The sequence below is a fragment of the Triturus cristatus genome, chromosome 1_2 (genome assembly GCF_964204655.1).
Source record: "Triturus cristatus chromosome 1_2, aTriCri1.1, whole genome shotgun sequence".
NCBI classification, from domain to species: Eukaryota; Metazoa; Chordata; class Amphibia; order Caudata; family Salamandridae; genus Triturus; species Triturus cristatus.
The window spans coordinates 752,664,103-752,808,281 of record NC_140580.1 but is presented as its reverse complement, the minus strand read 5'-3'; the positions used below and the strand labels follow the sequence as shown (position 1 = coordinate 752,808,281).

Genomic DNA, 144,179 nt, shown 5'->3' with positions numbered 1-144,179 from the left:
AGCTAGTCATCACTGCAGTTTAAACATCCAACAGCCATCAAGCTTTATACAGTACATTATGTACATTATTGCTAAAGTGCGTGGTGCTTCTACTCATGCTCAAACCTCCAGTGACAGCTCTCTTGAAGAAAACATTGCACTTTGCCCAGATCGAAAATGAAATGCGCAATCTTCCATCGGCTAGCTGCTCTGAAATTCCCATCATGACACATCGTATTTGTACACTAATAGGCTGCTAGCCAATAATCGTCCTTGGGGTCCATCTCAAAGGCAGCCCGTATTAAAAAAAATATAGCGCTCTACTCATGCGTCAAAAAGTTACAGTGCCTGGAATACATGCCCAAGTTGACACGAGTTTCCGTAAGGTGCTACGTGCCAAACTAACAGCCAACGACTGTGATAGAAAAAGTTCTACAAATATATATAGGAGCATCTCTAGCTTCATCAAAGTGCAATGTGCAAGAATAAATAGGGCATTCAAATGGCACGAGGGCAGAAATATGAAACACATAAGATATGAATATATGGCAGCATTTATGATTAATCAAAGTGCAATGTGGAAAGATGAGTAGGCAGCAATATAGAGCACCAGCAACATATCAACAAAATGGCTTCTAGTCTTCATCAAAGTGCAATGTGCAAAATATAAAAAGGCCATTGAGATCAAAGTGCAATGTGCAAAGATGAGTAGGCAGCAATATAAAGCACCAGCAACATATATCAACAAAATAGCTTTTAGCCTTAATGAAAGTGCAATGTGCAAAAGATAAATAGGCCATTGGGATCATGCGTGGATAAATACATAATAAAATGATACACTGTATAAAAACGCCATGAATGAATTTGAAACAGACACTTATCATTGAAGACTCCCATTCTTGCCATCGTTTACCCCTGGGGAGAAAGAAAAGGGCACTATTGTTCTATGCAAATGTGAACCACAATACCAATTACTCTATATCTAAGGACTCTCCTGTTACTGAATTGCATGCCATATTTTATCAGGAGAGGGAGGAGACGGAGGGGGGAGCATTATCCAGATATGTAACCCTTTATGATGTTCAGAAGGACCACCCAAAACCTCAGGCCAGATGTACAAATAGTTCAGCGTCTGTATTCAGAACCCATGGGCTTTCAGCACCCATGGAGAGTATCCATCTTGATTCTGCTCTCTGTAATTTTGTCTCCCTGTCGCCTCCTCTTGGATTCACAAACATCTGTTGGATTCCATAGTATACAAATTTGCCAACGTCATCATTGTGATGCTCCAAGATGTTTTTTACAATTACATAGGTATAGCATTTCTTTGTGATAGCTCGAATGTGCTGCAGAATTCGTAGTTTAAGTTCGTTGATCGTACTTCCTACATACAGCATACCACATTCGCATTCGAATACATACACAACATAGGTGCTCTCACAATGAATGTGTTCCCTGATCTTTTTCACTTTGCTATCAATCAGTTTCAGTTCAGTTCGGTTGTCACCCCATTTACAGGCTTTACACTTCATACAATTATGAAATCCAGTTTTTTTAGGAAGTGTCCAGCCACTGATTTTTGGCTGTTGTGGCATAAAACTTTGAATCAAAAGGTCCCCAAGAGAATGCATTCTGCGGTAAGTTATACTTGGCTTTGTATGATTTCCTTTAGATCGCCGTCTTGCTCTAAGACCTTCCAATTGTCCTTGATTAATTTCTTCACTTCCTTTTCGGATTTATTAAAGTCCATATTGTATCTCATTTTCCACTCCCCCTCACTCTCCACCAAATGTCTCTTCTTTGGCAATAAAAGATCGCTTCTGTTCTTTTGATTTGCTCTTCTTAAAGCATCCTTCCCGACAGACACTGGATACCCACGTCTCAAAAACCTCTGTGTCATGTCCGATGCTTGTTCCGCCGTTTTCTGCTCTATCCCGTACGTCCTGACCGTAATATACGAGCAGAAAACAGCATCTACTTTTGGTTTAGAACGTATCAGGGTTCCATATACCGTTTCTCCAAAAGGCGTATTGAGCTTAATATATACAGTTTTAAGGTCACTGACAAGAGATCTTTTTGCTATGTGAATAACGCGGTACCCCGACCACTTCTTTACAAGCAGGTGGTGCCATTTAAAGGAAATCAGAACCGAGAACACTAGACCTTGGGTGAATTTTGCGCTACCCCCTTTTTAGAAGGAGGTGGTGCCGATTATAGGAAAATTGCGGTTATTTTTATGACAGTGAAATGAGAACATTTTTTGCTTCCCGATGGATATAATACTTGGTCAGGTATCAATTCGCTATTTGCCTTGACAAAGTCTAAGGGAAGACGAAACACGTGTTGGCAGTTTTTGTTTTGTGGATCTTCCACCACAGGAAAATAAAATCACATCTTTGAAGAAATCCAGTGCGGTGGACTCTGTTTTTTCTATAGACCTGGAAATGTGGACTCTTTATTTTTGCCCTATAAGTACTGTAATGATTGTTAGCTCTATAGATTTTATATAAGGCTAGTACATAGGCCTGGGATTTGAACGTTTTTACAAATATGAGGGTGTGCTGAATATTTCTTTCTAACCTTTGTAATACTCTTTCTCATGTTTGTCCATTTTCCTTTCCAATTCTTCCAATGTTTTCTTCCCATCCTTTGTATCAGCGAATGTCTCCAATAATTTCACCAATTCTTTGTTCGATATTTCAGTTTCCTTTCTGCATGTATGATGAGGGTCTTCATCAATTTCATTGAGCATTCTGTTGTGTCTCTTTGCCACTGTGTAAGAAGATCTGGGTCCATGTCATTTAAAGTGGGTAGGACAAGGATTCGCAGACCCCTGGGTATTCGCTGACATTCTATATACTTTTTAGGTCTCGTCTGACCCAGCGCATGCGCTGGTCTGGCGAGACATTTAGTAGGTGGGTTTAGAAAATGCTACCCACATTTTTGTGCTATCGAGAAGCTACACTGCACGATGGCGTGCACGCGCACAGCTGCCTTTCCATCGCCAGTCTTCAGCCCCATCTCCACCCCTCCCCCCGCTGCTGCGCGCATCACGATCGCAATCACTTTCGCTTTGAGAGTGATCGCGACGACTACCCGTACATACATTCTGACCTAACTGCACATCACCTACGCGCCCGTCAGACCGGCCTCCTATGCTCCTTTCACCATCAGTCCTAAGCCAGCACGGTGCTCTGCTGTCGCCCGCCCTTCAAACCTACAGCTCGCCTCTTACACTCCTTACCTGTCTATGTTAGAAACTGACCTCCTGCGCCACTTTCAACCTCCAGCAGCAGCTCGCCTCCTACACTTCTTACCTGTCTATGTTAGAAACGGACCTCTTGTGCCACTTTGAACCTCCAGCAGCCCTGGCCCCAGTACCCACCGGCCTTCTCCGTTTCGCTCCTCACACAGCCGCCATTTTGTTCCCGTAATTTCACCCCCAGTGTTGCCAGGTCTGGATGCAAAAACAAGGGCAAACTGCGAGAGGGAAAAGGCCCGAAAGAAGCCCGCCCACGTGAAAGCAAGCCCATCCCTACATATCGACAGTAACTGTTTACAAAAGACAACATGTGACTCATCGCTCCCATTGTTAGTGAACCAACATGAATGTTCGTCCGCTCTAATCGATGTCTGTACTTTTCCACCTAATACAGCCTGTGATTTTTTTTCTTTGTTTCAGTGTCTTTCCATTCCCCGCCTGCATTCGACGTGCTCTTACGGCTGTATTTGGCCTCCTGCTTCATTGCCACTTTCTGTATCAGTTTTCTACGACCTTTGGCCCGTTTTCGCTCTACTGTTGATATGTCATAAATGCCCATCCTTGACCTCTCTTTGTTCTATCACCCCTGTGCATTTTTCGAGCCCTCTATTTTTTGCTACCCCTGTTGGTTCTTTTCTGCTCTTCATTTTTTTTACCTTGTTTTACAGTGCATACACAATCACATAGGATACACGGGTGACATGCAAGTTCGCAGAGCCCATGGACATTCATACCCAAGTGGCAGAGGTAGATAGCAAAAGTCCTAGCTAGTTGATGCAGATTGGTTAAGAATTGCTGGTATTTGAGGCCCTTAGTGAATTATTAGAGAGAAAGCAACAGTCATAGAACCCTAGAGAGCGTGTTCCAGAGTCTGTGTGCATATAGAAAGGATGCTTGCTTCCTGTTCTTTCTTTGATTTCTATATTTCTGATTATGCCAGTGCTTGGCTCAGTATTCTGATCTAGAGACCATAGATGGTGTGATGGTAATATAGCTCACTTTCTGAGATTTCATCACCTTGACCATGATACATTATATTTTGAGAAGAATATATGCTGCCAAGCAATATAGCTCTCTCTGTGAGAGAAATAAGGTGCATTTCTTTTGAAACGTGATCGGATGAGACGAATGACTGCATGGCATAAGGTCCTTAACTGCGCCAGGATGGCATCTGGTAGGCCGGTAAGTAGTAAGACAAGCATTACCATAGCTAATATGTCTCGCTTTTGGAACCTTATAAGTGTTTAGCCACGCAACAGTTGATGTTGTTGCACCAAGGATATTGTGCTGCATAACTAAATACTTATAAGGTCCCAAAAGCGAGACCTATTGGCTATGCCAATGCTTGTTCAATGTTGCTCTCTCACACCACTTGCTCGTTTCTGAAAGTCTTAATTTTTCTAATTGTCTCACCAATTGCTTCGGATCACTCTCACGTTCCCTGCTGGGGTCATGTGGCATACTCCTTAATTGTTCATACCCTCCACTCTCAGTGAACATTTCATTTGCTGTTTGTTCTCGTCCGCTGAAGCGATTAGCCATGATTCTAGATTTATTATTGGATGGTAATGAAACACTAGAATGTCAAATGCCTATAGTCACTTCACAAAGAGGATTACAAAATCGCTGATATACCTCAATCCGGGTCCTATGAATATATTACAACACTATTCACACAAGAGGCAGTGACATATCTCAAAGTTGCTGTTTTGGTTCAATTCATGTCCTTTTTTATATTACAATGCACTGATTGAGGCACCACCATTGTTAAAAATCGCACACTAGTGGGTGTCTAATTATCCGGTTTTCTCTTTATTTTCCACTCTCATTTAGAGCATCTATCGCTGGTATTGCCCCAAGAAAAAGTCATAAACTTGGTGCCATTTATTGCATTAAAAAAATGACCCACTTGATGTAAATAACCTTGTTTGTTTCGGAGATGTTCACACATGAAAGTGCCAGGTAAAGGTAAAAACCAACTCCAGCCCTCAGTTGCCTAGTGAACTTCCATTTGCCATAAAACGCCCTTTGTTAAATCTATGTGTCTTTACGTTGCGCACCCAAGCACTGAATGGTGTGAGCCAGGAAAGCCCGGGATGGAATCACAATCCGCCTGCCGTGCCCCCTTCGACACACTGCCGGCGACCAACTCTTGGGGAGGGGAGTTGGCCTAATGGCTAGGGCGGTTGACCTCGAATCTGGGGAACTGGGTTCGAGTCTGGGCAATGACGCTGAACAGCCTGTGATTCTGGGCAAATCACTTAATCTCCCCGTGCCTAACAAAAAAAACAAAAAAAGAATGTGTCCTCATGTAATGCAACTGGTGCTATGTAAAGCGCTCTGATACCCGATTCAGGTCAAGTTCGCGCTATATAAAGCTCTGAAAAATAAAAAATAACTCTCCCCCCCCAGCGCTGCCAGCCCTCACTCACCGCCGTGTTGGAGTCGTGCGTTCTTCTCCACTTCAACCGAACTCCGTGGTCCTCTGATCCAGAGGGCAATAACGATTCAGTTGATTACAGGCCGAAGGCTCGAGATAGACACCAGTAAATTTACTCTGTACCGGAAAGAAACTCGGCCTCACTTCTGGGTGCTCGTGTGTGCGATACGGTAATCGCATACCATCTGTAGAATCAATCCTTTCTGCAGCAGTCGGTGCGCCCTCATACAGCATCCACTATTGGCACAGAAGGAGATGGCACCACCAACCAGGCAATTGCTCAAGATATTCATTTATTAGGTAATACATCGCACCAAGGTGAAATGGCCTACACGCTTCAGCCGTAGCCTTCAACAGGGCCATCGAGACATAGTCTAAAGTGTACTATTTAAATGGGCAGAGCCCCACCCACAACAAACAAAAACTTTATTAATGAAAAAATGGGTCAGCCTGTAAAATATATTAAAAACACCCGCATAAGTGTATGCAACAAGGAATCTTTTCTTCTGTTTATACATTTCACATTATATCATTGGTGACACCATATGTATGCTCTGCGTATCAGGCAGGGAGAGTGTAAAAGGTAAAGAAGGTAAGGAATGTACAACAAACACAAAATATATATAGATATATATTACCTACTGGCGGTAGGTAGTAGGTAGTTAACGGTAGGACCATGTTTCCAGAGGAAAAGCGTTTTCTGTTTTGCTACTAACTTTGCTGCCACTTGACGAATCTCTACAAAATTTATCAAGACTTTTGCGTCAGTTTGTGCAGATGATTTGTTGAAGGTTTCGGGGTGATCCAACTAGGCCTGGGCAAAAATTTCGTTCCGTTCGCGGAAATTGCGATAATTTGACATTTTTGCGTTCCGCGGAGAGCGCGAAAATGTCAAAAATTCCGGTTTCCGCAGCTTGGCGATAATTTGTTTCTTGCTCGCGCTGTAAAATGATACATTCTCGCGCGCGCGCGATCGCCTTACCTGAATCCCTGCGTTCGCCGACAAGTTTTCTTGATCCGGTCGCGTTCTCCATGAGATGTTGTATTGTTTTTAGCCATTTGCGCTGTCTCGCGACAGTTCGCGCCCGCAGTGACGTCATGCGTCGCGCGATCACGTCTTTCTTCTCGCGATCATGCACCGCGAGAACAACTCAAAACAAGATGGCCGCGCCCGCAAGCAACCACATGGGTAAGTTGGCGACCCGCAACCATGCAGAAAATCTCGCGAACATGCCGGAAAAAAACTTCCGCATCTTCGCGATATTTCTGCTTGTTTGCGATAATTTTAAACATTCTCGCGATAATTTGCGAAGGTTAATTCCGCAAATTCCGCCCACCCCTAGATCCAACAAGCAGGGGCTGAAAAAAAAGGCGATCCCCAAACATGGTTTCCCCATGCATTTTCCCATAGGGAACTTGAACACAACTACAGCCCGAACTGCTGAATGGAATTTCACCAAATTTGGCGGAAAGCTAGATGTTGGTCCAAAAAGCATGCTTTTTGTGATTTGGTGTAAATCAGTTCAGTAGTTTTAGACATATTTAATTTTAAAACATATAGATATCTGGGGACGCCGATCATTGCAGAGGACTCATGGATCTACAGTCCCTGTGCTGCAAATAGATTGGCTGAAGTGTTGGCAGCCATCTTGGTACTCAGCTTGAAGCTGAAGCCCCCTGGTGGACCAAATCCCAGGGGCATGCAGGTTTAATATAATAAAGGAGGGGGACTTATGGGCCCCCCTCCTATGCTTTTGAAAAGCCCCAGGAACCGCCAACTTCCAGGGGTAAACAATAGTAGCAATGCGGGGGCCCGGCTGGCCCCCCTGCAGCCCTGGGGACCACCACCGCCTGTGGAAAAATCAAACGTGGTGGGCACCCCTCCTGGAGCCATACATGGCCATGGGGACCGCCGCCTCCCAGGGCTGACTCCTGCTATGTCCCTGGGTGCCCACCCCCGGGACATAACTGTTTCTTGTGGCTTGGCAGGAGCTTTGCTGCTCCTGCCAAACCATAGCAAATTGTTCTCCACTTTGAGCAAGTGAATGGATTTTACTCTCACTTGTTCAAAGCAGAGCAAAATTGTATGACAGAGAGGGAGAAGTATGTTAGCAGCTCCCTCTGTTTCAAAGCAATGCCAGCTCCTGTAGGAGGGACCGAGACACCCACACTAGAGGCCAGGTCCTTTTCTCCACGACTCTGTAAAGGCGACTACCAGTTAAAAAACCTTAGAAATTCACTTTAAAAGACCAAAGGTTACAGGGACAGTATAGTTAGGAAATAGAATGATAAAACACTAGAAATCCACTGAAAAAAACAAAGGTTACAGGGACTTTATACTTAGGTTCACATTTCACTCGTACAAAACCAGTGTATTCAGCAGTAATAGTTACCTGAGCTAACTATAACTTACGCCCCCGCAATGCACTGCCTAGGACCTCACATATTACATCACTCATGACATGGTCAGTGACATCATTGATGACATCACTGATGACATCTCAAATGCCGCAGGGCTGAAAAAGCATTTTCTTTTAAATTTTCAGCAGGATCCGCTGATTTGGCCAAATTTTTTTCAAAATGAAGCGTGGGCTTCTGCCCTTCGCTCATTATCGGCCACCAAGTGGGCCAGGTCCTGGAGGCATTATGCAAAAAAGGGAGGCTAGCTCATGCAACCCCTTGGGCTTATTATGCCCCAGAAACACCACCTCCCTGGGGCTTCTTTCAGTATTAATGTGGGGGAGGCCTGTATGACCCCTCCACTGCCCAGGGGGGCACCACCTCCCTCGTGCTTTATTGTGAATTAATGCTGGGGAGCCGCATGGACCCCTTGCAGCCCTGGGGGCCACCACCTCCCCGGGGATTTAATGTAAAAAATGGGGGGCGCACAGAGTCCCCCCTCATCCCAGGGGACAGCCACCTCTCCCCACACTTTCAGATAGAGTGTGGCGGGACGTTCGGCCCACAGTACCACCACCACCCCGGGGCAAATAGAACCAAAGGAGGCGGGCCGCGCTGCCCCCCTCTGTGAGCGCTTGATGGCCCTGGGGACTGCCACCCTTCGGGGCCAGCTACTGCAACGTCCTGGGGTGCCCACCCCTGGGACATTGCAGTTTGCTATGACCATACCAAATGCTGCTCAGCTTCGTACAAGTGAGAGCATGTAAAATGCTCTCGCTTGCACGAAGCGGAGCAGAATTGCTTTTGGACAGAGGGAGCTGCATTTTTATTACTAGTTGAGCAGAGGTGGTGTATGTTCCTAGTTGAGAGATCAGCTGCTGCAAGCCTATAGGTGTTTGAGATAGGAGGACGATGTTGTGCGCATATTAGAGACTTACTATTGATGTTTTCCCCAGTTTGGGGGGATCGCCTTGTATTGAGTGAAGATTTTTCTCTAAGTCGGCTGTGTAGATGTTAAATAAACAGGGGGCCAATATGCACCCCTGTTTTAGTCCGTTGCTAGTTGGAATTTTGTTTGTTAGGCTTTGCCCGTCTCCTTTCTTTATTTGAACCCATGTTTGTGAATAAAAGTTTATGATTGCCTCTAGGAGTTTGGTTGGAGCTCCCCATGTTTTTATTTTTGCCCATAGCTTGGTTCTTGGAACTTTGTCAAATGCTGTTTTAAGGTCTACGAAGCACACGTACATAATGTTCGATTTCGCGCAGGCTTGGTTGGCTAAAAGAATAACTGCAGATATATTCGTTAGGGTGCCCATCCCTGCCCGAAATCCTGTTTGTGTATTTGGAATGAGGTTTATTTGACTGACCCAATCCTCCAGGTCTGCCAGCAAGTTTGATGCATAGATCTTTGCCTCTACATCAATAAGTGCTATCAGTCTGTAATTGGAAGGATCAGAGCGTGCACCCGATTTGTATATTGGGTGTAGGATGCTCCCTCACCAGGAGTTGGAATCGTACTAGACTCCAGGATGTATGTGAACAGAGGAGTGAGACGGCCAGACCAAAAGGATGGATCTTGTCTGAATAATGCGTTTGGCAGTCCATTTGACCCAGGTGCTCCGTCTGATCTCAAGTTTTTTATGGTTTTCAATACCTGCTCTTGTGTGATCTGCAGGAAAAATTCCGATGGTTCTAAGCTGGTTGTCTCCCTGGCTTCTGGTTGATGAATATCCTCTTTTTGATTATTCCTGTGATAGGGTTGATTTTTAATTTGTTGTGTGCCATGTTTGATGTTTATTTTCTCAGTGACTGTAGATTTTTGGGCCATATGAGTTCTTGTCACCCTGGTGTTCATCCCCGTCGGTTTTGCAGGTTTAAAGGTGTTTGACTCACCTGGGAGTGAGATCGCATTGTATGTAGCTTCAATGTGGACTCTCCAAGTGTCCTCCATTATGTTCGAGTTGTAATGGTTTGCCAAAAATTTTGGAATCTCTTTGCTTACTGGCGTGGAGAAGTGTCATCCAAAATTGTTCTTTGTACTCTTGCTTGACCACCTTAATGTCTTTTTTTAGATTTTTTTTATTGTTGCTATTGACATAAGAAAATGCTGTGAAGATTCTGGGCCCTGGGTTCGCAGTAATCTTAGATGTTTATTCAGTTGTTTTTGTTTTTGTCCTTAGATTGTTTGCGTACCAAGCTGCCCCAGTTGGTCTGTGGGCTTTGTGACCGTTGCCCTGTTTGGAAAAATTAGTATTTAGGTCATTGATGAACGACTCCCAGGCCTTTATGTGCAGAGGTTCTGCTTACGTAACTCCAATAATGTGAGACATGTCCCCATAATGTTGTCTATGTTGTTCTTATTCCAGATGAGGCATTTTAAGGTATAAGATTGGATTGATAAAGACATGACCTTGGCTTGTCTGGACCTTATTAGGGTTGTGGTCAGTGTAAACGTTTGAGGATGGTGGTCACTTTCCGCTCTTTCCTTTATTTGGAAATCTGGGATAAGAGGAAGGAAGTCTAAATCCATCAGGGTGTAATCAATGGTTGTGCCTGTTTTGTTTGTCACTCTGGTGAATACTGTGGGGCTGTCCGACTGCCCTCGTCCATTGAATGTGCACAGCGAAAAATGATCCAGATGAGCCGCACATCTCTTGCAATGTGTGTCCCGTCTGCCTGTGTTGCGTTGCCTTGCTGTATATGGCCTGATGAGTTTTTTTCCATGCCTTGTAGTAGGTTCATGTTGAAGTCCCCGGACAATATTATGTTAGCTTGTGGGTAGATAAGTTTTAGTGTTTCTAGTGCGGCAATGAGTAGCTCAATTCTTGGCCCCTTTTGCTTGGCAGCAGGGTGGATGTGGATGTTCAAAATTAACAAACTGGTAGAGGGCAAAGCGTCAACTTTAATGCATTGCATCCAAGAGGAGTCGAGATCTATGGCAGAGACTTCCCATGAAATGTCTGTCGAGATAAAAATCGAGAGGCCGCCTTTTGCTCTTCCATACTTTGTATCTCTCTTGGGTGGGTTTAGATACTCTTTATAACCTACTATTGGTGAGTTATTCATCTGCCATGTTTCTTGTAGTAGAAGTATATAATGCTGTAGAATAAATTCTACAAAGTCAGCTTCTTCGAGTTTTGCGCTTAGGCCGTTCACATTCCATGAGAAGATCTTACATCCTGGGATTGATTTGAAGTCCTTGCTTGGTTTTGATCATGCAGTTCCATAGTTGGTTGTTAAGGAGGTTGTCTGCCGGATGCCTGAGGACGTGGCTGCTTCAGGATGGGCGAAAGTGATGATAATTTTCCTTGCTGTTTGGCCATTGCCATTTGTTGTTCTGAGCTCGTCCGGGCCTTTAGCACCTGTTAAGATGCCCTCTGTCCAGTTGTGTTTTTGTAGCGGGCTTGGATAGCAGGAGTGCTCTGCCTTTTTTAGCTCAATACCCCATTTGGGGCTCCTTCTGCCGCCACATTTGTTCAACAAAGGAGTGATCGGACCATGTTGCTGTTGTAATTTCTTGACCGGTTAAATTTAGGATTGGATTTAAACTCTATACTTTTCAGATCGCTGGTTTTGATATGGCTCAGGGTTGGAAGAGCCTTAAATAATTTTAATAATGTACTTCTGTTTAAAATGTTTTGCGCTCCCCTCGGGACGTAATGTGGGACCAGGTCTATTTTATTATGGCCTTTACGTGAAGAATCAAATTGTTGTACTTTGGCTAAGCTACTTTCGGTCTCTGTTATGGCCTCAGTGAACTCCAGGTGGTCTGAGATTGAATTTGAGTAATCTCGTACTCTATTTTGTTGAGTGCTTCGGAGATTCGTGGCAGGGTTGGCCTCCTCGCCTCCCCAACAATGTGCGTTTGTCTTGATTTATTCAGTGTTACGCCTCTCTTCCCGGACGGCTGGCCTGTTGATGATGGCCTCCTGCGGAATGAGTGTGCTAGCTTCGGTAATTTTGCCCCTTGGTGTTTGTGTAATATTCATTGTTTGGGTGACCTGAGTGGTTGAGTTATTTTTTTCTCGCCCATCCAAGGACTAAAATATGCTGTATATTTTCTTTGATGGGGATTTTTCACTTTTTTGTTGATTGAGGCTGCTTGCGGCAATGGCCTCTTTTGTGGGTGGGATGGGGTAATCCTTGGTGCATGCTGCGTCTCTGATGATTTGTTTTGTGTTGTCTTTATCTTTTTTCCTGTCATGCTCAGTTAATGGAGTGATTATGTTTCGCACCTGTTGGATTGATTTACTTTTCCTTGCTTTCCTCAAGCGGTTTCTTTCCCTCTTTGTCAGGGATGTTGTCGTTTGTTTTTGTTTGTGGCTTACTTCTGCTGCCAATTGTAAACAGTAATCAATAGGCGACGCATCTGATGCGTCTACTTTGCAGAATCGCATGGTGCTTTAAGTATGGATGAGCTTGCCTGAGCTGGGGCGCTGTTGATCTCTTTTTCTCTTACACTTTAGCCCCTGGAGGTCTGGAGGCGCGCCCAATCTTCTCCCCTTAATGCGGCTTTTTCTGGGCCATTTGTCATTTTGGTCTTTGATAGGGGTCCCTGCTGCCCCCAACAGTTCTGACATTGAGGTTTGAACCACTGCTAGTTTGCCAATTATTTGGGTGCAGTAACTCATATGATATGTTGTTTCCCAGTCTTGCTGGACCTTCGCGATCATCGCATTAGGAGTGTGCAGCTTTTGTTCTACCCCTTGAACGTGGGTAGCTAGGATGTTTAGGAGCTCAACTTGGGTGTCTGGCTTGTCAGTGTGGTACATCATTGTTATCCATGGAGTTTAGCTGGTGAAGCCATGCGGTGGATATAGGGGAGCCAATTGGTGCTTCTGACTTGGGACAGTCTGGTTGTTCTAGTTGGAACAAATGATCCGGTAAACCCAGGATCCTATTTGGTTGTTCGTCTTTTTGTGGGGGCGTGGAAGCTTCTTTGTATTTTTTTAGTTCAGTTTGCAAACGGCCACTTAATTTGTAATGCGGTGATTCCTGACCGGGTTGCTGTGCCATTTCGTATGAAGAGAGTGATGGGTCGAGAGTATCGTGCTCTTGAGCGCTGGCTTTGGCAAAGCCCGTCTGTTCCGGGGATGATAGTGCTGCCCGGAGTGTGGGAATATGTGCTTCTCTAAAAGGGCTTAGGATGTTGTTTTGCAGATGTGTTGGATAGTCCTTGGGCTTTTGAGTTGATGATTGCTGTTGCTGTTGCTGTGTGTCCAAAGGGGGCGTTGGATAGTCCTTGGCCTTTTGAGTGGATGATTGCTGTTGCTGTTGCTGTTGCTGTGTGTCTGAGGGGGCGTTTGACTGATTAGTATGTCCCAGCCTACGTCCGGCTGGGTATGAACTACAGCCTCAGTGATTTCGTGGTGGTGCCTTTGGCAAATGTCCTGTGGGTTGCGGAAGTTAGGATAATATGTAAATACAAAAGTGGAGCTTCAACATGGGCACCGGCTATCTTTATATTTGTAAATGATTCCTGTTGAGGTTTGCTTTCTGTGAAATGGGCATCAGGGCCAGAATGGCCCCAGGGACCCACTCCCCTGGCCAATTTCGGCACCAGGGACCCTATCTCCCAGCCAACATTTGATGGGGGAGGGGGTCTATGTGGTCCCCCTCCCTGGGTCTATTTCAGCCCCGGGGATCCCATCCCACTGGACCTGGCTTTAACTGAACTGGGGGAGAGGGGCTGCGCCTCTCACTCTTAGCGCTGATTTTGGCCCAGGGGACACCATCCCACGGGCCCAGCTATGTATTCCTGGGTGCCCTTGTCGCACCCATGGCACCCAGAGTGCAGAATGTGGACCGCAGGGGGACCCTCAAGCCTCCCGTTGTCCCAGCCGACACCCTCCTCCTGCGGGAGCCGACATTGCTCTAACACACAGGTAGCTGCTGGAAATGCAGTTCCCTGCATGCGAGGGCAAATGTTTTCACAGCTCTGCTTGCTGGAAGTGGAGTGTCTGCTTTTGCTTGGGTTGGAGCTGTCAGCTCCTGTCAAGCAAAAGCAAACAGCAATATCCAGGGGGTGGGCACCCTGGGACATAGCAGGAGCCGGCCCTGAGGGATGGTGGTCACCAGGGCTATATATTTCCCTGGAGGGTGGGGAGGGGCACATGACCTGCCTTCTAAATGTTTAATAGGTATTTGGCCCTGGGGCCGGGGGTCTGCATGGACCTCACCGTAATGTTTAGTTTTTGCCCGGGGAGTTGGTGGTACCTGGGCTCCAGGGGGTCAGCACACCCCCCTCAATAATTTTACCCTCAAGGGTGATTCATCAAGCGGGGGCTGGGAAAAAAGGGGTCTCAAAATGTGTTTTCCAAATGCACTTTTCATCTGTTTCCCTGCCCGCTGTGAAACCGGCAGGGAAACAGATGAAAACATTTCTCCCACTCGCAGCGAGCAGCATTTTTTGCTCTTCCTGCATGCAGGAGAAATGCCAGCTCCCGCTGGAGGTGGGGAGCCGGCTGGGGGCATGGGGCCATTAGGGCTTCCCCGACTGCACCCAACAATCAAACACTGGGTGCCCTGGGTGTGGCCATGTCACCCACCATTAACTGGATGGGCCCCGAGGGGTGTGGTCTCAGGGGCCACAATAAGCCTGGGAAGGGAGGCTGCATGCCCACCCTCTTATTTAAAATAAGGCCAGGTATTGCTGAGTCCCCGCCCCCCAGCTGACATCCATTTCCAAACCTTGGGCCCCATGGGGTACCAGAACCCCTTCACTCTCCCCTGAGGCATAGATAAACATCAAACCACAACTGACTTGGGTTAGGGGTCATAACAACCCCGGCGTATTTTATTATTAAATGATAAACATATTCAAAATTTCTTATATTTACAATACGCAGAAAACCCACCAAACAGTCCAGAATATTTATACATCAACCGAATTTCTTACACAATGTATTTACAATTGTTTATGGATGGCTAACCTTAACATAGTGTCTAATACGTAAACCATTCCTAACCTAAAACTAAATTATATACATTTTGTTTTCTGCGTATCCCGAATTGAGCCTACGGGCAAGGTCATGACTGGTCCAACTACGTGCTAGGTCCACCCCTCCCACTGGAGTGACCTTGCGCAGGAGGCCCGGTTCCAGAGAAGGTTACCTTCCTCTGGCACCCCCTATGCCCTCAAATACTAACCCCAAGGGTCTGTGCAGTTATGCCAACTTGGTGTCACTGTGCCTGTGCGGGGATTGGCCCAAAAGGCCTACTGGAAGCGGGTCACCCCCTCCAGCCTCCCGGCCTTAAGCGCCCCCTGGAGTTCCATGAGAGACCATTGTCCCCCCAGGCATCCCCATTAACAAATGGCAATGCCTAGTAAGGACCGTAAAAGGCCCCACCAATCATGACCTTTCCGCCACAGGTCAGCATAGTTAACCGACTATCTGCCCCCCACTGAGATGTCCTAAGGTCATGCCCTGGCCCGCGTCCCTACCAAACATGCTAACAAGTTCACTAAGAAAATTGTATTGCCCCATTTCGAGACGTGAACTCCATCCTTCAGGAAAAAACCTCTCCCCTCGGATGCACCCATGTGAAATGGTTTGGAGTTTTGGGGACCTAAACAACTTTCCTTTTATTAATTCTTTTTACCAAGTGATTCAGGGCCCAGACTGACCCCCCCCCCCCACCATTGGAACCTGGGGATGATGTGAGACTATGCCAAAACTGCCCGTGGGCACTTCTTCACCAACCACCCTATCTCAGTGATAAGTGCCTCGACAACTCCTTGCCTACCCAAATGCACCAGGTCATTGCCCACCAGATGCAAAATTACTGCTGCGGGGCGTGTGAGTCTTAACTAGCAGAACCTCCAACAGGCTCCACAACTGCCCCAGGTGCAAACCTCCTTGCCCATGCAAAGACACATTGAAACCTGCCCGACGGGCCCTATCCGCATAGTTTCCTGTGAAAAAATTACGTTTCCATCTGCTCCGAAACCGAAGACAAAAAACACCATCATTAGACATATAACTCAAAGCATGTGTAACCACACATATCGTTTACTACAATGAAAAGACCAATGACCAATCCTCTGCACTGCTCGCCCCGACAGGCCTCTAGCCATGGCCTCCGTGCCCACCCCAATTCTGAAAGAGTGGGTACCAAATTTGGGTGGATCGAGCCCTTCTGCCCCAAGCGCTAAGCCCAGGACCCTGCTAAACTGAAATTTGTTAAGCGGGGTGCCATCTTCGTGAATTAAAAGTGGGCCCCATGCGCCCCGGGGTCTGTAGGCCAGTAAAGACTTGAGGTTGCCCACCGGACAGAAAGAGCTTTGTGGTGCTTTATGCAGTATAACATGGTCTCTCCTGCCGCTTTGGTCTGTTTTTGATCTAGGGATCGATAAGGACAGTGAGCCCCCCTGAGGCTGGACATGAGCAAATTGGAGCAACCATTCCAGTCTTGCTTGTTACGCGTGACCAGTTCTCCCACCCTGAAAGCGCCATAGAAGGCCAGGGTAAAAGCTGCCCTGAAGAGATGAACCTCACCTGTGAATCTACACACACTCCCCAGTGCCCCCAGTACGGCCGACAATGTGTCAATCTAATTGGGCACCGGGCATCAGGTTGGGGACCTTGTAAACGCTGCCATCCTTTCATCCTCTGGAATGATATGACAGAAGATGATTCATGCCAAGCCCCATACCATCCTCAAGGAAAATACAGAAGGCGCTAAAAGCCCCCTCATAGACCCGCCTGGTCCTGGGTGCTAGGCTAGCTGCCATGAGGTCCGATAGGTCGGGGCACCAAGTTGCCATAGCTGGTCTGGAAAGGGCGTTGGACTTTCCGCTGCTCCTGGGTGGAATGATCAAAACACCTGCATCTTAAAATGAGAGAGCATAAGCAGCATGATTCAACAGTCCAGGGACATGTTTGGCCCTAAACAGTACATTCAATCTCATGCATTGGAGTACTAGCTCTTTTATCAGCTGTAGCATCATCTTACATTTAGCTGCTTGTTGGTTAATTCACTCCACTACCGACATGTTATCGGACATCCTCCATTAGGCATACCTTCCCCGATGCCGCAGCGTAGGTTGACGCTGTAACGAGACTGCATTTGCATGCAGCGGTGCTTCCCTCGCGACTCAGGTGATGCCGCTATACATCCCAACTCAAAGTTGCCTGCAATGAGGGAGCCCACAAAGGTACGTTTCTTCTGCCACAACTTTAATGGAGAAAATACATGTCAGGACAGCAGCAGTGCCTCGTGATTTTTTTTACAAAAAAAAATGTTTTTTTCTCCCTTGGGGGTCCTTCTGTGACCCCCTGACCAAGGCTAGGGGGTCAGGAACTGTCCACTCTGCCCCCTTTTCACGTTCTCCACCTTTTTTTTTTCACCCCCTCAGACTGCGAGAGACAAAATGGCGGACAACACTTCCTGGTTTCGACCGATTCGAATGTTTACCGACATCTAACAACCAATCAGAATTGCGCTCGTGCTGGAGCAGGGTTTTCTGTTTAAACCCGAACATCAGCTTATATTTTTATATGTCATAATTAAAATTACTAAGGAATAATTACTAGATATTAATTTTGTCGAGTTTCTGACTAATCAACCTTACTAATGAAAGAATTACACGTGGGAATGCAATTGCATGGCTTAATTAATACGTGAACTAAGTTGGTGAGCAAATTAATTGAATATGTGTGGCTAAAGTGCTATTTGTTATGTGTTTGCGCTTTAAAATAATAGGCTTTAACGCTTCTTTATGTCGCAAATGGCTAGATAAATACATACACATAAGGGTATTAGTGGGAATTAACACTGTATAATCAATACGATGTAGTAACGTTGTTTTGTGTTACTTTTAATTAAGATTGTCTATTCTGGCCTATTGGAAAATGGCCGACATTTACAGTCTGCATTTGAGTAGATGAAATACGAAGAGAGGCCTCGCTGAATATGGTTGAACATGACCTCGGCCTCTGTCTGAGCTAAAAGTTTCCAAGAGGACAGCACAGCAGCTCCGGGCTCATCGCCAGATATCCTTGGAAGAGAATAATAGCCACAATGAACATTTGATAAACTTGCGGTGGCTTCACTATGATTCCGGGGAAGAGCATCCATGAATGTTGCAGATTTAGTTTGTGCTTCCTTCTTCTGTGTTTTTATTTTTGAGATATTCGAGAGCGGAGATTTTTCTAAATGTTGCGAGTCAACATCCTTTCCTGCTCGCTCTGCTCAACGGACGCTTGAAGCTTGTTTGTAACTTTTAATGTGTAAGTTTTAGTATAAATATAACTAGACTAGAGAGGGTCTAAGGCCACTTCTTCTTGAACCTATGCTCGAGAGGATCGATGCTGATTGAGAGGACGGCGACTCGGGAGACTTTACTGGGAGACCTGTCCTGACCTTAAAACGACATTTAGCTAGACTAGGTAACTATGAGAATAATGATCTTGCTATTGAATGACTTTTCATTTGAATTAATTTAGATAAAATAACATTTGTTTGAATTCCAGTGTCGGGTGGTTATTTCTTTGTCATTTATTGAAATCTCAAATGTGTTCTTATTGTTTAAATCATGAGACAAATCAATTAGGTTGCATTGACCTCAGATTAGATGCAGATTGATTTAGGAATTCTCTCGTATATACAGTGTGGATAGAGTAATAGAATGAATGTTGGTGTGATGGGCCCTAGCGTATGGTGAGTATATGTGCGTATGACTGTGGAATTACTCTGTCCGTGGAAGTATACATATATATATATATATATATATATATATATATATATATATATATATATATATATATATATTTATATATATTTATATATATATATTATACAACACTCTTTTCCAGAGAAATTCTTGCGCACTCGCAGTATTCGAAAATAATCTCGCTCCCAATATGTTGCTTTTCCTGATGTTTTATTATTGTTAAAGCATACCAGCTACCCCAACGCATTTCGGTCTTCCCTGAGACCTTGTTCACGGGGATCAAACAAACACAAAGTGCGGCGTTACAACTCCATATTTAAACATAGTGACATCATTTCCTCTACAGCGCCGCTTTGCATTCTGTTAATTGTGTTTTTTTTGTTAAAAACATTCCGTTTTCACATACCGATTCCTTTTTTCAACCAATATTCATTACAAGTGATTTTACTCATTTCTATTTTCAGATTTGTATGTATGGTGTTAAACATATTCATATCAATTCACATTCTAGTTCTCATTATAACCCCATATATATATATTCACTGAAAAAACATAGGTTTCAGGTACGTTATAGTTAGTTGGACATTTGACTCATATAAAACCAGAATAATTCGCCCGTTATAGTTAGTTGAACTAACTACAACTCGCGCGCCCGCAATGCATTTGTGATGACGTCACATATTACATCACTCATGACATGGTAAGTGACATCACTGATGACATCACTGATGACATCTCAAATGACATCTCTGATGACCTCATCCAGTGAATGTGTGTTTCTGTAAAGTTTAAATATTTTTCATATATATCTATGCCAAGGTGTATTGAAGAATGAGTGGATTTACAAGTGCCTGAATGGATTATTTAGTAGGCGCGTGACTGACTGTATAAGTGAGTGATTGAACATGTGTTACTGAATGTATGGGTTAGTGACTAAAATGTGTGAAAGTCTGTATTGGTGTCTCAGTTGGTGTATAAGCGGCTGCAAGGGTTGGTGAGTAGCTACATGAGTGTCTATATGGGTTATTGATTTGTTGTCTGAGTATCTGTATGAGTGCCTGAGTGTCTGTGTGGGTGGGGAGGTGTGTGACTTTGTGCATACATGTCTGAGTGGGTGATTCACTGGTTGTATGGATTCAAAAGTACATCTGGGAAGGGCTGTATGGGTGAGTTAGTGTGTGTATGGGTGCGTTGGTGAATGAATGAATGTCTCACTGGTATATGTGTGAGTAACTACATATGTTTTAATGCAGAATATGTGAGTGTTGGAGTATATAAATGACTATACGTGAGAGTAAGTTATTTGAAGAGTGGGTGTATAAAAGAGTGTCTGCTTGTATCAGTGATTGTATAAGACAGTGAGTATGTGTTAGTATCTGCATAAATAAGTGATGTGGTGTGTGTATAAATAACGCAGTTGGTGTGTATAACTGTATACATGAGTAAATCGGTATGTGATTGATTCTTTGCTTGACTGACTAGGTGTGTGAGTAACTCTATGGATGAGTGGCGGACTGTGACTGTATGTATAGGTTTATGAGTGCATATTATAGTATTGTATTGATGAGTAACTGCATGTATAAGTGAGTGGATGTGAGTGTAGACCTAGGAAATAGTGGGTGGTATGTAGTATCTGGCATTGTCGTGTGTATGGTTTCAAAAATAGTAGTCTGTATTTTAGAGTGCGTGTATCAAAGTTTATATTAGGCTATCAGTATGTGCATCAGATTATCACGTGGATGATGTCATCAGTGATGTCATTTGAGATGTCATCAGTGATGTCATCAGTGATGTCACTGACCATGTCATGAGTGATGTAATATGTGACGTCATCACCTATGCATTGCGGACGCGCGAGTTATAGTTAACTCAACTAACTATAACGGGCGAATTTCTCTGGTTTTATATGAGTCAAATGTCCAACTAACTATAACGTCCCTGAAACCTATGGTTTTTTCAGTGAATTTCTAAGGTTTTTTAAATGCTAATTCCTAACTATAACAACTGTAAAACCTTTGGTTTTATCAGTGAATTTCGAAAGTTTTAAATGTTAATTTCATATTTTAATATTTATATATTTTTTCTATTTTTTGTCATATTTTGGAACTCTATTATCCTTTTTTTTAATTAATTTTAAAAAATATGTAATGTTTTATATCTTTAAAAAACAAGTATCTATATCTCTTTTTTTGTTGAGAAAACTGAAGTCTCGTACCGGTAGTGTACCAAGCTTCATCAGCACGCGAATCCTATCCGCCATATTGCTAAACTCGTAAAGGATGCGCATTTCGTATCCGACGGGTTCGTGGCACCGCGTCCCGCGTAACATCATATACGTATGTGGTCGCACCAGCTGCTACTTTGGTATGCAACGGGAACGCAGTACCAAGCCGCGCCTTACTTCATGTACGTATGGGGTCACGCCCGCTGCGCGTTGCGTATGCGACAAGTGCATGCTGCCAGGCCCTGTGTTACGTCATAGACGTATGGTGTCGCACCGGGTACGCCATTCCCTCATTTTTTTTGGGGTCTCAAAACTATATCTAAATAGGTTTAAAGTGTATATGAGAACAAGCGATAATCTAAAATATTTTAAACATTTATATATTTCTAACTGTAATAAACTTATATTATGGTAAATATATTTTCTCAAAATCGCGTTGGGTGCGGCCTCCTTGCGCGCTCGGCGAGCAATTGCCATGTGACCTTAAAGAAAAGCATTTGATTGGTTCATAACATTTCCCATTGTAACAGTTGGAGGACCCCACCCATTTTAGTCATTCTTTCTACAGCGTTTGATGAGAGACTCCTCTTCTGCTTAGAGAGCTTTTTTGAAAACTTTTTGCTATGTACACATATCTGACACTACACACAACATGCAACCATCATCTTCATCAATATTCATGCTCTGTAAAGTAGCCTTCCACCTGTGATAGCCATGCATCTAAAAGCTACATAACAGAAGTGTTCCCCACTGCCAGAGGTAACATCGTTGCATACGCTGTCCACAGCACAATGTAATGTGGTACGGCCCAGGGGCAGTATCATGCATAGATAATGAACACATGGACACAGATAGATTGTGGAAGTGGGTACGGGCATGTGGGCTCGCCTCCTTTTTATTACCAGGGTCACGTATCCAGTGACATCTGTGCTGAATGCGTGTGGGGTGAGTGTAAACCAGCCCTCAGGGAATGGTTGCTGCTAGCATCAACTACAACAGTAATCATTAAATCACACACAGAGATTCAATAATAAAAGGGTCAATAGTTTGTGCTGCAGTAAGGTAGGGACTCTAGATGTGAAATAATACAGAAAAGATTATATCGTAAAAGAACCATAACTTGTGGTATACTGAGATACAGGCAGTAGATCTGAAATAATACACAAAAAGATTGTATCATAAAGGGTCCATCAGGTCTAGTGAACTCAGATAGCCACATCAAAAGCATTCAGCATGTGCACAGCCAGCGATGATGCGTGGTGCGGGCGGGCCGTACTAGGAACAATGTCTGTTGCCTACAGGACTGCCTCATCTGCAATAGCTTCTCGATCTGAATTGTAAACACTGCTGTCTGCACTGTAGGCCAGAGAGCGGTCAGCAAGGCCTCACAGCCACGTGCCGTTGGATTCGAAAGCACGGAGTTGGTTGCACCTGATCGGAGGGGGTACACACAAATCATCACAGACTTTACCTTCTGACATCCTCAATCACAGAATCAAGACCCCTTTTCACTGTTCCGACCTGCTGTACCGCGGTGTACTCCACCGATTGCAGTCAGCCAAGCCCAATAATCATGTGCAGCAGTTAGCTACGGAAGCACAGAGTCTGATGCACATCAACGGAGGGAGTTCTGTGAGAACCAAGCAGCAGGTAATATCAGACATCGTCCATTTTTGTATCAACACACCGTTCCACTATTGGGACCTAGAGTTGGTTGCACCTGTTCGAAGGGAGTACCTTTATCTCCACTCTCAGATGTATTTCTAACATCGTACATTGTGGGATCAAGACCCCGTTTCACTGTTCGGACCTGCTGTACCGCGGTGTAATCCAGCGACTGCAGTCAGCCAAGCCCAATGATCATATGCAGCAATTAGCTACGGAAGCACAGAGTCTGATGCACCTCTACGGAGGGAGTTCTGTAAATAACAAGCATCAGGTAATATCGGATATCGTCCATTCTGGGATCAAGACACAGTTCCACTGTTGGGACCTAGAGTTGCTTGCACCTTGTCGAAGGGAGTGCCTTCATCTACACTCTCAGATGTAGTTCTAACATCATCCATTGTGGGATCAAGACACCGTTCCACTGTTGGGACCTAGAGTTGGTTACACCTGGTCGAAGGGAGTACCTTCATCTGCACTCTCAGATGCAGTTCTAACATCGTCCATTCTGGGATCAAGACACCGTTCCACTATTGGGACCTAGAGTTGCTTGCACTTGGTCGAAGGGAGTACCTTCATCTCCACTCTCAGATGTAGTTCTAACATCGTCCAGTGTGGGATCAAGACACCGTTCCACTGTTGGTACCTGTTGGACTACTGTGTTACTAGTATACAGAGCACTCCACGGTGCTGGGCCTCAGGCTGGGCGCTGTCTGCCTATGTCACGGTAGGCAGCGTTGATCTCAGGAGCCTTCCCAGCTCGCAGACCTCGGGCCAAAAGCTTCCGCTGGCACGTGGTGGGCCCTCTTTCACATACGGCGGTGTCGAAAGTTGAACTGTGGAGCATATGTGCGTTGCAGCGGCCATGACGGTTTCTGGGTATCAGCAGGCTGAGAGCATTATTCCCGCAGCCACCTTCGCTCACGGCGTCAGCCTCGTGGCGGTGTAAGCTGCGCAGACCTGACACACATGTTTGCCATTTCGGAAGAGAACCACACCCAGAGAAACGTGCCTTTTATTCATACCCCTACGCTAGCCTTGCATACGCCGAGGCAGCCCACTACGCTAAAGATTTGGGGGGGGGCACATACGCGCTATGTTTTCATAATCTTCCCTACTGACTGTACTATCATGGTTGCTTCCACTGTCCACTTCACTCAATAGACTATCAGTGTATGTTGACATGTACATGTCTGTGCTATACATACTCAAGTCTGTCCGCACATCCCCTCAACACTTTGCATTGTATACTTTTATAATCCAGAATCTATTGCCACCTTCGCACATACTTTGCTCCCATCTCTCCCCGCATTCTGAATTGTGTGGCAGAGGTGCTATGTTTGGTTTGAGTACATGGCTAGCCACGGTTCCCACAGTATGTAGTGTCGTTGTGTCTGCTAGGTGTACATGTTGTTTGTCATGTTGTATGTGATTATATAAGGTAGCACGTTTATTTACGAGCAGTGGTTTCTCCCATTTACATATCGCTGTGTTAAAGAGGATACAGAACTTTCTCACAGGTGAAAAGTGGAACCACAATGGCAGTCATTCATTACTTTGCAAGAATGTCCAACTGCACAACACTTCTAACCTTACAGGCCCCAATCTTGCGAGCTTTCTTAAACGCACGACAACTCCCACAATCAGACCAACATTCACACAGCTTTCTAATGGCAGTTTTTTGCTTCTTAATAACATGGACTGCTACGCAATGTGAGCTTACTGTTTGAAACCGGATAACTTCCTGTGGCAATCTCTATTCCCACCCACACAAAGTAACTCCCAAAGTTCAACTTGGCCTTCAATACCTACTTTGAAAACAGATTTTATTAAACGGAGCAAACTGAAAGCGCTTTTGTTTCAAACAGAAGTGTCGCTCACTTCTCCAAAAGTAATTTATCGACTGCAGACATCACAAACTTCAAGTAAAATACACTCCCTTTTAAATACGAACCTCCCATTACAGTTTGTGAATTGCTACACAATTCTCAACACATCTGACATTTAAGCTCTGGCACACTTTTTTTTAACACTGTCTCTTCCTGCCTTATCAAAGGCTTTCAAACTGTTTTTAGTATAATACCAGACTTCATTAATTCGATCATCTCTGGAATAACAGGAACAGTGGCCATAATTCTTGCTCTGTTTGTGGCCATCCTTCTACTATTTTACCTTGTTAAAAATGGCTGCGCTCCCTGTGGTAACAAGCATGTCCGACAGAATACGCCTCTACGCGAAGCTACATCAATACCGCGAAAAAATGGAACAACTTTTCGGCTGCCTACCACTATCTATCATCGGAGCCAGATACAACATGACATTTATTTACACATATACAATCTGCGTGCAACCATCTTTTTATTGCAAAACTTGACCAATCGGCTGGCGAATGGATCTATGTCTTGCCAACATCCCAGAAAACGCTCCCGATATCCAGCAGGTAATGGAGTATCTTGAAAACCATGAACTTTATTTTTTGGGCAGTGGAGCAATGGCAGATGCAACGCAAAAAGGTATCCTGGTGGAATGGAATTTCTGCACAGCTGCGAAAGATCTCCTGCAACGTGCGACCTTTGACAACATCGCAGATTGCCTGCCAATTCAAATTGCCGCTCCAACATTTGAGGAACATTACTGTCCCTTCGAGGATATGAATTGGATCACTTCGCTTTTCTCACACGATGGCAACAATCGCCTCTTGGAACATTACGCATCTCAAGCCGCTGAAGAACTTCTGGACTGCAATCTCCAAGACTTGTAAGAAATTCACTTTATTCTTGGATTGATTTTTTCCAACTTTTTCCTTTAGAGGTTTTTAATACACTTCAATTGAACTATTTTCATATAATAACTTTCTAAGTATGCTTAGGCATTTGAACTCTGTTTTCATTATTGCCCCTTACGTCTCCAGAATAACCAGGGATGGATGATGTATGGCCTATGCAAATACGCTATTTACTTGCTAAATTAGCCTCAATCGGACATCCATTTTGAAACCATGTCTATTCTTTGTACACACGTCTCTCTGCCTGCCTGTTATCCACGAAGCCCTTTCACACAAATTAGCTCATCCTCAGCCTCTGCTCACGAGCTGGCGATCAAGGTCAAAAAACACGGCATTGTTTAGGAACTGGTTGGCACAGAGTGGTAATTGTATCCTACCTTTATTTTCATTTTACAATTTACAGTCATTCATGTCTAATAGGTATTGTTTATGTCATATGGAATGGTAACATGTAATGTGGAATTGACTGATGCAGGAGCTTAGGTTTGAATACAGCAGAAGCGGTTGGAGTTTGCCTCAGCTGGATGCCTTAGCTCTTGCACCAGTGGGTCCATTTATGGCACTTAAATAAAGACACTTTTTATATAACTTGCAGACTCCATCGCTTTATCCCACACAGCCACTTTCTTAAACACACCTGATTTCACCATTTGCCTTCTGTGGCATTGCAACATTCTGCATTATATTCTTCACGATTATTTCTTTATTCCTGCTGCTAAAACACTCCATTCGAGTCTTCAGACCAGTAGGGGCTAGTAGTTTGCTTCCCACTCCCGCTATAGTCTAAACCCATACTAACACCACTTGCACAGCTAGGCTACAGCGGCCAGTTTTCTACAGCGCCCAGAGCACATCACTTTACAGCAATCAGCTCACGGTTTTATCCCCGAGTGTACCGGCACCTCACCTCAGCACCATCTCACTGTGGGCAAAACAGCACTTTCACACCGCTAGGGGTGAATTCTTCACTTCACACTCCCTGTATAGCACACCCTAACCACCCCACAGAGCTCACAGCGCTATAGTCTAAACCCATACTAACACCACTTGCACAGCAATGCTACAGCGGCCAGTATGCTACAGTGCCCAGAGCACATCAGTTTACAGCAATCAGCTCACGGTTTCATCCCCGAGTGTACCGGCACCTCCCCTTAGCACCATCTCACTCTGGGCAAAACAGCACTTTCACACCGGTAGGGGTGAATACATCACTTCACACTCCTTGTATAGCCCACCCTAACCACCCCACAGAGCTCCCAGTGCTCCTACCCTCCTCTTTCCTACTCTTTTTGCCCTATTTTCCCCTTACTCACTTCAACAGAATCACAAAATGGCTGCCAACACTTCCTAGTTGCAACTGCTCGCAGCCAATAAGCAGCAAGCTTGTGCTCGTAACGCCTCAGCCAATGAGATGGCAGAATTCCCAAATATCAATATCTGTAAAGTTCGATATTGCTCAAAAACTACTGAATGGATTTACACCAAATAAACAACAGCGTGCGTTCTAGACCAAGACCCTTCTCCCTGCCAAATTTGGGGTAATTCCGTTCACCCGTTCGACCTGTAGCCTTGTCTAAAGTTTGCTATGGAAATTGCATGGAGAAAACACGTTTTGGGACCCCCCTTTTTTCTCGTCGCCCCCTTGACGAATCACCCCCAATCTTTCAACATAGGAGCTGATATGAACAAAGAATTCGTTTGGAAAATTTCATGAAGATTCATCAAACGACGCCAAAGTTATAAGCAAAACAAAAAATGCGACCGCCAGTAGGTAATATATATATATATAACTCTATCCTTATATGTCATACTACTATGGACTTCCAAATAACTATTTCCAAAGTCGTCCCTCCCTTATCCTATTCATCCATCTAGCAGGGGTACATGTCCACCACTCCCAATAAAAATGTTGATTTTTCCTCTACTAATCCACCACTAATCTACCATGGGTTCCACAGTGGCATGCTACTCATCGTAAAGTGCTTTAATGCCTTATCAGTGGTATTAAGCACTATATAAATGCAGTTTCCAAAATAACTCGACAGTGAAGCTCAAGCAATACATGTAGCCAGGAGGCTTGTAAACTATGCATAAAATGCGCAGACGCTAACCATGTGTGAGAAGTTGGCCTGGTATATGCTGTCCACTAATTAAAGTGGGCACCCTGTACCAGTCCAAACAATCCTTCTGGTGATTTAAGAGGTCAAAGATAACCGTAGAAAGCTATCCAAGTGGTAGCTGTGGAGAGCAGCCTTCAGGCTTAGTCTTAAAGGAATGTTAGCAGCTTGTTTTACCAGAGTGCAACCTTATAGTATTGGTTAAATGAAAGGAGAACCACACAGTAGTTATAAAAATATGTATTTATTGATATAACACACTCTAAGTACAACAGAGTAGCTTCTACATGAAGATACTCACAAAGCACACAATACTATAGTACAGAAACAATAGTAAATAGCACTAATGCACAGGAGGCTCCAGGGGGAGACCAAACCATATACTAAAATAGTGGTATAAGAACCACGACTCCAGTCAAGACAGTGTCTAGATCGATGGGACCCCAAGGAACCATCCAAGGTGAGTAAGTAGGGAACCCACGGAAGACGGGTGCAGTGTGGGAACATGACCGCGTGCGCCGTACAATTCTATGGGAGAGTCGCGGTTGCAGGTTTCAAGTTTAAGGACCCTTCTAAGTGGACTTCAAAGAAAACCTGTTGCAACTTAGGAGGTTAGAGAGCCACTCCACCCGTGGATACCGCAGTACCAGAGTTACCTGTCCCAGGGAAGCCGAGTGCATAGGTCTGAAGTGGCGTCAGAAACCGCTGTTGATCTCTATGGAGGACTTCGAAGAAGTGCCACTGCTGGGAAGAAGAAAAGTGTCTGCCAGAATCCAAAGGTGGATTCTTGGTGAAGAGTACCTGAAAGTAGAGGGGACAGAGTCTGGGTCACTCAGGAGTGACCCGGGGCTCGGTAGACGAATGCCCACTGATGTCGGGTGCTTCAGGTGCATTGGGGGGTTCTTGACTCTGCAGCCACAGGGACCAGGAGACGTCGACGACAACCAGGAGCTGAATAGGAGCTGTCCCACAAAGGAAGTCGAGTGCTGAGGGGTCGGTGTCCAGCGGGAGCACCAACAAGCCTTGACAGCAGCAACCCAGGCAGAAGTTCGAGGAAGAAAAATCTGGTAGGACTAGCAGAGTGCGGCCAATCGGATTTTTGTTTATATTCAGGCTCCCTTGAGCCGGTGGGGCTGACGAGCCCATGGCTACGCACCTGCGCGCCTTGAGTGGTACTTTACCTGAGAATATTTTTTGGCAGCCTACGCAGCAACCCTACACACATACCTACTCCCTGCTGACGAGAGGCAACTACCTCGAAACACGTGTCCAGGGATGGCTAACGCGACACTCATTTTCATTTTAAACTTTTGGCATAGGCGTAACCGCCGACGCTACTTCATGGACCACAATTCTTTGGGGTAACACGCTGGTAGGACTAGCAGAGTGCGGCCAATCGGATTTCTAGAAGTTCAAGGAAGGTTACGGTTCGGACCAGCAAGGTCCAGGAAACTCACCAAACACAGGGAAGTCAGGGCAGCCCTGGAGCAACCAGGGGAGCCCAAGAAAAGCAGTGTTGACCCGCAAGAGAACCCACAGGCCAGAGGCACAGGAGTTTCACAAAGCAGCAGCCCACGGAGCACTCGGTGCAAGGAGGCCGGAGGTCTTTGTAGGAAATGGAGCCAGAGGTTGGGGCTACTCAGAGCCAAGTGCACTTGTTTTGGAAACGCCAACAAGCATATGCACTTGCAAAGGTACGCGGTATACACGGGTACGGTTATTGCAGCCCCCACAATGGATTCTGACCTCAAACTTGGTAAGAGGGCATCACAGACCTCTAGGGACTTGGAAACCCACCTTCTGTGTTGCTGAAGCCTTCAGAGTCTGTAGGAGCTCAGGAGCAGCAGACCGGTCAGTCGTGAGCTGGTGCCTGCGGTTGTAGGGGAAAAACTCCTTCACTCCAAGGGAGATATCTTCAGTTGTCCTTGATGCTCCACAGGTCCTACACGGAGCCTGACTGGTGCACAGGCACAGATGATGCTTTGGACAGAGAGGGAGATGAAGTTGGGCCCAAACAAAGTCCAACGAAGTCCAGAGTGTCCAGACGGTGGAAGGTCAGTGGTTTCTTGATCAGAATATTGTCCATGTCGAATCTAGGGTCCTAAAGCCAGGTAAACCCTTTTGTACCCACGGGAGAGAGTTGGACAGATTCAGGGTACCCTCCCAGGGGAGGGTATGGACAGTGGGGAGGTTGCTCCCATGTCCTTTGTCCAGTTTCGCGCCAGAGCAGGAGCCAACGGCTCCCAGGACGGGTTTGAACTGGACTATGCACAGGGATACCAAATGTGCTACTCATGCAGACTTTCAGTCACTGGCAAGCGCACCCACCCAGTCCTAATACACTAAATCCTGTCTGGGAAGTGGTCACACCTCCCTGTGACAGGATGCCTATTGTTCTGCCTTACCCTGCTCGAGCTTCGCTCAGCAGCAGGAGGGCAGAAATGTGTCTCTGGTCGGCAGCAACCCTTTTGGGTTGCCGGGACTAGAAGGCTGGTACCAGGAACACCAAGGACCTCACAAAGGTCGTTTCTGAAGGTGGAATCATATCTCCCACACCGGTTGCCGGTGTTTCCACAGTGTTTGAAACCAAACACGATAGGGTTACTTTCAGCCGTTTTAGAGTTGGTCATCACGCGGTCGCATAATGCCACTCTATATGTCGTAAATGGCTACAGCACTAGCAGCCCGGGAGGATGGATTCTGTAGGCTGCAGGGGTGTGTATAGGTTTTAAGTGTAGTGACCCTTAGATATAGTAAACCTATATCTTAAGTAAGTGGTGCATGCGCCAACTTACACAGGGTGCAATGGCAGGCCTGTAGGTTCCATTTTGCATGGCCTCTCATGGGTGGCATAATACATGCTTCAGCTCAAGGGAGGTCTCCGAGGTATCTATGCCCTGGGTAGATGGGTACCATATACTGGTGACTGACAAGGGTACCCCAGTATCCAATCTGGAGTGTACCTAAGTACATTTTTTTTTTGTTTAAGAAGTTTTTATTGAATTTTCAGAGAGAGAAAAAACAAATAATACAATAAACGAATATTCCAATATAATGCCATACAGAAATAATATATAAACGAAATTGGTTTACAATAACTGGGCAGACAAAAAAAGGATCAATAATAGGGTAATTAAGGAAAGGGCACTGGTAAACAGGATAGGAGGGAAAGGGGAGAGGAAAAGAGGAAAGACAGAAGAGAAGAGAGAGAAAGGGAGAAGAGAAAACCAGAGAGAAAAGAAAATGAATTATCACATGGGAGGGTGCGAGGAAAGATAAGTAGTAAAAGGGAGCCAAAGAAGATCAACTTTGATTTTTTGGGAAACAGAAGAGGAGGAAACGGAAGCAATCCTATGTTCGTCACAAATAAAATTCCACCAAGTAATTGACGACAATTTAGAATTGTCTTTCCAGGCAGACAGGATCACTTTAAATGCTAATGCAATAAAAAGATCAAATAACCTAGAGCTAGGTAAAGTAGTTTCCATATCAGGAGCTAAAGAACCTAAAAAGATATTAACAAAAGTTAAGGTAGCATTAAAGTTGAAAACTAACATGCATACATTCCAAATTGAATTCCAAAAAGATAGAACAGATGCACATTCATATAACTGATAAACTAATGTACCAGTTTCGCTAGAGCAGGACCAGCAAAGAGGAGAGGATGTAGGGGAAAACTTACAAATAGCAACAGGAGTAACAATGGCTCTATGATACAAAAAAAACAAAGATTGGGTTATCCTGGCTGCAGCCGAAACTTTAAATAATTTCGACCATAGTGTGTCCCAACTATCAACAGAAAGAGAGATGGATAGGTCCATTTCCCATGCATTTTCAATATTGGATTTAGAACGAACATTACCATTAGATAACAATAACTTATAAACAGTGGCAGCTTTAAGTTTATGAGCCGGGAATAGAGAATATAATGGTGAAGAGGGTATTAAATGAGGTGGTTCAGATGGGAGAGAGTAAGTAGCTAACTGGGTTTGTATAGCATTAGTAATGATAATATATTCCTTGTAAAAGGAGTCAGGTAGCTGATATCGTGTTTGTAGTTCTTGGAAGGAGATAATAGAAAACCCATTCAAAAACTGATGCACAAAAAAAATCTCCTTTTCCTTCCAGTATTTGTAGTAAAATGATCTACCTTTATATTTAAGAAATTTATTATACCATAGGGTAGAAGTTAAAAAACATTGGATAGGAGATAGGTCTTTAAGAAATGTATTGCACAGCAGTTCACGGGAGTATTTTAATACAGGGCTTTTAGACAAAAAGGTGCAATTGGACATAAATGTAACATGCTGAAACTGAAACTCTTTTAAAAGCGAACGCTCAAAAATAATCCATCGAGGTATAGGCGTATCCCCAAAATCGAAGGCCAATGAGAAAGATTGTTTAATCAAGAAGGCAGAGTGGTACAATTTAAAATTAGGAAAATGCACTCCCCCCTCTTCCTTGGGACGAATAAGTTTATTCAAAGCAATGCGGGGGTGTTTATTGTTCCATAGAAATTTGATACATAGAGAGTTTAATTGGGAAAAAAATGTATTAGGGATTTTGACAGGGAGCATAGATACCGTATATAGGATATGAGGAGTAACCATCATTTTAATAGTATCCAGTCTACCCCACCATGATAAAAATAAGGGGGACCACACGAGGAGAAGAGATTTCAATTTATTCATTAGTGCGTTAAAAGTGAATTTAATAGTATCCGCTATATTGGAGGCAAACCAAATGCCAAGGTATTTAATTTTAGAAGGACACCATGCAAAGGCAGTATCAGCAAACATAAATTGATAACATATCGAATTTAAAGGGAGAACCTCCGTTTTAGATAGGTTAAGTTTGTACCCAGAAATGGAAGAATAAAGGCGGACTTCCTCTAAAAAAGGGGGAAGAGATTCACTCGGATTGGACATGTATACCAATATATCATCCGCGTAGGCAGATAATTTAGTTTCAACAGACGCAGAGGCAAAACCTTTAATTTTGGGGTTGGTTCTAATACGCTCAAGGAAGGGATCCATGCATAGGATAAAGAGTAATGGGGAAAGTGGACAACCTTGTCTGGTGCCTCTAGATAGGGGGAAAAATTGAGAAAATTGGTTATTAACAAAAATACTAGCCCTCGGACATGAGTATAAAAGTTTAATAAAAGAAATAAAGTTAGGGCCAAATCCAAACCATTGTAGTGTGTGAAACATAAACTGCCAATTTATACGATCGAATGCTTTTTCAGCATCCAGGGACAAAGCAGCCAGAGGATCTTTATAATTTTTACCATGGGAAAGGATGTTCATGAACATTCTAGCATTATCGGAGGCCAATCTACCTTTGACAAAACCCACCTGATCAGTCTTGATCAGTAGGGGTATGATAGTATCAAGCCGTGACGCAATAATCTTAGCGAAGATCTTGCAGTCATAATTGATTAGTGAGATTGGGCGAAAATTTTTACAAAAAGAGTGATCCTTATCAGGCTTAGGAATAATAACGATCAAGGCATCCATAAAGGAGCCAGATGCTTTCGCGTCAGTAATGAAAGGAATTAAAAAGCTGCAATAATTTTGGGGAAAACAAAGATTGGAAAGTACAATAAAACTCCACCGGTAATCCATCCGGACCAGGGGCTTTTGACTTCTTCAAAGCTTGTAGGGCAGTAAGTATCTCTTGTAAAGTAATATCTGCCTCTAAAGCGGAGAACTCAGCATTCAGAGACGGAGGCGCAGGGAGCCCAGAAAAGAAATTATCAAGGTTATGAGAGGAGGGGAATGTATCATCGGAGTAAAGAGATTGATAGTAGTCATGAAATACCGCTGCAATTTTTTCATCAGAGGACACCAGATTATTAGTGGATTCATCCATGATCGGACCAATGGTCTTACGTTCAGAGCGAATTTTTAAGTAATTCGCTAGCATTCTACCTGCTTTATTTTGCCCTCCGTGAAATTTAGACTTTATTCTAAGTAAAACATTGCAGGCATCAACAGTCGCAATCTTGTTAAGGTTGGTTTTAGCTGCAATTAAATTCTTTAGTGCGTCTGCATTTTTGGAGGAGAAATAATCATGCTCTAATTTTTTAAGCTGTTGTAATTGGTCCTCATACTTTTTCACATTGGCCTTCTTTTTCCGGGACACAAAAGAAATAGTAAAAGCACGGAGAGCCGCCTTAAAAGTATCCCAGTTGTTGGGAATGGAAGTGTCTGATGGGTTGTTGAAGGTAAAAAATTCATTAATAAAGGAGGTGGCTTCTTTAAGGTAAACTGTATCCGATAACAGGTGAGTGTTAAACTTCCAGCGATTAAATTTAGTGGAGGTAAGTGAAAGGTCAAAAACAGCATAAACAGGGGCATGATCCGAGATAAAAATAGAGCCAATTTCAGATTTTTGAATAGACGGGAGTAGGGGTTTGCTAACCAAGATATAATCAATTCTGGATCGGGTTTGGTGTACATTAGAAAAAAACGTATATTCCAATAAATCAGGATTACAAGTTCTCCAGACATCATACATTGGGCGAGAGGTAATGGCCGATTGAAAGGATTTATGGGTCTTATCCGGTTGAAATTTGTACTTAGATAAGCGGTCCGAAAAAGGGTCCAACCATTGATTAAAGTCGCCTGCAACAATAATATTAGGACAGTCAGCAGTGGAGAGGAGAATTTTGATATCATTCCAGAATTTTGGATCCGGTTTCACAGGACCATAAATATTTAACAAGACTAACGTTTTTTTGTGTAAAACAATCTTGGCCATTACCCATCGACCTGCATCATCATTTTGAGAAGATATTATTTGCACAGACAAAGTTTTATGAAACAATATGGCAACCTCCCCTTTTTTGTTAACTGCAGGAGAAAAAACAACTTGGCCTACCCACTGCCTTTTTAATTTCAGCGACTCAGCATCATTACAGTGAGTTTCTTGAAGAAAGGAAATTTGAGAGTTGAGTTTAGATAAATGAGAAATTACCTTTTGTCTTTTAACAGGATTTCCAAGACCACGGACGTTCCACGTAACAAAATTACACATACGCGAGGGTCAGGGGAATGAGATACACATGGTGTAGAAATACTTCAAAGACAAGACGACACTGGAAAACAAAATGCGCATGGAAGTTACAAAAAGAAACAACAATACATAAAACCACATTACTAAGAAAAATCAACAAGCCCTTGGCAATGAAATAAGTAGAGAGAAGTCTAAAAGCGCCGCAACCGAGAAAAAAATGAAGGAAAAAAAAAACAAAGAGGAAACATGGGAAATCTCGAAAGAGGAAAAGAGTGACGCACCAACCAAAGAAAGACTGAAGTAAGAAAGTGTGAGAAAGAGCAGGGGAGGGAAAGAAGGTAAGCAGACGTAGAAAGTGTAGAAAAGTAGAGAAGAAAAACAGGTCAAGGAGGAGAGTCCAGACCTGAAAGACACCAATAAAAAAGTGAGGTTGGAGCGTGATGAGACCGGAGAGAAGACAGCGGTACATACCACATGGATAAGATTGGAAGCAGGAATAAACCTGGTAATTGTAGGGAAGGAGCAAAGGATAGGCGATATGAAGGAAAGAAGAAAGAATTGAACAAATAAGAGCCATTGCCGAAGAAGAAGAGACGTGATTAACAAACATGCAATAAGCAATAGAGCGTACGAAGAACTATACATAAGAAATATCTATGATAACCAGAAAAAAGCTTTTGAGAACACCACACTAAAGCAGCAATGGGAAAAAGCACTCAATGATTTGTGTCCATATTCCGAGAGGAGATGCTATTGAGGAACAGTTTCAGTTTTCCCGGATCATCAAAGGACCTAGTCTGGCCATCGTGTGTGATCTTGCAGATGGAGGGATGAAGTATGCCATATTGGACGTTCAAGTGTCTCATTTGTGGACGTAATGCAAGGAATTCTTTGCGTCGAGCGTTGGTCGCATTAGAGACATCTTGCGAGATAAAGATATTGTGGCCTGACCACGATAGGTGACGTTTAAGTTTAGCTGCTTTGAGTACAGTCATAAGTTCTGTGAACTCCAGAAAAAGCATGATGATACCACGTGGTTTGGCAGAATTCGGTTGAAGACGACCTAAGCGGTGAGCTCTCTGTATATTCAAGGGTGAAGATGACTGAAGGCCCAAGAGATCATGAAGGAATTTTCGGAGGAAAAGCAACATATCGGGACCCTCAATATTCTCTGGCAAACCAAAAAGACGGAGGTTATTCCTCCGATTACGATTTTCCAAGTCCTCAGTATTTAGCTTTAGCTTGTGAATCTCTTGTTCCAATAACGGTATTTTTGTGGCAACATCTTGAGTGTCACTGACGCGCTGTTCTAACTCAGTCACCCTACCTTCCATGACAATCCATCGGTCCTCTATTTGCTGCAACTTTTCATTTGTGGCGACCATAAAGGGTTGAAGACCACGCACTTCCTCTAGTATATTATCTAGTACTGGGCTTTGTGACGAAAGAATAGGTGAAGGCGGGTCATTCTTCTGCCTTTTAGGCTTTGCACCAGAAAAAGACGGTTTACTTGGAGGATGGGAGTCACTAGACATCTTGGCACTTTGACTTGACACCTTCTTGGCGGGAAAGAGTATGCGGAATTCTCTCATACGTTGTATAATTTGACGAAGAGTCTCATATAGCCATTACAGCATCACCCTAGAACAAAGAAAGCCGTTCCGCATCCAGCCTGTAGCTCTGTAAGTACAGGAACATAGGGGTTAATCACGGCTTCTGAAGAAGAAAAAGATTATGAAACCTTCCCCTGAGGGAAAAACGGCACAAAACAAGCATGGCCAGGGGTTAGTGGCAGCTGCAGAACTTAAAACAGACTCCCTCTCAAAGGAAAATGAAGCATTAAAGCATTAAAGCATGACTGAATGCGCGGTACTGCAGGAATGAGAAACGGGCGCCGCGACACAAAATGGCGGCCGCCCAGTATTACCTCAGGAAATCAAACCGCCACGTCTCCGGGTGATAGGAGTGATACAAATCGCCGTTGAAGGGCAATTCCGAATCACGACATGCTCCGCTGACGAATTCTAATGAAAACAGCGTCCGCAGTTCGATGGGAAGCCTTCCACGTAGCTACATAGCACCGCGTCCGAGCGGAGCTATCGGAGATCCGCCATCTTCCCTCGGCGTCCAAGCCACGCCCCTCGTACCTAAGTACATAAAATAACCAATTTAGGGAGAAGGCAGATAGACTGGGGTCCTGATTAGCAGGATCCCAATCAGACTAGTCAAAAACCTGCACAGCACCAGGCAAAAAGTGGGGATAACTATGCAGAAAGATCCTACCTTCCTACACCATGGCATGTGGCAATAATCGCACAAAAAAAGGATGTGCAATTGCGAAGTTCTGCGGGAGAAAAGACCATGATCCACCCCTAAACTGGGAGATATCACAATTGATTGGCAAACTGTAATTATTACCAAGGTGTTTCCGCTTTTATAACGTTTTTCTTTTCATCTGAATGAGAGGACCACCCCGTTTTTAAATTAAATTAAATAAAAGGGAACACAGGCAACCCCGCCTGCTTTTGATCATGGACACCCTAGAAATGTATGGAAGTTTTATCCCTGGATTCTTTTTGTAAAAAAAAAAATCTTTACATACAATGTACAGATAAAATAACATATTTGAGGGCACTGCTTTGGCGCAGCAGTAGGGATATTCGCACGCGCACACACCAAACATGACACAAATATGCATGCACCAGATGCGCAAACACTCAGGTATATATGTATACGTTATAATGATTCTGCAGTTAGGGGGAGTCTGTCACAGCTAATAATCTGTTTTTTTGGTATTCCAACTGTTGAACGATGCTGCTAAACTTAAACATGCTGATTGTCAATTGTAACTCCATAACTTGATCTTGAAGATGCACGTGTGGCTCAGGAGCGGACATTTTACATGGTCTATTTGACTGTAGTAATTAGTAATAATCCTAATTATCAACTACTTGACCGTCTTGGTGCAGGTTGAACTGTGAGAAACATTTTATATGTTTGAATAATAATATAGAATGTTGTTTGATGCAAGAAAGGCACTTTCTAAAGGAATTGTATATTGGCACTTTAACTATGGCACTTTAACCATGGCACTTTAACTCATGAATTTAAAAAAAAAAAGTAATGTAGTGTTGGTAGTTTTATGGAAGATGTTATTATTATATATAAAGAAGAGTTGTTTCATGTTGACGTGTGTGAAACACTCGAATTTTAAATATTGAAATAGAACGTTAATTCAACTAAGGTTGACACTTTTGGAAAGAAAAGGTATATGGCATTTTATCTATGGCACTTTAATTTAGGATTTTAAAAAGTAACATAGTATTGATAGTTTTATGGAAGATTTTATTAATGCACAAAGAAGCGTTGCTATAATAACGAGTGACAGATGAATTGAAATATAATGTTATCCCCAAAATCATTCTAAAACATTCTAAAATTAGCAATGTATCGCCGTGCTTCTGTCGTTGGAAGAAAACACAATTGTTCGACTATGTTTATATTTTGTTATATGTACAAATTAATGCATTTTTATTCTCCTTGATTGTAATGCTTTTTATTAATCAACAATAATGATTCTGCCGTTAGTTTCAAGCCGATGATCCATAGGGAAATAAGTGTGCCTGTATAATTTAAAATAAAGAGCTACTGTGGGCCACCTCACGTTTGCCATTCAAACAATGACAGCACGGTGGTCGTTTATTCGCTGAGTTGGGCCCCACATCCTAGACGGCCCTGGACTCCACGCTGAGGGAAGAAACAGGCTTCCCGCGTCCCTCAAATCGGACGTTCGAACAGTCTTTCGACTGAAGGAGGGTCTAATGGAGCGCAGCCGAGCGGTCGGTACCTGTGCACTCTAGTTTGAGCGCCTGGGAATATCTGTAAAGTGGCAAAAAGCGATGTGACAAACACATAACAATGAATAAACGAGGAAATACATATATGTTTGATATAAAGCAGGCAAACATATTGGCTTTAGTGCGCGATTGTCAAATGTGTATGAAAATTACCATTCCTATAAATAATATAAAAATATTACGACTTCTGTGACCTATTACTTCTGTGACGTGACCTGCTCTGCCTAGAAAATGCATAACACTTTTTAACAGTAATGTTTTTGGCTTCTGCACATTTACGTGGAGGTATGTGGGGGCGGGGGGTCGCAAGGCAATCTCTCAGTTGAGCTAATAAATTTAAGACAGCACACGAGGAATTTATATACATAAACACATACACACACGTTGAGGGTTTGTGACAATGAGGTTACAGTTTGTACACCTTAAAGGCGACACCGTAAGTATTTCGCCAAGGTGACCCTGCCCCCAATCTCTGCAAGTTGTGCGTCTTCACCTCAGAGCCCAGGAGTTCGGCAGCCCCGTTGGGGGGTGAACAGCAAACAGACCCTCTCTTCAGATGCTGAACTTGGCTCCCGTGCCCTCCCCCACCTCAGCAGGAGACCCCTGCACACGTCTGGGGTCTCCCCAGGGCAGAGAAGAGCTCAGAGTGAGCCGAGCTGTGCGTCTCTGACCAGGCTCCTGGAGACAGACACAAGAGCGCAACGAGGAACTTGTGTACAAACCCGTGCACCGCGACACAGGCGGAGAGAAAAGACACTTAAGCGCAATTAAGCCCCACTTTAAAAAGAAAGCAGCAGAAACGACGACGAACCCGTGAATTCCGGAAAAGGAACATAACCGAAGCCTCCCTTTTCTGCACGGGACAAGAGGCCTCCGAGTTTCTATGTGTGTGTGTGGGGGGGCGGGGGAGGGGGGGGGGGGGGCGGGGGTATTATAACTCCAGTTCTGAGAAAGAAATGTCCAGAATATGTTTGTTTCCAAGCAGCGAGGGAACGGTCCGGGGCTCTCTTCGCCTCTGTCCCGGAGCGCGCGCAGAAATCCGGTGAAATAGAAGCATTCTTTGGAAAGTGACCCTTTAGGCACAGGAGGATCCGGGCGGGGGTCACGCAGATGTGCGAGTGCACCTCTGCAGGGCACATAGTACTCATAGCAGCCTCTAGCCTCTGGACACCAGAGCTGTGTGCTGCACTCAGAGCAGTGCACACCCGCTGCGGTACACCTCCAGGACCTGCCCACCTTTAGAGCTGTGCATCTCCAAGATGTGTGCAGCCTGAGACCTGCCTCTTAAAACATGTGCATCTCGACACTGTGCACCTCGAGTTTGTGTACCCCCAAGATACGCGCAAACTGAGCTGTGCTTCATAAGACGTGTGCGTCTGCACAACGTGAGCACTGCCAAGGAGTGCACATCCAAGATCGCCGTGTCTCCAAATGATGAACCTCGAAGATCTGTGCAACTTGATTTATCCATGCTTACAATTGTGCAACTCCGAGTTCAGTCCACTCACCCCTTAATAGTACACCCCAAGATATGTGTGCTCGCAGGTTGTGCGCCTACACTATCAGCTCGGCTCGAAATGTGCACCGTCAGAGCTGTGCACCTCCAAGATAAGCACAACCTGAAATAGTGCACTCCGACATCTGTGTACCCGGGATTCGTGCACATCGAAGATCTGCGTGTCCGCAGATTGTGCACCTCCAAGATCTGTGTGCTCGCAGGTTGTGCGCCTACACTATCAACTCGGCTTGAAATGTGCACCGTCAGACCTGTGCACCTCCAAGAATAGGGCAACCTGAAATAGTGCACCTCCAAGATCTGTGCAACCGGTAATCGTGCACCTCCAAGATATGTGTGCTCTCAGATTGTGCGCCTACACTATCAACTCGCCTTGAAATGAGCACCGTCAGAGCTGTGCACCTCCAAGAATAGGGCAACCTGAAATAGTGCACCTCCAAGATCTGTGCAACCGGGAATCGTGCACCTCGAAGATCTGTGTGCTCGCAGGTTGTGCGCCTACACTATCAACTCGGCTTGAAATGTGCACCGTCAGACCCGTGCACCTCCAAGAATAGGGCAACCTGAAGTAGTGCACCTCCAAGATCTGTGCAACCGGGAATCGTGCACCTCCAAGATCTGTGTGCTCGCAGGTTGTGCACCTACTCTACCAGCTTTGCTTGAAAGTGCACCGTCAGAGCTGTGCACCTCCAAGAATAGGGCAACCTGAAATAGTGCACCTCCAAGATCTGTGTACCCGGGAATCGTGCACATCGAAGATACGCGTGCTCGCAAATTGTGCACCTCCCAGATCTGTGTGCCCCGCAGATTCTGCACCTCCAAGACCTGTGTGCCTACAGATTTTGCACCTCCAAGATCGCTGTACTCGGGAATCGTGCACATCGAAGATCCACGTGCTCGCAGATTGTCCACCTCCAAGATCTATGTTCCTGCAAATTGTGCACCTCCAAGATCGGCGTACCTACAGATTGCGCACCTGCAAGATCTGCGTGCTTACTACAGATTGCGCACCTGCAGGATCTGTGTGCATTGAGATTGCGCAACTCTGAGAGCAACTCAACTCCAACTGTCCATCCCCAGAGCTGTGCACCCCCGAAATCTATGAACCGGAGCTTTGCATCCTTGGAGCTGCACGCCCCGAGGCAATGTGCACCCAAGACCCCTACCATCTAAATGAATTGAGGTCAAGGGACTGTGCGCCTCCACATCGGCGCGCAGCTGGGGTTGTGCGCCGCCAAGATCCGTGCAGCTTGAGCTGTGCACTTTGAAGACGTGCCTCGGTCGGACTCCAGTACTTGACGTCTAGCGCTACGAGCCTGCCAGAGCTGTATATCCAATGTCCACGGCTTGTTTATGTTTATTCTCTGAGCTTCTAGAGCTGTGCACCTCCCAGGCATGTCTGCCTCTTAGAGCTGTGCGTCTGTCCGTTGCACTTTCAATCGCTGTGGAAATCTATGGACCGCACGCCTCCCAAAGCTGTGTGTACCTCTAAGGCATGTGTGCCTAGAAGTGTGTGTGTTCTGGTGTACGCGAGTTTCCCAGTGGCAGCACCTTCCAATGTGCGGGGTACCTTCCAGAGTGGTATGAAAAGAGCTGGTTTCCTCTGAGAGTTGTTTCTGCTAGACTCCCACAGCTGTGTGTTCTCCCCTCTGTGTTTTTCGCGTCTGTGTGTCTCCAAGGGCAGTGTGCCTGGAGCAGGGTTAGCAGAGCTGTGTGCCTCCCAGGGCTGTGTATAGAATGTCTCTCTCCAACGATCGGGTGCCACACAAGCTGTTCACCTTAACAGTGTGCGCCTAGAGCCGTGTGCCTTGCAGCGCTGCGATCTACTCCGAGCTGCCCCGCCCACTAAAGGAGCGTGTCCCGCTCCCCCAATCCCGGGCAGACGGTGCAGCGGCCTCCCCGCAGCAGGCTGTAATAGAGGAAGGATGTAATAACATGCCAGCGGTGATAAATCAGGCGGCCCCTCCCCCGGAGGAAGGTCTTCAGAGCGCTGCACGGCCCCTCACTCAGAGCACAGCTACCCTGCTAGAGATCACACCGTGCACCAGCGACCACCATGGACGCGCGAGCCCTGGCCCTGCTGAGCCTGCTGCTGGCCGCCGTCTGCCTCTCAGAAGGTGAGTCCCAGCGCAGATGCCAGGGTGCTCTTGGGCACATCCAGTTAACTACCACAGGAAAGGGGATTTACGTGCGATCACACAAGGGTGTGTGCACTTTTACACCACAAGTCCAGCTCGAGAGGGGGGCGGTGTAATGTGTCTTCTGGTTCCTGTCGCAACTTTCACTGAGCTCGCGGTTGGTGGGGAATTTGTCTAATTTTCTAGAATCGCGCCTCTCAGTCACTGCCTTTTTACAACGATTGTAGCCCAAAAATGTGATGGTTTTAAGTGCAGCCTGTAGAGGTGAGATCTGAGAGCTGCGCGAGAGGGAAACGGACGAAAATTGCAATTTCCTCTCCATCGACTAGTTGGGAAACACAATGGAAGTTTTCAGCCATCTGCAGCGCGTTGGTCTCAGAGGAGAAATAGAAGGAAAAAATGCAGTTTTGGACAAGGAATGGATTTTGTGTGGAAAGAAAAAAAACATTCTTTCTCTTCCAAATCTCGGCAGGTGGTGTTAGCGTTTTTTTCTGAGGGTAATGTCCAGTGTGATGCATTTATTTAGAAACTGCTTTATATAATATGAAACTTACTTTGGAAAAACGAAAGCAGTTCGAAACGTCTTTTTGCAGCGAATCTAAAAACAATATGTATTGTAAAGCCTCTTCTCAATATACCTTCTGTAAAATATAGAATCTTGTGGTGTTGAAAAATGTACTTGTCAGTGGGGCTGTGGAATAAAAGACACCGCATTGAGGTTCACCTATGTAAAAGGTACCTTTTTGTGGTACTCTGCTGTAGAACGGATGGCGCCCTGGCACTCGGGTGGAAGATGTATTCTAGTCTAGAATGTACCACTTTAGTAATCCGGGGTGGATTTCTGGAGGTATCTCTTGGACTGCGCCGAGTCCTTGCCAATGTCTCACCTGTGGCACTGATTGCAGTAAGAAGTACCAGCTGTTCCGCTGGACATGACTCGAGCAATGTGCGCCCAGTGCAGCACGTCAATCGTAACACAGCGCATTAATACTGTGCACTGGATGCAGTATGGCGCACTGACTGCTGCTAGACCAGCACATGCTGGCTTTAACACTGCACTCCAACTGTAGTATTGTGCACTGACTGTGGCGTTGCACACTGGCCGTCCCATTGTAGAAGGATTGCAGCCCTGCACGCTGAATGTCACACTGCACATAGACCAGCAGTGTCTGCTGACTTTGACAGGGCAGACTGACCGTATTGAAGATTATTGTCAATACAACTGCACACTGCATTTGGCATTGTGCATCGGCTGTTGCACTGTATGTTGGTTGCAACACTGCATTCTGTACCGCAGTAAAACTATTTGTGGCGCTAAACTGTAACTGGGACATTGAATCTTTCCTGTTGCACTGCAAGTTGCCACACTAATGTGCATCAATGCACACTGCCTGCAACACAGTTTTCTCTTTGTGACACTGTTCACTGCATGTAATATTCGCCACTGACTATGGCACTGCACGTTGGCGTAGCACGAGTCCGTTCCATAGCATTAGAATCGTGTGCCTAACGGTGCCGACTGACTACCACTGCACACTTCCAGTAGCACTGCATGTACTCTTGGTAGATCACATTCACTAGACGTTCACACTGTCTTTGTGAGTGCACACTGGATGCATGTCACCTTACAGCGATTTGTGTAAGCTGTATTTCCATTACTAACCCTAACACTGTGTGATGTATGTGCAAAGTGACAGGTGAGCTCACTGTGTTGCTACTTGTGCTCTCATTGCAACACTGCACATAGAGTACAACACTGCACGTTGCAATTAACAGTGCACAGTGACGTTAGTATTGTGCATTGTTCTTTGTACACCGATGCCTAAAGTTTAGCAGTGTGCACCGATTGTAGCACTGCACAGTGACTTCACATCGCACATCAGTGGTAACACTGCAAAATGGCAGTTGCTCTATTGAGTGAATTCAGCAGTGAACATTGACTGCAGATTTGCACAATGACTTTAGCACTGCACATTGACTGGCACACTGCAAAGTGTCCGTTGCACTGTTGAGTGACTGCAGATTTGCACAATGACTTTAGCACTGCACATTGACTCTTATACTGCAAACTACCCGTTGCACTTTCGAGCGACTGCAGCTTTGCACAATAACTTGAGGACTGCACAACGACGGTAATTCTGCAGAGTGTAGCATTGCACACGACCTCTACTGCCTTGCAGAATTGTCGAGGAAGCCCTGCAACCTCCAGGCCCGCTGCAGCGGCCTCAGCAGTCGCGCTCTGAGCCCGGGTCTTGTGCACAGAGCAGGATGGAAAGCAACGTTTGGATGCAGCCAATTTTCACAAAGCATTTCTGGCCGCAGAGCCGAAAACCTGAACCTAATTTCTGGGTAATTAGAAACAGTGCATTAGAGACAGTGAAAAGCAGAGCGGGGCCCGTTCGCTGTGTCCCAGAGAATGTAGGGAACCATATGCTGCAGGCTGAGAGAGCGCCGGATTCCCGGTGTAGAGCGCCGCGAGCCCCGGGGAGCGTGCACCAAGGCCATGGGGAAGAGTGAAGGTCCCCGGAGAAAGCGCAGAAGTCCCAGGGGGTTCCTGGTGTGGAGCGTCGCGAGCCCCGGGGAGTGTGCAGACAGACCATGGGGGAGAGTGAAGGCGCCAGGAGAGACTGCAGCAGTGCGGGTGGATAGTGAAGGTCCCAGGAGAGAGTGCAGCAGTGCTGGGGGAGAGTGAAGGTCCCAGGAGAGAGTGCAGCAGTGCTGGGGAGAGTGAAGGTCCCAGGAGAGAGTGCAGCAGTGATGGGGGAGGGTGAAGGTCCCAGGAGAGAGTGCAGCAGTGATGGGGGAGGGTGAAGGTCCCAGGAGAGAGTGCAGCAGTGATGGGGGAGAGTGAAGGTCCCAGGAGAGAGTGCAGCAGTGATGGGGGAGAGTGAAGGTCCCAGGAGAGAGTGCAGCAGTGCTGGGGAGAGTGAAGGTCCCAGGAGAGAGTGCAGCAGTGCTGGGGAGAGTGAAGGTCCTGTCTAGTGCGCCATGACGCCCAGGAATGTGTGGGGGGAGGTGGGGGGGGGGGGGTGAAGCAGGGCACAACTGAGAGTGAGGAGGGGGCACACGGGAAGAGCACAGACCACGGAGGAGAGTAGTGGGACTAAGATGGGAGTAGAGGCGCCCAGAGAAGAGAGTTCAGAAGGGGGCGGAGAGTAGTGAGAGGTCCTAGAAGAGCGTTGCCGGACCCCGGGAAGAATTAAGAAGGGTCAGTGAGAGACTCCAACAGGACAAGGATGGAAACGAGTAACTAGGCTAGGAGGAGACTGCAGGTAGAGTTCAGAGGAGAGAGCTGCCTTTAAAGTTGTTTTTTATTGTCGAATTTTAAATGCGTTTCAAGACGGGGCACAAATGTCAGGGTATATCCTCTGTCAAATTGTTGCTTATACTTTTAAAATCGAGATTGGCGTTTACTCTTCTTTCTCTGACTGCATAGTAGGAGAATATTGTAAACTGGTATGGGGCAATCTTGCTGAGGTATAGGGAGTGTGAAAGGAAAGGCTGCCTGGTATTTGTTTCTAACATACAACAAAATGTAAATACCTGTCAATAAGCTGCACACGTATTTCAAAATGTATATACAGCAAGGAAAGCACAAGTAAATAAAGCACATTTGTGTTTCGGAACTCTGACGGGAACGACGATTTTAATTGGATCAAACACCTTACTTGGTGATGCACAATGATCAATACTCACTGAAACCTGTTTTTCACATGTGTGCGCTATATCATTTTACCAGTAGAACTGGATGCCTGCACATTTACTAGCCACTTCTATGGAAAATGTGCGTCCTGTAAATAACAGTGAGCTTCTACACCAAGATTTAGGGATATCTGTGCAACCGTATTCTCCAAAGTGCATCATGGCTGCATACTACATTCCTGCCACTCGTGAAAAGGGGTTGTTTATTTAATATACTTATGTTTTGTGTCAGGCTTGGATTTTTCACACTCCACAGGATTTCTGTGATGCAACATGAATGGCAGCATCCTCATTCTTAACATTGTTCCAGCACCACTGGCAACAAGGTACTATTCCTGTGATCCTCGGCATCCGAAGTCCAGTCCTCAGTTCGGGGAAGGTCCTTTCCCCGAAGGATTAGGCGCTATGTCACTCGCTCCTCCCAGCAGGAAGGAGCGCCCCCCGCCCACCCACACCTGGGGAGTGAGGCGCCTTGAAGGTGCCTGCGGCTGTTGCCCGGAGACAGGCGCTGGGAAGATTGTCCTGATCTCGTGAATCACTCGGAGTTGGAGCTTTACATCCAGTGGGTTTACTGTTCAGAGGGGGCTTTTTCCAGATGAAGTGTCTGCGGGGATTCAGTGCACACTCAGGCACACGTGTATTGCCAACAGGCAGCGAGCTGAGCACTGACGGCGCTACACACTGATGAAGTGGCCGGTTTATACATCCCACCTGCCTGCAGGATGTTGTAGGCGTGGCACTGGCAGGTGGGTACAAGAAGTGGCCACTGCATCTGAGCAATCCTCCCCTTCGCCCCCGCCCCTTCAGCTCTGCCCCCTTGCTCCCTGCTGAAACGATCCTCGCGCACCTGGGGGAGGGGTCACCTCCATCCCAGAGTGAAGATTTAAATCTCCCGCCTGAAGCAGGAGCCTGAAACCTGAGGGGTTGGGGGTGCATTTATTTACGCCGCCTTTGTCCGGCCATCTAATTGATGCTGGTAATTTCTCGCTCATCTCCATGAGAAAGGCCAGAAGAAACCCCAAATATCATTAGCAGTGGCGGCTAGGGAGGCCACCTGGGCCCTGTGGGGTGGCACGGGGGAGAGGGGCCCGGCACTGAGGGGCTGCAGACAGATTGGGATCAAGCTGCAGACAGGGTGACCCCCACCCATAGCACTGCACATGTTTACATTTCTATCCAGGGCACATAGGCACATATATATTTATCACGGTTTTCATACAGAGCAAAGCTATGTTGTCGTATAATTGGGGAAATGGTAACTTTAATAAGGAAAACGGCAGTGACTTACAAATGTTACCTTAGGCAGGTCAAAGGTTATCTTGTATATTTGCTTGCTGTGCTGCACTACAAAACTAACTTTACTTTTTAGTTAGGGTGTGTCTTTAAAATTTGGAGACACTTTTGATGAGGATATGTAATTCACTATGGGTGTTACATTCATGCGCGCATGTACATGCAAATCTTCCTTGCAATGGGCCTTTGCGGGCACCCCAAACTTGACAGTAGGGGTTGGGGAAAATATTTTTGCTTGACTGCTAATAATTTGCGATTTTTCTTTTCTTTTTGAAATTAAATAATTATTTGTATGCAACTTTTATGCCCAGAAGTGTACTCTGCTGCTAATTGGCACAAAACGGTTTGTAATTTGTTGGCCAGATAATAATTTCCAACCTCATATAAAAATCTTTATGAATAAAGGTGATTATTTTGTTCATGAGGCGTTTTAGAATTTGAGTAAACATTTCTTATTGTAATAAACTACATTTAGGCCTTTTTTAATTCAATTTAAAACATCAATAATGTGCTTTTGAACTCCTCTATGAACACATATTATGTTGCATCGTGGCATTGTGTGCCGAACATATGAGACCATAGCACTGCACAAGCAAGCAGGGAAAGGTGTCCCCTTCCAACAGGACACAGCCCACCCCCGCGCCAAAGGTTAAAACCGCGCCATTCCGCACTGTACAGTGTCCCCATTTTCACAGCAGGACACACCATCACTCCATTCCCCACTGCATAGCGCCTTCTTCCCAAAGAGCACTGTGCCCCAGCCACACCCCCAGTGTCACTGGATACGAGCCTCCAATTCCAGAGAGCCAGTAGCTCCATTCACCAGGGCACAGTGCTTTCAGATCGAGTGCCCCCATACCACTGGGCACAGTGCCTCCGGGCTAGTGCTTCGAGGAGTAGTGCCTCCATCTGCTCGGCCGGTGTTTCTATTCCGCAGGCCGCGGTCCCTCCAACAGATTGACCCCAACCCCCTAGTAGGGAGTAGGGGGGAGGAGGGGCGTGCTCTGAGTTGTGCGGTCGTGATACAGGGGAGGCGGACACTACGGTCCCCGCCGGGACAGCCATCGGTCTGTGGGTGCAGCGCCCCACCCCCGTAGGTGAATGCGCTGCTTGTTCTGCACGCGATACACGGAGTGTCCTCGTGCCAGAATCCAAAGCTCGGGAGAGGGACCGACTACAGGCAATAGGAGTAACAATACCGACCACAAAGCCGCAAAAAACAATGATAATAAAAAAGGCGCGCTCAATAATCCACTACTACTGAAGGCAATAAGTACGTCACTACTAGTAATACTATTAATCATAACGCACAACACACGCAGCGAGAGATCTTTGTATTCGCGCCTCTTGTTGAATTCTTGACCAGAAGTGGCCCTGCGTTCCCAAACTGTGCGCCTTCTTTTACGAGTCATCGTAACGAAGCCTAACGGTCAGTGGAATGGCACAGCGTGCACACAGCACCTGCCTTGTGTATACTTAGATACAAACACCCTTCTAGGGCCCGGTTGGAAAGTTATTTTTGTGCTGTATATGTTTTTACTCCAGTCTCACATTAAACATAATGTTCTCTTAATGTAAACATTGAAAGCTCGTGAAGGCAAAAAACCCTCATCACAGTTCAGAGTAAAGTCCTTGCGTGTCAGCGTGTGGTAACTCGTTTCTGATATATAGGTACATTGAAAATAAGGTACACGATCAGCACAACAAATAGATGCGATGAGACGATTAAATTACAAGTTTGATAAACATGGCTGCCACCGCGTCCATCTTGTTCATTGTCTGTGAAACGTCGGCGCTGGAGAGCGCGTGCCCGTGTGATACTGACACCGGCTCGTGATGAACACAGTACTGCCCTCAGCCTGATGCCGGCTGTCACAACAAGCGTCCCCGTGCCAGGGCCGGGCATACGGGCCGAGACAGTGTGTACTCTGTGGTATTTCCAAGCACGGGGCACGCGGCCTTCTGCCTTGAGCCCTTGATACCACCTTCCCGCCTTCTGCCCACCTTTCCGTCCAGTTCTTCTGACTGGAGGCAGCGTCGACACCTTTCACTTGACCTCCACCTGTGTCATCGTGTTTCAGGCAACTGTCTCCATTTAATGTAAATTAAACCTATGCCCAAGGCACTATTTGTGTGATTATATTGTCTCGCGGTTCTTTGTGTAAATGTTAATTTAAAGCATACTACTTAATGTAGTGATGGTGTGTATGAAAGCACGGGAGCACCCAACACTGTTCACACGAACAATCAACGTTAACGTCCGTGTTTCAGGTTGATTTACAGACAAAGCCATTGGAATTATACAGCAGAGGAGGGCGGAGCCATATTATGCGACAGGGTTTAACAAATTATGCAGCAAGAAAAGGCAAATTATGTGGCATAATGCAGCACATTTTGTGATAGTATTGTTCCATGGTTAGTTATGTAATCTTTACACCTGGTGATAGTGTCTGGAAATAGAGTTCACCATACTAGTAACAATTCAACACCCAAATACACAAATAAGCACATTTTAGATGATCAGTCAAGCTTTGCCAAAAGGGTTTTGGTACTCAGGAACCTGAGTCGCCATATTTCTGATAACCTTTTGATCCGTTGAGCTAGAATTTCTTTTTTCAAAATCTGCAGATTATGCAGCAGATTATGGTTTATGTGGCAAATGCATAATTTTGGGAAAGTCGACATGGCCACAGAATCGCATAATTTCATCAGCCCTGCTTACAGAGCAAACATAATTAGTTGCTAGATGCATGATGCATTTCTGCATTTACAAATGGGCTGTTTGCCACCGCAAAAAATGCTTTTTAGCTTTTTCAAAGACCAATTTGGGATTCTGTAATGTGTTACTGAATCCCAATTCGGGTATTGTGATTCGGTATTTGGAAAGGGCGTGTCGAGTGTGTCCCTTCCTAATACCAAATTTAAATAGTATGTACGAATGTTTTGCAATCGAAATGCATTCACAAACATTTGTAATCTACCGCCATTTGAAAATGGTAGTAATCCATTGAGAATGGGGCCAAAATATTTTTACGAGCAGGCAGTGGTCCCACAGACCACTGACTTTGCTTAAAAAAAATGAAACTTCAAAGTTTATTTATTTTCTTTTTAAAAGCATCTCGGTTTCCTTTAAGGAAAACGGTCTGCGTTAAAAAAAAAAAAGATTACAGTAAAAAAAAGTATCTACAGGTGGGGTCTGCTGACACCAGCAGGCCACCATCACTGCACTGGCAGTGAATTTAGTGGGTCAGAATTTGTGACCGTTCTTATTAATATTCATGAGATGGGTCTATTTGCAACTCACTACCAATGTCTAAGGAAACTCAAAAGAGTTTGGTACATTAAGAATAGCAATATCCTAACTGTAATTTGCAATTAGGTAATTGCTATTCCTAATATTGATACATCTGGCACTAATGTGCAGACTTTTACTAATACTGTCTGGCACAAAATGCAAATGACTTAAATAAATGGAATATTTATTCTTAGATGTTAGTGTGCATTGCTACAGTGTGACATATCAACAAGGTTAATCAAGCGAAAGAACAATGCCTTGGCACTGGGGGTGTGTCACGTCAAATGCTCACAATTGACGTATGTAGGAATTAAAAAATATGTATGCAGACATATTCCAAAATATTTACAACCACAAGTAGACCCTGATAGTGATTTTGAACCTGTGAAGACGTGTTTTGCATCACTGGCAATTGAGACAAAAACATATTCCTCTCTGCATAGTGTCACATTTGCTTTATGCTATATTATTTTACTGAGTATATTTTTTAAATACGCCATTTCACGAAGACCAGGATGCAAAGGGTTAACTTTGTGCAGTAGGTTAAAATCGGACAGAAAATGTCTCAAGACCGCCAGGAGAACTGTGTCCCTGTTCAAAGCCCTTGTAACATTCAGCCTGCAAGACATAAACTGGTTAGGAACCACAAACAAGCACTTTGGCAACACTTACACAACTTGTCATGACAATGAAGTTCATCTGAATTCTAAGTCCGCGCTTTATAACACATGGGGAGAAAATCAACAGTTATAGCCCGAACTAAGTAGTTTATGGTCCTGCATATGGTTTCCTAAATTTCAGACACACCCTGATCGCTTGCTGTCAGACCCCATCATGGGTAGACATTAAAAGCGTGCCCTTTTCTCTCTGATGCCACACAAACCATCTGTTTGGATTTCCCGACCCTCTCGGTGCAGGGGTTGTTCAGGCTGTGGTGGCCGCACCAGTGTGGAAAGGTCCCCCTGGAATTCAATAATAGGGGAATCCTTGAGCAGAAAGGGACCACATATTATTTATTGAATTGCTTCAATCTTACCTTGACCACACTCACAATGACCCTTTGGGGTTCTTTAATATGAAGAAGATTTGATTGAAGTGGGGGTATTCAACATAGGTTTAAGGGGCCAGATCCAGGTCAAATTTTCAGGATTACTACTGTCAAATATACATTATTTCGCTTTAGGTCCTTTGTAGTTTGTATATACATTTTTTATATGTGTATATCATGAATATTTGGCATGGATTGAATCCAGCTCTCTGGCACTAACAGTGTTCACCGCTTCATAAAAGGGACATTTGTAAAAGGAACGCCTGGGTTTCTTTTCTGTACTTGACCTGAATATTAAAACGTCTCCATATTGTTATTGCTCAATTTGCAGTTGTTTAAAAAATCTTAATTCACTTGTGTCATCATGTCCTAGAACTACATCTTAAATCACAATGATGCTGTAATGCCAATGATTCATTGACTTCATTCATGGGAAAGTCCACAAAATAGATAAAATGTATTGTTGGCCAATAATGCCATTTAAGGGTTCTGTTGACACTTACAGAACACTTCACCTGTGCCTTGTGGTTGGCTATGTCAAACTATAACATCTCATTTGCTGCCATATAGAACATATTTCCATACCTGCATTGTATTGCATCGCCGAGTGTAGGTAGATGTTGGCATGGGCAGGGAGAACAGTTTTCTTTGGGATTTTTATCTCACCAAGATTTTTTAATGATGCAAAATAATTAATTTTATAGGACAACTTTCAAAATGTATTGGCAAAAATATGTTGGTGCTAGAGAAACTCTCCAGCACTCGAGGGTCTGGCACAGTTACCAGGAGCTTCACTTCTCTGCTGCAACAAATCGTATGTGTGCCTACCAGAGGATTTGGTGCTTTTATTCATTCAGAATTGTCTTAGGCGTCACTTAGGCAGAACTGCGTCACTGTTTTTGGGTTGCTGAAAGCCAAACCCTGGATCTGACACCCTCGCCAAAGCTGTAGTCCAATAGCATGGTATTGAAATCAAAGTCACACTTTATACATCATGCAACATTTTCTACAATGAACAACATGTTGAAATTTGAAAGAGTAATTGGTTACAGTAAAACTAAGCAATGAGTCAAATTCCATCTGAGTCAAATTCCATCGAGCGTGGGAAACTTCGAATAAAGCTATGAATTATAAATATTTGATTGTAGTGCTCAAGGTAGATCAATAGGTATTTGGTAGTATACATTTTACTGTTTCATTATTTACAAATATGTCCTATACAAGCAATATAAGGGGACAGAATGAAACAGATACCAAGCAAATCATATACTATAAGATCAACTTTTTACAGCTTTAGGTGAAAAGATTACAAAAATCAAGTTCAGTTTCAGTGAGCAACATCTGTATAATGCTCTCACAATAATAGCATGGTTACAAACCTCCTCCAAATGTTCAAACTCGAGGTTTTTTGATTTCTCCAGCTTCTCAGTATTGGAAAGTTTGCCACCTCAATAGAACGTGTCATCAAAAGTTCATCACTTAATTTCCACAATTTTTACCACGCATTGTAATTTCAGCCAAGATAGTAATCTAATAAAACAAAATACATATATCCCACCAAAAACTATCTAGTTCTGAACACGTCGGAAAATGTGTATCAGAAGTCCACTCGATAAACATGTTAGAAAATTCTGTCCAATGTAGAAAATTATATAGTGAAATTAATTACCTTCCTGTGGACTACTTCACGATAGTGTAAAAGGTAGCATTTGCAACTAAGGATTTCAGTTTTCTTATTACCAAATTAGGCTCGCATTTGTCAATGATATTTGTATCACTAACATCTTTGCCCAACTAAAATCCTGTACAAGACAGATATTGGAAAATAATTGTAGAGGACAGTAAATGGGGGTAACCTTCACCTCCCAACAGTTTCTCCTAATAAATTGCCTAAGATTGACCAATTTAAGTTACTTAATTAAGGTGGTACTATTGTCCCATTAACAAAAGTGGGAGTACTATTTCATCTCATGTTAATGGGTAATAGCACTGTTCCCTTCCAAACGTCAATGGATATTTAACCCAATACATTATTTACCTGTCTACCCGTAAAAAAACCTGCTATGTTAACCAGTTTCTGGGCGTTGTCCACCTTTCCGACATAGGATTGCAAAGAATGACACAAAAGGGAGACATGATCTGGCTGGCAGGCTAGACCCCAGAGTGACCATATATTTATTTACAGCTAGGATTATCACAAATGCTGGTTTTAGGACTTCACACCATGGATCATTAAGAGGCTTGCCCAAAATTGTTAAAACTAACCCAAAGCAAGTCGGCAAAGTGACAAATGACTGTCAGTTTATAAATATGACACATCTATCAATAATGGGATTTAAAAATACATATAGGAGATCTATGTTGTAGCGTCTAAGGAACATTCTGCGGCCAAAAACGTGAAAATCAAAATTCATCCAGAATTCTATATTGTGACCAGGTACTTTGCATCAAGCCTGATATCAATTTTGATTTATTAATGACTTTGACATAGTGTACCGATCAATTTGATATTTCACACACATTATTTGGAGTAAAAATGCATTAAGTGAACAGATGCAGTAAGATTACTGCACTCTGTCAAACTGAGACAAAATTCACTGGTTCATTGTGGTGGTTCATTAGTCTGCAGAAAATCATAAAATACCTTTTAAAACTGTCATACACACCTTTAGGGCAAACCAAACAAAAGTGGAAACGCGCCAGTGAACCGTTCACAGGTAGGGCCAAGCCTTTACTTTTGTGCTTTTTTTCTTTGGCATATGTGTACTAATTTTTGTGGAATTCTAAACACATGTTTAGTAGGTATGACACCACACGGAAAACTCAAGATAAAGTTGATAGGTACATGCATCAGAAAGTGTGAGGTGTAACTATGAATTGTTTAAAAGTGGAACATAATTAAATGAAGCCCTCTTGCTGGAATGTGGTATGCCATGGAACCGCTAAGCATGCCACATTCCAAGAACATTGCATCATTAGTGCCAAACTGAGTGGCAGCCTTGCTTTAATTTGTGTATTTATGTTTGATTTTATTAGGTGCATGTTATAAAGCACAGATCTGGCCCGTGAGTGCAGCAAAGCACTTAATATGGCGTTTCCAAGAGAAATTCTTGGTTACAGAGAGCCTGCAGGGTCATGTACATAGATTGAATAAACACAGACAGGTCGTTAATGCTACAAGTTTGCCCATTGTTTGGATTTGACATGACTGACATGAAGGGTTACAAATTGGAGAGACTATAGTTGAACAAATTGGAAATCGATTCCTCTTAGTTTTGCTCGAACGACTTCCAGAAACTGCTGACTTTTCAGGATTTCATAAAGATCCATTAGTGTTGTGCATGGTAGCGTACGCAAGTCGTAGATTTCCACCGGTATGCTTTTTGTAATCTCTACGCGTGTTCCTAGGGATTCTACTCATGGGAGACCGTTTCCTCTAATCATCCTGGTGAACTCAGCATATCCACTTTTTTATTTTACTTTTTTTTCTCCCTCTGAAGAATATGATTCCCTGTGGAAAACCTCCCGCCTCCATCCAATAGAATGACCTGGTTTTGGCCTTCCTTACCCACTATCGAAATGCAGGAACGCCTGACTGCCACTGGTGAAGCTTGGCATGATTTTCCGTGATGGGAACAATCTGTATAGATGTATAGTTAAAATGGTAAGCCTATATTTACCTATATACACTTACCATATCAATATTTGGGTACTCAATGTTTGTCCGTGATATTATGGTAGCTCAATATTATTGAGCCAATGTTCTGACATACAACCCCTGTTCTCTTAGTACTACAGACAAATTCTCTTACTGAGGGTTATGTCCCCAGATCCCTATTCTCTGAATTAGCAGTCACAATTCAACAAAAGTTTGCAAATGAGGCCTGTTGCTTCTATAAATGTAAGATACCACACGGGAGGCACACTACCTTGAATATTTGAACTGATGTGTGAGAGGGATGCAGGGGTAATACGAACTTCTCTCTTTCCTCCTGGTGCAGGGGTGTGGTTTCCATTGGTGCAGCAGGTGCAGTGACACCGGGGACCTGAGCAGCCCGCCAAACCCTGATTATTGCTGCATTTTATAATACAAACAGCAGCCATGGGGCCCATTTCCTTCCTTACAGTAGGGCCTATGACACACTTGCTACGCTACGGGCTTGGCTATCTCATTGTTAAAACGCTACAGTATGCGGCCTACAGTAGCGTCAGTTCAGTACACTTCCCAGCTCCTTCGTTCTAGATGAGAGCATGGACTGGGCTCTCTGCTCCTGAGTACTGTCTAGCCTTTCAGTCAATGTCTAGTAACAAAAGAGGCTTTTTCATGTTTTTATGCACAGCCCAGTGAGAAATTTGCCTTAGAAGCCTGCTGCAAGCATTGCCCAAAGCCAGGGTTGCCGAACACCTAGGCTGTCTAGTCTCCCCCCTCATGCCTTTTTCCTCCTCTACCCTACATTTCCAAGAAGCATACACTAAGCAAAAGCCTCTACTGCATCTCCCTGCCACCCTCCTCTGGTAGGCTGAAAACACCACCTAGTGGCCTCTTTCAGTCTCTACCATTTACTAAAGAGGGCGGAGAGCAGGCTAAATAGCTTCTTTGTAACATCCACACAGTGTGAGGTTTCAGACCATCCAGCTCATATGGGATGACTCTGTGGGACACCATATAAGCGCCCATCACACAATCTCCTGGTAAAGAGCTGATATCACACGGTGTACAGACACAGCCGTACTGGGAACAGCAACCATCACTGGCAATGTGCACGACTGGCCCTAGGAGCAGGGGGGTTGCTAGTGAGAAGCACCACGCCCACTTTTGAGGCAAGGGCGATATTGCAGCACAGCGGCAAGACTGGCCCCTGGTAACAAAACTGACCCCCACGGGTCCAAAACCGGATCCCACCCTTTCGGCCCACCAGGAAAACACCTGGTGCCCACTAGGTTCAGTCCGGTCCTGTGTACAGAGTAAGTTTCCATCTCATAGTTGGAGTTTGTTCTCAATTGACATCCATTGCAGGTTTAAAAAAATCCCCAGGACGTCAGCAGCAGCCTCAGAAGCCTTCTTTTTGTGGAAGAAGGGGGTTAGATTTTCCCATAGCTGTGCTTGGCACAGAGCACTGCCCCTCCCCCCACACAGTGGAAAGTTTTAACAATTTGGCAGGTCTAAAACGTTACAACTGTTGCTTAATTGACAGTATGTGGTAAAAAGAAGCTCAGCAATAAACATCTAAAAATGTAATTACTCGAAAGAAAAAGGGATAACTAATTTATAACGATCAACATATGCTGTAGAAAAAAGCTACGCCATTTATTAAAACCGATTTCAAGACTATAGGACAAGGTTACTGACCCTGTTCACTCAGACACTAATTTCACCCCTCCAACAATCAAGGTGTATTTCTTAACAGTCAGCACTCTGAAGCTATCAAAAGGCAACAGTTATCACTACACAAAGCTCCAAACAAATAAATACATTTAGAAATGAGCTAAGGACACAAAATGAGCAAAATGTTGGCCATTCAGATCAGCCTGGAGATGTCACTACAAAAACTCTTCGATGTTTACATCACAAATGGAATCAGTGAAGATAACGCCAGTGATAGCAGAAGCTGGCATCACATATAGGTTTACCCGTCTCATCATCAATAAGTGGGCTCATCAACCTTCAGCAAGGCACCCAAGGGCTGGACTGGCCATAGCGGGCATTGAGCATTCCCAAGAGGCTGGAAAGGTGGGGGCCGGATTTGCACCAGTTGGGGCTGGCTTTAGTACCGGGGGTGAATTTTCCAGTGGTGCTGCAATATCAGCCCCCAGTAACAAAAGCAGCAGTGCTTTAACCTTGCACCCCCCCAGCTGGTCCGACAAAATTGCCAGTGCTACTTTGGATTCCCAGTCTGGCTCTGAAGGCACCATTGATGCAGCATCAGCTGATCAAGGGGGCTAAAAAGTGTTCATGGCTGGTAGACTGTGGTCCTGGAGAGAGTTTGTATCCCTTCCTCACCCTAAAAAAATTCAGACACTTCTGCTACGTGAGTATGCAATAGGTCATACTTATTGCATACAAATTTATAAATTCTTAACAAAAACCACCTAATAAATTCATGGATAGCATTGATATTTCACTTGAACAAGGCCTAGTCAAAATTTGCGTCATGCCAGCGTAACTAGCATAATTTTGGTGATTTCGCATTCGTTTTGTTAAGCAAAATCACCAAACGTATGCTATTACTTCACACCGTGCAGTTAACCCACCGTTCGTGCCAATATATTACAACGAATGTGCTCCTTGCTGTAAAAATGTACCATAAATACATGGGAACAACACACACAACAGAGCTCAACTGTTTTTTGCACTTTTTTTAGAGTGAAATTCATCCACACTTTTTTGGGCTAAAATACTGCGCAAATACCAGTTTTGCATTTGGCATAATTACATGCAATTTCATGTCGTTTCTTGTAATTTTGCCAAAATTTCGTTCAATTGTGCGAAAGAAAATTACCCAAATTTCTCCCACCTCTTACTAAATCACTGCAGAAAATGCAAGATATTTCAAGTGGCAGTGTCAAAATTGACATTTGAGCGACTAATGTCCTTTTCAAAAGTGAATCAGAATCCCAGCAGCCCACACTTGTGAAAAGTAATGCAAGTTATTAATCTTCAATAAACACAAATTGCAATGTTCAAAACCGAAAACGCATCATATGTTCAAAAAAAGGACGATGAAGGGGAAATATCACACTATTTCAAACTATCGTGAACAGACACCTGGCCAACTGACTAAATACCAGGCGGTAAAAGAAAGATTTTTTTGAGCAATGCATTGTGCTGCTGTCTCTGGGCGCTGAGGAGGAGAGTAGCGCAGGTGGGGGACCGTCATGAGAACGGTGTGCTGCAATAGGAGACAGACATTACCTTCCTCCCCCGTAATTCAGCCATCCCACCAAAAGAAACCAACCAGACAATCGTACTTGCGTTAGAGAAATGACAGCATTCTATGGCCATATTTATTACACTTCATAAACACGACGGTAAACAATTTTTTCCCCAGTTGTCTTGATATTGAATAACATTTCCAAATACATTTACACCAAATGAATCAATATTCTCACACCCCATTAGGAATTATGCTTGACCACCTCATGGCTCCTCGTGGCATTGTCTACAAGGCGCACTTTCCACTCCCCCGAGGTGAGAAAGCCAGGACCAACTCAACATCTGACCCCTAAAAGAACCATCCATGCCAGAGCAACCCAATGAAGGGAAACCCCCTGGCACCCAATCGGGGGATGAGGCCAGGCAACCGGGCCATACCTTGGTTCCCTGGCGCAGCCATCATTCCCCCCTCACTCCCACAGGGCGTATCACGGGGTACCCTCCAGGACCAAGGAAAATTGCGGTAGCAGATGCCTCCAGCCCTTAACCAGTGACCGTGTCGCTCCAGCCCCGGGTTATTCAAAATCAACAATATCTTGAATCCGCCTGCGCTTGTATTTGTGATGCCCCATGTTGCCAACCTGTTTTGTGGTCAAACATGACTCCTTAACCTCCTTCCTATTAAGATTCACAAAGTTAAAGGGATGGGAGGGTGGGGAAAAGAAAATTCCGGTCCCCAGGCACTCCAGACAACGTGGACCGGCAATCCGCAGGGGCAGGCAGGCAGCAGGTGCTCTCCAGGCTAAGACAACGCCTTTTAAGCGCTGTCGTGCCGGCCTTGCAAGCCGCCCAGGTGACCATGCTGCCCCCACTTGACCAATCACAATTAAACGCGGGAAAGCACCCTGTGAAAATTTGAAAGATGCAGCCACAGTTAGGCCTCAGCCCCAAACCGGTCCATACCGGCCCGCACCTGTCTCCGGGGCCTGCGAGGTGAGGTATGCGGCATCTCTTCCAAAAGAGGTAAACGGGCTTCCAGGGTCAGACTAGGACAGAGAGGCCCAGGCACCAAAATAAAAACAGGAATTATTAGTGAATCACATAGCAAAAAGTGTCCCATGTTTGCAAATTGGGGCCGTTTTGAACTTGTAAAACCATGCTCTGTATGTGTTTTGCAAAGTACAGAAGACTGCATGGATTTGAGCTTGCTGCAGGCAATGTTTGTTTCAATATCAGGTAAATTAACAGTAAAAACTTGCCAGCCAGACCATAACAGGCCCATAGGACTCGTACCCCCCAGGATGGCTCCCAGCCCCTGCCCCCCAACCAAACCCACAAATCAATGCTTGACAACCAGAGCTGTGGGATAAAAAAGGCCATGTTTATTACAATTCATCACACAAACATGACAGTATATAATTCATACAATTTGATACGATATGGAATTATCAAATTCAACAATTCAATCGTTAAACAATATTTATATTCAAGTTGCCCCTAGCCTCGTGCCAGTCGGGCAGAACTCAATTTATTCACCAGAAAACGTTGTCTATTGCTCCAGCACTAAGGGGCCTTCTGGCTCGCTTCGCCCAACCAACTGAGAACCACGCAAGGCGCAACCCACCTGCGTCCTTGAGGGGTGAGCCCCTGTCATCTGGTCTAGGTCCGCCACCTGAGGGGCCCACCCCTCCACCACCAGGCTGCTCATCGGGGCTCGTAGGGAATAACCAGGGGCGGAAGCCCCATGCCCTATTTTTAAACTGGCGCCCTTGCCCCCAGCCGGTGTCCCATTCTCTCTGGGGTGAGCTTACCGTCTCTCCACCTCAGTGCTGGCCTACGGAATATGCCGGAGGACTCCCCTTATCAATGTAAAGGCAATTTATGTGACCTCTTTACCGCCACAAGGGGGACCAGGGCAGACCGCCCTTCGCCCTCCCCACCCCAAGCGACCTGTGACCCCTAGGTTCTCAATCTTCAGGCTTGGAGCAAATCTGATTCAAATGGCCTGGTTCGTCCGTCATGTTACCTCTGCCATGGAAGATAACCCACCCAGGGAACAGGAGTCCCACACGACGCCTTGCGCCCACTGTCACTGTGTGTGCAGCACCTGCCCTACCGGCCCTGCCCACAGGCAGGCCACCCAGGGTCTACACCGCTCCTACCACACTACCTAACTCTTATCCCGCGCCATATCTATCCTGCTGCGCATGACGCGGCTCCCCTACTTGTTCTTTGCCCAACGTGGGGCACGAACCTACGACCCTGAGAGTAAGAATCTCACACTCTACTGACCGAGCTAGCCAGGCTCCCTAATCCTGCATCTAGTGACCACTCAGGCGCACCGCCGGCTGCGGGAAATGGCACTGCAAGCAATATATCCCAACTGCGCGTGGGACTGTCAAGAGAATCGCTGAGCATGCATACTCCTGTGAACCTCCCACCCGCCACTCCGTGGTCCTGCTATAAAAATTGCGTCGGGAGAGGGCCAGTCTACCCTAGCTGACCCAGTGTCCGGCCACTACCGCCCTCCCGCCGCTCTAGGACGCTAAGCCCGCACAAGCCTGCTCCCCCTGGAGGATCCCTCGCAAGCGCCCCAATACCCTGCATCTGCTGCGGGAAATCGGGTAAAATGGTCGAATGACTGCTGTTGCAGTATGGGATACATTGCCAGACACATACTAATATTTTATTCCTCAGGAAGGAATTACCCCAAATGTACCCATGAAAGTAACCACCAACTGTTGCGACCTCGCGCCAGATACGGGCCAGCCTTTCAGTCCTCCGTCCCTGCCAGCTGCCTCAACTGGGCTTCACAAACGGAGAAGAAAAAAGGGGCAGGGGGAGGGGGGGCGTGCCCGGGTGCCCGGGGGGCCGAGTCCTAAGTGCGCGCTTCATTATATTTCGCGCTTGTCATAAACAGCCAAAAAACAGCCCACGCACTGACCTTTCAGACCAGCCAATGGGCACTGCCTGATTGCCCCATAAGTCAGACCGACCCTGGTGCCTTCGTAGATGGGCCTACTCATACAGTGTTACCATGTATCACATAAAATTGTCACTCTTCTCATGGTCTCCCGATGAAGAGACAATATCACTTGGTCTTCGCAAAGTGAGCTGGAAACCTTATGCAGAGAGCATGTTTCCGCCACGTTTGAAGACTTTGAGAACCTGACGTCCATCAGGGATTTTATAACATCTCCAAGCCCTACACAGCCACCTCAGACGCCTATTGTTTTGGGAGGGTAGGTGGGGATCAACTCGAGCAGATCATTGAGCCGTGGTTGTTTAGATGGTGATGGGGTCAAAGCCCCGCACCTTCAGGGCCCCGCCATCTAAAAGTTGGCAGGTTTGCCTTCGGTCACATGTCTTATACTCCTACTTATCCCATAAAGGCACCACAATGTGTGAGGCCAGTCATCACCACGCTCTAACTGCCTGAATGAGGTACAATTTATTTGTGGAGCTTACGTACATGTGTTGTACACATTCACAAAGTTATATGAACTTTACTCAATTTAAGAGTTTAATGAAAACCTGGTTATTTTAAGAATTGGTTGCATTCATTGAAAAGGCCTAGCGTCCAGATACACCTTTTGGTGTGATTCGTTGTGCTTTATAAGTGGATATAACATAACATCACACAATCAGGGAGCCAGAGGCTGAGATTGCTCAAAGTTATTTTCACTCTATTCAATGACCAGGGCAAAAGACACAGGACAATGATCATCCGGCACCTCTACACTTTTGAGAGAAGTGCATACCCTCTGCCAGCAGACTCTTATGAAGTGCCCCTCCAAGGGTTTAAGTGGGATCTAAAAACTACAGGGGTCTCTTAAAGGGGCATGGTGATGTAATTAAGGGCATGGCTTAAAAACATCTGTGCTTAGCATTGTGTGCCGCCTGACTAGTATTTTGCCTCTTCTATCATTGCTTCCAGCTATATAATACATCACGAAACATTACACCTACAACAAGCCAGGACTACTGGCTTTGTCAATGGTTGCTATTAGCATAAGATAAATACGCAACAACTATGGCTTTGTTGTATATATTATTGAAAATGCTTCAGTTCTGAAATAATGAGACTGCAAGAACTATAATGAGCCTCTTTGAAGTTACATCACAGGCAGTGAAGGGTGGTACTGCTGCAGAGTTCAGATTTATTTTTCACCCTGGTGGTGAGGGCAAAAATGGAGAGCCCAATAGAGGCCCTCTCAGCACCCACTTTTTAGGTCTCGCCTGACCCAGTGCATGCGCTGGTCTGGCGAGACTTATTGAGAGGGCTCCAAAAAGTGCTACCAGGCCAGCCTAGAGCTACAGTGCATGTGCGCAGGCGCGCACGCGCCACGCTTTACCGCGATTACTTTCACTTTCGCTTTGATGTTTGATCATGATCGCGATCACTTTCACTTTCGCTGCCGCAAGGCCGCTTTACATAGCCAATAGGTCTCGCTTTTGGGACCTTATAAGTATTTAGTAATGCAACTGTTGCATGGCTAAACACTTATAAGGTCCCAAAGGCGAGACCTATTGGCTATACCAATGCTTGTTAGAACTGCTGGAGCATCGGCAGGACCCAGCCCACTTAAAGCCCCTCACATTATCGAAATCAGACATACGGTGTGTTACTGACTTATCATAGTACCTTATGATGCATGCACACAGTGCACATGAGGCCACATGTGCATTTCTGCTACTTTACGGGTCTAGAGATACGGGGAAGAAACGATTAGCAGCCTCTGCTGTGAGACAGAGTGTAACATGTGAAGTTTACATTAAGGGCCTCATTTATGAGGTTTCACCATGGTACAGCGCCGCAGGCCTTGCTGCTGCGCTGCCCTACGGTAAAACAAAAGGGCAGGAATGTGACGCATCTATCAGATACAGCGCATGCCTGTCCTTTTCCCCTGCACCGGCGCGCAACGGGCTGCCGTGCACCAAGGCAGGCACCTTTGCACCATGGTGCAAGGGTGCTTGCATTGCGGGGATGGTTATTTCTGTGCAGGAAGGGAAACCTTCCTGCACAAAAACAATCAGAAGTGGCTTTTTCCAGTTTCTATGTGTGCTGAATGCAGCCCAGAGAAAAATGAAAAATGAGGAGAAATAAAGATATTTCTCTTTGTGGTACCTCCCTTATGCCTCCCTGGAGAGGGGTAAGTTTTTGGCGCTGCCTCGGATTTACGATCTCTCGTAAATCTGGGGCTGTGCCAAAAAGCCATGGATGTTGCTGGGAACGCCCCCAACAACACTCATTGCACCCTCTTTAAAGCAGAAAACTGCGTTAAAGGGAGCCATATTTACGAGGCAGAATTAAGTAAAAAAAAGTGGCTTAGTGCTGCCACGAAAATATGGAGCAGGCTCCTGCGCCACGGAACGTCACAAAAAGTGACGTTCCGGTGTCGCAAGGGGACTCATAAACGAGGCCCAATGTGTTACTCTTTGGTATTGACTGAAAGATTTGCTTAGGCGTGTTTCCTACTCGCAGTGGAAGCATACTCGCCACACAAGCACATCTCACTAGGCAGTCTTAAAGCTCAATAAACAACAATATATTCTCTCAGAGTACAGTTTCCCAGCCATAGCTACTCTATAAACAGTCGTACCCAATCACTAAACACCCTCATCTCCCCACAGGCTTCTGCCCTCACTACACAGACTTCACCGCTTACTAAGAAAATCAAATCCTCTCTCAGCACATGCTTGCCTACACAATGCGAGTAGGTGCAAGCCTTACAAACATGAACATCAGCTGAGGAGATGGAAAGAGGGGTGGGAGAGAGAAGAGAGAGGAATGCAGAGTGTGCCTCCCAGGAGCAAGCAGCAACTTTAGGGTGTGGCGTCCAGTGACTATGATGCTAGCATAGCTGGCATGTCTATCACAGGGAGAAGAGACACAGAGCATTCTGGGGCACGGAGGGGGTTTCCGGAGGATCAGGAAGTGGGTCTTGTGGAAAATGATGGCTGGAGTTGACAGGGGTCCAAAGAATATATAACCTCACATTAGGGACATTTTGTCTTCATTTGCCGCTTCTGCCAATGGTTCCATCACACGTGTGCCCTTCATCGCCTTTGACCAGAGGCATTTCCCCTGTTAGCATCTTTTCTTCTTTGGATAGGCACATAGGTGGCATTGTCCAGGCTTTACAGGTGGGGGACTGTACCGAGGCCTAGTCACATCCACCCACCGAAGCCTCACTCCCACCCTTCCCCCAGGTGAGGTGAGAATCTTCCCCCGAAACGACAGAGACAAGCTAACAACATTCTTGTGTTACAGAGCATAACGATTCTCTGGTTGTATTTATTACAATCCATAAATACAACATTAAAAACCATTTGCATTACATTAAAAAACATTTGCATTCTTACATATTATTTACAATACGTACAGCTCTTCATTGGGATAACTAACATAGAATCACCTAAGCTCTCGAAGGATTCATGATTGACCACCCCCAGACACCTAGGGCATCGACTATTCCAGCGATCTTGGGGCCTTTGATTCCCCCATCAAGTTATACATCACAAGGCGAGTTCACCTGCTCCTTCAAGATAGTGGGAGCGTGGTCCAGCATGAAATCTGGATCCCAAAACAACCATGCCAGAGCCAATCCAAAGAAAGGATCACCCCTGGCACCCAATGGGAGATGGGCCTGGGTAGCCAGGCCATACCTTGGTCCCCTAGCACAGTCCCCATCCCCTGATATCCCCAGGGCAATGTAATGGAGTACCATGGGAGGCTGTGGACAATCACTGTAGCGGGCGTCCTTAGCCGTTCTCTAAATATTGAGGTACCCCAGCCCCGGTTTGAGCCAAAGGCTTCCAATTCCATCCTGAATTTGCCTGCACTGCTATTCCTGATGCCAAGGTTGTCCACCTGCTTTCTGTTCATGGGCGGAATTTGCGAAAGTGACTTTTGCAAATTATCGCGAAAATGTTCAAAATCTCCGCAAACACGCGGAAATAGCGCGAAGATGCGGAAGTTTTTTTTCCGTCCGTTCGCTGTATTTTCTGCGTGGTCGCGGCTCGCCAACTTACCCATGCGGTTGCTCGCGGGCGCGGCTATCTTGTTTTCACTCTTCTTGCGGTGCATGATCGCGAGAAGAAAGACGTGATCGCGCGACCAATGACATTACTGCGGGCGCGAACTGTCACGAGACAGCGCAAATGGCTACCAACAATCCAACATCTCGTGGAGAACGCGACCAGATCGGGAAAACTTGTCGGCGAACGCGGGGATTCAGGTAAAGCGATCGCGCGCGCGAGAATGTATTATTTTACAGCGCGAGCAAGAAACAAATTATCGCTAAGCTGCGGAATGCTGAAATTTTGACATTTTCGCGCTCTCCGCGGAACGCGAAAATGTCAAATTATCGCAGTTTCCGTGAGCGGACCGGAAATTTAGCCCAGGCCTAAACATGACTCCTTCCCTTCCAGGACTATCCTCCCACTAAAAGGCTATCTACAGGGATGGGCGATTGGGAAAAAGAGTCTTCTTGCTTGTCAAAAAAGGCGGATAAGAGGGGTCCCCAAGTGCAGGAGAATCGGCGGTCGTTAGGGGCAGCCAGGCGAAAACCAGGTAGCGGAGAGCAGGACAGTGCCCCTCCATTCAATCCACCTGGCTGCCCCTGCCACCTGCCCCGGCGATCCCATCACCTTTCTTCCAGCCAAAGGCTGTTGGCGCGGGATGCCCGCAAAAATTCAAACACATGGCTGCCACCGCTGGCCCCCGGCTTCAGCCGGTCCAATCCGGACTGCACCTGTCTTTCGGGCCCGCCATCCTGGCACCGCCCCATGTCCATAAACAAGGCTTGCCCGGTCACACCTGAGAGTCTGTGGATTGTGCTTTTCACTCCACCTATGAGCCAAGGAGGGTGGGAATAATGGGTGCCGGAGGGGTAGGCATGTGGCTTCTGTGCCAACTATGTCTTCCACAGGGTACATCACCCACAGCAAGGAGATAGACACATCTGCGCCAGGAGCCATAGTAATGCCCAGATGCCCCGGTGGACCAGAGGGCGTCAGGGCTCTTGAGGGATGCGCTCTCGTTTGGTTTAAAGTCTACTAGGTTTGGGCCTCTCTCCTCGCTAGTAGAGGAATTAAACTAGGTGTATTAAACACAAAAACATTTTTTGGGGGGGTGGGGGTTAGTTAAGGTTAGTTCACAAGTATGCTTATGTACTGGTTTAGCAGAGCGCAGGAGATTGCTGACCAGGAGTCTACATTACATCGACAACGTGATATTTGTATTTGTAGATATGTTAATGTGGTTCTTTGTTTGATAAATACGCCTGCGTCGTTTGTTGTGATTGTGTAGGATTGTGCTAGAGCTGGCAACGTGCAATTACCACCCCCCCCCCCCCCCCCCCCACTCCTCGCGAGAGAAGGGGAGGGGGTGGGAGGCGAAAAGAAGAACAGAGAAGGGATAGGGTCGCGGTAGAACAGACAGAGGCGAGGGCAAGACTCTTGTACAGTACAGATATTTACAAACAGTGGAAAAGTTTGTTCTTTGAGGTAATTGAAGTATTTCTTTTGGCAAAACTCTCCCGTGAGATGAGGCCAATAATGTTTTACCGAGTTAAAGAGAGAGAGCTGGGGAGGAAGGGGCGCAAAAGAGCGTTGAGGGTAGACAGAAAAGGGGGGGAGGAGGGACTGAGTAGAGTGAGAACGGAGCCGGGGTACGAAGCGGAGAGGGCTGGGGAGCCGAGGGTGCAGCGGGGACGAAACGGGAGGGCGGGGGGCATATTTCACTCCTTCTCAATGTGAGTGAAATAGAGAAGAGGACGGGGGGGGGGGCTGTAGAACAAAAGCAAGAGAAAGGAGGGGCGGGAAGCGGAGTAGGACAGCAAATAAAAAGGGGTCAGAAAACGAGAAAGAAGAGCAGACATGAGGGAGTACAGGAACACACTGCGTAACATAACGAAACGCCGAAAGGAGGAGGAGACAGTTGGGATAATGTTACTAAAGGAGTGAAACTGAGTAAAGGTGTTGAGAGGAGAGAGATGGCAAGGATGGAGAGCAGAGAACAGCGTGTGCTTGATTATAGCAAGAGAAAAACTGGAGGGGGAGCGAAACGGTCGGCAAAAAACATAAAGGAGAAACTATGTTGAGAGCAGGGATAGAACAGAGAAAACTGCAGAAAAAACCGAGAACGGACAACAGGGAGAACGGATGTATGGAGTTAGAAAGCAAGAGGGGTTGGGGAGATGTGGTTGAAGAACAAAAGGAGAGAACGGGAAAGAGAAAGATAACAACGTATTGTGATAAGTGGTAGAGAATACCTGTGAAGGGCCGGGTCGAGGCAGGGAGGGATAAAGGCCCTTTACTGGACTCTGAACGCTAATTGATACTAATTGAAGCTAAGGACTCATTTCACCAATTGCAGCATCCATTTACTTTTCTTGTCATGCAGTGCAATGATTGACGCTGTGACCTGAACCCTCCTCTCGCGCTCCTTCGAATTCTGCTGTCCAAAGAGATGTATTCTCGGAGGTGCCCCCCCCCTCCCCATTTCCCTCACTGTCGGCAGTGACCCCCCCTCACCCCTCCTAAAAACTCGGAGGAACACAGAGCTCCAAGCACAAGGAGGGTTTGAATCGGGAACATCCTCTGCTTACAAGGGGAACCCGATCCCCGGCGCAGAAACGGGTCACGTGACCACCACAACTCATCCGCGAGGACAGCCAGCAGATTCCCCTCACTGCTGGAGCGCGCGGAGCACCTCCCCCCTCCTTAGATACTTCAGTGGTTCTCGTGTTTCGGCACAGGGCATAAATAAGAAGGCTTCATGCAATAAAACCTGTCAGCCATTTCCTCTCATCATGGCGAGCGAGGCCTTGTCTCAGGGTGTCGGTGGAAACTATCAGAGCGCGCAGCCGTATGTATCTGTCAGAGGTGTCCTTGTATGCGGGGCAGGCACCTTTGTATCAAAGCAGGTATCCATTTCGGTGACCGTCTTCATAGCAGATGGACTTGCACGTCAGAGATGCCTGTAAATCAAAGGTGGCATTGTCTGGTGGTCTCTGTAGAACAGTGGTGTGTGCAGACCCCAAGTGTCTTTAGCTTAGAAGACTCATTGGTTGAGACTGAGAGTATTAGAGATATGTTAAGGTTAGCAAAATTACATCTGTACCTATCCAAGTAATCAATGTAATGGTTTTCTGCGTATTGTTTAAATATAATAGAAAATTGTTGATTTAATTTTATGTCAATAAATACGGCCGGGGGTTTACGACTTCCTAATCCAAAAATTCCTTGTGCTAAGCGTGTTACTGTCTTAGTATTGATAAGGGAGGAGGGGGTCTAGGCTGTACCTGGCCATACTAACCGTGCCACAAGACTTGAGAACAGAAAGGCTGAAACCAGTATCGGGTCCCCTATTTCCATTTCTAGAGGGCACCTGCCCTGGCCGTTTGTGCTGGACGGTTGCTACTAGAACAAGACCACGACTGACTTACATACCCAGAACCGGCCTGTGCTCAGAGAGGGGCCTGAGCGAATCCAACTTTGGAGCCCCTCCCATTCGTCCTCCTTAAATGTGTGTTGAAAAAACTGGAAGGCGAAGGTGATGGGGCAACAGAGAGGTGAGCCATGAGAAGAAAAGTAGTCACAACGCGGACAAGGGCACCAACAGCCTCCATAAACTGGTCCAGGCAGCTCCTGCTCCCCCTCTAAAAGTCTGGGCTTTGGGCCCATCTCACACATGCTAAAGGCTGGCCTTGAACAAATCGATGGGCAAAAAATGTAAAGGACTGGAAGAATGTGGCTTGACTAATTCCCAGTGGCTAGGATTAATTTAAGCATTGCGTCCATCATTTTTTACCTTATAAACATACATTTAATATATCTCACCTCTTGTTACCTGTCACTATTTGTCAAGTTAAGAACCGAAAACTCCCAAAATATTTTTGCCTCTTATGTTTTTTAAACCACTACCAACCATCCTGATATATGGCAGACTGTTGTTCCATTCGTTCATTAAAAGTGTTGGTGTCAAGTTTCAAATGAACCTCAGTGTGTTTTCACAAAAATGCCATTAAGCATGAGATTTTGTGCAGGTCAGTGGCAAATTGTGTCTGTCATCCAAATTCCTCAGTCACCGACTAATCCTGGGAGGGGGACGTTAGCTCGCTGATTTGCATCACACTATGGTGTTCACTTTACAATAATCAAAGCTTAGGCAGTGATAGTTACATAGCTGCCTCACCATGCCCAACTTTACCAGATGACTCCATGACCCCAAAGACACAGTGCTTCTCTTTGTTTTTTCATTTAACAACCTAATTCTTCAGGGAGGTCTTGTCTTGGTTCACTTCAACTGATCCAATTGAAGCAGTACACCTGAAAACAATGAGCTGACCAGGAAAAGCCTGCGAGCCGAGTGTTGCGTCCTTCGTGACAAGAAGGATATGATAGCCTAACCCTTGTACCAGTGCTTAATTTGTAAAAAAAAAAAAAAAAGTGCCAGGGCTCTCATCAGGGGGCTACTGCAGTTAGCACCACACAATGCCCATGCCATGCTGCCAAACAGGGCTTGAGTCGGGGTACCACGTGGGTGGACGGCGTCCCCCTACTTATTTTACAGGTTTTTACCGGGTGGACTCCGTCCCCCCAGCCCAAAAGCTGAACTTTCAATTATGACGTTACTTGGCCGCACGGCCGCCCCGTCGATCTCCCTTTACCCAGTGACTCGAGAAATCCGTGCGATTGGAATTTTACCTGCATTGTTACTATTATAATATTATGCATAACGCAAAGCAAGGAGAGTTGTAAAACCAGGACTGGCTGACACCGCCCACATGACAGTGGAAAACTTGAGAGCTCGATAACTGGAGCAAATGGAGCCACACATTCACTCTTTGGCCTCTTTGGGGTGAGATCGGAGCTCATTCAGAACACTGCTCATGCGCTGGCTTCTCTGATGCAATCGCATCTAAGGGGTGAGTGATGGGAGGCAATGAGTCTGATGGTGCAAGCCACCTTTCGTGACGTCACTTCCTGTCGTGACGTCACTTCCGGTGACACCACCTAACTTAGAGCGTCCCCCCACTTCTTTTTTTAGGACTTGTGCCCTGCTGCCAATGATAGTAACAACACAACTACTATCCATTACACCCCAACAAATGTGACAATGCGGACTATTTCAGGCCACTAAAGGTATAATAAGGGCTTGGGCGGAAGGTATGGGTCAATTTTAATGTGTATTTAATAGTAACTAACTGTTGTTATGGTCATCTCTAAATCAGCCAGACAGTGCCACCTCGTGGCAAACTGTCATAAGCACCAGTGTTAACAATTAAGTACTGGTGCCGAGCACTGGAAACCACCGGCTCAAATTAAGCACACTCTACAGCAATACATGCCACTCTCCATGTGAATTATTCCTTCCCCAGCCTTAACTAGGCACCTTACATCTACAGCACAGGGAGCTATCACTTCCTCGATGGAAGAAAGATTGACTGCCACGCAGGTACAGACACCTAACAAGCTAATGTTTTCTGTGATATGTCATCCTAGCTCACTTCAGAAGGTCGTTTGATATGCATTGTCCTTGGTCCTGCATCTGGCTCTAATCTTAATCCTGGCTAATTGCCTAAGAGCTAATTAAATAAAGTATATAGAATTTAATTAGACTACAAAATGTCAATTGAAGTAGACTGTTTTGATTTAAACAGTTCTTCAAAAGAACGAAACCCCAAATCAAGTGTTTGTGAACTTCCTTTAACTCAGATTCTGAAATAAGGTGGAATAAGTGTGTGTTGTTCTGTGTGCAGCAGTCAGCTATTAAACTTTTCCACATTCACACAGTCCAACCAAGAAAGGCAAGCAATGGGAACAGGCTGTGCAGGATAAGCTTCTCAAATTCAAGTCCACTGTCCCACAGACAGCAGCTGTTACTGCTCACAAAAATGTTTTGTCAGGCGGGCTAGCACATCCTATGGACTAATTAAGAAATCATTCTCTTTTGTATGTGTCTTTTTTTGTTCACCCGAAAGATATTTTTAATTTCGGAATCTGTAATGTACTCACAAGGAAGGAGCGTAAGATTTTGCCAAAAGCTTGCAATTTAGCCTAAAAAGAAGTAAACTCTTTGAAATGTGATATTTCACTATGATTCACAAAACATATGCTTCTACTAAAATAGATTAGTTTTGGGCAAATATATTTAAAATTTTCAATCTCAGGCAAGCCTTACGGATTTTTAAAGTTTACAAATGGCTATAACCCCTGATCCGATACATTAAAATGCCTGAAACCTGAGTGCCGCACATCATTGGCCGATGGAAGCCTCGGAAGCTACCATTCTCTATTCCCCCAAAACTCTTTATATTTGTTTCTTTGTATTTCCAAAGTATTCATTGGTCAGAGTCAAATAATTTTGTTAGACTTCCATCGTATAAGCAAATTAGTTTGAAGAGTGCACACAGCAGCTCAATAACTGGGTATAGTTGCATCAATTTGAGTTCTATTTCATCCAATGGAAGAAGGCATAACTTTGAATTCCATAATTCTCCTAAAAGCTGTGCACAGTCACTGGCCACAGACTCGAGCTCATCTCCAAATCTTAGTCGTTACCACCTCTGCTTGACAATTTACCACATACTTCTCCCATGCCACAGCAACAGCTCTTTAAGCCCTCCTTTGCTATTAACTCACAAACCATCGATTGTCCCCGCCTGAGTCACTCTGAGCTCTGCCTGGGCATTAACTGCAGACTTTATTACTTTTCCGAAGCTCAGTCACCTGGGCTCTTGCTTCACTATTGGAGATGGACTCCACCTCCTACTTAGAGCTTAGTTATTAAGAGTTCCTTGTCCTTCGACTACAGATCCATCCCTTGCCCAGCGCCCCTTTGACCACAGACTCCTTTCTTTGCATAGCACTCAACTGTTAAATGCTACATGTCCATTGAGTACACACTCCGTTTCTTGCTTGATACTCAGCTGTTAAAGTGCTACCTGACCACAGACGCTCTTTTTTGAGGGGGACCAGCCCTTTGTGACTGGTGGACAATGGGTAAAGTGCTACTTGACCAAAGATCACATAATCTATCCCTTTCCTGACATTCAACTTCTAAAGTGTTATTGGGCTATTGGCTCCAGGCTCTATCCCTTGCCTGGCAGTCAGATGTTAAGGTCTTAATGGACCATCGACCACAAGCTTCTCCACTTCCCTTGCAGTCAGATGTTAAGGTGTCATTAGACCGTCGGCCCAGGGTTCCATATCTTGCCTAGTGCTCAGATGTTAAAGTGTTATTGGACCATCCATTGCAGGCTCTATCTCTTGACCGCTGTTCAAATGCTGAAGTGTTACGAACCCTCAACCTAAGGCTCCATTCTTTGCCTGGCGCTCAAATGCTAAACTGTTATTGGACCATCGATCAAGGCCTAATTTCTGGCCTGATGTTCAGATGCTAAAGTGTTATTGGACTATCCATCCCAGGCTCTAGTCCTTGACTGCTGTTTAGATGCTAAAGTGTTATTGGACCCTCAACCGTAGACTCCATTCTTTGCCTGGCGCTCATATGCTAAAGTGTTATTGGACCCTCAACCGTAGACTCCATTCTTTGCCTGGCGCTCATATGCTAAAGTGTTATTGGACCCTCAACCGTAGACTCCATTATTTGTCTGGCTCTCATATGCTAAAGTGTTATTGGACCCTAAAACGTAGACTCCATTCTTTACTTGGCGCTCAAATGCTAAACTGTTATTGGACCCTCAATCCAGCCTCATCTTTGCCCTGATGTTCAGATGCTAAAGTGTTATTGGACCATCCACCCCAGGCCCCATTCCTGGCCTGGTTTTCAGATGTTGAATCGCTTCCTGACCATTGACCACCGACTCCATCCCTTGCCTGGCACTGAGCATCTTAGAGCTGCGCCTGACCCTCCAGCCTCCGCTGCTCATCTGCAGGGCTCTAGACGGTTAGGTGTTACCTGCTCTGCACCTTTGATTGAGCTGCACTCAACACCCAGAGTGGCGGATCCTTTGCTGGGACGCGGGTAGCTCAGACCCACATCTCCCCGTCCATCTGGTTCAGACCCACTGACATCCGATGAATGGACGGATTCATAGCCCGTGACCAGCCCTGCAAACAGTCCTCTGGCTGGCCAAGCAGTCAGACCCACAAGGGTCCCATAAAGCGTGTCGGACCGGAGGGCACAAATCCGGACTCGACCTGCCAGGAAATCTAATTACTGTACCTCGGAGGGAAATGTGTTTGCATTTAAAGTTCTTGGGTCGTGTTATCCTCTCTCTTCTCGCCTCCAGTGAAGCATTCTCTGGTTCCCCCCTCGTTCTTTTTCTTCGACTGGGCCTTCTCTGCCTCAGGAGGTGCAGCCTTTGAAATGAAATAGCAGTCAGGCAGAGGCCTCGGTGCACCTGACACATTGTTTTATCTAATTAGCAGCCGTCTCTGGCAACTCTTGCATCCCTCAGCCTCTGAGAAGCTGTCTGCTCGTGAAACGGTACCCGAGCCATGATTGGACAATTATGTTCTAGATACGATCTCTCCTATAGGGCCTAGGGGAGGCAGAAAATTACAACAATCTTCATTACTCTGCACAGCTTCCAAGACGTGCCTGAGAGGGCATGATTTAAAACATTCTCAACACTGAGATCTCTTCCCTAGTCTTTTGCAGTTATAGTTTTTCAAAGTTGCAAATTCCTTCTGCAGTCTTCTCAAAGATGTTTGGCAAACTTTGCAACTTTTTGAAGTGAAAAGTGTTTCACACTTAGCATCTGCAAATCCTGACTTCTACGATAATTTGTGGTGTACGTGTACTTTATTAGCAAACAAGATAGGTTTCAATAACATAGTTCACATAAACAGTGTCATTTTTGTGTGAAATGCCAATGTCCCTAGAAAAACTTCTCAAAAGGTAAACTTTCATAGAAATTCCCGCATAACTTTTACATAGAAGATGGGTTTGATTAGATTGAAAATGATTTTGCAGTATGAAAAACAACTTCCTTCTGGCGTACGCAATGTGAAATGGGTCAAAAAATAGAATTTTGTAGGAGTAAAAAAAAACTTTGCATGCCCCTACCTTAAGGGCAGAGTTTGGTGAAGAGGTTGTGAAAAAAGAACAGTTCATCCAATATGGTTCGTACCTTAGAGAATATATTCAGAGACAACTCTGCACTACAGAACCCAGGAGCGGAAAATGGCAATTTTTTCTCCGTAAAAAAGTTTTACCTGGATGAAAGAGTAGTACGTTTCTGATTTTCAATGCTTCAACATCTGTGCACGTTTTTCAGTCTTTGGCCTCATGCAAAAAGTCTTTGCTTTCTAAAGGCCCAATTAGTAGTGAGAGGGAGGGGTATCCCTCTGTGGGATAACACTGCCTGATTACAAGTTTTGCTGATAGTGAACGCTCTTGCATTTTTCCCCCTAATTCTAGGCCTGGTAAATTGTAAAGTTGGGTGATTGGGGGCGGCAATAAAATACTGTCTAGAATCATTAACTTCAGCACCAGTATCTTTAACTCCAATTACCGGGCATTGTGTAAGGAGGCCCTGGGCCTGCTCTCAGATTTCCTGCGTTAGCGCCTTAAAAAATATTGACTTATCAAACATGTTTATTAGGCCCCTGAAATTTGAGACAATTGCGAATTTTACTTTATGCAAAATTCACAAGCTTTTAAGAATTTTGCAGTGTGAACTACCGAACTTTACGTATGAGAGTTGGTTTGTGTGCATTGAAGTCAGGAAGTTTGTTTGTGTGCATGGGTGCCTTTACGCTTGATAGACTTTGTTCAAATGGATCCCTTAGGCTTTATGCTTAGGCTTTATGTGCATTCAGTGATGTGAACAGGGGCATGTTCTGTGTGAGCGCTTACCCTAAACTTGTGCGGACCTGTGTGGATGCAAACACAAAAGTAAAACGTATTGACTTAATTAATGCTTGTTTTACCTCATTTATTTTGTTCAGCTATGTGTCTGGCTGCCATGTTTGACTGAGGATTTTGTTTTATTTTTAAAAATAAATACAGACTAAGATGGAGTGACCATTCCTGCTTTTTGGGGCCTCTGTCCTTCGACTTTTTAAAACACTTTGTCTCTGGGTGGGAAGGCAGGCCGGAGAAGGAACAACAATGTTTGAACTTGCAAGTTTAGGGTTCTTTTACTGAAATGCCAACAGGACCCCTTTTTTGCCCACCTACATTACTGCTCGCCACTGCACCCACCCGATAGAGCTGACTAGGAGCAGCATCCAGCCTCTGTGGCTTCATAAAGCACAACCAGGAGTTCACATCAATCTGGTCCCATGCCAACGTGGGCCTACTGGCCTTAATTCTCCTAAACTCCTTGTCGTAATCCCTCAGGGCCATGCCCCAGAACTCATCGTCAGCATATACTATCCTAGTCTGGTAGCATGCCAATCGTGCCCCGAAGGTCGAGTAAAGCTCAGGTATGATTGCTTGGAAGATCGTGAAGCCTTTGACCCAATTCAACAATGTCTCCTCAAACCTCTTTTTGCCCAGCAATGCTCACAATCCCTGGAATGGGGGCACTCCTTGCACCGCTTGCTCTCCTCCCACTCGGGTCTATCCGCAATCAACTCACACATTTCAGTATAACTACCCTTCCAAATCTTTTCTTTTACCTCCATTGGCGGTCCAACTGGTCCTGTTCAGAACACACATCCCCCAACCCAATGCTCGGCACTGGTGCCACTGTACCTGTTGGCGTTGACTCCTAAGGAGGGGATGGGGCTCCCGCTGGAACTGCTTGCTGCACGCCGCTTGCGTGCAAGGTAGTAGCCACTGTTGACCTCTGCGCCACGTGACAAACCGGTACCGGCCCACTGGCTGCCCCCATGGGTGTGCCAGCAGTCTGTGCTTGCACACCATGCGCCCCTACACCATCAAGATTGATCACCAACCTCCTGGCCCTTTCCACATTGTCACCTTTAGCCACGCTGGCTAAAGCGTCCTATCTAACGCACAGACAACATCCCTACCTTTGAAAGCCAGGGCACAACACTGGCTAAATTTGTGACCAAATCATGCTTACCAGCACCACCCGCAAGCGTGACCCAAATTGCAATGTTACTATTGCCGTTCTGTACAATGCTAATATTTGCTGCAGGCACCAACAAGGCAGAAACGCTACCCTGCGCCACCTCTTCACTTTTGTTGTCCGCTGGCAGGACCTCTGGGGCGACACCTTCACTTGGACCCCCCTTCCTTCTTGGGCCCTTGACACCTACCACGCTTCTTCCCCGGGGGCCGGGGGAAATGCCTTCCAGGGGGCCACTCCTGATCTCCTCAGCCTTTCTGTGAGCACCACTGGCTCCCTATGCTGCCCCACTGAGGGGACTGCGGGTGCAGAAGGGCCAAAATTGCATCCATCCTGTGCATCAATGCCTCTATATCTACCTTTGTGTGTGCATGCTTGGAGCCCCTCTTCGCACCTCCTGGCATCCTAACTGCAGACGTAAACGTGGCACCAAATCGCAATTACAACATACTCAGCACGGTGATACAGCCAAGCAGCAGGTAAAAAAGGGCGCTCTCGCTAAAATTCCATGGGCCGGGCAGTAATGACCAAGCAAACACCAGGGGCCACTCAACCCCAATAATAAGGCTTCAACAATGCAGGATCTTACATTGCAGCACAAACCAGACCAAGCAGGTAAGGAAATGGGGTCTCAGTAATAAGTGAACAATGCAATGCCAGGCAAGACTATCAAAACACACCAGGGTCCCACCAGGTCAACCACCAAAAAATGCCAAAGGGCCCCACACAGCCCCCCAGCACCACTCTCCTAATAAGGTAAACCAGGCATCTAACGAGGTTACTGCCTCCACCAAATAGCCAAAATTACTTAAATCAATGCCAGACACACAAATGTCTGAAAAAACAGGCCACACTTCACCTCCTGCGCCCTCCCTACCTCTACAGTCATGCCATGGCCGTACGTGCCCACTGGAGCCACCAACGAGAAATTAAAAAACAATTGGGTCAGGGGAGACCGAGCTCAATCCTATGTGGCTCCCGGACACCCTTGGGCTGTGCAGGGTCTGTGATGCAGAGTCACTGCAGGGTGACGCGTGACGATTCTCTTGTGTGCGGGTAGAGAGGGGAAGCAAGGTGGACTCCGTCGAGGCGATTTGGGTAGGAAACGGGAACCAAGGAAACCTACTCGCAGTTGCACAGTCCCTTTTAACGGACAATGCCAATCCTATTAGGTGACGGCGACGGGCCGTGCTCGGCAGCCAAACACACCCCAGCCGGCACACAAGCCTGCAGCGCCTTGTTCCGTGACCCTGGTTCACAACCCAGTTTGCTGCCATACATGAGTCTTCCCTGAGTTGGGGAAGCCTCTGCAAATAGTGAGATACGCATGTAGTCAGGTGCTACCATTTATAGATTTGATCAACTTTTTATTTGTGTTTATATTTTCTTGAATTTTTTCACAAGAAGAGCTTTGCAGACAACACCAGTACCTACAGTAGATGAGATCTTTACAACAGACAATGTATTAACCAGTAGTTATTGCAGTAGGGGAAGGTCAGCTGGACAGTGCAGGACCTTACAGTAATAGATGGGTATCTGGAAAGAGCCACAGTTGTTGGGAATGGATGCCATTGTGTTCGAATGCATAATCTAGATGCACGGCCGAGTGTTTGAGGAGGGTTTAAATGCCATCCGGGGCTCTGTTTATGGATTTAAAAGCTAGGCAGTGTAGAGGTGCAAGGGGAGAAAAATAATTGCATGAGGAGATTTTGGGGCAGGGGTGTTGGTGCCCTACACAAAGCAATATTTTTCTTTCCTTTCCCCTGGCAAAGCAGTCATATGCAAAGCTTCTAGGTATAATCTGTAGGGCTGGTCAGAGCTGTAATTGTGCCAGAACTAGGTGAAATGGAAAAGAAATTGCATTTCAGGAAGTTGCAAATTTGTACACGTGACCCTGCTTTACCTAGAACACATTTTTCCCCAAAAAGTTTTTTTTAATGAAAATGTTCCCACTAAGACTCTTTTGACAGTAAAAATATTCAGCAAAACGTATTTTTTCGCAGAAAAACCTGCTCTTTGCCACTACACATTTTTTAAGTTCACAAACCTTGGAAATCTGAAAAAGTTTGTAAAGTTTTTTAAAATGTCACAAAAATGAAAGTAGTTGAGTTTGTACGACTTTGTCCTGCCATATTAATCTGGCGCCAGCATTAATGGTGGTGCTGCCTATCAACGTTCCATAGCTAGGCCTGGGTGAAATTTAAATCATACCAGTGTAATTTTTGTAATTTCTGAAATTTTGTGTTAAGCTTGTTATACGAGATTCCCCAAATCATACAATTATTCTACTTCACGAAACATGCCATATGTTTTCAAAATTCACTGAGAATGCATGTGAACAGCAGAAAGTAAATGGGTGTTGTTCGTGTTGCTTTAGCAGATTCTTTAAGCCCAAATTGTGTCCTTACGTCAAAACCTGACACCAGGACGCATTTCACACTAAAATATAATGCAAAACGGCAGATTCTCATTTTGCGTATATGCATGTGATTTTACCTAATTTTGTTGAAATTTTACGTAAATATGTGAGAGGAAATTCCTTGAATTTCGCACAACCCAAGCTAAAGCCCAGGCAGTGTTGTGTGACAATGATAGGCAGTGTTGTGACAGCAAGTGCAGAGGGTGTTTGGGATGCAGAAATTAGATGGACAATGCGAGGTAGGAAAAGGTAAGGAAGACTAATGATCTAGATGCATGAATGAGAGATTTATGGAGGATTCCTTCTCGTAGTCCTCCATTAGCTCTTGGTAGAATACAGTTGTACCAACAGCCTTCTTTGTGCCCAGGATGGAATTCCGTTTAAAGTCCAGGAGGAGGCTGTTAGTGTAGTCATATTTGGGTACCACATTGATGAAGGTCTTGGCAGATTGAAGATTGTGGTGGGATGGATCATACTCATACAGAGAATATAACATTTGGTGGCAGTGGATGTTGTGGTTATGAAGATACAAAGGGACGCAGGTCTGTGAAACTGTGTCTCAGGCTGAAGATGATGGAAGGATGGCCATAAGAAGAAAAACAATGAGGGATGTAAATGTGGCAGAGGCAATATGATGCATTGCAATGCTATACAAACAGAACAACTGCAAGCTGTTCATATTTATTTCTGAAGTTGGGGATGAAAGATGAAAATAAGAAGATGATTTGGATTTACAAGCAAACAGGTGGCCTGAAAAGTTGGAAGAGGAGATTATGTGGCACTTGGAGGTGGTGTAGAGGGTGTCGAAAAGGAAGGTGACGAAATAAGCCTAAAGAGCTACAGTCGCCTCTGTGATGGTCTTAATATGGCTGAGCACCAGGACACACATTCTGGCAGCTTTTTAGCTTCTGCACAAGTTGGCCAAGTCTCAGAATGATCTAAATGGTCTGAACTCTGCTTTCTCCTTCTAGCAAAGCCCGTCAGCCTGAGTTATCGATGTCCCTGCCGGTCCTTTGAGAGCTTCGTGTCAAGGAACAACATCAAGCACCTGAAGATCCTGTCCACAGCCAACTGCTCCCTCCAAATTGTGTAAGTCTGGGCAATAGTGGCTCCTTGGCCGCCCATCACTGACGTTGGCACTGTGTGCAACTGGTGTTAATTGTACTAGGCTATTTGGATCTCATATGCTCCATTTCAATCCCCTTGTTTCTCTTAGTGTCCCAGGCAAGAGACGGTTTGGGGAGTCTTGGTTCGTATCGATTTTGGGCGCAGTGAAGGATTCCACAGAGTAGTCAATAGCTTAAATTTCAGTGATGGTGGATTTTTGGAGTTGAGTGTATCTGAAATCCAGCTGTGGGATTTTAATGAGCGGGACTGTCGCTATAGCAGCCTTGAGACTCAGTCGGGTAATGGGTTATAACGTCAGCCCCAACATGAGCTATTTCTTTTAAGGACTATACCATTATTATGGTGGAATGCTGTTCATGGGATTGTGCAGGTTTTTGTATTTAGTAACATGGAATTCAATAACATTTGCCTTGATGTTTCTTCAAGTTTTACTGCATTCATGGGATAGTCCTGACCATTGGTTCCAATAGTGTTGTATTGATTAGAAGGGCCATAACATTTACTCCACTTGTGAATGCACCCCCTGCTTGGCACTCAGCACAATTTAGGCACTTATTTACAGGAGAAAGATAAAGAGTGCTCATGATAAAAATACATAATCATGAAGAAGAGATTTGATTTTAATCTTGAAAACTTCATCAAAATAAAATATGATTTCACCAATGACAAAAGTGGATGATAAATTGTTTTTTCCAAGTGACGGAAGATTGATTTAGACTCTAAGATATTACCAGATAGTATATAAAAGTGTTGTGCGATCAGATGGTGACACAAACCAGAAGCTGGGAAGTGCATGATGGAAATTGATGAGTGGGCTATACTCCAGTGCCAGTGTTAGGTTAATTTATCCTCGGGATATACCTTCATTTGTGGAATGTACAGAAATGTTAGCTCCATGCAGTTGGCTATAACCTAAGCTCCAGCGCTGAAGTGTTCAGTGGTTCAGCCAAGTTTACAGCTTCAGTGATGATTTGGTGCACTATATTCCCAACAAACAGGCTTTAGCCATAACAGATGGTGACATACCTTGATCTCTATTGGGATCTGGACTCTGAAGGTTGGGTCACATCATTGGTTCAAATTTCTTATATTTTTTGGGGTGGTTATAACATTAGCTCCAATTCGTTATATTTTTTGGGGTGGTGATAACATTAGCTCCAGCTCGATAGTGTTCATGCTTTAGGCCTTTCCATTATCTTCAGTTGATGCAGTGCTTGTGATTGCGGACATTACATTCGCTTCAGTGATGAAGTGCTGGCCAATTGTGCAATGCATTCATATTCCCCTGAATCCACCTCCTCCAGCCTGTCCCATAATATCAGGCTACTCTCTCTTGCAATATATTTGAGGTTGGTTATCTAGGTCATGGTTCTCCAAAGACGGTCCTGGAGGGCCGGATCCCTGCCAGATTTTTAAGATAACTACCTTTATCTAAATGGGGATTTGCTAAACATTTGGCATGGATCAGGCCTTACAGGACTGACTTTGGAGAACCCTAATCTAGGTCGTGCTTCTCGCTCCTGGGCTCTTGGGCACGTGTATGTACCACAGTTAGAACTGCATGCTAGCGAGAAAGCAGGCAACCTGCTTCACGAGCCTCTTTCGAAGACCGAATCTAGGATGTTCTGAGCAGGGCAAGCCTTGCAATTCTGGTAAACATTTCTATATTAGCGACATACTATGCAAGAGAGCTCAGGTAACAAGTCCAACCCTTTCCAGTAGAATTTGGAGTTAGCATGGAAGAAGGAGTAACAGTGCTGTTTACGAAATCTTCTTGTTCAGAATTGGGAGATTTTTTTTATTACACAGCATTGTCTTAGACATATATAGTTTCTCTAAATGCATTCTGGAGTAAAATCCCTGAATATTCACATATTCGTTATTTATCAGTAGCAACAAATCATGGGTGTAATACATTCTATTCTCTTAGGGAAGGGGGGGGTGCAGGTACCCACCTCAAACATAAAAGCAGCCCACTAGCCCCTAATGTTCAGGGACTGATTTCAATATGCCCCCTAAACATGAGGTTGTTAGCAAGATGAGTCTAAAGTCTTTATTACAAATATGACTCGTTACTACGCGAGTTAAAACATCACATGGCATTACAACACGGTTGTTACAACGACCGCGTTGTTACCCGCAATGCCATTACTACGCAAGCCATTACATCGACTTGCAGTAGATGGCACGCTCTCATTAGAAATATATAATTTACTATTCCAAGTCCAGCCTACACAACAGTAGGGAAGGTGTTGGAATAGTAAACTATACTATTCCTAATGTTAGCGCGCCATCTACTGCAATTCGATGTAATGACTTGCGTAGTAATGGCATTGCGCGCTAACAACGCGGTCGTTGTAACAACTGTGTTGCAGTGGCATCACAGTGTAATCACCGCGATGTAAAGGTCGTTTCCCCTTTATTACATGTGCCTAGCTTGTTTCATAATTTAAATAGGCCTATTCATTTGCATAGTTTTCCCCTCGAAATATAGCCTCACGTGTACGAATAGTTCCACTCACATGATGATTGGCGCAGAAAATGGAGTTGCCTTTTTTTTGTTAATTCGTTTTTAAGTTGTTTTTTTTCCAGCTTTGAAAGTGTTGCTCTTTTTGCGTCGAAACAACTGCCTGACAGTCCATTTAAAGAGAGAAACCACATGCAGAAAGCTGGTGGTAATAGAATCATTTGCAGGAGGTTCAAGAAAGAAAAACATTGCAGCTTTGCACACCTTAGGTGTATGCTTCTTGTGCATGTTGCACGAGTGTCTATTGTACTGCCTGTGTACCCCGTGAAGTGGGTACACCTTGGGCCCTTTCTGATATTTCATTGGCCACCCCCTGCTTCCTGTCATGCAGGTGTCTTCAGAGAACCCTTTCTTCCCGCCAGGACCTTAGAGATAGAGATCACGTTATGGTTCACTGCAAGGCCAAGAATGTCAAACCGGCTCAGCCATTTCTGGGAGCTCGGTGACTGACACCCTCTGATGGGGTCACCGATTCTCCTCTGGTGATAATCGTTGTCATTTTTATGTCCTGTATCTCTTTGATCTTAAGAGCCATGGGTAAAGGAAGTCTGAATCTTATGCAAAATATGTGAACATCTGCATACATGCTTTCACATCTGTGAGGCAGGATAGAGTGAAATATTTCAAATCTGAGAAATCTGAGAAAATAGCCATGAGTGTGTCTCTCCACCCTCACACACAGAAGCAGACTAAACAAAGATGCTATGTGGAATAACATGCTCAGAAGCTGAGGCTGGGGTGGCAGACAAACACTGGTAGGCCCACCTCGCACCTCTCTGCATTCTAAACACAGCGCATTGAGATCGACTCTTGCGCAAAGTCAGACTGGAAAAGCGCGAAATATAATGAAGCGCGCCATTAGGACGCGGCCCCCCGGGAACCCGGTCACGCCCCCCTCCCCCATGTGGACCTCATCGATGGACTAGGTATGCCCACAACAGGAATCACTTCTGGGGCAACGTCGTGACGTCACTTCCGGCCGTAGACCCGCAACAACGAGAGGGAGGAGTGGGCGTGGGCCTATTTAGGGCAACTTGCCCTGGCCCTCGCCCTCTCTTCCTTACTGCGCCGGCCCCGGTATGCAGGGGTCTCCTCTTCTTGTATTTAAATTGAGTTCTGTCCGACTTGCTGATGGATTATGATGATATGGTCAAGTTAAATGTAAATATTGCTTAGCGATTGAATTCGAAAAATCCATATCGTAACAAATTGTATGATTTATATATTGTCATGTTTGTGTGATGGTTTGTAATAAACATGGCCTCTTTTACCCACAATTCTGATCGTCAAGTATTGATTTGTGGGTTTGGTTGGGGGCGGGTCCGGGAGCCAACCTGGGGGGTCTGGGTCCTATGACAGAGGTGACTAGCAGGTGGGGCAAGGCAGGGAACAGTCAGTCAGTTCGTGGAACTCCATCTTGCCCAAGTCCATTTTTACCAACTGCTCGGGTCGCTGACTAGCCTGCACCTAGGCAGATCCAACCTGGTCTCTGCCTAACCATTGCTTTATAGCGGCAATTTTTTTTTATCTGATCCCTGTAAGTGACAAAACTCACCTGCTTTTCTAAAGTCCATAAACTTCAACAATTCTTGCTAATCTTTCTGTGTATGAAGTGTTACTCGTGTGGTCAAATTACACACCTCATTAAGCGAGTTAAAACAAGTACCCGCCACTCACAGAATTCAGGTGTCCAGAGATAGCCTATCATCTATTTGATCTCCTACCTGTGCCCACCTTTGGAGTGATGCTAGGGGACCTCAGTACACCCTTTTATCTATGATGGCACTACTGGGAGGATGCACAGACTGTATGCCACCTTTTCTTTTTAATGAGAAATATTCAAAGATAATGGGTTGACACTCATTTCAACTAAACTCAGGAAAAAAACAAGAAATAACTTAGACTTTTATAGTATTAATTATAGGTTTGGTTACTTTTTCTTCGTGACCTTTGAAGTTGCTGAAGCATGGGTGCAGTTTACATAATATTTAAAGCAAACTGGCGTTTATAGAAAATAATGCCTTGTGCTAGTGCCCTAACTAACATCAGTACCCTCTGGTGTCAGTCATTTGTTGATCCATAAGATGGGGTGAGGGGCGCAACACCATAAAGAGTCTTCAATCATAAACATAACATAAAAAGTTGTCCACTCAGATTCAGTTTCCTCCTAATCTTCAATATTCTTTCTTCCGGTCTCCAGTCCCTTCCACTAGCAGAAAGCACCGGGGCTCCCAGACTCCCCTTAGCCAATCACAACGCTGCATTGCGTGGTTCAGGGCTCAGACGGGGACGGGGAGGCTTTGCATGTTCCTCATCAGGCTGTGTAATGCAGTCTGGTGGGGAAGATGCAACGAGTGCATGACTGGCTGGCCCCAGAGGGCCGGCCAAACAGTCATGTGCACTTAGGGAGTGAAAACCACTCCTCCCCTTGTTCTTGCCAACCCCGCACGCCACTGACTGTAATCAGAAAAAAAAGTGATAATAATAATGCGTTATTTTCATTTTATTTGTTCTTTTAAGCAGTGGGGCGACGCTCCTCCGCCTTAGCGGAGGAGCCACCACTGGATAATAAGAGACATCATTACACCCAAAAGACCCGTGTCCTATTGTAAGCAGCAGGTCAGCTCTCTTTTCTGTGGGCTGCCCTGGCAGATGGGACTAGAAGGAGAGAAAAAAAGCAGATTAACTGCATTGAGGCAAAGAGAGATCATGACTAAAGATTCAGGCCAAATTACTGATTGTGAAGTTTTAGTGCAACAGCCCCTCTACGGTAGTGATTTCCACCATCTGTATCATTCATTGCCCTCATAGTATGGCGTTGTGTACCTATCACACCCATTGGAACAGAACACAATACAGATTGTGTCGCGTCATATCAAAATATTAACAACACCAAAAATAATAATAGTAACAATCATAATAATAGCAGTAACAACAACAGCAACGTTGCTGTTACTATTACTATTTTAATTAATCTCATTGTTTCCTTTCTCTGCTCTTCACACAGTATCTTCATTCTTCTGTCTTCAAAGTATAAGTTCTCTTCTGGAAACGCAATTTGTGATCCTGCGTTGTTTCCTGGGCCCATATCATATATATAGGGCACCCCCCCCAGGTCTACACAATGACGCACCTATAACAGGAAGCACACAAGTACGCCTTATCCCAAGAATGCGCTACCCTCTGAGCAACTGTGATCTTGCGCCCGCCCTGGAAGCAGTAGTGATAGGTGGACAGGCTGATTGAAGCTTCCGGTCCACCGTTCACTTCACAGGCTGCAACGTGGCCTACAAGTCAAACGAGCAGAAACTCGCTGCAGGCGGGGGCAGCTAGTGAAAGAGTAAATGAATGATTTATTTATTTTTTACACAGAGTTTTATATAGCGCGAACTTGACCCGAATTGGGTATCGGAGCGCCTGACATAGCACCAGTTGCCTTACATGAGGACACGTTTCTTTTCTTAGGCACGGGGAGATTAAGTGATTTGCACAGAATCACTGGATGTTCAGCGTCATTGCCAAGACTCAAACCCTGTTCCCCAGTCGACCGCCCTAGCCATTAGGCCAACTTCTCTCCCCAATGAATGAAGTGATCTGCTAAGCCCACTGCTACTCCAAGTGGTGTCCCAGCGCGGCATCTGTAAAAATCAGGATTGCTAAACAAGCCATGAGCTAAGAGAAAAAAAGATGAGTTTAAGCTCATTCCCGAACAGTGATTCATGTGAGATGGTGCAAAGAGACACTGGAAGCCTATTCCAAATTTTACTGCCAAGTGCCGAGCAGGACCACCCACCAGTCCTGGCCAGGAGGAATCTTGGGCCCCCTGCAAGCAGCGCTGCGGTAGAACTGAGAGGAGTACAATGCAACATCATAGAAATCAAATAAATAGAACCATACTTGTATAAGGCTCGATGAATGACAGTCAGCGCCTTGAACAGAATTATTTTCTTAAAGGGAAGCCAATTCAAATCCCCAAGGTAACCAGAAACGGATTCCCTACCTGGTGTGCCAAGGATAAGGTGAGCCGCTGCGTTCTGCACCACCTGGAGTCTTCTGATATTGTACTCTGGTACACTAAGATAGAGGCAGTTTGAATAGTCCAGACTTGATGTTATCAGGGCATGGAATACCTTTCTGCATGTCTCTAATGGTAAGATGTCCAAAACTGTCCTCATTGGCCAGAGCAAGTTAAAACAAGTAGCCGCCACTCACAGAATTCAGGTGTCCAGAGATAGCCTATCATCTATTTGATCTCCCACCTGTGCCCACCTTTGGAGTGATGCGAGGGGACCTCAGTACACCCTTTTATCTATGAGGGCACTACTGGGAGGATGCACAGACTGTATGCCACCTTTTATTTTTTATTTTTTTATTTAAGGAGTTTTATATAGCGCTGGCCGGACCCGGGGGTATTGGAGCGCTTTACGCCAGTTTATCGCAAGAGTTATATAATAGAGCATTGCTATAATCCAATTCAATTTATTGCATAATTAATAAAAATTATTACAATCCACATTTAATATAAAAACAATTATAAAACTTGCTTTCATAAATTACTTATTTCGTCTTGTCTTTTGTTTTGTTTTTAGTATTTTTTTTATTATTTTTTTTAAAACCATGTCACAAAGTCCCCGGAAGAATATACTTATAGTTTTTGAGTTCTTAGTCTAACACGTTTTAAGATGTAGTCACGTGGTAGAACGTCCGGCCTTAATCACTGTGTTCCTCTTTAATTGTAGTGTAGGGCTGCTCATTTACCCGGGAGTAGTTTTTTAGCTTCTGTCATAAATTTGAGTCCCCGGCAAGCAAAAATGGGAGGAGCCACTCAACCAAGTTATTATCGCTTGCCGGCATGTTTTTATGTTCAAATTGAGACAAATAGCACGTAGGTATTTCCTTCTCAGTGTCATTAGCGCTGGGCACACGCAAAACAGGTGAGTTAGAGTTTCGTTATGGTATCCACATAGTCTACATTGGAGACTTTCGTTCTGATGTTTCCACGACGGTCTTAGATCTTTTGAATAATGCAGACCCAGTCTATTGTCAATGAAGATTTTTTTTAAGTGTTGACTAAAGTGAGTTGCTAAATAGGTCTGCTGTTTCTGATAAGAGTAGGAAGAGATTACGGTCCAAGCATGGCGTCGAGTAGCCAATATAGTTTTGTCCTCTAGTAGAGATTTCCTTTTTGCCACTCTGTTGGCTATTTTACAGAAAGAAGTATGTTCAATTTCTTTGTTCCAAGTTTCTAGGAGATCTAGTTCGTGCAAGCAGGAGTTCAGGTAAGTTGCCCAAGAGTTTCCGGTAGACTCTCTGTCTTGGGTGCTTATCTCTTGCCAACAAGCGTAGTCCATGGACTTGGATTGGGCTAGCCGAAGTTTGTGACACCATTTTACAAACCTTGACATTGAACGAAGGTGTTGATTTTGTAAACCAAATTCGAGACGGATTTGAGCCGCAGATGCTGATTTAGGCAGATTGAACACAGATTTGTAGATTTTGTTCTGTAATTCGTTTAAGATTTTGGCCTCGCCTCCGAGCCAAATGACTAGTCCATATGATAGTGTAGGTTGAATTTGGGCAGACATTACCCTAAGGAGGTGCGTATAGTTGAGACCCCCCATTTTTTGTTGAAGCTGTCTATATGCGTAAATCAATGTTTTGGACTTTGCTTTTATAGTCAGAGTGTGTTCTTTTTTGAATTGCCTTTCCCAATCGTCACGCCTAGGTACCGGTAATAATTCTCTTCTTCCAGTACTGACTTATCAATCGTCCATGTGCTATACATCATGGATCGGAAGTCCAAGTGTGTTGTGCAGTATTGAGGTAGTGGTGAGTACTGAGGAAACCTCATGGATTGCACATCGTCTTGGGTTGAACTTAAGTGGTCTTTGTGATAGGGGCACACACAAATTGCACCCCAGGCACTTTTTAATGTACGGCCCCAGATCTTAGCTGCCATTTGTCTTTAATATGTAGTGTTCAGAGTGTCTGAGCATGGTTCATGTTAAAGTATCCACTCTCCCTGTGTTCTCCCATCAATAACATCCTTAAAGCTTTAGATCTCTGCTGTTCACAGGACTTCTGAGCTATGGTCCCTTCACACTCTCTTTCTCTCCTGTCTTCGATTCCGTAATCTCTGCTCTCCTTACAGTATTCAATGTTCCTGCCCATTGGGGCCTGCTATAGTGTTGATGGCATCAGCTGCAATAATCTTTGTTGGAGCCACACCACCCCCAACAGCAAACTTTTTTAGATTGAGTATTTGTTTGTGCATAGTGCGTGGATATGTGTGCATGTTTGTCTGCGTTTGTGAGCACATCTTTGCATATGTTCTTGTGCCCAGGGCTCTATTGTATGGCTGTGTTAACACGTATGTACATGTGCCACAATATCTGTGCATGTCCGATCCTGAGCCAGGGTTTCTCGACACTCCCTCACCGCACCCACCTTCTTCTTCAATTTCTTCTTTTAGCCACAGGCAAAGCACAGCAAGTGCATTAACCCAGAGTTTTCCTTCTTTGCCCTGCGCCCGGTGCGATGGCACCGGTCTCACTGTCCTAAAGCCAAGACTGATGCCTTGCCGTCTTGCAGACTTCCTAGTGTCTGTTGTGTTCATGGTTGCTGAACTTCCTAATGTTCTGGCATCTGTGATCTGATCTCCTCCAGTCTTTGCTCTTTTCACAGCCTCTGATCTTTACTTACATCTTAGTCTCTTACCTCTGCTCGCCTTGCGTTCTCTGATCTTCTCCGTCCTCACAGTCTCCGATCTCTGCTTTTATCATAGTCTCTTACCTGTTTTCACCTCATATTTGCTGATCTTTGCTACCCTCACAGTCGCTGATCTCTGCTTTCATCAAAGTCGCTTTTTTTTACGTGCCTCACATTCTCTGATCTTTGCTTCCCTCACAGTATCTGATCTCTAACTTCATCATAGTTTCTTACCTCTACTTGCCTCACGTTCTCTGATCTTTACTACTCTTACAGTCTCTGCTTTCATTAGTCTCTTACCTTTACTCTCTCCAACTCCTCTGATCTTTGCTAACCTCGCAGTCTCTGATGTCTGCTTTCATCATAGTCTCTTATCTCTGCTCACCTCTTGTGTTCTGATCTTTGCTTCTCTCACTGTCTCTGATCTCTGCTTTCATCATAGTCTCTACTTTCTTCACTGTATCTGAACTTTGCTAACCTCACAGTCTCTGATGTCTACTTTCATCATAGTCTCTTACCTTTAGTCACCTCTGATCCTTGCTAACCTCATAGTCTGATCTCTGCTTTCATCATAGTCTCTACTTTCTTCACTGTTTCTGATCTTTGCTAACCTCACAGTCTCTGATGTCTACTTTCATCATATTCTCATACCTCTACTCGCCTCATGTTATCTGATTCTTGCTAATCTCACAGTATCTGATCTCTGACTTCATCATAGTCTCCTACCTCTAATTGCCTCATGTTCTCTGTTCTTTGCTAACCTCACAGTTTCTGACCTGTGCTCTCATCATAGTCTCTTACCTCTACACCCCTCATGTTCTCTGATCTTTGCTAACCTCACCGTTTCTGATGTCTACTTTCATCACGGTCTCTTACCTCTCCTTGCCTCATGTTCTCTGATCTTTGCTAACCTCACAGTCTCTGATGTCCACTTTCATCATAGTCTCTTTCCGATTCTCCCCTCAGGTTCTCTGATCTTTGCTAACCTCACAGTCTGTGACCTCTGCTTTCATCATAGTCTCTTACCTCTACACCCGTCATGTTCTCTGATCTTTGCTAACCTCACAGTCTCTTATGTGTACTTTCGTAATAGCCTATTTCCTATACTCCCCTCAGGTTCTCTGATCTTTGCTAAGCTCACAGTCGCTGACCTCTGCTTTCATAATAGTCTTTTACCTTTACTCGCCTATGTTTTCTGATCTTTGATACTCTTGCAGTCTCTGATCTGTGATGTCCACAGTGTGTCTGATCCCTCTTGTTCTCATAGTTGTCCTCTGTCCACAGTCTCAAGTCAGTTCACTTCTCAATCTCTCTGATCGGTGGTACTCAAAGTACATCTGATATTATTTCTCCTCATAGTAACTGATCTCGCCTGTCCCCATTATTTATGGTCCCTGATGCACTCACTATCTTTCAACTGTTGTTATCCTCAGAATTACTGAGCTGTTCAGACGTTCCCTGATCGTATGTTCTCTAATCTTTGCACGTGTTGCAATCTCTTATATCTTAGAATTTTGCACAGTCTCGGACCTCATTGCCCCGCACACTCTTTTATATCTGCCCACCCCACTGCGTCTTCTGCCTGATATTGTATGAAACTCTGTGCAAAGCTCAGCATCATCCATTTGCATATCTTCTTGGTGCTATGGGTTGTTGAATTGGTGATATGGTTTTCTCTGCATGTGTCCATGGTGTCAGTGTCCTTGTGTCCATCGACCAAGTGAATATGTTCATCCTCAGAGTCTGTGCCCCACTGGACACGCTCTGCGTCCCTCAGTGTGCATGTCTCTGAGCCCATATTCCCAGAGTCTGTAAATTAACGGTATGGTCTTCACGTGCCAGTCTACATGACCCACAGTCCACATCCATGTATCAGTATCTTTATACCCAGGGCCACTGGAATTATGCGGCATAGGAGGGCCAAATTATGTGACAGGGTTCAGCAAATGATGCTGCAAGAAATGTCAAATCATGCGGCGTAATTTGGCAAATTTTTAGGAAGTGTTACTTCATTATTTTGCACATGTTACACTTGTTACCACAGTCCGGGCATTGGATGCACCTTATTAGTACCAGTTTAATACCCAAATATAGCAATAAGCAACAGAAAGGTGACCAGTCAACCTTTGCAAAAGGCCTTCCGCTACACGGCAACATGTGCTGCTGCGCTTTTATTAACTTTTGAACCAATTGAGCTAGAAACAATTTTTTTTTATTAAATCTGCAGACTATGCAGTAGATGATGGATTATGTGGCAAATGCGGCAAACCTATAATTATGTGAAAAACGCTGTGGCTGCACAATTACATAGTTTCAGTGGCCCTACATATACCTCTGTAGATACGTGTGTGCCATCTTCTTGTGTCCATGTCAACATGTGACTGCCCCAGTTTTCCTGATTTATTGCCTCCAGTTCCCTGTCTGTTTTCCATGTCCATATCTCTGTTGGTTCTTGTCCATGTTAGTGTCCATGCTCCTGTGTCTTCCCATGTCCCTGTCCCATGTTCGTTGCTCTAGTGCACAAATTAAACTTATCACATCATGTTAATGCTGAAGACAATAGCAACATAATACTTCCAAGTGGTTTCAAAGCGCTTTTAGTGACTCTGAACAAAGCAATAAAACAACTAGTAAGTGATTTTAGTTTCTTTGAGGCCCATCATCTTTGTACATAAGTTTGCAAACCAACTTTGGTGCACTTAACACTCACAGAACACTTTGATGTCTCCTTTCTGCCAAAAAGAATCCAAATTCCTATAATGTTTCTTGCACTGGGGCAGTTTCGTGGCTCCTGAAGGCAAGAAACAATGGGCAGTCTAGAGTTGTGTGGTCCCTTACCATGTCACTACCCTTTTCCTAAGCTTGGGAGGTAGCCAGCTTCCAGTGCATGACCCATGGTGCCAGTGGCAAGCACCCTGCCTGGGAGACAGACTCACCTGACCTGGCATTTGCCCACCCAGGAACCCCTTTTCTTTACTTTTTCACCCCATTATCTTCACCTGTTAATGTGCTAAAAAGTTCACTTTGTAAAAAATATGTGTAGGGGCAAAGATTTTGCAGGTTATTTTCTCATCTCTGCTTTCTCTCTTTGTCCCCGTTTTCCTACATTCTTTCTCCATTTTCTGCCTTTCTCTTTTGCTCTTTGTCAAAGTTTGATGATGAAAGTCAAGTCACAGTCCCCAAAATTGGGCCCAGCGTCTGTAACTGCTGCCTCAAATTAAGCACTGGTTCTGTCTTTGGCGCTTGTGGTAGTGCGGGCCACTCACAGAGGGCGTTACTGCACTCTTCCCAAACCCCCACAATGCTTTTCGAGCAGGAGTTCACCATAGATTTAAACATTAGTTTGGGCGTCTGATAAACAAATGCCAGAGAGTTTGAATCAGAGGAACCCAATGTTGAACTTTTGATGTTTTTGTTGGTATTTTTGTGGTTAAAGGCGAAAGCACATTAATTTCAACTTCGCCGATAATGTGTAGGCAGTGTCTCCACACATGAGTTACAGTGTTTTTATTCCCTGACTAATGCATGTTGTGCATGATCCAGAGGTTGAAGAAACACTGAAAGAAAAAATATTTAATGACGTTTAACAGAGGCAATACTCCGGTCACTGTAACTGGACCCTTCAGATGTAGGAATAATACAGATGTGGGATTTCTGCTGACTTCTACAAAGACTTCCAGTAACAATGCTCTGTGTTTTTTCTATGCCTAACTTGGCCAGATTTTGGGCCGAAGTTGTAGCATTTTTTTTTCATATAAATCACAAACGTTACTTTTTTTTCTTCATAAATGTAAAAGGGCTACAATTGTCATGAACGCTAACACATCAGACTTAATCGCCTAAATTTCAAAGTGTTATTTGCACGCAGAAAAGCAAATTTTCTGTGACTATTTTGGTTTAATAATTCATCAGTTAGATACTTTTTCAGTGCATAAAGAAGACGTGTGCTTTTCCAGTTGGTTTGAACCAGTCTGTGTTTTATGTAAAGTAAAAAAAATAGTGCTGCACTCATCACTGTTTGCTGCAGGGACCGTAGACGTTTGCGCACCAATTATTGATTTCATGTTGACAGCCCAACCTGCCTCTGACCAGCTGCACAGGTGACAATTTATAATGCAGAAGAGCGCGCGAGAACCTCTGCAAGTCGGCAGGAAAGTTTCTCTCACCAGATCTGGAACTTTCCGTAGAAAACGAAAACAGCGCAAGATGCTGGTGAGCTGGCGGGCTTCTCATACCCAAACAATGTGGCTAACTTCTGTGGCATTGTAACCCAACTCAGGGTGTGTTTTACAATCGAGGTACCGGAGAAGAGCAAATATCGTAATACAAAAAGTGGATGACGCATTAAAACATCACACAGTGCGGTAGGCAAACGTGGTAGTGTAAAGTTGACGACAATGTGAATTACACACATGGTACACCCATAAAACACCCTCAAGCGCGATTTGCAAACATGAGCGATTTAGCACGCCAGATAATGTGATTAACTGAGATGGACATGTAAATAGCTCACAATAAGATAAGAATGAGAACAGCAGACATTGTAATTTACTCGTCCGGTAATATAAAACAGCACACGATGTGATATATACAAACAGTAGTAGTACAACAAACATCACACACTGTGATTCGCTAGGGAGGTACTATAAAACATGACACGCTGTGATTTGTGGTCGTGGCAGTGTAAAGCGCGCGCTGATTTACTAGCACGCTGATAGGCAGCAGCCCGCAGCAGAACACTGCAAATCATTGCAAGATGGCTGCTGTCAGGAAGCGGCGCTAGACCGCTATGTTCATGTACCCGCTTTGGCACTGCTTGTCTGATTTGTCGTGCCATAGGGGTGTTGTAAGACATGTTGTACTGCAAGTCTGTTCTTCCATCTTTGCTCTGGGTCGTAAAGCATCCCAAAAGTTTACCAAAGATATATCTCCGTCCTGTGCTGACGTATAAACAAAGAGCTCTCGCCACATCAGGCAACTAACCAAAGTAGGATGAGGTCTTCGTGGGTGACTACCCTACTAGGCTAGGTGAGTTTAAACGTCCAAGCTTCCTGCACTTGGTGCGGAGTTACTCCTAAAAGAGCCTGGTTGAGGCCTCTGCCTAGAGTCTGTGATTAACCAGAGTGTGGTAAGGAAACAGCCCTAGGGCTCCACCTTGTGGTAACATTACATTGCAATGAAGACCTGAAAAAAATATTTTATTGTGAGTATGGGGAAAGCACAAGGGGCACAGTCCCATTTTTCTTGAAGCACAGAAATCCATGTCCTGTTCCTCCCTCTTCAGCTGTGAGGGAGTGGATACAAATATCTGTCTTGTAGAGACTGAATGAAACGGTTGTCTGTCCAAATTGTAGACAGTCTATACCGTCTCTATGAAGTCTCCTGCAATCCCTGGTTCTCACTGGCTTTCCAAGCTATCTCTCAATAATTTAATTTTTTTTCTAACTCTCTGTCATGCCCTCACCCTCTTACTGTACCCAACCCCCCTAACAGTTACCTGATCGACTAGCCTGTTACTACCTGCCCTCCCTCGCTCCACCGCCACTATTACCTCTATATCCCTCCCTATTTGCCAGCAGGACACCTAATGTTGTCTTTCCACAACAAACTATCATTTTTAGGAGGACCTTTCTATCCTCAAGTGTGCCTCTTCATTCAGCCATCTTCCCTCTAGATTCACATCTACTGGTCCTTCTTTCCCATCTGTGCGCCACACTCCTCTCCATCCCCGCCATACCCTTTCGGCAACATACAATAAATCTACGTAACATCAGAGCCTTTTCCCCTGAGTGTCCAGCAGACTCTTATTGGTTCCTCTTCCCTCTTTTGACCTATTTCTCAGTCAAAGATACTTCTCCACTCCTATGCAGAAGATTCCAAAAAATACTTCCTGTACTTGTTAGATTATTGTGGCAGGGGTATTCATGGCTGGATTGAATGGAAGAGGGTTTCATAAGCTTAGATCGAGCCATAACAAATTTGGGAACTGTGGGTCCAATTCCTGTCTTAATTCACATAATTTTGTTAATTTCTCATTATGCTTGTTATATTAAATAAAACAATTATGCCAATACCACATCATGTAATTACACGCTTTTTGAGGGAAGATCTTTACTGCGAGTGCGCTGGAAGAACACTAATGTCCAGAATGGGAGTGGCTGCTGCTTGTAAAACTTTTGTTTTTTTTGTGTTATTTTTCTTACCACAAACTTCTTCCTCGCATCAGCTTTCTATGCGAGTGCATTTTCAGTAGGGCTGAAACCAAAAGAGCCCCATCCATGCTTTTAACTCTGTCCCTAAATCATAAATGAAGGGATGCTCTACCGGAATGTCTTACCATACTCCCAGGGCTCTCTAATATTCTCAACAATTAAGAAAATGGTTGAAATGTCATAATTTCTGAAAGTACATCATGCAGTTTTGTGCAAGCAGTCACTGGTCATAGCAGTGCTCATCATAGTGTTAAACAATACTCACACGTAAATAATAAAATATAAAATTGTGTGATTTAAATACTAGACAGTTCAGCAGCATACAATGTGGATTATTTGCAATCACAGCATGCACAAAGCTTCCTTCTGTGTGAAATTTCAATAATGACCACCATTTCAGCTGTATGTGGCAAGGCAGTACAGTACTAAATTCACCCTCATGTTATCTGTCGTTTGACTCACCCCAAACCTAATTTTTTGTACTCTGATTCTCTTTCTCCCTAATCCCTTTTTGCAGGCTCTTCCCTCCTGCATCCTTCCTTTATTTACTCTTCCCAGATCTCAACTTACTACTGTGATCTCCCAATTAAGACTTCTGGATTTTCTTCCTTCTTCTAGCCCTCCATTACTCTATTCGATCCAACTTTCAGACTCACATGTCCTCTGCTCAAATTGACTCATACCTCCCTATACTAATACAAATACTATACTTATCTTTCCCTATACTAATCCACCACTAATCCTTTTGGGTTCTGCAGGCCGAAAAGCGTTTTGGCGCCTCTTTGGTGGCAGTAAGCGCTGTACAATTACAATTTCAATGCAACTCCACACACTGTGTTTGTAGTTTTTGGGATATCCAGCTATTCCAGCTGGGTGTGCCCAGATCTGTTTCCCATGGGGGTCAAAAGCTATTCCAAGCTGCCTTTATCTGTGGCTTGTAGAATAGGTCTCCCCTGAGGCTTGCAGTATTAACTAATCTGTATTGTGTTTCACAAACACAGGATTCTGTACTCTCCCCAAGGCATGCAGGTTCTTGCAACAAACAAAACCTGCCCACATCCTGTGTCACAGTGAATCCCAACAGGATGCTCCCTTTCCAAGCGGTGAAAGCCCACCTTGTGTCCAAGCAGTGACATGCCAAGCTAAGCATAGCTCAAATGAGTCTAATGAGTACAAATGTTTTGACAGATTTCTTAGGTTTCCTTGAGTCTTCTTGTACATTTTAGATCCATTTTTGCTGTGGTCATAGAATTTCAAGTTGTGTTTAGACTCCTTTATGTTGTGTTCAGATCTTATTGAGTGGTGTTTAAATTCCTTTACGGTATACGTGGATTCTTTGGTGTTGTGTTTAGAATTTACTTTTTGGTGTTGTTTAAAATTCATTTGATGAGTAGGATTCAGGCACACGCCTTTCCCTTTGTTTTAATGTGCTCCTTCCTGTATTTTGTTGTTGTTGCTATCTATGTTTTACTCCAATATCTCAGACACAACCGTGTGAAACGTCTACAAACAGGAAACAGGGAAATTGTGTACAGATGATAGTCAGGGAACTCCATTCTGGACTAATTCCTAGCATGAAGCAATGGTCCATGGGCCCCAGTAGCAGAAGGGAGAACTAAAGAATAGATCTAAGTGGTGAGACAACACACAAAGTACCTCTCAACAGTATCATAGCGATGTTCACTGTTTATAATAATTAACAAGTATTTTTTACAAGAACTATTTCTTATTAATAAACACACAAATACATTTATGAATAAAAAAAGATTATTTTTTGTAAAAATAATTTTTTCGGCTCTTAAAGATGGTGTAAGTTGAGTGAATGTATTTCATTTAATGGCCGTGAAATATGTTCCTTTGGAAGCACTTCTGTAAATGTATTCGTTAATATCTCAGCTACTTTTGGGTTACGGGGTTGCCCTAATAGGAGAAATGATATTTAATTATTTGGAGTGACCAGGGTTGACAGCAAATAAGTTACGCAGTCGCTTGAATTCCCTGCAGCGTGAAAAAAAAGAACTGATGTGCAATAGCAACGCAGATTTTAGGGTAAGATTGTCACATCCGATCTGTAACAGAATGAAGAGGAGATATGTTTTACTTTTACATACACACAATAAAGGTTCATTTTCTTCTTGTATGTTCTTGTACGTGACTGGGCCAGTGGTGTGAGGGGATGATTATTCCACCCTGCCCCCAAGAATATATTTCTAATGAAGTATTGACCTAGGCCGTCCTAACTCTATTTTCGTCTTTCTCGGTTTTTTTTCAGTGCAAAACTGAAGAACAGTAGCAGACAGGTGTGCCTGGACCCTAAGATCAAGTGGATTCAAGAATACCTGGAGAAATTCCTAAACAAGTAAGGAGGGAGCAGGGCCTGCAGCCAGATAGGATAGGGCCAAGCTTCAGGGCTGGTCTACCCCCTACGGACTGCGACAATGCCTAGCCTGTGACCATGAGGATATGGGCGCAGAGCATAATGGTGCTTATATTGTACAAAATGCAGGACCTTCAGCTAAAAGCACTGAGACTTCAGACCTTCCCTGCTGCAGGCGGGATCACCTTCGTTGGTTCTTTTTGGTTCTCACTATCTTGCCCATCTCAGTTTGTCACACTCGGGACCGCCTCTGTTCCCGACTAGTTGGAATCTGGCCCCAAGCTCATCCCCCAGATAACAAAACACATTTTTAGGAAAGGAAATACTGGGAAAGGGGGTTTCTGCAGGGGAGTGGGGGTGAAGACCTATGTTATGACAAAGAAAAACTTGAGGGGCTAATCTGCCTAAACATAGGAGGCAGTGACCACCTGGAAACTGAACCTAATCGGGAGCCGCCAGATCATGAGACACTAAAGAAATTAAAGAGCATATCCTCATTATGTGAGTAATCCACCTAGTATCGGTAACCCTCACAACAGAAGCCGCCACAGTATCTGGAACCGCAGTATGAGGAACGTTCACAGCATGAAGAAATCTAACATGGTCGAAATTCTCCAGGATATCAGGAACACTAACTAAATAACATATAATGGATTCAAGAATCCTCATTGGCAGGTAGAGGGGTAAAACACAAGAAATTATTGAACACGTGAATAAATAAAGAGGGCTATGATAATTGAAAAGTCTCAAGATATAGGAAATCTCAAAGTGTGATCAGGTCACACAGTATCTTGAGCGCGCACAACATCAGTACTGCTTAAGAGTATCATGAACCCCAGTCGTAGCACAAACAACTTCTGTGCATGCAACCTTAACAGCATTAGGGACGCTCAGATTTTTAGGCAGAACCCCCTGTCTCTGTCTCAGATTCTCCGGAGAATGTTAGGAACCTTCTCAGTGTTAGGATCAGCCAAAAGTATCCTCAACCCTAACATTTCAATGAACAGTGATGTTGTGTGGTATGTCATGGGCTGGTCATTTCACAGTTCTCTCCATTTATTAAACACAATACCACGGTACTTTGTTGTTCCAATGGAGCACTAGAAGGGGCCATGCAGAAATGCACGCCCATCCCTGGCAATAATATGGTTTAGCCTGCTAAATTCAAAAATGTAAAACTGTTTCTCATTCATACCATTTGGACATTTTGTATTGAGCTGAAGAATCCACCCATTACCTACCTACATTTTTCAGTGCTTTCCTGGATAATTCAGAGTTGAGCCAGCAGTTATTGTAACATTGTGCGCTAAAGCCTAGGCACTAGTGCAATTCATGAAGTTATGAATTCAGGTCCTGGCCTAATGCCTTGTTCTCCCTTTTTGCGGGTGACCTTGGAGTAAAACTCACCCGTCTGTGCTGCAGTTACTGAGCCACAGGCCAGAAGGACTTGGAGCTGGTTCTTATTGCCGTGGATATTCTGAGATCTTTGTGTTACAGCCAAAATACATCGCATGTTCATGAAAGACAAGTTCCTATCACCATAGTTTGCTGCATCAAAAGGGATTTTGAGCACCACCTTATTGCTTCCATGAGCTGTATGTGGTTATTAGTCATCAAGGTGCCTTTTTGTGCACGGCCAACACAGTTGATTTCAGACTTGGTTTTCATGTATATGTTTATGCCGTACTGGGCGCAACCAGACACTAGCCCAATCTAATCCCTTCCTCAAAAACTCTGCATTCCATATATGTTCATTTTCTGTTTTATTACAGCTTATGAAAATACATGTATTTTCTGAATAATCAATTTTTCATTTTCGTGAAAGCCATAGGAATGTATGTGTAGCATGCATCTTTAAAAAATATATAGAAAATCAATATGTATTCAGCAATTATCCATTATTTAGATTTTATACTTTATTTTTGTATTTGTATGTAGTTTGTAGCAAATATGATATCTTGTGACACGTCAGCAATAAAACCTTTACATCTGCATGCAGAAGAAAATGCAAATGTATGTCAACATGTTTTTATCAGTGTCTGCCTTCCTTGTAGTTTGGTACATACTTCAGAGAAGCAAGAGTGCACATTGTACGTCCTATAAAAATATATAAAAATACATTTATATCTTTCCTAAAAGGCTTTTTCCTTCTGGTTCTGTGTTTTTTTTTAATTGGGTTGCTTGGAAGTTCTTTCCCAGGTGACCAGTGCTCAAAGCCACCTTTACAAACAGCTCTGGAGGCAGGCAGGGGGATTGGCAACAGATTTGCACGTTTTGACCACAATAAGGACCTCAGTTTTTAAGATCCATGCAAGCAGCTGGAGTCTTGTTGCAGTGTGGGACAGGAGACATTGTGAAAGTCTGGGACTGTGGCCAAAATATAAACAAAACAACAATTTCCCAAAAGCGGGTTCAAATTTTCAAAAGTAAAATCCACTTGGATTGGAAAAGTAATATAGAAAGCAAAAATAAGTCCACTAGAATACACATTCTCTCAGCAAAGGTCAATACGCCTGGCAACCTTTCATTTTCTTTTAATGTGTTTGACAGAATAAGAGTTCTCAAGAGAGAAAAAAACATGTATTTTCACTTTAAATTAAAGTGACTGGGAATGCTGCCGGAGAAAGAACCTCATTTGTGGCTTTGGAACTGGTTGGGTTCCTACAGAGTTTATCAAGTGGATCAGGTCAAGGCAGACATGTGAGACCCGTCTGCACGGCATACAATGATCTCATGTTTATGCTCTGACTCTGTGAGTACATGTATGTAGGTGTGGTCAGTCTCTCTTTGGGCCACATGCATCAACATAAGGAATTGCAAATCCTAAATAGCGACTTTTAAGGAATCGCTGTTTAGGAATCGCAATTCCTCATGCATGTAGGAATCGCAAAATAAATTGCGATTCCTAAACATTACCTATTAGCGATTCGCAAATTGCGAATCGCTATTAGATACTTTCACTCCATTCATTCCTATGGGCCTATATCCCCATAGGAATGAATGGGAATGCATTCGCAATTTGCGATTACCAAATTGGTAATCGCAAATTGCGAATGCAATTCCAAGGGTGCCAGAGGGCCTAACGCCCCGCGATACACTCCCCCAAAAAGGTATGTGTGCACATGTGGCACACACACATGCCCTAAGGGAATGTGTGTGTGCCATATGTCACTTTGAAAAATGCACTTTTGTGCATTTTTCAAAGAATTAGCAAATTACCATCAACTTGAAGTTGATAGTAATTAGCGGTTCCTAAATGCACAGTTTGCATTTAGGAAAGGCTTGATCGCCTTTAGGGAATCACAATTTGCAATTCCCTAAATGCATTTGCAATTTAGGTAATCATAAAAAATTGCAATTACCTAATTTGCGAATGGAAATGGGTTCATGCATCAGGAAAGGGCTTTTCCGGTTGCAAACAGGCCGGTTCTGTGAATCGGCACGTTGGCGACCGGAAAAGAGCTTGATGCATGTGGCCCTTTGTTAGTATTAGTTGCGGTTCAGTGTTGGCGTGTGACTTTAGGTCTGTCTGTTTCAGTGTGCTACTGTCGATCGACAAATCCTGATCAGTGCTTAATTTGTAAAAGAAGAAGTGTCAGCCCAAAGTTTCGCTCAGAAGCCCATTGGCGAATACCAGGGCTGTGTAGTCTTGACTCCAACTCATGCCTTTTTCATCCACTGCCAGAGAATTCCTGAACTTTTATCTCACTTTTTTCTGGTTATGTTTCATCAATGCTTTCTTTCTTCTGTCTTTCTCTTCCTCCATCTTTCCCCCTTTTGTGTTTTTCTTACTCTGGGTCAAAGTATGATAAGGAAAAATAAGTGATGGTGCTGAAAAATGAGTGCCGATGGGTCCCATCTGCAACCACAGGCTCAAATTAAGCACTGATCCTGACGTGATACTGTGAGTTGACAGTTTGGTATTATGGAGCAGTATATGACAGCGAGTAACTTGGTGTCGGTGTGTTGGTGTAAATCAGTGTACTCATGGTATTGTTGGTGTTTCAGTCAGTGTGGTACTGTGAGCATGTGTATTTCATGATTACTCTGTTTATGTTTGTGAATATTTCTGAGCCTGCATATGTTGGTCTGTTACAAGAGTTTGTGTACTCTGGTGTATTATTGTAAGCTTGTAATTCTTGGTGTGGTGCTCCCAGTCTGTATATTCAGGTTTGCAGGTGTTTGCATATGTGTGTGTTGCTGTGAGCCCATAAATGACAGTATATTATCACCTTCTGTATTTGTTACTTTGAGACTTCTTTTTGGAACATATGAAATTGGGTAGTCACCCGACTCACACCTTTGTGAATTTTTGTTGCTAAACTTTACCATCTTTGTGATGTGTGAAGTTTGTGAAGTAAATAAACAAGGGCAGCTTATGCAGCCACTGACTCCAGCAGGAACCGATTGCAGTGAAAGGCCACACAGAAAAGTGGCTGTACTGTTTGGTACTCTGCAGCCGCCCTATGTTTCAGGCCCAATCCAAGGTGTAGCTTTGAGTTCCGACTCTCTCTGCCCTATCCAAAGACAGCCGTCGTTTTCCCCACATCACACCACCCTAGCTCTACCCAGGCACTGCCTCCATCACCCTCACATAAACCCCACACTTAGTAATCTCAGAGGGTGGGTTACAGCGGGAAGACCCAGATTTCTTGTTGCAGGATGTCCCGCCTATGTGATTTCCCACAGCTGGAAAGCCCACCTTGCAATTGGTTGGGTGGTTTTAATTTCACCACTGCAAAGTCTGTAAAGTTAACCTGACTTCGTTGATTCAAAATGTTGACATTACACAACTGTGATGGTGAAGGTTTTCTCTTTAACCAAATCTAATCTGTATATGTTGCTGTGTTACTTTGTGTCTGAAGAGGTTGGAAAAGGTTCTGGGAGTCTGTCTATTTAACTATTCATTGTGAGTCTGCAGTTGTGGGCATGTCACTGCCTGGATATGTGGATGTATTACTGTCTGCATATGTCAGTGTGTTTTTGTGAGTCTGTTTATGTTGTTGTGCTTCTCTGCGTCTTTTTATGACAATGTGTTGCAGTCTGCATTTGTTTTTGTATGTGTGTATCTTTTTAAGTGTGTTAGTATGTGTATGTTGAAATCAGTCTCTAAGTGTTGGCTTGTTAATGTGTGGTTGCCTCTCTGATTATGTATGCTGTTACCTTGTGTTTAAGTTTGTAGATGTTTGAGTTACTGTCTGTTTCAGAAATTGTATCTGTGATTGTATTTATTAAACTGTTTCATTTTGTAAATGCCGTATATTACTGTGTGTTTTTGAACCTGTGTATTGGTTTTACTGTGTGAGTCAATCGTAGATTTATGTTTGAATTCTGGGATGTCAAACAATTGTGCTTTCTTCTCTCCAGTCTATTTTTCTCCCTGTCTCCATAACATCGAAATATTTACCCAGAGTCCTCTCTGGCACCGTGTACTCCCCTTTAACCCGATGTACTGGATTTGGCCTTCAGCTTATATTTTGAGTGGTCTGGTCCCTTACGGGTGGTCTTGTTTCATAGACACGCCCACTTCCACTCACTTTTTCCCGCCGCAGAGTTTGGTTCAGGAAAGTCCCTATGCTTACACTATTGAATCAACAGCATATAAAACGCCATGCTATAAACGGCTCCCTCAATGCAGCTGAGTGATTGCTGAATTAGAAGAGGAGGGTCTGAGGGGGGCTCGTAGACTCTTCTTCTACCTTTCATTTGGGCTGCACCAGGTCAGCATTCAGGAAATGGCGGCTGCCCCAGGTCAGCATTCAGGAAATGGCGGCTGCCCCAGGCCAGCATTCAGTAAATGGCGGCAACACCAGGTCAGCATTCAGGAAATGGCATCTAGACCAGGTCAGCATTCAGGAAATGGCGGCTACACCGGTTCAGCATTCAGGAAATGGCAACTACACCAGGTCAGCATTCAGGAAATGGCGACTACACCAGCTCAGCATTCAGGAAATGGTGGCTTCATCAGTTCAGCATTCAGGAAATGGTGGCTACACCAGGTCAGCATTCAAGAAATAGCAACTACACCAGGTCAGCATTCAGGAAATGGCGGCTGCACCAGGTCAGCATTCAGTAAATGGCGGCTACACCAGTTCAGCATCCAGTAAATGGCTGCTAGACCAGGTCAGCATTCAGGAAATGGTGGCTACACCAGGTCAGCATTCAGGAAATGGCGGCTACACCAGATCAGCATTCAGGAAATGGCGGCTATAGCAGGTAAGCATTCAGGAAATGGCGGCTGCACCAGCTTAGCATTTAGAAATAGCGGCTACGTCAGGTCAGCATTAAGGAAATGAAGGATTGTCTGTAGAAAACCCTTATCAGTCATTTAGGCACCAGAATGTTCACTGAGGAAGTGAGAATCCTGACTGTCCAGGCTCAAACAGGCAGTCGATACGCCCACTTGTATGATTCACTACATGTACAAACACATAAACATGCAATAGATGTGCATATGGCCATCCTGGGTGTGCTGCAACTATTTCCATTCATGAGCGCCTGATGTACCTGACATTTGGGGTCTCTCATCAACATAGGTACAGGTTCGCCAACACACCCTACATAGTGGGATTAGCATCCTACAACTTTGATCCCAGTGACACTAAAGAATTGCCCCTTCCTCCCACCCGTAGCCCATTAACAGTCTATTGCTGAAGGCCTGGGGGAAGTGCATGAAGTAGGGAAATAAATATGGCCTGTAGAGCCCTATGTATTTCCAGTTCTTGCTGCTGCCTTCATGACTCCTGAGACCAGGGGTATTGAGAGAAGTGTCAAGGGGTACAACAGGTTAAACCATGAATAGTATCTGCTATCTCGTCTTATCTCTTATTGTTGCTCAGCTATCATTCTCATTTTGATTCCACCCACCACAGCGCATGGCATGTGGCAATAGGTCAGCCCCTTCAGCCATTGCTTCTTTTACTCACTGAGTGATAGCCTCTTGTCTAATCACATGTGCACATCTTCCTAAAAAGAAGGCCACCTCACTCTCCCCTTGTTTTTTTAAATTTTTATTTCCATTATTTATTCTTTTGTAGTCATTATTGTGTGTTTAAACTATTTTCCAAGGTTATGTTAACTCAAAGCTAATAGTGTTTTCTATATGCGCCAACAACGATTGTATTTTTCCGTGATATGCATTAAAACTAAAAAGGGGTTCTAAACCAAGTACACCGGTCTGCTAGGAAGCACCCATACTGTTCTATTAGAGCTGGGATGCCAAGGAAACACCTACTGGCTTTGGCAGTGCTTGGTTTCATATGGTGAACATTGATCCAAAATGGTGTTGACCTTCCCTTTCCTCTCAATGCTGTTCTGTCTTTAGCATTTTCCCTCCTTCATCAGCACCTGCATCAGCTCCTGCTTTTTCCCAGTTTTTTTCTGTGGGAGAACCTCTCCCCATACCATCTATTATCCACTTTGTAAATCCCCACTGCTCCTTAATAGCCCTTTTCTCCTCTTTTTCTTGCCTTGTTCATTTATTTTTCTGATCCTTAGTTCACCCACTTTTTTTATTTTGCTTTTTCACCCCGGCTTCCTTTCCCCATTCACTTTACATTTCTGCTCTTTTTCCATGTCCAGGCCCCAATGCGCCTTTCTACATGTTCGTTCTAAGAATATAAAAATTTATTTTTTCCACACTATCACTAGATATATTTTTGTTTTACAAATTGTAGGCATGTTTTTTGCCATTCGCACGCGGGATTTGAGGCAGGCTCGGGGACTTTGAACACATTGTCACAGAAGTGCGGGCACATGGATGCAAAACAGCAGCAGAGAGACTAACAGCAGCACAGACTTGCACTAGGGCAGTGGGAGCAGAAAAAGCACTTGCTTTTGGTGCTAAGCAATATCTTAAATATGGTTAATATGGTTAATAATTGTATAGCCCCTGGAGTTAATAGGGTTTGAATGATATGTCTGGAAACAATATTTTGGCCAGTTTTTATAATATTTGGTGATATTTTTGCAGTCTATATTCTGTCATACAACTGCCTTAGGTCACACCCCCAGTCCTACGGATGCTGAAGAACCAAGAAGCCCTGATTCACTAAGGTTTTGCATTTTACTCCAGACTTAGTTGTGACTCACCCATGAATTCCTGTGCCTACTTTAACCCCTTCAGTGCCCATGACGAGATAGTCTCGTCATGGAGCGCGGTTGCGCTGTGCCCATGACGAGACTATCTCGTCATGAACCCCGCCCGCTAATTCAACGCCCGGCACAGGGTGTGGAAAGGGCGGGGCACTGAAGAGGTTAAGGAACAATCTGGGAGTAAGTATGTCATATTCTTGGAAACATATGAGTGATAAACACCTTGGGGCTTATTTATGAGAGGCTTGTGCTGCCGAAGCTTTCACGTTTTCTGATGCTCTGGCGGCGCAAACCTTTCAACCATGTCTATGAGGCGACGTAAAGCCACTTTGTGCGGCTTTGCATGGCCTCCTAGGAATGGAGTAGGGTAAGGCAGCACAAGTTGCTGCTTTGCCTTACTTTGCACGAGGGACGCGTTTCATGGGCGTTTCAATGGGTTTTTCCACGCAACACCCATGGATTTTGAGGCTGCCCCAGATTTACATGATCACCTAAACCTGTGGCAGCACTAAAGTCTTACTCTTCCCCAGAGCAGGCGTAACAAGGAGAATTTTTTTTATTTCTCCTTGTTTTTTCCTCTTTTCATGTGTGCAGCATTCTGCGGCACACATCGAAAGAGGAAAATGTCACTCGGGATTGTTTTGTGCAGAAAGGTGCCTTTTCCTGCACAAAAACAATCCTGCATGCAATGCAGACATCCTTGCACCATGGTGTACGAGTGCCTACGTTGGCGCTAGGTGGCAAATTATGCTCTAGTGAAGGGGAAAAGACCGGAATACACCCTATTTCATAAATACAGTGTATTCCTGTCCTTTCACATTGGCGTCGGGCAGGATCACAAGAGGACTTGTGGCACTGCGCTACGCCAATTCCCCAAAAGGAGACCACTACCCCTTCCGAATGGAAATAAAAGCTTTGTGAGTGGAAATGCAGGAGCAATTCATACCTAGGACAGGAGTAAACACAATTGCTCACAGAACAAGCTTTGCAAAACAGGACAAGGGATTCAAAAATTCTGTCAGACCTGGGCTTACTGAGCTCAGGTGCTTCCTCACAATGCAAAGACATAGCTATTTGAGAGGCAGGCGTAAAATGTGTTTCAACAACGCCTAAGATCAAACAGAGAGTCAGTGTTGGACCCAGGTTTACATTAAAGCCCATTCACTGCAAAAAGTCCTGTTGCATATGCTTCGCTGAAAGTCAGGCGTGAAGTCATTTTTCACAAAATGTAGTATATTTTGCATTCTGACAAACCAGGGAAGTGTGGTTCACCACAGTGCAGCGCTCTGTTATATGTTGCAGATTTTGTTTTCTCCCCATTAAACTTTGGAAATATGTGTTTTTTCAAATTTGCTTTGAAGCCAAACCAGAATTATGGATCGAAAACAGTCTAGGGAAAAGAAAAGAACGGAATACAACGTAAACTAACAAACTGCAACTAGCCCTGTCTCTGCCTTGGCCTTAAGCAGGGACTGGACCGTAAATACAGCCAGAGATGGGAGAGACAGTGATTCGGTGATGGTCTGTATCTGGGGTACAACCAGACCCATAGGGATACTTATCTTGATGAACACACGTGGGTACATTCAGAGGTAAGTAGACTTTGGGTCACAGAGATGGGAGTGGACTTGAAGAAAAAATGAGTTCTTTATGTTATAAATAGAAATAAATGCTTCGGTGACTGCAGGTTGGTCTGTCAATTAGAACAGCACTGGATATTAGTGAGTCTGAAGAATAAGGGGACAGTTTTGTGTAGGTGCAGACACAAGGGAATTTTTTTTCTGCCTCTGTGCTTTTTCATGGCCTTCCACTTATGCTGCAAAATGTATGTCTATATTTTGCAGCAACCATGCCCTAATTATTAATGATGAGGCAGCTAACACAGCTATACCACTAGATCGCGCCAGATCCTGGCGCTGCTGCGTTTTTCTGTTTCCCTGGAGTGTTTTTTAACCTTACAAACAGGTGATCGTATTATGTGGGGCCTCACATGATGTTTTAGCTCTGGGCATGCTCGGGTGAGCCTAGTAAATAAGCACCTCTGTCTTCCAGGTAAAAAAGCACTAGATAGCAGGCAGTTCTGGAATGTTCGAAGAACATGTGAAGGTGTGTCATATGCCTCACTTTAAGACAAATGTAGGCGATTAGTGAACATGTTTAAAATGCACTAAAGGAAATTCCAGGTCTCATTATCCTCATGTTGTTTTGAGTTCACCCCGCATGCAGAGCTTGTGTTAAACTTCGTCAGAGAACCTCAGTTATCTGTGCCACAATTTCAGCCTCCTTGCCATGCCTGAGTTCAACTTGCTCAAAGTTGCCTCAGTTCACCGCCTGCACGTTAGAAGAGTTGAACTTTCTTTCAGTGCCCCATTTTATGCTCCTCTGAGGGCCTATGTAGTTTCTTGAAATGCCCCAGTTCACTTTCCATATAAACCCTGAGTTCATCTTGGCCGAAAAGCCTGTGTTCACACTCAGCAAGCAGCCTGAGTTCATCTTTCTTGCAGCGCCTCGTTTCACCCTTTTCTGTAGGTATGCACTAGACAGAGAACAGTCAGAGATCCAGGGAGCAGCGACCCTCTTTATAAAGAACTTTTTATGCCGTCTAGGAGTGCCTTAAAGGTAAAAAGGCTCTATACCTGAGAGTGATGGGCAGGGATATGGAAAGATGTAATTGGGACAGTGCCATACATCACAATGTACTGTATTTTGATTTATTTGCTTCACACATATTTATGAATTGAGGCACACAGAGATAAGTTAAGTTGTGATAACCACACACTTTTGGGTGAAGTGCCAAAGCCTTGACTAGACTTACTAGAGCTCCAGCCCACATCTCCTGCAGTCAGTGTTGGACTGGGCCCAATAAAAACTTGCACCAAAATATTAGTGGCCCCTATTAACGAAGCAGATAGCTCAAAAAGTGGAAATATCAAGGCAATCAACTGTAAAAACAGACCCACATGTCCATAAAACCGGCCCACAACTGCAAAAAAAGTCCCACACAGTGATCTGTCAGACCAGCCCATCTTTGGTGCATTGATTCACCTCCCTTTGCTCTCACTGCTGACCCCTTATCAGACCCCCTTTGGCTACACCCCTTCCCCTGACGCTATGGGGGCAATAACATGAGGGGGCCATCTCTACCTACAGAGGCCCGTTAGGAACAAAACAGCATTCAATTTAGCAAGGGAGCAAGATTAGGAGGAGGCTGCCCTCTCTGTCGCCCTGCAGGCTCCGTGGCCAGCTGCCCTTCCAGCAGGCGCTAGGTGTGTGCAGTAAAAGCGCTCGCAGCCTCAGGTATCCTCTTGCGTCGCTGTATTAAGGAGGCTGATAAAATAAGGTCCTCTCGGGGTGACCTAGAGCAAGACGGGCCCCTAATGGCTGGAAGTGTGGACAACTATTCCACTTTTATGAACCAATAAAACGGATGCAAAGGTGGCGCACTTGAGGCCTCTCTGGAAACAGCTGTGCCTCCCTTGCCGTGGGCTACCAAAGGCGCAGCTCTGAGGAGTTTGCAGCAGGTCTGAAAAGGCACAAGCCCTCTAACAGCCCGGGTGTGGGGCTGACTATAATGACTGTGCTTCGAGTGACAACAACTCAGCTGCCCCCAGTGACTGGCTTTTCTTTTTCTTACTAAAATGGAGGTAATCGTCAATTCTTTGGTCTGCCCTGTATGTAGGTGTGTGTGTGTACGTATGTGTGTGTTTTATGTGTGTATGTGTGTGTGTGTACATGTATGTGTGTGTTTGTGTACGTGTGTGTTTGTGCACGTGTGTGTGTGTACGTTTGTGTGTTTGTTTACGTGTGTGTACGTGTGTGTGTACGTGTGCACAGTGTTGTGCGTATGCGCGCGCGCACACACGTTTGTTGGTTCCCAGCTGCAACTTTGGGCTGTGTGCAAAGAGAAAGATGAAATGCGCACCTGCCGGGGACCCTCTCAATCTCCACCCCCCCCCCCCCCCCACACACACACACTTTGTCTATTATCTTTTCCTTTTCGGATGAGCCTGGCCCGGTTCCAGCCTTCTTTGTGTGGAGCAATGCGACGACAAATCCCCCGTGCAGACCCGAGCTCAGAAGCTGCGTGTCCCACCACCACCTCTATAGACCCGATTCTCAGACGTTTGAGAAGAAAATACAAAAATGTACACTCGAAGGCTTTACACCAACGTATTGCACGAATGCCTGACTTCTAAGAGTTTTTGGAGGCGGATCACTGAAGGGGCGCAGGTAACACATTGGCCCTTGGTTCTGCGGGGAGATTGCAACGATTGGCTAGGGCCACCTATGACCTGCAAAGGGTAAAGTGTGTTGGTTGGCTGCTTAAGGGAACCAGGCAGATCAGTGGCCCCTGGCGGGAAAGGGTCAGACAGGTGGGGTCGCTGGAGGGTGGCAGGCAGAGTCCTGCAACGGATGTGGGAAGCTTGGCTACCAGATGGGAATTAAACATCATGTGAATTTGGGTTGTCACTGGTGAGCGCTCACTTCACACACTGAGATATAAGGGAGGGTTGGGACGGGGAGGACCATGAGAGCGAGCCAGGGTATGGTTGATGGTGTTTTATTGATTTTACAATTGAGGGTGTTTTTGGAAGCTTAAAGTTACACTACGTTAGAGAAACAAATAAAATATATAATTGCGGTTGACATCCATCTGCCATGCACATGTGTGCCTTCTCTGAAGTTCCCAGGATGTAGCTGCCAGATCCTCAGTTTGGGAAATTGGCACTCACTGAGGACCCAGTCAGCCCAGACACCCCGTGAGACAAGGCGACGACCGCTGTGAGAGGGAGCCGAGAAGGTATCAACACACATGTAGGTGGAAATGCAAGCATGTGCATGGTGGGTGTATGTATGTATGTAGCGAAGTGCTTGCATGTGCATGATCCATTGTGTTGGATGTCTGTGTTTAACTCGTTGTGCGTGGGGTATGTGTGGGTGAATATGTTTGTGCATATGTGAGGTGTCCACATGTCAGTGTATATATGTGTGTTGGGTATGCTTGTGTCAAAGTGATGTGTGTGGGTTGTGTGTGTGTGTGTGTGAGTGGGGTTCGGTGCACACCGTCTCAGGATCAGTGCATGGTCCGTTATGTGCAGTGAGGGGTGTGTGGCGCAGTGTACATGTATGTATAAAGAGTTTGCACAGTGGTGTATGTATGTGTGATGCATCTGGAGGTGTGGGGTGTGTATGTGCTTGTGGTCTTGTGTGTGTGTCTAGCCCTCTTAGACTCCCAGAAGGAGTCCTGCAGGTCGTGTGGGTGCGTACTCAGAACACCATGTTTACCTTTGCCTCAAAAAGACTTATTGTTGAGGGTTGTCTCCTTTCTAACACTGGATGGCTGGATTGTTATGTAGACTGTCCCTTTGCTCTTTGGCCATTTACTGGACTGGTCGTTTCTTTCATGCCTTGAGGAAAGTTTAAATCTATCCACAATACAGGGGGGGGGGTGGGGGATTTACAAACATTTTGCGCTGGGTTAGCATCACAAAAGTGACGCTGACCAGCGCAATTTTTTTTTTGTTATTTACTTTCCAGCGCAAAACTTGCTTTGCTCTCGTAAACACCCTCAAAGAAGCGCAAAGCAGCGCTAAGCACTGCATTGCAGTAATTAGCGCCTCGGGGGCAATACATGGGTGGAACATAAGCGCTCCCATGCAACCACCCATGCCTTTTGACGCAAAACCATATTTACAAAGATTTGTAGACATGGTTTGCCACCAAAAGTTAACGCCGCTTCAAAGGAGGCGCTAACAGGAGAAATGCTTTCTTTTCCCCGTGCTTTTCCGGCTTAGCATGCGGGCTACACTGTGCAGCATGTATACAAAGTGAGAAAAGCTTTCCATCATGTCTAGGCAGAGTATTTTGTACAAGAAGGGTACCCTTCCTGTACAAATGCTATGGTAGACTCATGAACACACCCTAGCGATATGGTGCTAAGGTGTGTGCGTGGTGAATGGCCGCTGAAATCAGCGTCGGCGCTAGGGAAAGGGGAGGAGAGAGCCATATCTTGGAAGATATAGGGCTCTGCTGCTCCCTTCCAGTTGCGCCTTGCAGCGCAACCACGTGGGGGACTGCGCTGTGCTGCGTGACTTTTTTGTAAATCTTCCCCTGTCTTTTAACTCAAGAGTGGAGACTGCTCTAGGTCCTGTGAGTGAGTGAGCAGGCAGAGGAGATGCCAGAGAGGACGCAAGGAAAGAGATACTGCTTCAGTGAACCCAAGTGCCCTGTCACTTTTATTGAACCAAGAGGGGCTTTGCTAATACAGGACGAAGAGAAACTCTTGGTCTCATCATGTAATACTCACAGGATGAGAAGCCGTGTTTTGTCTGTCCTACTCGATAACGGGGAAATGTTGGCCAACATTTTACCGCTTACAGGATGAGAAGCAATGTTGTTAGCCGAACTCCTCGCCACAAAGTGTATGTGTCACTGTTACACCTGCTCAACACTGCTCACAGGATGAGGAGCGGTTAGTTTAACTCAATGCTCCTCAAAGGGTGAAGCGCACTGCTTGATAAAATTGTCCCTCCTCACCTAGAAAGAAAGAGCATCGCTGTGGGGCTCTGATGGTCCAACCACATGCTGCATCCCCAGGATGAAGACCTCAGCTCTGCTTGTTGAACCCTGTAGAGTCAGCCTGCACAGGAAGGGAGACTGTCCCTTTGAATTGCCCTTTGCAAAAACCTTAAGTCTGGAACCTCACAGGATCCAGATCCCCAATATCCTGTAGGTTTTGCCAAACATGCAATTTACAGCTTTTTAGACACTCCTTTTAATAGATATATTGCCTTAAACCTTGGGCAATCTGCATCTTCTGCAATCCATGTGTAAGTCACATGGCACATGCAATTGAAAAAAAATTTCCTAACATGGAAAGACCAAAAAGTGGTGAAACGGCCTTTCATATAAAAGTACCGAACCATCTGTTTGTTCTAGTTGGATTAGAGCAACAATGGGACAAGCTCTCAAAGGTAGCAATCAGTGGCATTTAGGAGTTTCCGCTTCCGGGGGTGATTTTGTGAAGCTAATATGAGCTCACACCTGTCACTGCCTCAAATCCCAGGATTAGACAAACAAATAAACACTTTTCAGAAGCTGCCCGTGGAGGTTGCCCACGCTGCCCCTTGTGTTGGGAGAGCAGTCAGAGCTCTTTACAAAACTCACACTCCTGGGTAGTGAAGCTCCGTCACCCATGGGGTTGGGTGTGGGGAAACACATGCAACAACGGTTTGATTTCCAAACAAGATTCTATTTAGGAAGAAATAGGGAAATTAAATGTATATCAGTCTAATCTGATGCTGTGTTGAAAAATCTGAAGATATATGTTTCTATAAAAAAATAAAAAGAATTATGCGGTAAAGGACCGTCTGTGTGTATATGTGACATGACAACTGCAGGTGATTCATATGCTTGATTGGAAAAGGTCTAGTCATTTCTTGTTTGATGTTCATAAATCTAGTTATGGAAAGACACCCTCAGTCCCTATCTTCTCCATTTTACCAATATTTGACAACTTTGCTGAAATTCTGTGCTGCTGACCAATGCGTATTTATTTGTAGAATAATTGGAATTTGTCCCTGGAACCAAATATTTAAGAAAATGAGAACCCGCAACTCATTGATACTTAGAGGAACACCCCAAAATGTCACAAGAACTAGATGGCATTTAATGACCTATTGTTGCAAAATACGGTTAGCAATTAAAAGCAATTTGCTAAATTGTTTTTAAAAACTCTTTTTCCATTGGCACTCGATGGTTTCAAAAGATGTTTGCAAATATTTACAGCCGTGCATGATTGGTTGAAAAGTGTACACAATTAGTTACAAATATATAGACATTTCTTTTTCAAATGTATAACAATTATTCCAAAACGTACTCCGTTTAATTTTAAAAATGTTCTACAAAAGTACTCTGAAGGGTTTTAAAGAATCCTATAAAAGGGGCACAAAAGGCATGTTTGAAATGTGCTCAGAATTCATTGAAAAGGTATTTTGAAATTATATTTTTACAAATTGCTGCTAGTACTGTTAAAAATACACAAACGTTTCTTTTGTTTAGAAATGTCGTGTAATTTATGTAATCATGCAGACAATTATTTAAGTGACCTCCAGAAAATACTTATTAATTAGAAAAAACATAAAGTTATTTCAGGGAACATGTACTGGTATTTTTTGTAAAGATGTACAGAATTCATATTACAAAATTGTTTATAAATGTGCATAATTGTTTGGGAAAATGGAAAAAGTTTTTTAAAGGCACCGAGAGATAGACAGAACATATTTTAAAATTATGACCTCAGACCCCAAGAACTGACCACAGACCCAAAGAGCAGCCACGGTTGGTAGTGGGGGTAGCTGCCGGGCGGTGATGTGGGGAGGGGCAGGGTGGGGGGTAGTAAACTATGGATTACGGAGGCTTTCAGGTAAGTACACATATAAATAAATAAAATGAATTTCGTTGCGTGCACTGCATCGCATGTGGGGATGCAGTGCGCGCAACGAAATGCGTTTTACTTTTTATATGTGTACTTACCTGAAAACCTCCGTAATCCATAGTTTACTACCCCCCCCACCCTGCCCCTCCCCACGTCACCGCCTGGCAGCTACTCCCCCTACCAACCGCGGCTGCCAAAGAGCTATAGATTAATTGGTTTGATTGATGTGAGGGCGGCAGTTTATGGAAAGTTTGTCTTCAAAAGATTAAAGGAATGAGTTGATGAGAATGCTCTTATGCCCACTGAGGAGGGAGGGTTTAGAGAAGGCCATTCTGCGACAAACCATTGTTTCAGTCTGTGGTCAATTGACAGGAAGGGGAATGTATTTTGTTGCTTTATAGACTTCCAGGTGGCTTTTGACCTAGTAAATTGCGAGAGACTGCCAGGGCCAGACTGGCCGTAGCGGGCACTGGGCATTTCCCCTGTGGGTCGCTAGGGTGAGGGCCGGTTTTGGGCCCCTGGAGGGCCATATTTGTTACAGGGCCGTTTTTGCAGCATAGCTGCAATATCAGCCCCTGTATCACAATTGTACGCAACCGGCCCTGGCAAACAGCTCTGCCGCACTCCTAACCCCAGGGGGCCCGGCCGAGCACTTTGCCAGGGCCGGTTTTAGTTCCCAGTCCGGCCCTGGAGACTGCAGGCTAACCTGGAGAAGCTTGGAAACCCCAGAGGCTTCCTAAGCATCTAAAAGGAACCCCAAAAGGGGAAGTGGCAAGAGTTCAATAGGATTAGGATGGCAATTTCTCAGAAAAGATTGAGATAAGGAATAGCCTATGACAGGGCTGTGCTTTGGCCTTGACATGATTTGTTGGACTTGCCTATGGTTTTGTTGGGGGTCTAAGTTCTTTTCTTCTTTGATGGGAGGTCTTGCCTGGTTTATGCTGATGAGTTAGTAATTGTGGACAGTGCACAAATAGGTCTCCAGAGAAAATTGATGCATTCTTTGGTAATTGTATAAATAAAACACTCTTGATCCTGGTTTGCATTTCTGAACTAACCTAAGATGGAAAATCCACTGTCAAATGGTAAAGGCGAATTCCCTGCCAATGGTAATGGCGGTATGTAATTTTAGGAAGGTGTACAGTGTGCCAGCTCTTCGCCCGGTGTTAACTGCATTTAAGGCAATGGTCCAAACAAAGTTTTCACATGGAACCAAAATTCTATTTTTGAGTGGTGTGCAAAAGTAGGAAAATATAGAAAAGGGTATTAAATTTGCCTAAATCTGCTATTGTTCAAGTGATAAGGTTGGGGACTGTTTTGTCATCGTGGTTTTGGCTCTCTAAGAGGGCCACACTGAGATTCTTGAATAGACTTTTAGGATCAGGATATGATACGGTTGCATCATATTGTAGAGATAAGATTCTAAGAAGGAAGCTAAAATGGCCTGCTGGTTTAAGACAGTATCTGTTAAATATAGATGTTCATATCTCCGTGGACTCTCCCATTATTTCACTACCTATAAAAAATCCCCAAAACTGAAATGCATTTTAAAAATGGAAGCAGATTCTAGAGCATGGGATTTAAAGTATATTTTACTGAAGAGGTCTGCATCCCAATAATGGGACTCATGGCAAAATAATTTCTCAAATACTTACTTATCATCTTTGACTAACACTGATTTGAAGCAGGTAATATTTAGATTTAGAATTGGTCTTAATCCATGTATTTCTTGTGCAGAGATGGTAACGTGGCTAAAAGAGAATGGTGGTGTTTGGAAAAGTAGGTTGAAGACAAACTAGAAACTCCCATATTTTATTGGCTTGCTTATTTTTTATGATGGAAAGACGAAGGATTCTAAAGCCATTTTTAATGAAATATGGTGTGTTGAATCGATGGAAAGCCATGAAATTCTTATTTGTATTAATTTTTCAGATGCGGTATGTGTAACAGGCAGGTTTTAATTGCTAATCAAGAAAAACGTTTACATTTTAATGACTAGATGTATTCCCATTTCAATATGAATGTTGTTTTAATACTGTATGTTCAAATCACCATGGTCTAAATAAGCGTCTTTTTTTTATCTGAACATAAATGTATGTAAAATATTTACAAATAAATGCATTGATTTTGTTTTAAAAAGTGTGCAGAAATCTTTTAGAAAGTGCTTTTGAAGCTGCCTATTGTTTAGAAATAGTTCCTGATTATTTACAGGCTATGGAGAACAGTTGTACAAACTGTATAGCATTCTTTTCAAAAGAGGATGCAATTCAGTTGAAAAATATGCTCTGTCATATTTATCATGCACAAGGAATCATTTTTAAACTGCTAAATAATTTCATTAAAACAAACTAATAAGATTTGAAAAAATAGGCTTTCAGAAGTTCCACTGATTAATTTCAGCCGTGCCCAGATTTTGTTTTTAAAATATGCAGAATTATTTTCGATCAATTGTTCTGAAAAGAGCACAACAAACAGTATGGCAAATGGAATCTTGGTCTAAAGCCCAAACAAATGCAACAAAAAGTAACATTTAGCCACTATTTTTGATGACATGCTTCATCTCCAGAACATTTTTATTGAATGCCCTGCACATTTTATTAAAGCAGGCTGTTTATTTTTCTTTGGGTTAGGAAAAAAAACATAATTCAACCATTAGCATGATACAAATCTGTCTGTTACATGGTCTTCATTCTGAAACAGTTAGTAGCAGCTAATAAAAAATGGTGGTTTGACGTAGAGGTGGATATAGCTGAAGCAGCTGCAGGAAATTATTGACTACATTTTCTCTGATTGAAGGCGTCTGTACAACGCAAGGCACACAAAGTGATCAATATATGGTTAGTGGCATATAAAGACTTATTGATTAGGGAGTTCTTTGAAAAGCCACAACCCAAAGCTATAATAAATGACAAATACGTAATTGAGAAGGCATACTCAGGAAAAGAAATACCTATCAGGTCAGAAGAAGGCTACTCGATTGGCATTCTTAAATGGCAGCAGCTTCCTAGTGAACTATGGAATTGTGCAGCTAAAGTGAATTCAAAATGGGTTATGAAGGATTTAGCTTATCCCACTTAGCATCACTTTGCCTTTGGGGTGCAGGGATAGGTAGACATCTCATTTGGACCAAGCTCTGGAAAAACACATTGTTATAACAGTTTTTGAATTTACATGCGGACTGTTCAGGGGTGGTGGGTCACACAGAAGTCTCAGCATGAGATGTTACATTTTATTTATTTCTGAAGTGGATGAGGTTTTTTGTGTTGAAGAACTGGGATAGACATGTTCGAAGGCATTGTGTCTTTCGTGGCCAATGTACATCCACTATCGGCCTGATTACGAGTTTGTCGGACAGGTTACTGTCGGACAGGTTACTCACAACCATGATGTATAACCATCTACCGTATTATAAGTTCCATCATATTCCACTGGATTTAATGGAAGCCGCAATACGGTGGATTTCCGTCACTTTTGTTGATGGAGTAACCTGTCCGCAAAACTCGTAATCAGGCCCTATGTCAGATCCTTCTATATTTGAGTAGTAGGATGCAGTCTCTTAGAAGATACACTGTACATGGTGCCTTTCAACGGCCTTTTGGAGGTTGTATGAGGTTGTATGAGGTTGCCGATCTTTCAGCGGTAACTGAACTGAGATTAACGGCTGACTGCAGCCGCAGAAGGCCTTGTGGTGTCGAGGATCTGATACGATCTGTTCAAGTGGCGTCCACAGTGCACAATTTTGCTGATCAGCGTATCTGAAAAGTTGTTAAACCGGTGACCTGGTAGTAGTTTTAGGCTACAACCACTGAGAGTGTAAGAGTAACTGAGTGGCAGCAAATCAAATTTAGGATGCACATTTCAAGGGATGTTTTTTTATTTAAGTTGATTTATTTGAGATGTGAAGGCGCTCTGTAAGTGGAATAAAACTCCTAAATGTTTGATCTGAGCAACTATTATTGTATAGATCTTTACCGAGTTGCCAGCCGGCTAGGGTCTTATTTTGCATGGCCATTTTTGTGGCTCAGCAGTAACATTCTTCACCTGTGCTGAGCTCTCAAGAAACCACAACATATCTGATTTTTTTGTCTCTGTTTCTTTTTGTAATTTGAAGTTTATTGCCCCATTAGTTGACAATGGTGGCTGTTGGTTAGAATTGAAAACTTAATGTTACAGGTGTAAAGGCTGGGCCTGATTGGAGCCCCCACATTTATCAGATATTTGTAAGCAGTTTTCTCAGTTAAAGGCTTTTGAAAAACCGTAAATCGTGTAATAAGCTGTTGGTATTGAGGTAAATACTCAGCAGAATGGGTACTATTATCGAAGAGATACAGTTACATAGTTATGGAAGCTACATTTATCCATGGTTGGTTTACTTACAGGAATCATGGCAATGAATAATGTAAATACATTTACTTCTTCAGATTTTTCCACAGCGCAGAAAAATATGGTTTAGTAAATCCCACTCAAAGGATTACTCCTACTCAAAGGATAGTGCATTTTCCAAGGCATGGTTTGCCTGGAAAATATATATATATATGATATATATGTTTGGACACTCCCAAAATTCCAAGGCAAACAAAATATATATATATATATATATATATATATATATATATATATATATATATATATATATATATATATATATATATATATATATATATATATATATATATATATATATATTTATATAATCTTAGTACAAACGAGAATGTTTGCTTGCACACCTTCTTATACTCTTGACTGTTCTGGCTGCTCGTAGCAATATTGCGACGTGCTGACTGATTACGTGCTCTGTCCCAAATAGCACGCAAGCATAATTCACTGTATATATGGCAATTCCTCACGTGCCAATCAGACGCACAGCCTTGTTGCAAAGTCTTTGTTTTAATTGTTAAAACAAAGACTTTACTACGACGCTGTGCGTCTGATTGGCGCGTGAGGACGTGCCATAAATACAGTGATTTATATATCAGTAGCGGTCCGTGAAGGGAGTTCCGTGGGGCGGTGAGGCGGGGAAGGGGCAGGGTGGGGAAATGTAAACACCGGAATATGGATGAACGGAGGTAAGTACACATTTAAATAAATAAAACGAATTTCGTTGCGCATGCTGCATTGCATTTTGCGATGCAGCGCGCGCAAAGGAATTCGTTTTATTTATTTAAATGTGTACTTATGTACTTACATCCGTTCATCCATATTCCGGTGTTTACATTTCCCCGCCCCGCCTCACCGCCCCACGGACCGCTACTGATATATATAATCCTCCCACCCTGGAAATGGCCACAGATATACACCAGCCAATGGCTGGAGTAACTACCTCCTCCAGGATGGGAAAAGGAAAGCCCCCCCCCCCCCCCCCCCGGATTTAATGGGAGTGTACAGAAAGAGCCTTTTCCATGGGGAAAATGTTTTACCTCTGGAGTAAAACAATTGCACCTCCACAGGAGGTTCTATTCTCTCTGTGCTGAGTTCTACACTATGTAGAACCCCGTACAGAGAGAATGGCAGCTCCTGTGAAATGTCACATGCTATTCCCTGGAAACCTATGTCTGGTGCAGTTTTACAAATATACTACTGAAAATGTTTGTGAACTGGAAAATAACGCAAAAAACACGCTCAGGAAAATACTTTTATGTTTTTCTTCCTGAATAGACCCCATTAAGATCAGATCAGGAACATTTATATGTACATATGCTATGATGTGATACTCAGATTTGTGTTCAGACCCAGGTAAAATATCTCTTAGGTTTCTGTTTTGAGAGCTTGTTAAATGTATTATCAGTGCAGCTGTCAACACTACAAGCTGGCTGTGTGTGGCACGGTTCCTTCCTAGTTTCCGATTTAATGCCTCTGAGGGTTCAGTGAGGGAGGCTGTGATGCTCTTGCTGATTTGCGTAGGGCTTTTAGAGAAATATGGAAAGGAAGACCTGTGTTGCAAATGAAAAAAATGATATATATTCCAACCACGTCTAATGAACTATGCAGATTTGGGACTGGCGGTGCAAGTCTTCGGGGACAACAGTTGTGAGTAATTTGGTCTTGTGACTATTATGTGATGTGAGGCTTTTTGACATGGAAACATCTGAGAGGAACATCTGAGAGGTAACATCTGGGAGGAAAACGTGACAAATGGCATAAGACATCCATAGGTTAAATATTTTGAATGGGAATTATACTGTGGTGTAAATGATTGCTGTAGAATAGTATAATCTCATGCCACGAGGGGCGCTTGGAAATCAATTTTCTAACATCAAAGGCTCTAGACTATGTGTACAACATAAACTACTTGAGTAAACATTCCGAGAGACTGGGAAGCAAATTTAGAAACAGAGATAGACAGCTATTCCCAGAATGTGTTCAGATATACAGTTAAGATTAATTTGTATAACATTTTTGCGACTCTGTATGTCGGACTCCAGACAAGATGCAGTGATAGTAAGATTCCAGTTCCTAAAAGCAGTGAGCACCATAAAAAGCAACAGTTGTCAAAGGAACATTGCTCCTAAAACTACAGGTCATGATAGGAGAATCGGTGGGAACCAGAACTGTTGTAAGAGGCCAAGTAAAAAAAAAAGTGAAAGGAGCACTCAGGGATAGCATGTTCTTATGAAAGAGTAATACACACATAACAACTCTCCAGTAAAGGTTATGAGGTCAAAAATAGAAAAAATAAATTAAAAATCCCAACTTGAGATGTGGGAACCAGAGGAAGGAAATGGTTCAGTTTTTGGAAAATCCTAACATGTACAAACCATCCTTCTTTTATGTGTAGCCTATGGGCCCCATCACGAACATATTTTCTTCTGTTTACTAATGTTGATTTTTTTTGCCACAAGTGCAGCTAGATCTGCAGTAGTAGATTCCATGCAAGGGTCCGGAAGTTATAAGGCACAGTTAGCTTCATAAGTTTGAAGATGCCTCCAAAGTCCCATGTTTGTGGGCATTTCCAAACTCTGATCTGAACCTTTCCCACCTTGGAATTGGTCAGCTGATGGCTGAAAATATCTGGAAATTCAATTCAGCGAACAGCTGAAACATATTTCTCTGCAGAGAAAAAAAAAGTGCATGTTCACAGCAGGCTCCATTTCCTGTGTGCCTATATCTATCCTAAGCAGATTTTCCAGTGGGAAATCTTTCCAGGTGTTCTACTGCAAATGTTGAAAAATGATTCAGGTTGAGATGCTTAGTTGGAACCAACTTCCTTACAGATTCAGTTAAACATTGAACTAGGCCTGTGGACAACTGGGTAAACTATTCGATGATATTTCAAAGACCTTGAATCCTAAAATTGGTTTAAGTAATGGGCTCAAATAGAGTTTTCTTGTCCAAGTGAACTTAATGCTGTTGTTGCAATCTGGCAAATAAGTCATTCTAAAGGTTAAGATTTAGGCAGCTGGTGAATTGAGTACTTTAAACTTTTTACATGCCTATCCATATTTGTGAGGGATTCCAGCATTCCGTCGATCATTTGTTGCTGCAGCACTTTTTGCTCTAAGTGGGATGGGTATGCCCAGATGTGGGTCTCATGCTCACTAAACCACTGGATTAAAGCTAGCCTGGCTGATGAGAGTGTTACCCCGAAACTGGCCCCAGGATGCTTGTTTTTGGTCCAGTGCATTCCGTCCACCAATTGCTCCTTTTGCTATTATTCTTCCATGTTGCGCTTGTTTAGATGTGGTGAACGTCTAAGGGGGTTTTATTTGCATCTGTGCAGTTATTAATGACGTATAGTGGTAGATATTTCCCCTAAATTATATTAATGATGCTCACTTCAAAATGTTCAGAAAAGATTGGCATATGTTTTGACTTCATTTGCTTAACCTCTTCTGTGCCCATGACGAGATAGTCTCGTCATGGAGCACGGTCGCGCTGTGCCCATGACGAGACTATCTCGTCATGAACCCCACCCACTAATGAAACGCCCGGCACAGGAGGGGGAAAGGGCGTGGCACAGAAGGGGTTAAATTAGTAGTGTTGCTGTTTATCGTGGGTGGGTCCCAACAACACTGGTGATTCTCGGAAGACACAGATGCAATTGTCAATTCTTTGTGTGGTGTGAAGGTGGCAATTTAATAGCCGGACAGGATGAGCCAGTTAAAACCAGATCTGAGTTGATAATCTTTGTTTATGTGCTTCTGAAAGTTGTGTTTAGGAAATCCAGAGAAATGTTGGAATTGTAACTTCGTTCAAAATTTGCCTCCGCTTTTAAATTGTGTATAGGCACTGTGGTAGTACAGGGAATACTTCAAATTGCACACATATCCTCCACATTTAACACAAAGGTACATGACTGCATGACTGAATTAGTACAAGTTTCAAAAAAAGACTGCAAGTTATGGACACCTAGAGCTCTCAAATTAAGGGACACCAACCAAAATCAGCAACTGGAACTGAAAATTCGACTTCAAAAGTGACAACTGAATAACAGAGTGAAGAAACAACACCAAGAAGACTTACTATGGAATGAGGAGTAATGCTTTTAACAGAGCCACTAAGGAGAAAAGGACTCTGGGATCACTCAGCCATAAAACAAACATGTGTCTAATGCTGAGACAACAAGACCGTAGCAAGCCATTAAAAGAAACTAAACAATGCTCTTGCCTCAAGCCTTTACTTTCTTAGAAATTAGAACTTGATGCACAGTGACTACTGTGCCAACATTTTATGTCTCTGTTTTCTGCTCCATGCCCATCTTTTCTCCCTCGTACTGAAACAACCTGTGTAGAGCATGTTGTTCCTAACAAAGCATTATCAAACAAATAAAACCAATGTGTGCCCCTGAGTTGGACAGCATTACATTTGAATAGTGGTCTGACTTCTATAGTAAACACAGCTCTTGGTTGACTGGTTCTATAAAAACTAGAAATGATTTTGATTAAATACATTCTTGATTGTTGCAAGTGTTTTTTGAGCAATTCTTCATATATGAATATCATCATATTATATACTGTTAGAAAGTCTCCATTCAGAAATTGGTGATCTCTAACAAATCACGGACAGTCAAAGTCTGAATCCCATTCTGTTGTTTTCTAACAACATAACAAATGCTTTTTTTTAACTAAACAGGAACAAGCATCAATCTCGCATGCCATCCCTCGTTTGTAAGGGGACCTTTCCAAAGACTTGGTACTGCGAGGCTAAACCTCTAGAGGGCCTAATTCTTGAACTTCCAAAGTTGACAGTTTAATTCATGGTTTTCTCAATTTCTATTCAGTGTATACAACCGCACATTTTAATATTCCATTTATTTGAAATATGGAAGCCCATGCAGACTTTTAACTAAATAGATGACAACTCACTGTCACCCTTAAAGTATGGAGTTTTCTCATAGTTCTCTATAGTGCTATATTTGTTGTCACCAAAGTGGTTGCTCCTGGTGATGTTCCCAAAGAGCCAATTTCCCTTGCTTCATGGAACTAAATTGAGCATGTGTTTTTAATATTATTATTACTGTCAAAACCTATATTTTGAATAAATTTTTGACTTAATACGTTTGAAGAAAAAACTAACATTTTATCTAGAACTTTTATTTGACCAGTAAATTGCCATTTTGATTTACTTAGAATTAGTACTACACTTTCTTCATTAAACATAATCCCCAATCTCTGGAAGAGTGGTGGCGCTTATGTAGTTTTGCCCTCTTCCTTGGTTTAGTTACCTCTTTTCTCGCAAATGATACCTGTTAAATGTATGCAAATTGTGAGTGAACCTCCATACTTTGTACAAGCCAATGGCAACCATGTCACATGACTCTTTGGACATTTGCATACCTTAAGGGACTTCCAACAATCGGATATATGTAATGTGCACAATTGTGTTTCTAACCTCTCTTCTCTGCTTTCTTGCCTGGTTTGTAGTAACGAAAATCAATAAAGAGGCACTGGAAAAAAAACATAATCCCCAATCTATAAATTCGCTTAGGTATTAGTAGGGGGTTTCCAGCCACTTTAACAACCTTAATTTGTTTGTAGTTCCTTCTTCACATCTGTATTAAAATGTAAGCAGCCTTTTTCTCATTGACTTTCAAAAAGCATTTCTGTTTGAAGAAATTGTACTTTCTGCCAAGGTGTGAATAACGTAATGTCACACTATAAGTATAGGCAATAAACCTTATCAGATCAGTTTTTAGAACAAGAGTATTTAAATAATTCTCATATATTCCACCATGCTTCCAACACAATAAGAGATGATGCAGCATGTGTAATACACATTAACTATAGAGTCCTCTCTAATCAGCTAGATTACAAAACTAACCAGGAATCTTGAATGTGTGTGTCATATTGATGATAGCATCATTTATTTTTAAAATATGTATAAATCGTCATATGTGGAGACCGCATATAACCCCATTACAGATACAAAAAACTGTAAATAGTGCTTATTTTCAATTTTCATCTGCAAAATACTTATTGTGATAAAAGTCAAATAGCAGCAAAATAGATTGCAGCAAGTACCAAAATCACCAACAACACTCCACTGACAAATTGAGCACTGAGTACTGTCTACTTTCTGAAAGTACTCAGCCATCCAAGGTCCTAGGTTGCCAGAAAATCTTCACTGTTCATTAAAAGAAACTGTTTTTAGTGAAAATGTTTGACATTTTACCGAAGGGTAGTGTTTGGCTTTGCATTTTGCGTTTCAGTAATTAAAGCTAAGGTATTCACTATTGTGGATATCATTTAAAATTGTTGAAATATATTATAGGAAAGGCAAAAGTTCACTTAAAAAGTTTTCAGAGTTAGTTTATAAAACTGCCTAACTCTTTTGAAAATGTTTATGATTTATTAAAAAGCAAACATAACTATTCTTAGACATGTAGAATTATTTTAAATTATTCAGGATTGTTTTAAAGTTGTGCACAGTTATTTAAAAGTATGCAGAATTCTATGAAATATTTGTAGAATTATTTAAAATTTGTTCATATTATTTTAAAAATATTTAAAATCCTTTAGAAATGTACTAGATTGTTTAGAATAATATGTTTAAATCATACAGCCATCATAATTGTATCAAAACTTATCCCAAATTTGTTACAATAAAAGTAAAAGAGGCGTGCATTTTTACCGCTTGAGCTGCACCAACACTGCTTTTGTTTGTGTGCCACAAGCTGACTTGGTCGACGCTGAGAAGTCAGTCGATGGAAAGATTTTTATTGAATATCCCTTTTTGTTCTTTGTCCAACAGGAAGGCGAAGATGTAGGAGAGGAAGTGCCTGTCCCATGCTCAGGATTCTTCCTACAGGATCCCAGCACACCCACGTATCCCACCTTCACCCAGCAGCCCACGGCTTCTCCACCGCTCCATAACAGGCTTTCTGTACACAATATGGCTTTGCATTCACTCTTAATGTTTGTGTTAGAGGTCATCAAGGCCGGAGCTGCTCATCTTCACTCAGGTGAATAGGACTGCAATCTTCATTTTGGATAAGAGGGCAAAAACAATGGGATGCAAAGGGCTTACTGGGCCCTCGTTTGAGCTCTCGGAGAAGTGGAATTTTCTGTATTCAGTCCTTGCACACTACGTTTTGCGGATATCCACTGCAAATGAAGATTCACTACAAAGGATAATGGAATGGATATAGACCCCTCCAGAGTTTATTGATATCTTACAAAGGTTATTAACCTTTCCAAAGAATAAATGTGCCTTACAAAACATAGCAATGCCTTTCAAAGAGAATATGGACTCCTCCGCTAGCCAAGTATGCTTCCCAAAGAAGAGCAATCCCATTTTAAGGACAATAGTATGGTATCTTCCAAAGGATAAACAATTATTCCTCCGACAGGAATAATGGTCCTATTCAAACAATAATGGTGTTTCTGAAAATATAATGTTGAGATCCACATTGTAATTGGTGCCATTGAAAGGACAGTGGTACTTTCGGATTCCCTCTGAGCTCTGCAGTCTCCACAGTTATCCACTGCGCATGTTTTCATTGTTAGTGGATGAAGTCAAAAATATTTGCATAATCTGTGTGACAAGGGCCGTTGAAACATCAATGAATCTGCATACAAAACTTCTCAAATTGTTCATCGTGCCCCTAAACATAAGTCAAAAATAGAGTAATAGGTGAGGAAACAGTACTCATCCATACAATTAATAAATGTAATCATCTGCAGAGCCAAATGACACAACCCAGACGTAGACATGGGGAAAAGGGAAAACACTGTAAGGACTTCATTAAAAAAGACATTAAAGAATGTTTTCTTGGGGAATAACGTGATTAAATGTTGCTCTGAGCCACGTGGATCCTCCTATTTGTGACCTTAACTTTGTGTGGTATGCTGGGAAAATATTGCCCTGTTGCCATTTAACTACCAGACAGGTAAATGATAAAAAACTGAAATTTAACAAACGTTTCAGGGCCAAAATGAAGTTATAGTCAAGTGCAGGACATTGCAGGAAATCATGTAGCCAAATGAAAATGAAAAAAGAATGGAAGGGTATGACAGAAAAATGTGCTAAACATGTGATATCCATCTCTTTCTGGCTTGCCCCACTTGTTGACACATTGCACAACAGTAGTTTTAAACAGCATGCAGAAGCACTTAAAGTTCTCTACACACTACGCTCCCCAACCAAACCAACTTTACGCGTCAAATCAGTAACCCCCCAACAGAAAGTGCGCAGTCCAACATTGGAACAATGGCTGCTTTTGTTGATCCCAATTATTTCCTAGAAATAAATCTCTATATCATTTATTTCTCAATATAATGTTATATATCTCATCAGCACTGGCTTGTAATCATTTATTTCATACATACATTGGATTAATCTCTGCTTCTGATCCTATATATTCAACACATGAATTTCTATTGCTTAGGTCCTCTCTCTTCTGTTGGGAGCGCCGCCCTTGGGCGGCTCCATGTTCGGTGTGCCCTGTGGTTGTTTTCTCTTCTCTTTACTGGGAAGGATGAAAGTAAAGATTGGTTGAAAGAAGGAAGGGAGGAAGGAATGGGTGAAGGAAAGAAGTAAGAAGTGAAAGTGTTCAGGGCGGCTAGCAGTGGAAGTCTTGCATCATGAGGACAGTTGAGGTATTTGAGATGTGACAGCGGTAGAGATCTTTTCACCGTGTTGCTCGGTGTAGGTCTTTGCAGTGTGACTGTAGTGGATATCTTTGAGCTGATGTTTTTGGAGGTCTTTTAAGAGCTGCTTGTAGTAGAGGTTTGACACACTGGCAGGCAATGGACAGTAATGTGAAGGTTTTTCCGCACAGTGGTTGTTAAGATTCTTTTCAAGATAGGCAATTTGGGTCTTTTTGAAGTGCTAGGCAGTGGAGGGTTTAACAAGTAGCTAGCATGTGGATCTTGACAGCATGGAGGTCAATGTACAGAAACATGGCTGCACCTACTGCCTCAAGCTGATGCTTGCAGCAGATCAGGAGGCATTCCCAGTCATGATGTAGTAGGCTTTCTACGGAAAAAAAAAACCTTTTCAAATTTTCTGGACAACTTTTCTGTATTTAGGCAGCTTCAGACATCCCTCTCCTATATATGGGCTGTATTTAAATCAGTATAGGCCATTCTTTTCTCAGGAAGATTGTTTTTAATGACAGAAGGAAAATATATTGAGCCAACTATCAAGTGATGCCGGCCCAACAAAGTTCTTACACCCAGCATGCGATTGCACACTCAGGTTTTGGACTGTAGACCATTCCAATGCCTAAAAGAGTTTTAAAATAAGAACTGAAAGATAGCAGGAATCCAAAGTCTGGCATGAAACCTGATTCTTGCATAGGGGCGTTTGAAGAGGTACCCGGTTGTGTTATTGAGCCGGTGCAACGTTCCTGATTCCGCAAAAGTGACTAAAGTTGTAAACCCTTCCCCTCACCATCCTTTCTCTATGGATGAGATTATTTTACCCCTGATTGAGAACTGTTGTCATGTGCTTGTGGTAGACAGGACCCAGTGTGAAGTTAGTAGAGTTCCTCGGCCTACCAATGCATCAGCTCTTCTCCAGCCTTAATGGCCTTTCCTTGTGCCCATTGAATGGAAGAAAGTACAACTCTGGCTCTTTATTTCATGGTCAGGTGTTCCTGGTCTTAAAAAAACAAGATAAACAAAGATATAATTACAAAAATGTATGTGAGTCCAAATATGTGCTACCACTCAGGATATCTCTAGTCCGAATCTCCAGGAACCCTGAACAGGCCAGTACTGGAAGACTGGTTTCATTATTTTCCTTAGTCACTGAATTCCCCCCTTCCCCATAAATTTGTAAAATGTATTTATGTGCAGAAAAAAAATATATGTATTAAAATGTGCACCTGCCACACGCAGAGAATGAAAGAATGCCGACACATTAAAGAAAACCACAAATTAAATGTTACTTTTGTAGTCACAGGACATCACACCTAGAGCAATATTCTGCATTTTGTGTTAGCTTACACACATACCAAACGCCCTCCGGACATAGTGACGTACAGGAGAACAACATTCTAGAAGACAAACACACAACGACCGACCGACCCTACATCCTGTCGGCCTTGCACAACATGGCGCAGGTGAACACCATTAACACACTCGTGAGATACACTCTTCCAAAAGGAGCAAGAGATACACAAAAGACACAACCATTTTTAAGGCAACACAGACACAAAGTTAATAACACCCGATTCAAGACAAACACAGAGGCACGATCAAAGAAAAGAGCAGGCGAAATGCAGTAAATGTAAGCGGAAAAAACCGGGTCAACTGCAAACCCAGACACGCACAGAGCAACACACAAATGAAGATACAAAAAAACACACTCACAAGGAACACAGACCCTCAGAGACACGTGCAGACATGCGTAAGAGACCTGTGGAAACAGAGAAATAGGCGCGGGCATTCATGTACACAGAGGCAAAAGTCAGAAAGAGGCCTGCACGGACACTTCCACAGAAAGAGATGCAAATAAGAACAAACACACCTTACACAGTAATGTATAAAATCAGGCAAAAACTGAAACAAACACTGATAGAAACACCAACACAGTGAAGGAAATGGTCACTCACATAGGCACACAGATGCACATGTATACAGACATGCACAAAAACAAAGAAAATTACAGAGATCTTCCCAGAGGCACATATGTGCACACACAAAGGCACAGTCACACGTACCTAACTATAGACACCCAAAGAGGCACAGACTCAAACACATATAAACAACCATGCATACACAGAGGCAGACACGGGTTCCACGATTCCCTTTATTTCAGTCCCACGCTTCAGGAAGGGAGGAGGTGGGTGTGAGTTAAATGTCTGACAGCTGCAGTCTGTTCCCAGTTGTGTCATTAGAATGTGCTGTACCTAGTTTTCTGTATGTTGTATTTTTTTTGCAAATAAATTCCCAGACAATGTGAAGAAATACATTCGAAAGGCAGCTCTTGCGGAAGATTTGTATACATCGAGCTTTTGAAAAACCTATGGCATTGTTTTATAGTGACGTTTTAACACCTTTGTAATGTAAAAGGCTTTTTTGTATCTCTGTATGCACTTATCATTTTCTAAATAAATTTTATATTCGTAATACATGGCAGGTCGGGGGCTGTGTGCCATTGTCTGCTTCAATCTCTCGTGCCTCCTCACTTCTCCCGTGAGGCAGTTTCCAGAAGACAAACATTTTCCGCAGATGGACATTACTACGGGTGTGTCCTGTAGCAGAAAATGTTGGAGAACACCTATGCAGAGGGCAAAATAAATACATACCTCCAAAAGTAAAAAAATAAATAAGATAATTTCTACAAAACAGTAAAAATTCAGGATGGTGAAAACCTCAGATCACCAACTCGAACCATTCAAAAGTAATTTAGGAAAACGTCCTAAGGATTCTGGCCCTGTTTCACAGCCCTCCAAGCAGCTTTGGTTCTGGACATAGGGGAATGTGAGCTGTCTTTATGTGAATGGTAGGCACTTCCTAGGTGTGGGATTGTTACCGCGTTTGTACCTTTGGGAGTGGCCAGGTAGTACTCACAGTTCTGGGCTTGTAAGAGTGCTTCTCATGGTGAAATGGGTGAAAGTTAACCAGCAAACAGACTATCTGACATCAAACCCAGGATGAGTCAACGGGTCCACACGTAGAACGTGCATCCACTCCAAGAGGTGTGGATTCTCAGCACAAGGGCAGATTGGTTGTTTTGCTTTTGAATAGTCTGGCTGTGTCAGAAAGGACAACTATTGAACCTCGGGGACACTTGTTTATCCAGGAGCCATGTTGATGAGAACCATTGTAAAGCCGTACTGAAATTAGGTTAAATCGGGTGCTGAAAAAGGCATGACTCCACTTTACCTCAAATCTGACTTTTTTTTGCAGGGGGTGGGAGTGTCTACTCCAGAGGGTTAGCTCACCCGCTCTTAATCCGTTAGATGCTTCTCATGAGAATATATGGAGGGTTTCAACAGCTGGGTCAGATTGGGATTCAAATTTGGCCTGAGCATCCAAAGAAAAAGTGGCCCACATTTATGGATAATGACCTTTCATGAAATGTTTCTTAGTATCAGGGGAGTCAGTTTGAGAGAAGTCTGTGATAAGGTTACTGAGAACCATGTTCCCCTGAAAGGCTCTGATACAATCAATCAATCAATCAATCAAAAAGCGTTATTCAACCGTGATAATAACAGTCATAAAAGCACAGAAATATACAATAAAATTTCATGATAAAATTCAGAAATTGATACAGCACTAAAATTGCAAGTCCACAAAACATTAAAATATTACAACGTTAAGAGAATAAATACAGAGTTAATATCCCACTTCACCTCATTGAGAATACCCTACGGAACCTCAAATGTCATACATTTCCTTTGGTGGAGGACCTTTTTCAAAAACTTTGCTACCCTCCAGGCCACATGTTCATTCTCTAATAGTTGTAAGCGAATACGGGCTGGGTGGCATTGTCTTGTTGTTGTTTTAAAAGTGGCAGTAATCAAACCTTTCTTAACTCCAAATACAGCTTACAGAAAAGAGTTAAATGGCTAGTAGACTGCTCGAAATAGGTATCGCAGGGACATTTATTTTGGGTATGGTCACTAATCTGTGAATAGTGCCCAATCTAAATCTTATCAGGAGCAGCCTATCAAAGCCACTAAGCACAAATTGTAGATATGGTTCCATGCACAAGCAGGTGAGCCTTATCTGATGTTGCATAATAGTGGGTTTAGAGACTTCACCTGCTGCTCTTAATGAGCCCAAGAGTTCAAGGTCCTCTTTCTTCAATGCTTTTCTAGAAATCCGAGACATGGAACTGGGGTTTGTAAAATAGTCTGGGTGTCCAAGGTCATTCATAAAACAGCGAACGAACCTGACCCAGGGGATCTTCAGAGCCCCCGCCAGACTAAGGCTATCACACAGGATCTCTCTATCTAGGTGGGTCTGTTCATTGGCCCATTTCCTTTGCCAGAGAAGTATTGGCTCCAATTTAACCCCTTCGCCGCGGCACGAATTCTGCCGCGGCGCTGGGGGGGTTTGCGGCGCCGCCATGCTCGTGACGGAACCACTCCGTCATGAGCTACGGGCGCGCTGTGCTCATGACGGAGTGGTTCCGTCACGACTCCGCCCACTCGCATTGATCGCCCGCACAGGCGGGGAATCTGTGCCGCGTGGGCAGAGCGACCGCCAACGGCCGCAGCATGACGGAACCACTCCTTCATGAGCACACGGCGCCTGTGGCTCATGACGGAGTGGTTCCGTCATGAGCAGGGAAGGAGTTAATGAGGTCCGCTATATAAGGAAGACCTAGCTCCTCATGGCACACGAAGGAGGACGTGCCGCAGGGGACTGAAAGGATGTACCGCAGAAAAGTATTTTCCACTAATTGTAGGGGGAGGGTGTCGGCAAACCCCCACACCCCTGCCCGATACATCGCAGCTGTGATACATTGTGCCTTATAGATTTGCAAAAGTTCCCCAGGCGGCTTCCTGCCCAGCTTCTTTGTGAAGGTAGCAAAGGCACTAGTTAATCTACTGAATATAAGTTTTTTCATGGCTATAGTGTGTGTGTCCAAGTATCATTCTGATTAAAAAGAATATCAAGATAAGTAAAAGTCCTAGTTAAAGCTAGCTTCCTCCCATCCAGACGTAGGTCCCTGCCCATCTCCCTCTGAGCCCCTAGGCCACAGCTCATGACAAAGGTCTTTGAGATGTTAATACTTAAACCCAGATCAAGCATAAAAAACATTAAAACTATCTAAGATCCTTTGCAAGCCGTTTTGAGTGCACGCCATTAAAACTGCGTCGTCCGCATAAAGAAGAGTGGGTATAGGCCGCCCACTCACTTGGGGAAATTCTTGACCACTCATTAGCAGTGCATCAGCCATCCCATTAATCTACAGATTAAAAAGGAATGGGGCCAGGACACAACCCTGCCTGACCCCCCTTCTTATGGGGATAGCTTCCATGCACTGTCCATCTACCCCATAGCGAACACTGGCAGATGCTTCATCATACAGGTGCTGCAAAAAAGGAATAAAGTTAGGGTCCAGCCCTAAGCCTGCAAGGATCTCCCATAGCCTAACATGTATTACAGAGTAAAAAGTCTCCGTAAGGTTAATGAAGACTAAATACAGTCTACCCTTTTTGGCTGTAGTATATTTCCCTAGAATGATAGCTAGGTTTAAGCTCTGTTCTATAGTGCCAAGCCCTTCCCGGAAACCATACTGTAAGTCTGACAGTGCCTGGTTTTCTTCCGCCCAATCCTGCAAACGTTCCAGTGCAACTCGTCCTGCCACATTCACCATTGAATCAAGGAGGGAAATCGGTCTGTAACAACTGGGGTCTTGGCGGTTCCCCTTCTTAAAGATCGGAATAATAATTGACTCCACCCAAGTCTTTGGAAATGTAGTACGACCACTAGCATTAACAAATTGAGTTATTAAGGGACCCATAAAAGGACATTAGATTTGAATAAATCAACCAGGACCCCATCAGGACCGGGGGCCTTACCCCCTGGCTCTGGGCGAGGGCTCTGTCTACTTAATCCAACGTTATTTGCAAATTGCATTGATTACATTGCACAGAAAGGGCACCCGGGGATTGCTGGTCAGGAAGGCCAGGTCCGTTATAAACTTTATCGCAATCTCAATAGAGGCCCCCCCATACAGGGGAGGGGCCCTTAACACCTTCTAAAAGACCACAGAGTCCTTCCGTTGGACTGCAGAGTGAAGAGATTTCAAAGCTTCCTCCCTCAAGGTTCGTTTTCTATCAGCAATGACCCTCTTATATTCTGCTCTTGCCTGCTTTACCCCCAAAAGAGATCTGGGTTGCTTGTGCAGCTCTACTTTCAATTTAGAGTGTGCTTTAGTGCAGGCGTTATTAAACCAAACAAAAGTTTTTGGCTTATTACGGCATTGGACACATACTAAGTTCCTAACCTCGTTAGTTATTTCGAGGAAGAGTGTACAATGCCGTCCGATGAGGAAAGCTCACTCAGGCAGAAATCAAAGGCAGGTTTACATTTCAAAATGAGCTGTTTTATCAATGCCTCAGGGTCCACTTTGGACCATCGCAAAGAATAGCCATTAATATTTTTCAAGTGTAGTCTACCTATAACCTGGTTAGTTGATTGCTTCCTCCTGAGTCTTGGGGGAGGCAAATTTAACTTTAAACAAACCGGGTAGTGATTGCTCAGGGAAATATCCCCTATCTCAAAAGAGAGCAAAATAGATGCATGCGTGCATGAGGCTAACATGAAGTCAATGGTGGATGCAAGACCTCTTCCGTTAAAAGTAAAAGACATTAACTCGGGGATGGGTACAAGATCATTCACAAAACCCAAGTTATTACGAAACAAAAGTTTATTAAAAAGTTCCCCGGCCTTCATATGAGAAAAATGAGTATTAAACTCCTCCTCATCATTAGGAAGTCTGCACGTTCTAAAATCAACCGATTTGCACAATGAACAGTTAAAATCCCCCATCAGAATTATCATACAGTCCTTTGAGCTCATATTACAGATGGCATTCATGGCCTCACCAATTTTTGTAAGCACATACCCAAGTTCCCCCGCTGGAACATTGTTGTAAAAATTTACCAGAACCATACACTGTGAGCGATTAATTGACTAGTTCAATGATATGATGATAACAATCCCCTGCACAAAATGCAATTTTATCCGCCACTAGTTTGTTTGAGATCTACGTGCACAAACTGCCCTTAGGCTTGCCTCCCATACCCTTCACTGCCGGGGTATTAAAAGTCCTATAGCCGTTAATATGTATTGGATCTAAGCCCCATGTTTCCTGCAGACACAAGATATCAATGAACTCACACCGCACTAGGTTTTGTATCTTAGAACGTAACCCTGCAATGTTCCAAGAGGTGATACTACATATAGGTATTGCTGCGATAGGTGTGGAACTCTCTTGTATTGAGGAGGGAAGGTGGCTAGTGCAATATTGGGACCCTACACTGGAGCAGCGCTCCCCGCAGTTTAACTGCGAGAGTGATGGGGAGTTACTTCCCTTGGTCTTCCTAAGATTCAGCAAAGTCGACGGAGAAGATAAATTGTTCACTGCAATGGAACAATCTGATTTACTATACTGAATTATAGGACCATCCCCTGGCAATACGGCCCCCCCTTCTACTGTGACAAAGGGCTGTGAGGGGATCATCAGTCAGCCAATATCTTCCAGATTGTAAAGAGGTTCAAAAAAGTAATTTACGGGAACTGGCTAACTATAATGAGTAGAACCTAAGCGAGGTCCCTCTAAAGGAGGCTGAAGGGATCTGGAAGGTTGATAGAAAAAACCCAAAGGGACGATGCTTAATCCCTTACTTCTAACTGGCCAGTTGCCCACCCTGGTCAAGATGGTTCGAACCAGGGCTTGAGATGCAAAGGAAAGCACTACAAAATCTCCAGGCAGTGACTTGTTGGATGCTCCCTCCCACCCTATCCGACGTGCCATCCGAAATTCAGCGAAAAGCTCAGTTGTCAAACCTGTTTTCCCACTTAAATAGTGCATGGATTTGTTACGTAATGTAGACCAATGTTCGAACTCTCCTTGTGGCAATGGGTGGACATTCACCAGGACTACAGTAAGTGGTGTTGCTTCCGGCAGAAAGTGTAATACCTTCGGGCCCATGGCACACCTCCAGGGGACCTCAGGGGGCCTAAGCTGGGTGAATCGGAATACCCAATCTCTCTTTATGTGATGTCTGCTGGTTGGGAATAGATCTTAAATTAACAACATACGAAAGTCCCTTCTGCGTTAAGTGGGAAGGCTCAAACTGCCTTGCCTGAGACTGCGAGGGACCAGCCCCCACGGACGCTGGACATACTGGGTTAGCATGCAGACTTGAGCAGGTTGACGATTGTTGGTGTAAAGGGTCCTTATGTATAGCATTATTCTGAGGATGATTATATGCAAGGTCATCCAAGGAGCTGGAAGGAACCTTGGAGACATATTGGCTGGGACCTGATGGCACAACGAAAGAGCAGTTAATGAGCCTCTCCAAGTTAGCTAGCCTTCCCTCCATATTGGTAAGAGTGGCTACTAAAGGGCTAACAATGGCTGTGAGGGTTTCCTACATCTTCCGCCTAAACTCCCCAGAATTCAGATCTATAGAACAAGTAGTAGCCACCTCTGCAGGAGGTAAATGGGTTTGTTCAGAAGTTGACTCATGCAAACCCGTTGTCGGCTCAGGCCCTGAAGGTATATGCTGCTGGTTGGTTTGCCTATTGTTAACCTGCAGCTTCCTTTTCTTCCCTGGGGGTTTGAAGCTCGTTGTTTGACTATTTTTTGCTTTTTGGCCCCTGGTTACGACTTTGGATCTAACAGCCTCATTATTCGATTCCAGTGTGTCATGTGGGTTGACATGCAGTGACCCGGTTGTAGGGGGATCAGAAAGGGGAGATATCATAGGGATACGTGCAACGGGAGAATTGGCTTCTTGAGCAGGCGGTGATGGGTGCAACCCAGCTGGAAGGGGCTCGATAGATAATCTGCTATCAGTTAACGCGATTTCTTGCATTAACGCAGATTCAGCCCGTGTCAGGAAAGCATCCAGAGTTCCCACAACCCCTTTCCCTGTCAAGGACTTGCGCTTGCTCATTGTAGGATCCCCTTAAAGAATAAATAAACCTACAATAACAAGAATTAAATGGAACTTAGATCCCTTTGACAAAATAGAGTAATGGCACAGTAGAACAAACCTAAGAGTCTCACCATTTGGAAAAAAGAAAGTAAGTGTCAATGGGCTAGCCCGGCCTCAAACGGTCACTGACGGGCTCAGACGGGCCCGGGCTCTGATTCTAATGTTGATTCTCAGGCCAAATCATTAGATGCTCTGCTCACCCTAGGGACCTGAGGCTCCTGTTCCCTCCCAGTTTCCATAGATGACTATGAGGCAAGCTGGAGCTTCAAGGGTGTTGCTCAGATTGCCTCCATTTCCCTGAAACAATCGCTCAATCTCATGTCCCTTATGTTCTTGCTTGTCCCCAGGCCTCTGCTCGCCTTCGGTTCCCTCTGGCTAATGGTCTCTCTCAGGTACACAAGCTTCCTGCTCATGAAATATGTCCCTGAAGTTCCAGTCTACATTAGGCACATGGCACACAGCTTGCTAAACAGGAAGTACCACAGGTTCATTCAGGATGGGTTGGCAAGAGTGTACAAAGTATGTAGTGAAACCGCAACTTATGTCGCCAGTTTCTGGCAGTCGGATCACAAATATTCCAATGGAATGCAGTGTTCCATGTTTTGGCAAAACCAATCAGCCTGCTGGTAACAGTGCGGGGTTTCTCCTGCTGTCTCCAGTCAGCGGCTAGCATGGATTGAATCTTCTTTGTTTGTTGTAATCCAAGACAGGGAGGAGAAAATCAACTTCATATTAGGAGTTTCCTCTTCCATGGCTGAGCCTATTTCAGGTTCTCTGATTTCACTTCTTGGACAACCTTTTTAAGCTTAAAGGTCTGTCGATTGTCCGGCGGTCAAACGAGCAGAATAAGTGATGGAGGACAGTGTGCGGAGTTACTCAAAAGAGCTTCTGCGCGAGCACAGCAATTGTTATGGCTATCTTGGGCCCAAAGGAAATGGAGGAGAGGGTGGGGATTGCTATCCCTCAGGTCAATACACGGTCTTTTACACCCCCCATATCAATTAGTTACATCCAAACACACCCTATCAAAGCCACCAATACTCAGAGGGATGTGAAAACGAGGTCTGCATTACGGAGGCTGCTTTAAATGTATATAGAGGCTTTGATACACCTCACTCTTCTAGTGCAGATACAATTTCCCCTCCAAAATGAAAATCACAATACTGCCACCATCAAGCTGCTTTAGGCAAGTTGGTTGTGGGGGCTTATCTCCTTGAAGACTTTGGTGCTGTCCCACTTTTCTCTGCAACAACATAGGGCTTTGCAGAGGAGCACTCCACTTCGGATTCTGACTACCCCTTAAATAAAAGACCACTGGGCTATGACATACCAAAAACCAGGGAAATTGCAGAGATAAAAGTTGATGGGATGCTTGGATGGGACAGCGGGTATAAAGTGCTATATATAATGTAAATATGCCCTATGGTTTGATTTCAAATTATGGTGGTTGACATTACCTTACCTCAAGAGAATGGTATCTAATAGAGCCCTCCCGAGTATTTGCCATAAGAAAACATCATTCCACTCAGGCGTCATTTTAGGTCTTCCTACATTTACCAAATGTGAAAGTATTAGGACTATGGAGCTATGGAAGAATTACTTTCTCTCATCAACCGTATACTGCGTAGTCACCATATTGATGTGGTGTACGTAAGTAGGTAAGTGTGTGTTACTGATCTTTTGCTTCCATCAGGTAAAACGGATTGAGTAGTGTAAGAAACTGGATTATTAGTTGAGGGGGGTAAGTACCCACTTCAAGTAACAACCACAATACTTGTCTAAATAAACATGAGCTCATTACACTGGTAGCTATGCACAGAGCAGAGAGGCAATGTGTAAAGTATTTATGCAGTACTAAAACAGTAGTAAAATCAAAATACCAAACAATAAAAATCCTAAAACAAATTAGAAAAATATATTACAATTTAATTAAAAAGATGACACCAAGATGACAAAAGTTCAATAAGGGGAACTGAAGATCTGAATTTTTAAAGATCAAAGTGGAAGTACAAGATGCTAATGATAATCAATGCTCGGGGTAGGCTAGGACCAAAGCGCAATTTGAAGCTGACCACAATGGAGCACGGGTCAGATACCACAACCAAGGTCACCCTAGTCAAGGATTTTGCCTTCTTACTTTAGTCCTTTAAGTCCCAATCCATTACAGGAGTACACTTCTAAATCCCCCAGGACCTCAGAGGAGACACTTGGAGACTCACAGAGTGGCAGGCAGAAGCCAACAGGAGAATTCAGTCCAGGTCTTATTGCCACTCGTTAACTGGGCAGTTGAAAGCAAAGGGCTTTTGTAGCTTGCTGTGCCACTGTAGCTTTAATAGGAGGTCAGCCTGGTGACCATTGGAGCCCACTTCTTTATCCTAAGCACAAGAGTGAGACTAGGTCCAGTTTTTTAGGCTGTTCTCAGCTCTCAGTCAGCAGGTTCAGTCCTCCTCTGATCTTCCACGGGTCCAGGAGTGTTCTGCAGTGGGTGCCTGGAGGTGCCAGATTTATGCCTGGAATGAGCTAGTGGGTGGGAATGACCCCTGGGATTGCCCTAATTAATGTGGTTTCAGGGCTTACACTATCCACTTTGGGCATTTTTTCAAGATGGCCAAAGTTTTCGGCCACACTAAACTTGTGCTCTGAGGGCTGGGAGTATGTTTGAGAAGTGTACTATGGTAATGCTTGAGTCCTCTCACATATTTATTATTTTAACTTTCTTTATTGGGTTTTTCATATAAAACATTGCACATCACAGCACAAGTTAGCGGCATCCATTACACAACAGAACAGGGTGCGGCAGTACAGCACATAGTCTCACATATAATTTCCAGGTTGTTCAGCATATTACATGGATTGCGAATGTGGTCTAGTATGTCTTTGCCTCACCCTGTATGCGTGTAAACACTCTCCCTCTGTGGTATTGTTTCATGCAGGAAATTGGCTTGTGGGCAAGCAGATAAAGTATTACAACATTTACTTACAACAGGGCATAAACTTCTCTGGTTTTGGTCTACATTATAGCGCATGTGGTGTATAGATCTACAGCCTTTATGACATACCTAGGGTAGGTACGATTAGCTTTACAACATGAGGATGGACATTGACCTTAGTCTCAGGTTGGGTTGTAAGTCTAAGTGGCACTGGAGCTAACACTTATTGTCCTAACTTGGCGTTACCTCCCTGAATCGTCTCCCCCTCGAAGCCAGTCACCATTTTCATCCAACAGTCAGCCAAAGGTATCCTGAGAAGCCCTTTATGTTACTCATCTCTAAAAGCCTCGCACTCCACCTGTGCCCATTATGTAACCTCTGCCTTCCAACTACTATGAGTGGGCCAGTCAGGAACTTCCTGTGCAGTTCAATATCTCTGCTTACCACCCCGAGTGCCAGGTGCAGGAACCTGACCCAACTGATAAACTGGGCCATCTCCCATAAAGGCCTAGGAGGCAGATCTCAGCCCTTAAATGCTGCAGTCTACCCAGGGTGTCTACCAATGACTCAGTAACATGCATCCAGAACCCTTCTATGATCAGGCATTCCCACACCATGTGCATGAAGCCAGCGTTTGTGCATGCGCAGTGGGGGCATCCTAGGTCAGTGGTAGGCAGCATCACTTTTAATCTATGATGTGTTAGGTAAGTGCAATGCAGATAACTGAACTGTATTCATTTGAATTGAGTGTTCTGAGTGTATATGTATGTGTGCTCTAACATCCATTCCCATTCCTTCCTTACAAACTGTTGTCCAATATATGTCTCCCATTTATCCCGCAAATGCAACAGAGTGTCCGCCATCATGGCAAATGTCATGCGATATAGCCAAGAGAAGAGATTACTACCATGTCCAAAGGTGACCACACTTTGTAAGAGGTCATGGGTAGGTGGTTCCCGACCTGCTTTACCGAATAGTCCAAACAGGGCATACGTTACTGCCCCATACACTAGGAACTAGCCCTCCCTCAGGCCTCTCCCAATTGTGAGCTCCTCCAATATGCACAAGGAGCCTTCAGAATAACAGTCCCCCAACGTTGTTTTATCTGCCTCTGTCCAGGCAGCGAGTCTATGGCGTCAGGTATCTGCCTCTTGCCAACGACAACCCCACTAGCATGGTCCCAGGAGTGTATAACAGGGCTGATCTCTCCTGATCGGTCACCCCCTTCCAACAGCAAGAGCAATATGTTGGAGCCTGGGTTTGAGGGCCAATGCTAGGTGGCCCCCAGCATCATTGCGAGAATTGACTCGTATAGCCCCGCCAGCCATCTAGCCATACACTGCATCTAGAAGGCAAAGTAATAGTGTACACAATCCAGTACTCCAATTCTCCTTTATTGGTCGATCAGTGGAGCATGCACAACAATCATTTTTGTTAGGGCCATCTTTGCCATGATTGGAGCTGGATTGTCTACCAAAAAAAGCCATGCTACCTCTCAGGTCGTGAATCGCACCACCCAGGTTTTCCTCTATCATGTCTGGGGCTAAATGGTATACCTTGATCCCCAGGTATTTGAAGGTGCTGGGTGTCAATTGGATTCCCAGCCTTTGCACTACGTCTGGGTGAGAAGCGATGCCCGGTAAAACCGTAAACACAAGTTTTCTGCCACTGAATGCACATCCCCGATACTTGAGCAAAATTGTCTAGGAGGTCAACACACCACGGAATATCTGAATGGGCTTCCTGTAGGTAGGGGAGCATATCGTCAGCAAACCACATGTTCACTATAGTTAAGTGGGATTACCCTGCCGTGACTCCCAGCATAGAGGATGGAGGCAAAAGGTTCTACTGCCAGTGCAAAAAGCAGGGGCGAGATAAGGCAAACCTGCCTTGTGCTTTTATGTATTTCAAAGTGTTCTGACATGCAGTGCCCCTTGCACGCTTGCGCGTGTGCACCTGCGTATAGCAGTGCAACCCACTTGCCCCATCTTTCCCCCAGTGCCATTGCAGACATGATGGCCAGCAAGTAATTCCACCTCACTGAATCAAAAGCTTTCCTAATATTCAGTGACCACATCAACGCCCAAGCCAGAAGTTCCCGAGGTGTCTCAGAGAGAACGCGGTAGAGCCATCAGATGGTGAATAAGATGTTGCGCTTAGGTATAAGCCCATTCTGGTCCTTATGTGCCAGGGTGGGAAGATGACGCAAGAGCCTATTGGTCAGGACTTTACAGAGCATTTTGTCCTTTAGATTTCACATCAACAGTAGTGGTGGTTAACTCTAATCCCCCCAAGGAGTTCGCAGAGTTTTGCCCACTCTACCCTCCACTTGGAGCATGGAGTTTGGCTTTAGCTCTGCCAACAACTGCATTGCAGAGTTTTTCTTTGACACGGCTCACCAACGTTAAGTAGGCGAGTGCAGGTTGAAAAAAATTAGTGCTAGACCGCCTGCCGTAGGGACTTCTCTATGCGGGAGGTCACGGCTGGTAGGTACCGCTCACGTTGAGAAGGTTGCAGCTCATGTTGCGGCAACTGGCGCTCAAGAACAAAATCTACTTGAGCGGCAGAAAGAAACAGCACCCCCTGACGTACTGCTTGGAGCCGTTCATACTGATTTGACTGCATGGGGCAAGCTCCTAGTGCTAAAAATCAGTGTGAGCAGCTCGACGGACTGGAATCCTGCCACTCAGGGAACTCGGCGGAATCACGCAGAGTTTTTTGGTAACTCCACGGAATTTCACAGAGTACGACTCTGCGAGTTCCTGCCACCCCTAATCGACAGAGGGCAGTAAGATGCCACATCAGCAGCATCTTCAGTAGGTTTGTGGGACAGAAAATTTCAGGGCCTCCATGGTTGTCTCTAGCAGGGTCTCTGCCTCCAGTGCATTCATGTACATCTGTGCCAGTTTTGGGATTAGGTGTTTCGCGAAGGTTTGGTAGAAGTCGGCGGGTAGGCCGTCCATACGGGGGGAGAGGGTCATACTCCGTGCCAGTACTTTATTGGCTACCCTGATTTCAGATTCTGAAACTGGAGCTCCAAGAGATTCCCTTTCCACCACCATTAAGTGCAGTACCATCGACCTTTCTAGAAAGGTATCCATCTCCTCTCGGACCAGGGTTGGCTTCCCATAAAGCCCCCTATAGTGGTCCGCAAAGGCTGCAAGTATGTCTTGTTGCACATATGATGGGGCATCCTCTTCCTTCTGGATGGTCGAGCCACACCAGGATCCTCCCTGGCCTCCCCCACTCTGAGTGGGACAGAGTCATGTAACCCGCCTCTTCAGGGAGCTGAGTTGCTCTGTCACCACTGCATGCCTTTTTTACTCTCTCCGCAATGCCTGCTGAGCCTGCAGGCAGACCATCAGCTCACATTCCAATTGCTGGATATCATTCTCCAGCAAGTTTTGCTCCACTGTAAGTGCCCTATCCTCTCTCACTGAGTGACTAAGGCACTGTCCCCAGGTCACTGCTTTAAATAAATCCCATTCAGTATTAGTGTGTGAGGCAGAGTGGAAATTGTGCTGAAAGTAGTCTATTATCCTCACACCCAGCTGCTCTTGGAACATGAGTACAAGCAGGAAGTAGGGAGGAAGGCACCAAGTAGGGATTGGTACTCTCAATCTGCCCCACCTAATCGTGATCATTAATGGGTTGTGATCCAACAATGTATGTCTCAGATACTCTGTCCTAGTGGCTTGCATCGTTAGAGTCTGAGAGTACAGCATTCTGTCTAATCGCACATGCAGGTTTGGCACCTGGTAATAGAATGAGTATTCATTACAGCTCTCATTATGCACTCTCCCCATATTCTGCAGGCCCCCGCCTGTTGCCCAGTCTCTTAAGCCTTGCACCAGATGCATCACCGGGGAGCATTGGCGGGGGACAGATCTGACCAAGTTGGTGTCCATTGTGCAAATATAGTCCCCTCCCAGCAAGAGTGACCCCGGCAGAGAGAATCTAGAATATGTAGCTGCCCCACATTGGGGGCATAAATACTGCCAATAGCTATCCAGTGACCCATTGAGTCACCCTGTCAATAGTACATAGCGTCTGTGTTGCTCAATGTGCGTTGTCTCAGCCTCAAAAGGGAACCCCAGGCTTCACCCACACCAAAGCCCTACTGGAGAATGCGGAGTATCACATGGCATAGTCGCACCCTCTCCACTGTCGCTGAAGTTTAACACCCTGTATCTCCTGGTGATGCATCCCAACCCTCTAACATTCCGGGCTAGGATGGTGTGCTTCATCACCCTTTCCATTTATGGAGTTCAGCCGGCTTGCTTTACAACCTCCCCTCTCAGTCCTTAACATCTCGTCACCCCCCCCTGAACCCCACCACCACTTCATAGGCCCATCACTTTCTTGGACCTATTGAAACAAGTGGAATTGCCAAAAAGAAATAAATAATGACCCCAAGCCCTACTCCCCAACCCCAGGTCAGAGTAGCAACTGCTCTCTGACCAAAACCAAAGGGTTGTCATGGGGGGGCATCTGCCATCACGTCTATTCAGGTAGCAACTCCCACTTTTGATCCAGAGTGATTACCTCTGTAGGATTTCAGAAAAAAACAAGAGAGCCCCCCCCCCCCCATACATCATAGGAACAGGGCACCAAATAGATTGTCTGTCAAATAGAAATTACCTTTGAGACCGTATCAGAAAACTCTGATCATAATTTATACATCATTCATTCCAAATTCACACCAATATCACCAGGGCTTTCTCATGGAATCAAAATGTCAATATATAATTTTATTCCTCAATAAAACTTGTTAAAAACAGTGTGTCAAAAGTACAATGATCACATTCATAATGTTATAAAATAACATGGAAAATATCACAATTTACAGAAACAAATATCACACCAATTTAAAAAAAATATTAAAAACACTATTGCCAAACTTTTTCATATAGAGAAAGGGAGAAAAGATCATAGACATTTATTAATTTGTCTTTATGGTGCGCT

General features: G+C 44.3%; 1 protein-coding gene across 2 annotated transcripts; it reads left to right on the top strand.

Annotated features, from left to right (window-relative positions):
• Window positions 1–41,835: 41,835 nt before the first annotated feature.
• On the top strand, window positions 41,836–129,733 carry CXCL12 (C-X-C motif chemokine ligand 12). Of its 2 annotated transcripts, XM_085608688.1 has the most exons (4): window positions 41,836–42,057; window positions 79,701–79,818; window positions 97,577–97,663; window positions 125,400–129,733. In XM_085608688.1, the coding sequence occupies exons 1-4, from the start codon at window positions 41,997–41,999 to the stop codon at window positions 125,413–125,415; spliced, it is 282 nt and encodes a 93-aa protein (XP_085464814.1). In that variant the 5' UTR covers window positions 41,836–41,996; the 3' UTR covers window positions 125,416–129,733. The 2 variants fall into 2 exon arrangements, with proteins under 2 accessions (XP_085464814.1, XP_085464815.1); XM_085608689.1 differs by lacking the exon at window positions 125,400–129,733 and having other exon boundaries at window positions 41,892–42,057; window positions 97,577–99,709.
• The last annotated feature ends 14,446 nt before the right edge of the window (window positions 129,734–144,179 follow it).

Coding starts and splice junctions, on each gene's coding strand:
- CXCL12 (XM_085608688.1), top strand. CDS start 41,997: ATGGACGCGCGAGCCCTGGCCCTGCTGAGCCTGCTGCTGGCCGCCGTC. Junction 42,058..79,700: donor CGCCGTCTGCCTCTCAGAAG/GTGAGTCCCAGC, acceptor TTCTCCTTCTAG/CAAAGCCCGTCAGCCTGAGT. Junction 79,819..97,576: donor AACTGCTCCCTCCAAATTGT/GTAAGTCTGGGC, acceptor GTTTTTTTTCAG/TGCAAAACTGAAGAACAGTA.